The sequence below is a fragment of the Passer domesticus genome, chromosome 19 (assembly GCF_036417665.1).
Source record: "Passer domesticus isolate bPasDom1 chromosome 19, bPasDom1.hap1, whole genome shotgun sequence".
Classification (NCBI taxonomy): domain Eukaryota; kingdom Metazoa; phylum Chordata; class Aves; order Passeriformes; family Passeridae; genus Passer; species Passer domesticus.
In genome coordinates this window covers 7,347,692-7,469,758 of record NC_087492.1, presented here as the reverse complement: position 1 = coordinate 7,469,758, position 122,067 = coordinate 7,347,692, and the positions used below count along the sequence as shown (strand labels likewise).

Here is a 122,067-nt window from a genome sequence, read left to right as displayed (position 1 = left end):
GCATAGCCCCTCTCTGAATGTCTGTTTTTACCTCTCCAGGGAAAATGTTGCTTTGGTTGCTTTGAAAGTGGATCCCAGCAGCCATGGCAGAGCTGGTGGAGAAGCTGTAGGGCTGTAATGCTGCCAGAGCCTGCAGCAGCCGTGCTCCAGGCTCTCAGGGACACAAGAATGTGTGCCTTAAAGAGGTGCAGGTGATATTTGGTCATAAGCTCGACAAACACTTCAAGACATACCATCAAGCTATACATTCCCCCGGGCAGCAGCATTTGCTCTCAGCAGGATGCCTCGGCTTCCACAGGCAGGGTGGGTTTTTGTGAGTTTATCCATGGTTAACATCTTCACCCTTTCCTGTGCTGCTGTCCTGTGTCAGAGGTGCTCATAGTAAGGATGCAGAGAGGGTAAGGGAAAGCCTCCTGCTCTCTGGAGGAGTCGGTGCCACTGGGGGCTGGGGGCTGGGGGCTCTCCAAGCCCCGGGGCTCTCCTGCAGCGTCCATCGAGGTCCCATGTGGTGGCACGGTGCAGCTCCCCAGCAAGCTGCCACCAGCAGAGGGGACTGCAAGACCATTTCACAGGGACTGGGGGAAATCCAGTTTCCATAGACAGTGAAGTGAGAGTGTTCAGGTAACCTTTCGCACCCACTTACACCGGGTCAATCTCCGGTCAAAACTTAAAATAACAAACGCAAGGCTGCAGGTAGAGCTGCGGGATGTTCCTGCCTGCTTAATCTTTCAAGCTGCTTGTAATACAAAGTCCCTGTTCTTTCCTAGGAAGATTTAAAAGGGAGAACATGAAATCAGGAAAAAGGCAACTTGTAAATGATCCCCTCTAGTTGCTATTCTAAACTTCTGAGCTGGAATCCCTAAAAGTCCTAAGGCTGCTTTAAAAAAAACATGTAAGGATTTATTTTCATCTCTTTAACTTGTTTTCTTTAAATGCACAATCTTTGGGGACCATTTGCTTTCATTCACCATTTCTGCAACCAGCAGAATGAGATATTGCAATTTTAATTATTTCCCCTAAACAAGTTCCTCCTTAAAGCCAGGGGGCCCAGGCCCTGTGGCTCCCAGGTGGGTGTCAAACACAGCAATGGCTGTCTGGAGGAAACTGAGCAAGTGCCACACTTTAACATACACTGGTCATCTCTGCTGTATAAAAGGGCAGGGAAAGGCCATGGCACTTGTTTCAGGCCTTCTTTTGCCATAGAGGCTGGAAGTGATGGTCAGAGATTGGAGACCAAGGAGGAAGGGCTGCTCTGTTCAGCCCCCTGAGGAGCCTTCCTCAGCACTGGTGCTCTGCTTCAGCATTGCAGCTCCCAGCCCCCTCCCAGCACCTTCCAGTTTGTCAAAACTCTCACAAAGTTACTGAATGCAGGATAGCACACAACAGTTAAAAGCTAGAGCCTCACAAATGGAAACGCTGACTGGTTAAGACACCTGGTGTTGCAACTCCCAGTGGGGAAATGTGGATGACCAGCAGGATCATATTCCTGTCCTCTTGGCTTGACCTGATCTTGTTCTGAGGATCAGGGGAGAATCTACTGTTCTTAGACAGAAGAATTTATTTGTGTTGTGGCCAGAAAACAACTGCATTTGAAGCAGTTAGGATGTGGCCAGCATGTCCTGCTGCTCTCTGACCTCTGAGCAGATGAAGTGTTACAGAATCCCAAAGGGATTTGGTCATCCCCTTCAATGACAGTGTGCTGTGTAGCTTCCCATTCATGCTGTGGCCAGTTGAGGGTTGGGTTGTTTGTGGGGTTTTTTTAACTCCCTGTATGATTGCATTTTGGTTTTTACACAGTTATTAACTAATAGAAAAATACTAATAGAAAAGGAACTTTCAGGAATTGAAGAACTGTCCCAGAAAACACACAAGAAAGAATGTATATTATCCAGCCAATCCCTATTCTTTACAATCAGCAGTAACAAGCCCTTGTATGTGATGATGACAGTGCTCCAAACGTCTGACGGAGGACTCTTGCCTTGATCATGGGTGTTAGACAACAAAAGCAAGCAATGAGTGCAGTGTGACTATTCCCATTTTATAGAAAGAGAAACCAAGATACAGCAAATAATTTTTGAACATGGATTTAAATGTAGCAAGAATTTTCTGCTTCTGACCAGCTTTTGTTATCTGTCAAGGCTACTAGGTTGGACCTTGTACAGATATATCTTTTCACTCCCTCAGGCAGGGTTATTTTGAAAAAAATCAAGTAGCACAGATATTCAGAAGAGCAATTACAGAAAAACTTATTTGGCAATAATTATGCTGGTTAGTGATTCTGCAGAGATGAGGAATTATATTTCAATCTCTGCAGAGCTGGCAACATTTAATCATTATGTTTGTGCTCAATTCCCAGCACAATGAAGCCCTGATTTCCACCTGGTGCTTCCAGACATGTAACAAGGCAAATTAAAATGAGTAACACTCAAGAAGTAGATAACTCCTTTCCTGTGCAGCCTCTCCTATCTTTAAGCCCACTCATTCTTTCTCTAGCAGAGCAGACTCCCTGTTATTTTTAACCCAGTTCTCCTCTTAGGACATCCTTGGATTTTTCCCTAAAAAAAGCACCTGCCTTTCTGGTTACACTATTTCCCTTTCTCTTTTGTTGTGGGAGCATGTTTTCAGTTGAATAAATCCTCTGGCTGACACACAGTGAAGGACTGGCAGGAACATGCACGTCATCCCAGCTCTGAAGGATGCTTTTATTTCCTTCTATACCATGGCTGGGCATTCTCAGGCCAGACTGTGCTGGGTGGCAAGAGGAGCTTCTTGGCCATTTGAGCACTTGACATCTGCAGCTCAGGCTGCAGCCTCTCTCCTGGGGGCAGTGTGGTTGTTACAGCCCATTTTCCCTGCTGCCAGCCCTGTATTAATTATGCCACACTATAATCTTTGGCTGTCTTTGGTGAAGTGCTCTCTCCTTCTGTTATTTGTTTCTAATTGCTTTATTTCCTTATTTTTGAAAGCATAAAATTCAAAACAGTCCAAATGGGTTCTGAATATAGCAACAGCCTGGTCACCTGATGGGCTCCTCAGCAGGGGTGAATCAGGATCGCTCCAGTTAACAGGGCTCTGCCAACCAGTACCAAGCACAGATCCTGCTCAGCTTTATGGAACCACTAAGAGATTTCCTTAAAAAATGATGGCTTTGAATATTTTTTTACCTAAATGTACTAGTGACGTGCCTGGGGAAATATAAATTCTTCACCTCATGACTGTAACTCAAGGACAGGTTAAATAAACACATTCCCAGTCCTTGCACCCAAAACCCATGCAAAATCAGTTAACAACCAACCACACTCAATTATTATTGAACAGAAATATTAAAGTCTTATTTTAACATTGTTCTAGCCATTTTGGTCTAGCCATCACAGAGACATTGTCTGTGACCTTCTTTCCACTGGCCACAACTGCTCTGCAGTGTAGTCACTTGTGTTTGGTGAAAAGGGAAGCTGAGGTACATGATTTGTTTGGGATTTTTTTGTTTTCTGGAAGAAACAGCATGTTCTGAGCTGAGCCAACCAGGTTATTTCATTATATCAAGTGCTTGCAGTCTTTGCCAGAATTGATAGTTTCAAACCTTGATACTGGTGCTAAACTGTGCTTCAGACATCTGGTGATTTAAATCAATCACTGGTGATTTAAACTGCCTGGTGCTAAAGGAGGCAGATCCTTAGGGGACAAATACCAGCACTTTCTAAACAGCCAGCATCTCATAAACATCTCAAAGCCAAATGAATCAGTCCAAATGACTTCTGAAACCCTTGCAAAACCTCCTCAGCAGTAATTAAGGCAAGAGGAGCAGGAGGCTGAAAGGTTCACTCATTGCTGAGTTGGCCCTGCATGAGCAAGGCCCTGCTTGACAGACTTGAAAGCCTCTGTGAAACAGGTCAGTGTTTTTGATTACATGTTATGGTCTTTCAGAGCATCTCTCATCCCTGGAGCCACAGGAGCACAGTCCCTCCACAGGCCAAGGTGCATTCCTGGGTGGTGGAGGCAGCCAAGAAGGAGTTTGCTGGGGCTTTCACTCAGGCCTGGGAGGAGGTTTTTCCTTTGCTCATGGGCTTGTCTTACTTTTCCCAAGAGTCCCCCAAGACAAACACACAGCCCAGGAGCTCAGGCTGCTGGCTGCCTTGAGATGATGTCTAATTGCTGTCATTAGATAACATCCGGAGCTGCTGGAAGACAACAGCAGCTTTGGAAGCACACATTCAAGGAGATGGGGCTCTCTGCTGTGTTTTTACAATCACAGAATCTTTTTGGTTGGAAAACATCTCTGAGATCAAGTCCAACCACAAACCCAACACTGACACTAAACCATGTCCCTAAGGGCCACATCTACCTGTTTTGGTTATCCTAAAATGCAGCAGGCTCTGCCATCCTCTCACTGGTTAGCATGGTGCTGTTCACCTGCCCCAAGAGCCCTTCACTGCCCCAGTGCTTCCTGTTCATGGCAGATCTCTGCTGGGTTTTCTCTGTGATGAGCTGAAAACACAGCCCTTTGTAGCTTTCTAACAGGGATCATTTCACTGAATGTAGCAACTCTTTAGTAGTCAAGATTTGAAGCACATAACATTTCAATTCCAAGTGGTTTTGACTGAAAATTGGCAGAGAGAATGCACAAATATTTTAGATGGAAGTGAGAGGGTATTAGCACTGAATAAACCTGTTCATCTGTAGGGAGTTGCTCAGCTGCCTGTGACCAGCCGGGGTGACAAAGCACATTTCTGCAGGAAAAGTAAGACTTGGATGAACATAGCAAATAGCAGCAGGCTATAGCTGGCTACAATAACTATACCCTCAGAATGAATAAATGAAAAAAATGATGCTCTTTGCCAGGCTTACAAGATGACTTTGCTGTTTTAATGAATAGTGCCTCTTAATTACATTTTGATACTTCTCTCAACACAGTGACAATAGGGGAAGCTTATTTAATGTTAAAAAGTTGGTAGTAAACCACAAGATGCATTATTATGTTATTTTGAGTTATGAAACCCATGGTAAGGAATTAATTTGTTTCCAGAGCAGAGGATTATTTGAGACTCATTGGAAGCAGGCACAGGCATTTCTATCTGCTTGTTGTCACAGCAGGAAGGAGCAGCAGTCTGCAGTGGGTTGAGTCAGGATGTGGATTTAATCCATTTAGCTCTCTGGCTAAATCCAAGATTCCTGGCGGGGACCCTGACTGCGACTGGAGTCACAGCAGAGCCCAGCGATTCCTGCCACGAGTCACTTGTCACAAAATCAACGTCTTCAAGAATCCCACTGCAAACGCTTCACTGCTGGGTGCAGTGGGAACCCCTCGACCCAGGGGTGCAGTCCACTACGAGTGAAGGAGGTAAAAGAGAGTGGGAGAGAAAAATAAAGCCAAAATATGAGCCAAACCAAAGAGGGCATCTGCTTGTAGGAATTCCTTGAAGAACAGCAGTGGGATTAGTTGGCGTGCAAGACTTGCAAGTTGCTGCAGGGCTTGAGCAAGTGTATGTGGTTAGGGTTGGGTGTTACTCCTCTGGAGACAGAGAGCCTGCGTGAGGGGACAGCCGTGTGCGGGATGCTGGCGCCTCACGCTGCCTCCCTCTGCTCCCACCACGGCAGTGCCACCGTCCCTGACCGTACATATTATGGAGTATTTAGGGAGAATTTCTTCGCAGGGAGGGTGATTAGGCATTGGAGCGAGCTGCCCAGGGAGGTGGGCAGTAATTTTCCCTGGACGCGGCTCTCAGTGTTCTGTTCTGTCACAGGCTGGACGCGACGACCTCAGAGGTCTTTCCCAACATCACTGATTCTGTGATTAGCAAAAAGCCGCGTGTTTTCACCCAAAAGTCCGCAAACCAGATGTGCTTCTGGCTGGACACCACACGCTACCGAATAAAAAAAAAAAAGAAAAAAAAAGAAAAAAAAAAAAAAAGAAGGGGGGGGTTCAGTTTGTTCGGGTTCTGGGTTTTTTTTGCCTTTTTTGCCCCAAATCCCAGCGCCTCCTGGTCGCTCGCCCCCCCACCCTCAATCTCCCTCACGGCCACAGGCGCGCGCGCCCCGGGAGGCGCGGCCGCCCGCAGCCAATGGGCGGCGCGGGCGCGGGGCGGGGCGGGGCGCGGCGCGCGCCGGCCCCGCGCGGCCAATGCGGGGCGGGGCGGGCGGCGCGAACGGCGGCGGCGCCGCGGGGCGGGCGGGACCCGGCGGGAGCGCCGAGCGCAGGTGAGCGGCCCCGGCCCCGGGGCGACCCCGCCAACCGAGCCCCTCACGAACCGAGCCCCCCGCGAACCGAGACCCCCGCGCTGCGAGCCCCTCGGCAGCCGGCCGCGAGTGCCGCGCGGCGGGGACAGCCCGCGGGGACAGCCCGGGGACAGCGTCCCGGCGGCGGTGGAGGGCACCGGGTGGGATCCGGCGGTCGGCGCGGGCGGGCACGGGCGGCCGCCGCGTCCCCCGAGCTGCGGGAGCCGCCGCCGCGGCGCGGCCGGGGATGCGCCCGGCAGCTGCAGCCCCGGAGGTGATGGTTTCACCCAGCTCAAAAATAAATGGGGAAAAATAAAACCCTTCCGAAAGCTGGGGTTTGAGCGGTTCGGGCAGTGCCAGCCTTCTCTCGCCCTTTTCTCGAGGGGGCAGAGAAGGAGGTAAGAAGTGCGGAGAGCTCCGTGCAGGTTTGTCACGGCTTCCTAAGGCTCCTTGCTGCCCTTGGGATCAGCCGGAGCTCCTGGAGTTTGGGATTTCTCGTGGGTGGGTGCCGTGGGCTGAGCTCTCCTGCCCCGGCCGTGGCTCGGAGCACACACCTGGCAGCCAGGCTGGCGTGAGAGCGGCTTATCTCCCCCTCTGCTTGCCTTGGCTCTCAGGGACAGTAACCTGCAGCTCCCGATGGCATGTGTGCTGTGAGCACGGAGAACTGCTGGTCCTGCAATGATACCGCTTTCTTCAGCTGCTCCTATGAAGGTAAAATTACCGTTCTGTTGTAGGTGTAACTTAATGGAGAAGGTTTTGTTTAATAGGAAGCTGTTGCTTTTCTGTTTACAGTAGTTCCAATTCCACATTAATCTTCCCATCGTGTGTTAACTTCCTCCCTGTGAGGCATCTCTGGCAGCCTCAGTTTGTTCTGGAGTTTGACACGGGATGGCTTTGAAGTGTTGCTTTCGAAAGAGGATAAGGCGAGCAGAGAGCTGCTATCTCAGTTGCTTGAAAAGAAGAACCAAAGCCAGTGTGCTGGGCTGTGCTGCAGCATGTCCTGTGCATGGTTTGCTGCGTGAGCCCTGTGCTTGGCCTGGGGTGTCTGCTGTGAATGGGATTAAACTCCAGGCAGAGCAATAAATTTGCTTTCTTGGGCTTGCTCCCTTGGCTCTTGCCTGGAGAAAGTCGGATCTTAGCAACCAGGAGCATAAGCACCAGGCTCTTCTCATTCCAGCAAGGAGTTCAGGCATGTCATGGGTTGATATGGTCTGGAGGCTGGGCTTTAAGTCACAGTGGGTGCCAGGCCACTGGGTCCCGACAGATTTCCTTCCTTCAGGGAAGCTGTGTTCGCTGGTGTGAGGTTCCTTCTGTCTGGAGCTGTCTCCAGCTGTTTCTCCAAGAGTTTGGGATGGCTCTTGTGGGTTGGAGTGGGGTATGTGTGAGTGCTGCCAGGACAGCTCCTGGTTAAGAGGTGGGCAGAGCAGCCCATCCAGGTGCTTCTGGAGTGAAGCTGCCAGGGGACCTCGCCTGTCCTGGCACTGCCTCAGAGTTTCCCCTTCACTCTGCACAGCCAGAAGGTGCTGTACTTCTGCCATGGCTTTCAAACCTGTGCTGTGCTGCTCTGTGCTCTCTAATTAATGTGTTCATTAAACCCTAACTAGCTTTGCCTGATACAGTTAATTGTCCTTGCGCTAGCTAGACTTTCGAGGCCCAGCTTTTCTTTTGCTGGGAAGGGGTTGTGGGATTTCCCTCCCCCTGTTGGGCTCTTGTGGGGTGGCTGCAGTAGGGATGTGCTCAGCCTGCAGCAGAGGGGATGTCTGGAAGGATGGTGTCACAGTGCTCTCTTTGCTGGAGCAAGAAGCACTATTTAGGCAGTGGTCACGACAAAAATTTCTGTGTTTTAGACCTTGGCTGGGTGTGAAGAGGTGGCACTGTGCTGTGTCACTGTGCTTCAGCCAAGGCTCTGCTTGCAGAGTGGAGCATCTCTTTTTGCTGATATTTGTTCCCTGAAGTTGCTGAAGGATGTTTTAACCCTGTATTTGTACCACTGATGAACTATGGAAAGAACAGTTCTGTCTGAAAGCCAAATCTTCTCTTCAATGTCAATGCTGACCTTAGAAGAGCCTTTATAGGGTCGTTGCTACCTAGGGACAGGGGATGGAGAAATTTCTTTTATAAGAGGCTTCAGGAAAAGGCTGAGGGTGCTGCATGGCTTCTAGCAGGTTGACTTTGGTTTCCAGAGGAGGTATCTGCCTGGCTGAGGGGCAGAGAGGATAAATCCAGGCACACCAAGCCAGTGGAGAAGGGCTGTGTGTTGGTGAAGAGCTCAGTGTGAGGATTTTGTCACTGCTGGAGCTGTGGAAGGCAGTTTGGTAGGATGTGAAATCAATATATGCAATTAGTCTGCCTTGGGGAGATGCCTGGACAGAGGATACCCTTTGGTGCCCTAAAGCACAGGTGGATGGGTCTGTTCAGCTGCTCAAAGCCTTGACAAGTGCTGGGTGTAGGGGGAGGCAGGTTCTGCCTGTGTGACAGATCTCCCTCGGTTCCAGGGCCCTGTGGGATGCTGAGTGAAGCAACACAAGCAGGTGAAATGGTTTGTGTGGAGTCAGCAGCAGAGCCCAGCTTTGGGCAGCATCAGCCCATAGCAGGAGCTCTCCTGAGTGGGAAGGAGGATGGGGAAGCAGGATTTTTGGGTGGGTTTTTACCTCTAACTTGGCGTGGGGGAAGACTTCTCCTGCACAGCCTCTGGCAGATGCTTTCTGCTACTCAGCCCTGCCACTGCTGCAGCTGAGCCATCCCTTTGCTGAGAAAGAGCAAGGAAGCAAGTTACCCCTTCATCTCTGGGATGAAAGCAAGGCCTGAGCTGTCAGCCTAAAAGCCAGGTACAGAGTTGGTGTGAGATAAAATGTTCTTAGCTAGTGTCTTGAACTGTAGCAAAGCCGACCCCTCTGAGGACAACCAGGTATTCAGTAACCCTTGTGAAAATTCTTCCTCTTATGTCTTTGTCTTCATGGTTGCTTCCCTGATTTTCAATATTTTTTTCCATTTTTTAAGGGGCACGGGATGTCACTTGCTTTAAGAAGCAAACATCCAGCACAGAGGAAGGTGACCCAGTCACCAAAATTACGTGGTTGAAAAAGGAATGTGTGTGGCTGGCTGTGGGAATGACTGAAGTGTGCAAAGCAATTGTTGACTTAATGCAGTCATCAAGGCAGGTCTGAAGGTTGGTTAGGGATATTTGTGATGAATAAAGTGTCAGGTACAGCTGGTAAGTGGATAATACAAAAAATGCCACGTGGTCAAGCATGTTGTTTTAATTGAGACAGTGGTTAAGCTTAGCATGGTTGGAAAAAAGTGTCTGAAGCCTTCTAAAGAGAACAGATCCTAATAACTGATAAACTGGAGAGGGATACTCATCTAAAAGATGGTGTGGTGGGAAGGAGCCACAGTGATTTTCATCCATGAGTGGGAGGGTGGCTGTTGATTTGTGGTGGTGGCTGAGGTGTGAGTAGATGTGTTCCAGCCCTTCAGAAACAGGGGTGGTTCTCAGGCTTGTGTATTTGGCCACAGGTGATGACTTTACAGATTGAGTTCTTAATCACAAAAAAAGATTTTATAGACTGTGTCATTGATGCTGAGGTGCAGTCAAGGACTGCAGAACTTGCAGTTCTAACTTGCTTAGGAATTTGCAGCCTGGATTTGTTGGTCACTTCTACTGGTTTAAGTTTTTGGAAAGATTTTCATGTTTCATTGCACTCTTCAGTTTTATTACATATTTTATATATTCATTCCTATTTTATATATTAGATATTCACTTTATTTTATAGTTTTGGCACAAGTGATATGGATATAAACAGAGGGAGAAGTACAAATGTCTTATGTCAAGTGCCTGGCACTGGAGAAATTGTCAAGTCCCTGACACTGGAGAAGTTTTGTTGTTTTCAGGTGCTGGTGTCCCTGGATGGGGAGGTTCTCCTTAAAGCCCAAACCCTCTTGAGGACACAGCTTCTCTGTGGGCTGAGGCTGGCAACTGAAAGGCAGGGCTGTCCCATTGCAGCTGGGAGCTTCATATCCCACAAAGCTGCTGGTTTAGGGAGTGAACCTGGCCAAGTATAAACCCTTGTGTTTTATTTCGTGATGGCACTCAGTGAGCTGAGTCATGCTTTGTGCATAAGGTGTGGTTTCTTGAGGACTTGTTTCTTTTGGGTTGCTGCCCTGGTTACTTTTGGGTGAGTACTGCTGAAATAGTTGTAGTTCTTTTTTGCTAGAATTTCTGTGGGATGAATTTAGGCTGCTTGTGTCTGGGGTGATTTCTGTGTTTCTGCAGAGTGGTGGCTGTGGAATGTTGCGATGAATTCTTCAGTACTGTTCAGAGAATTGATGGTGATGTTGTTAGCTATTTAATAGTGACTGCTCTAATTATTCTGGTGTGAGTGTAAACAGCAAGGCTGTGATGTGCTGGAGCAGCACTTGAATATGTGTCTTTCTGAGATGCAGACATGCTTCTCCTTTCTCCTGTTCCTGGGCTGTAGTCTCTGTAGCCTTGGACAAGCAGAAAAGCCATGCAGGTCCAGCTTTCCTTTCTGCTGGTCCTGGTGCCCAGTGGCAACTGCTTCCCTGAAGGCAGTGCAGCCAAATTCTTGGCCTCACTTTTTTTGCTGCCTTCTGCAGTTCCCTGTCTCCAGTGGTTTGCACTCACTCACAGCACTGTAAGGGAGGACTGTCCTTTTTAGAGCTGGGGTGTTGGTGGGAGTCCTTGCTGCACAGCAGAGGGGCCTGTTGAGCACAGAGCTCTGTGCCAAGGTGGAAGAGAGCAGATCCCTGAAGCCTGCAGCTCCTGTGCAACATCCCATGAATATTTCTGGGGTGTGCTGATTGTTTTTCTCAGCCAAGTGACACTGTGATTTTGTGACCTTGTGAGGACAGAGCATTGAGTGCTGGGGAAACCCAGGCTAAATAACTCTTTCTGAGGATGTGTTAGTGTTGTATTTGTGACTGTTTGGGATGGAGATGAGTGTGAATCAGTGGTCCCAAGGGATGTGAGATCATCCTACCCTGCTGACCTGGGCTGTGGTGCCTGTGTGGCAGTGCAGTGCTGTGCTGGAGCCCTGCTCCCAGTCAGGTGCTGCTGCTCTCCTCCTGCTGCTCCTCAGCTGTGCCTCTGCTGCAGAGATTGGTCAATATTCTGTCTTGCAGTCTTGTGAGTGCAGCAGAGCCCAGACCACCCACTCCATAGTTTGTCGTGGTTTTGCTTTGCTTCTGCAGGGTGTATTTACTAACTCCAAGACTATTTTGCTGTCATGAGACTGTGTCGTGGGTGCCTGTCTCCTCTTCCCTCTCCCACTCCCAGCACTAGTTCAGATTTCCATTCTACAGAACAGAAGTGAGTCCTAAACCCCCAAAAGAGGTGCTGAGGATGGATTTGCTGTATACAAATAACATGGGCACAGCCCTCTGAAACCCAGAGTTGGAGGCTGTCACATCTGCAGTAGATAAAGCTGAAAGACTTGGGCAGCAGTAGCAAAAAAAAAGAGCCAGCACAGCTTTGCAGAGTAGTGTGTGCATGTGTGTACCTACCTGAGGCTGCCTCTAATTATCACAGCTCCCCTGCTGTCCTGATGTTGAATCCAGCCCTGTCAAAGTTACTCTCAACTACCTCCTGCCTTTGTGCTTACTCACCATGGTACTGGCAGCATGCAGGCATTGCCAGAGCTTTTCTCCTGCCCCTGCCCCTCCTCGTGTGCTGGATGCTGCTGGTGGCCTTTGTCTGCTCTGCTGCTCTAATGTGGTCCCTCAGAGGGAATTTGGGATGCTCAAAGGGACCCCTGCCTAGAAGAGGGTGTATAGCTGTTGCTTCATGCTGGGTATCTGCTACCAGACCCTCCCTCTCCCTCATTCCAGCCCTGCCCGTGGCGTCTGGACTGTGGCAAGGAGCTGAACGATGTGTGAGCTGCCTCCTCATTTGGAGCCTGGCAAGGATGTGATCTGAGCAGGAACCACAGCTCCACTGGGAAGGAGGCATCCTTCCCATCCTTCCTGCAGTGTGTGAGCAGTGACTGATGGTAGCATGAAGTAAAAAGGATGAATTTGCCTCTCAGTTAGTTGAGTGCTGCCTTGGAGAAGTGTGTTCTGTTGCTTCAGAGCTTCCTCCCTGTCTTTTGCCAGTGCTTACAGCTCAGTGTGGAAAACTGGGAGGGAAAGAGAGAGAACTGGGTTTGGATACTGGTGATGTATAAAGGTGCTAACCCTAAGCCAAAGAAATCAAGGCAGGAGGACTTGGGGCAGTGTTCCTATGACAAATTATTACAGTACACATGTGGAAGCCAACCACTTAAATCAGTCAAATCTTAATTTTGACACTTCCTAATACCTGATTTTGGAGATGCTGTCTGGGTAGTGCTGCTTTGGGATATTATTTGTGCTGGAACCAAGGGTTTGGGTCTGCTTGCTAATGGTGTGCCTGCTTCAAGTGGCAGTATGAGGAGGAAAGTCATCTGCTGACCTCTCACTGATGAGGTGCTTTGATGCTGAAATCTGGGTTGAGCTTTCTGTGGCTGTCAGGCAGCTTGGCTGACAAAGGTTAATGCTATCTGAGGCCAGCAGGCAGAGTGTAAAACAGACCTGAGATGAGTCTTGGAGCCCTTCTGTGTCAGCACCTCATCCCCAGGCTGAAAGATGGGGCTGGGAAAGTGAAAGATCTCCAAGTGCAGGTTGTTAGGCCAGTCCTTGCTGAGTGCAGGGGGAGCAGGAGTGTGTACCCTCAGGGCTGGGGTATGGGGTATGAGCAGGGTGAGATTTGTTATAGCAGTGAGAACAACATCCTCTGGCTCAGCTCGTCCTATGGTAGTAGTGGGCATGAATTTCAGTGTTCTCAGCTGTGTTATTGATGTGCACTCCCAGGTTAGAGAGATCAGGCATCTCTTCCAGGGTGCTGTGTCCTTTCTCATGCAGTTTGATGTGAGCACTGCTTGTAATTTGCCTTGAAGAATGGTGAAAAGGCATGCTTTATTCATAGCAATTGCTGGGAGTCCATTCCTTAATGCCAGATAGATTGATTTAAGACTGAATGCAGAATGGAACCAGTATTTTTGGTTAATTTTCAGAATTTGCTGTTTCCAAGGAGCTGAAAAGTGTCTGTACTCCACCTGAATGCCACTGGATCTGTCTTCCATGCAGAATGATTATCAGAGATGCAAGAGGACAATATGAGATTGTCCCACCTGTGGAAACTGATTCTTCTGTGGCACATCCTCTCATCCACTAAAGGAATGAAAGAGCAAAACCAATACAGCTTTCCTTGTGCTCATCCAAACATCTGCCTGCTTGCCTCACTGCTTATTGTGTTAAGAGCATAAACTTCACAGCAGGGACAGCATTTTCTCTGTGCAGCATCAGGCCCAGGTGATAACGCTGTCTGAAGTGCCACAGATCTGAGTCCAAAAATGGCACTGCCGTTTGCTCTGGGGATGCACAGAGCATTCTGTGTTACCTAAAGAGATGTTTTCTGTTTGACTCCAGAAGCAGCGTGTTGCTGGGCTGCCTTTGGTTCAGTGCCTGCCCAGAATCCCAGGGGAAGCCCCCTCCCCTCATCCCCAGGGGGGTCCCTGGCTCTCCCTGCTCTCCCTTGCTTGCTCCATGCCCGGGTGCTCCAGCCTGCTGCTGATGCCACGGCTGCAGGGCCAAGGTATTTTTGAGGTTTTGCTGTGAGCTGGGTAAAACCACCTGGATTCATTGAGGATGTTTTGTGGTTACTGCAAAGTGCTGAGAGTCTCATTCCACTAAGGCCTTGTGGAGGAAATGAAACCCGGAGCCTTTAATATTCCATGCTCTTTAGGTATGAATAAATTTTTCCTTGCCCTGAAACCTTCTCCTGCTGTGAAATCCATTCCAATCTCTTTGTCTAAGACAATCAATCTCCTTCCTTTCCTCTCTCCTCCCATGCCCCAGCTTTTATTAACCTAGAAATGTGCTGACATTTCACCATCAAACTGGTTAGGGAGCTCTGCAGAGTATTTTTGCAAGTTGTCAGTGTAGCTGCCTGCAAAAGAAGGGGAAGATGGCTCAGAGTTGCTCATCTCCTGGGGAATTTGGTTTTCCTGGCTGATGGCTTTCTGCAGAAGTGTCTGACAGCCCTGTCCATGTCCTGGTCTATCTGTTCCCCTCAAAAGGAAGGGCATCGTTGTGTTTGAATACATTTATTGTGGCAGTGCTCCCTCCTGTAGCAATCCCTGTCCCACCATGCACATGTACTGACTGGAGGCTCTGGAGCTGTCCCTTCCAGTGTCATCCCCCGTGGATCACCCAGTGCCTCTGCAGTTGTTGTTCTGCTCTCTTGGCAGGGAGCCTGTGCCTCACACTGAGCCCTTCCTGCTGCGTGCCCAGGAGGCTGAGGTGTCCCAAAAGGAGTTGTTCAGTGCTGCAGGAAGCTGGGTTGGTGGCAGGTGTGGCTCCTGAGGGGCCTGGCAGAAGCCCCTGTGCTTTCCTGGAGCAGGTGGCTGCACTCTTTGGGATGGACTGAGCTGAAGCTTGTTTGGACCTGACAGCTGATACCTTGAAGCAAAGTCATCCCAGCCACTCCTTGTTTGGTGACATTGAGAAACACTATTTCCAGGAGCAGCTTGGCTATTCCAAAGTCTTTGACCTCCTCTGAACCTCTCTGTGGCACTGGCATCTCCCAGGCTGAGCAGTGCTGGTAGTTGGGAAGTCTGAGCCAAACACAATCAGCTCTCTTGATGTTTTCCAACCTAGCAGTGCCTGGCTCTTGCTGCCCTGCCCTGCCCCATCCCTTGGCTGGAGAGATTCACCAGAGCACAGGATTTGGGGGGATCTGCTGGAGCTCCTGGAGACAGGCAGGAAGCCAAGAGCTGGAGCACAGACTGCTGAGCTGGAGGGGGTGGGAAAACCTGTCCAGAAGGGACTCTGAAGGTCCCCTGAGGTCACTGTGAAATCTGAACAGCACAGCATCACACAGTTGGGAACTGACCTGCAGAATCTGGAGCCTTAAAGGATGTGACAGGGGAAGGAATAAAACACCCCTCTGATGGCCCCTGGGAACCCACATCCTCCCTGCCTTGCTCTGTGCACAGCTGGGAACTCTGCTGGATGGCGCTGGCACCAGCTGGAGCTGGTCAAGCACCAAGAGAAGCAGCCAGCTCCCAGAAGCAAAGCAGTTCCTTCCCTTTGGAAGCTGCAATGGGAACACCTCCTAGGCACTGGGGAGGGTGGTGCTGATGCTGATGAAAGCAGATTCCTGCATTAATACCAGATGGAATGCAGCTGCTCCTTCATGTGAGAAGCTGGAAGCCTTTGGGTTCCCCACACCTCTCACAGGTGCTGGGAAGCAGCTGCTCCTTCCATGGTGCCAGTGGTCCCACGTCCAGCTCTGCAGTGTGTCAAACCAAACATGCTCTGCTGATTGGGCTGGGCAGAGTCTCCTGTCAAATTATTTGTTCTGGCTACAATTTTGTCTGCTTTGGAAACTTGTCATTTTCTAGCCTTTGGAGACCACCTCCCAGAAAGCATGGGAATTGTAAGTATTTGGACATATAATAACGATGTAATTAAAATCTTTAATTTTATTTTTCTTGTTTGAGTGTAATTCCTTTGATTTAAAGGGTGGTAGTAGCTAATTGGATTCTGGGCCAGGCTTGCACAGGCAGCCAGGGGGGAGGGACTGCAAATGAGTCTAGCCAGGAAATTGCACATTTAAATATAGTTCTTGGTAGGGTCAGCAAAACACCCAAGGGACAAATTAAGAGCAAAATTTCTACTGTAATGTGTTCATTTAGCTGCAGGCATAATCTTAAGGAAAACAAGGAAGCTTGGGAGTGAGAGGAGCAAATTTCAGGGTAGATGTCCCTTCTGTGGTGCATTTGTGTTCTGCTGCAGGTCTCATAGGCAAGTGCATCCTTCTGGCTCTGGGCTGTCTGGTACATTGGCTGATCCCAAGAAGAAACCACTGAAGGTTTTTTGGGTTTGTGGATGTTAGTGGCTTCACTGGAGGATGGAAATCTGCAATTCACATAATGCTGTGGGGCTGCTACTGCTGTTAGCAGCTCTGGCACAGATCACCTGGATCACACTGTGGGAGGGAGGTGGGACCAGCCACCCCCTCACTGCATTCCTTGGGTTAATGGGGACAGCTTTCCCTGGGAGGCTGCTGCCTTCTGGGATGGGGCATCCCCTCCCATGGCTACTGACCTGTGTCTCTGAGCTGGCATTCAGGAATGTTACTGGGGTCTGTGGCATGAGATGGATTCAACCTGAAAAAAAAAAAATTAAAAAAAGTCAGGGAATTGAAGCACTGGGATTGTCCCTTTGGAAATCTGCAGCCTTGTGTTTTTCCTGTTGGGACCTGTGACCCCTTCACAGATGGACAAGGTCATTGTCCCTGCTGGGGATGTGTGTGAGGAGTAAGCAGCCAAAGCCCAGGATGCAGGACATGGAGCACATCTGGAGCAAGCCCTGGCTGAGAGCCAGCACTGCTCCCAAGTTTGGCTAACAACATTAATTTTCCAGCCCTGCTTATTTTTTGATTCAGGCATAGCTCAGACCACGTGCAGCAGAACTCACCTACTCCCTGGTGGCACTTGGGAACAGTGTGAGAGTTAGTCCTTGGCAATTGTAATTTCCCTTGAAGACTACATTAAAGAAATGTTGCTGATGATGGGAGATGCAGAAGAGCAGCTTGTTTTATGTTTCCCAGGACCTCAGACCCAGCTCTTGGTGCTTCCCCTTTCATTTTGACTGTGTCCCTAGGGGAAGGCCACGTGTTCAGGAAGGGAGGCAGAGCTTGTTGGGAATGAAGCTTGATCCCTCATCCTTCCCCTCTCTGGAGAGCTGCAGGGCTGTTCACTCTAGCTAAATAAGATTTCATAAAAGCTGGGGACCATCCCACTTCTCCTGCAGTGTATCCACTGGAGGGAGAGCTGCCTGACAGGTCTGCAGGTGTGACCAATTGCATTGTGCATCACCTGTTTTCTATATTCTAATTAAATTGTTATTAATTATTTCCTCTTCTTTTTACATCCTATTAAACTCTTTTTATCTCACCTCACAAATTTTACTTTTTTTTTTTCCCCTCAGTTCTTTCTCCCATTCCTGGAGAGGGATCTGTGAGCAAGCAGCTGTGTGGTGTTTACCTGCCTGCCAAGTTAAACTACAACATTTAAGCTCTATTTTTAAAGCCTGCTTTGATTCTAAGCTCTTTGAGGCAAAGCTTGCCTTGCTTAAAGCATTAAGCACAGTAGGGCAGTGAGCTCTCCATTAATTGATGCTGTTGCCAGGCTATTGAAAAGTTGTAATAATGTGGCCAAATTTTCAAGTGTGGTCTAGGCTTTCTGCCTGGATGTCAGAAAGGGAAAGCTAATTACAGTGTGAACCAAGGAGAACAGGCTGGCTGGAAGGAAATGTCATTAAGGTTCTCCTCAGGTGCCAGGTCAGCCCGTGTCAAATCACAGCTGCCTCAACCTCTAAATTTCTTTTTTCATCCCTTAAATTACTAGCAAGCAATTTCTTGCAAGTGTAACCATCTTTTATAACAAGAGAATGAAAACTGGCTGTTTTCTTTAAATACAAACAATAGAGGTTTGTATTTGTGGGCTGGGGTTGCAGAAGCAGACAGGAGAGGTCATTTTCTAAGCTGGCCCTGTAGCACTGTACAGAGTGCTGGCTTCCTGCTGGCCCTGGGCTGTGCTCATGGGGGTGGTTTATCCTCTCTGACACCCTGTGGAATTGGTGTTGGGATGCCTGAGCTCCGTTTGTCTGGCAGGTGTGGCACAAATTGTGCTTCCTGAGCAGTGCTTGTCGTGCTGCAGAGCTCAATTGCCTACAGTGCTGTGGAGACTGAGAGAACAGCTTCGGATGGGTTGTGGACAAATGCAGAGATGTTCTGTCAGGGCTCCCTGAGTGACTGCTTGAAGCCAGGAGGTGCTGTCAGAAGGCCAAACTCTAAACTTTTCCTCATTATCATGACTATTTTTAAGCTCTTAGTTTCTGCAGCAGCACTCCTCCCAACATCCACTGCTGGCCACTGTTAGAGATAGAAATCAGGGCAGGGTGGATTCATGGCTTGACTCAGTGTGGCTTTTCCTATAAATGATCTGCTGGCTTGTTTTCTAGAAGCTCTTGACCTACATCTCAGACTTGGTGCTGGTTCAGGAAGGAACAGCAGTCACAGTTCCATAATGCATGCGTGGGGAAAGTTTCATCTCTTGCAGCTCCCTCTCAGCATGGAAGGTCTTGGTGTGAGTTAGACCTGGGTTGGGCTGGAACCATGTAAATCAGAGCTTTCTGTAAAAAAATTAATTTATTTAATCTGTTTTCCTTCTGAAATGAGACCCTGTGTGAAGCTCAAGCTGTGCATCCTTGTCTGTCAGTCCTGTCTCTCACTCTGCAATCCAGCAGCTTCTGGAGCCTTTGTCCTCCTGGACTCAAGTGTCTTGCAGTGATCAGGGCTGCAAGGATTTGTTATAAGTTTTCAAGGAAATAGATGTCCAGGTAGAGGGGGAAAATGTTATGGTGAGGGGAAAGTGGGGGGCTCCAATCATTACTTCTGCTCATACCAGGACAAGGTGGCTTATGCTGCTTCTCTCACTTTCAGTCCTGGAGAATCCTTGGTCCTGTGGCCACTTCTGAGGGTCATCAGGGACTGCTCTGATTGAGGACTGGGCTGCTGGGAGAGCACTGCTGGCCAAAATTTGGGTTATTTGGAGGAGCAATGGACAGTGATGGTGGGGTGTGTAAACAGCAAGCCTCAGAGCTACTGCAGGTTCTCTGTGGTGGAGCAGAGAGCTTGGGGACACCTTGGGGGTCCAGGATGCAGGGAGGTTGCCTGACCACAAATTTTGTAGAAACCTGAACCCTAAGAGAGCTTAGAACCCTTCACTGCACTGCCAGCAAGGCTCACTTGGCTCACTCACATGATGCCACAGGGCCAAGCCATTGCTACACTGATAGAGCTGGTGTCACTCTTCATCCTCTAGGATGGTCCACCTTGGACTGCCATCCTGAGCCTTTCTGAGACTGTTTTTCCCTTTAAAATTTCACCTGGGAGCTTCCACAGGACACAGAATTTGTATTTCTCTCTTTAATACTTCATTGTTCTCCTGCAGTGTTGAGCCCTCTTGCTGAGGGAGGAAGATGCTATGGTCTAAGGTCAGGGTGAGCTGAAGAGTGTCAGGTTAAGCACAAATGTATCTCCATGTCTCAGATCACAAACCATTAAAGGAGTTGGTGAGATGTTTGCATGTGGGTAAGGAGTGGACAAATGCAGTCCAGCTCGAGTGCTGGCTAATAAAGAGTCTAGTACAGAAAGTAAGATCCTCAGAGGAGATTTAATAACTGGGGAGAATAATTGTAAACTACTTCAGAATATTAACCAAAGGCTGAATGCATCCAATTAGCTTAATGAAGCTGGGTGGTTGGGTTTTTTTTAATCAAACAGATGGGCAAAACATTATGCACAAAAAAATGAGATCTGAATACAATGAACACATTTAATTAACAAATAAAAGACAGAGAAAGGGTTTGTTTTTCAACTTGAGAAGTGAAAGCTTGTACTGCACCAAATACTCAAAAAAGAGCTTTACATGTCATGGTGTCTTGAAAGTCTCAGATACTTAAAATTTTTATTTGCAACAACTTGGGTGTTTGAGATGGGGGGTCAGCCTGAGGCTGGCTGGACCTGCAGGCAGGTGAGTGGGTGTGGAGGCAGCAATGCATCACCAACCCCTGGCTGCTGGTGTGGGCTGTCCCCAAGGGCAGGTTTATGGTGGAAGCAGGGAATAATGTGCTCTGACTCTGGGATTCAGAAGGCTGAACAATTCCTTTATTAAAACTATACTATATTACGCTAATACTATATTATAACTATACTATACTATAGAGAAACCCCTGACTGAGACAGCCAGGACACAGCTTTGACCCAACTGGCCAAGGAAACAAAACATTCCTCAGCAGAATCAAAGTGACAAATCACTTTGGGTAAACAATCTCCATAACACATTTCACAGGTGCAAAACAACGGGAGCAGTGAATAGGGATAAGAATTGTTTTCTCTTCTTCTCTCTGTGCTTCTCACTGCCTTCCCAGGAAAAATCCTGGGAGAGAGAATTATGTCTCTCTCTGTTCAGAGAATGTGAATGTCACACAGGCTCAGCAGCACTAACTTAAGCTCTGCTCAACCCTCTGCTCCTAAACCTTTTCCCTGCATGTCAGTGATCATTCTGTTCTGCAGAAGGAGGAGCCCAGGGTTACTCAGGTGTGAGGTCAGTGTCCTTAGTGTGCTGTGGAGTGTTTCCCTGATGGCCTGTGCTGTGCCCTGCTGCTGCAGCCACCCACCCGTGCTGCTGCTGGCCCCAGTCACAGAGATCAGTTCCCAGCACTGGTTTCACTGGTCTTCCTGCACCACTCCTGCTGGTGCCCAGTACAGACAAACTCCTCTACCTTTTAAAAACAGACAAACTCCCAGTTTTACTGGGCCATGGAAACCTGGTGCAAATCAATGCCTTCCCTCTCCAGACAGGAGACTCCTCTCCATGCAAACCTGCAGTGCTTATGTAAGTGTGAAATACAGAGCTGTAATATCAGTCTTGCCAAGGCTGGGAGTGTTTGCTCTAGCCTAATAAGCTGAACAAGCCATTTTGATATTAAGCCTATAATAATAACACCTTGTAGCTGAAGAGTGTGTTTTTCCCCATTGGTGGATTACTCAGCCCTTTTCTTTTGAGGCAGTGTTTAACAAAAGCAGAGACTTTCCCAGACTATGTTTAATTACACACAGCTTGGAGATCTCTTCATTTCAGTGCTCTGCAGTCTCATCTCCAGGGCAGCTGGAAATGGGACTTGTGCTCACTGTCTCCTGCCCAGATGTACCTGTCCAGATGTGCCCAGTGGTGTGGAAATCCCAGAGGGGCTCTCATTTGTGGAGGCCCACAGGCTCCAGCTGCTTTTGAAGCTGAGCAGGGGCTTGCTCTGAGCTGTGTAGCCCATGCAAGTGGCAGCTCAGCCAACATGCAACTAAGATTGGGGTCCTAATTTTTGCCTGCTTCCTTTTGTTGTTGCTAATGTAGCTATGGGAGCATTTTGAGTGCAATGGCCTGGTTATCAATGATCACATACAAAGTGAAGTCTTTAATTTGAAGGCTCCTCATTTCTGCCTTAGGAGTTACCCATGAGCAGATGGTGATATGCTCTGGTTTTGCTTATTCTTGCAGATTATTTGCCAGATAATTTTTCTGACTAATCCTTTGGCCCATAGACTGTTTATAAACCTGGAGTCAGGTTTCGGGTAAAAACAGTTGTGTTTGCAAATTTTAAAATCTGTTCCTGTGCTGGCTTGCTGGTGTCACTGTGAGCAGGAGGCCGTTCTCTGAGTGGCAAATGCCCTCTGCACCATGGGAGAGAGGCAGCTTCTAAAGAAGAACCTCCTTCCCAGTGACAGGATGGGAAGAGCAATGTTCATGCCTTGTTTGGGGCTTATTTTATTTTAAAGCATGCTATGCTGAAGTCCTGACCCCAGCATCAGTGCTGTCATACATACTGACCTCCCCTGAGGTCACATTGCTGTTTCAGCGTGGTAAGAAAGCACTTCTGCTGCCACAGAGTTTGTGTCCTGTGTGCAGGTGATGCTGCATAAGCTGTGCACAGCAGAAGTTGGGGCATTTGCCTGCATATGGCTGGGCAGGACACTGGTGTCAGCAGTGGTGGGGGCACCGCAGCCACTGGCACAGCTCTCCCTGGAAAGTGCTGAAAGGCTGTGGTGATACTATTATTATTATTATTATCATCATCATCATCATCATTATTGGCTGTGGTGATGATATTATTGTTGTTATTATTGTTGTTGTTGTTGTTATTGCTATTATTGTTGTTGTTATTGTTTCCCCCTCATCTCTTACCACCTCTACCTTTTAAAAAAAAATCAGTCCCTTGGATGTCTCTGGAGAGCTGGCAGTGATAACTGCCTGACTGATTTATTCTGGTGTTTTAACATTTACTGGATTTACATAACAGCCAAACAATCTGTTTCAGGAGTTTAATATAAACCCAGCTCTAGTGAGTCACATCCATGTTAGCAGTAATGCAAAGAGAGGCAGCTGGGGGAGTGAGGAGGTGACTTTTTCTGGGTTTCTGCATGAGAATATATTTCAGGAATGGCTGCCTGAAATATCTCTGACACCTCATAGCTGAGTGATGCTGCCAGTTCTCCTCTGCCATCAGGGATTTGTTCTTAAACTTTGAAAGAGCAGTGGGAGCATCACATCAGTGCTCCCATAGGTGCTCCCCCCTGGGTCTGGGGGCTTTTCCAGAGCTGTGTGTCCCTGGAACTCCCCAGCCCCTGTGTGTAAAATACCTTTACATGCCTGTGTGTGCTTGGAGGAGGGAGCGTAGCTCTGGGAGCAGCAAGATGAGGCCTGTAGAGATTTGCTGTTTGCTTTTTTTGAATTCAAAACCACGTAGCATTTGTTTGTGCCAGACCTTGTGGGCCTGCTCCCCAAGAGGGGCAGATCAGCCCAGCAGCAAGTGGGGTACAGATGTGTGCCAGCATTGCCACCTGGGCTCTGCTGACCATGTGCCAGTTCTGGGGACAGAGTTTGAGCTGGCCCTGTGCCCCTGGGCAGTCACAGCAAAATGCTGGAGCTTTTGGGGAATCCCTGCAGGGAGTCCCCCCCAGCCCCTCCAGGGCTCTGGGATGCACCTGGCAGAGCCAGGTGAGCAGGGCTTGTTCCCTGGGGACAGCAGGAGTGACAGCCATCAGGACAATTAACAGCAGGGGTTTCCCAAAGCGTGGTGTGTAACCTCAGGTTCTTTCCAGGCAGTGTAACTTTGGGATTCTCCTACTGTTGTATGAACAGCAAATCTGCCATGGGCAGCCTGGCTCCTCCTGCCCCAGAGGTTCTGTCACCTCTCTACTGGTGGGATTGTGATATGGTTGAGGAATGTGGGTCTCCAGCCTGAGTTTTCACTTCTGAAAATCCCAAGAAGCAAGACCCAGCTAGGTTTGAGCAGCCTGGGTTGTGCTGCTGCCTGGGTTTGAGGTCGGCTGCTCAGCTAAGCAAGTGCTTCTCTTGCTGCTTATTTGAATTCTTGTCTTCAGAATGGAAAATAAATGCTGGCTGATGAGATCTATTAAGCACTAATTTTAGAGCATGCCAAACAGTAGGAAATTGTTTTCAATCTTCATTCTCATTTCTCCTTTATTTCACCCTTCCATTTGTGAAAATTGCCTTTGTCATTCTTCTAAGTGCCCAGTGATGTCCTGCTCACTGATATCTTCAGCCATTCTCCTTCCAGCCCTGTTTTCTGACATTTCTTTGTTCACCCACTTGACATTGCAGTTAGAAGAGCTCTCTCCAGGGTTCAGGCAGCAGTGTTGGCAGGATGCAGGCACTGAGTGCTCAGCCAGCTGGGGTGTGAGATGCCAGCAGAGCCCCCTGCGAGCTGGGGGAGCAGGGCAGGCAGCACCACAGTGGAATTTATTATCCTTGTGTGCCCAGGGCTTTGTAAGTCTTTCCAGCCCCACCCCAGCCTGCTTTCTCGATGAGCAACAGGGAAAATATGAATTTCCCTCTCTTCTGGTGAAGAGTTTAAGAAGCAGTCGCAAAGCTTCAGTGTTTGTCCTTGGCATTAATGAATACCTGAGCCATTGCTCAAGAGCTTGGAGCAGGCAGCAAGTTAGGAATCAAAATGCTTCATCAGTGCCAGAGGGAACAGTGGTTCACAGTCTGGATTTTTAGGATATGATTCCTCTTCATAGATGGAAGGTCTCAGTGGTTTGAGAAGAGCTTGGATGCTTACTGGTGGTCTGCTCTGAAGCCCCCAAGGTGACAGCAGACACCAGTCCCTCCCTTAGCCCTGCTCCTGGCTCGCAGTGCTTGGCAGAGCCTCACGGAGCTCCAGATTACAGCTGGTGGCACAAGTCCAGTTGTTTCACCCTGTGGACTTTTCAGAGGCTCTCTGGAATACATTTCGTGGTTTTGGCAACCACGTGTCCATGACAGCAGCTGCTGTGACCGTCAGCACAGAGACTGGTGCCTGCCCTGGAGGGCTTTGAAAATCTTCTCTCTCCTGCCCCCGGCTCCCTCACCCTCCTGCTCCTTTACCCTCCTGTCATCCCTTGGCTGGCAGCTGACAGTGGCTTTATCCCTCAAAAAGAGCTGTTTCTTGCCCTTTCTTGTGCTGGAGAGGGGTAAAAAGCTCCCTGCTCCCACCAGTTACCATTCCATGCCTGTCCTGGGTGTGCTCCAAGCCCTGCAGCTGCTCAAGGTGTCCATCCCCAGGAATTCAGTGGAGAATGTCTTCACAGTCTTTGTGAACATAGCTGAGATTAAACCCTTTACTGAACTAAATGTGGTAACAGCTAATCCCCTGGAGACAGTCACCTGGGCCCTGCACGGTGAAAAGAGGCTTTGCTGCTCTGGTTAACCACCCTGGCAAGAACATTAACTCCCGGTTCTTTTTGGAAATGAAAAGCACCTCTCCAGGAGAGTCAGGGATTAGGTACCAGCTGGAATATACAGGTAGGGTTTTTGCACCTTCCTGATAAATTTGTAGCTTACAAGTCTGGTCAGCCCTGGTGGGATGGGTGATTTTGGCTGAGTGTCCCTGGGCTGTGGTGGGACTGAGGCCAGTGTGGGGTGGATGGTGAGGGTGAGCAGCTCTTGGTCCTGACTGCCTGTCCTGGGGTGTCTTCAGGGCTCTGGGGCTCACTATCATAAATTAAGCCCTGTCAAACTGGCCAGCCCTCCACAAAGGGCTGGAGCTCGTTTAAACCTTGCAAAGAGCCAAATGACACTAACCTTTTCCAGCCACTTAAGGCAAATGCCAAAGGCTGTGGAGAGCATTCCAGCTTTTTTCACAACCCCAGTTTCTTTACCGGGGGAAGATCTGCACTAATTTCTTGATTATTACTATTTAACACAATTGTTTGTTTCAAAAGCCTAATGTAGAAATTGTGTCTAAAAGCAAAGCTCCTGTACTTCAGTGAAGGTTTCTTGGGCTGTGTTTTCAAGGTGAGGATTTTATCTGTGCTGGTTTCTTGAGGCTGCATGGACCAGCTGTGCCCTGGCAGGAGTGCAGCCTGAGCAGTGAGCACCACATGTGAACTTGCTGAGGAGAGCTGTAGACCAGCAGCCTGACTGACTGAATGGATTAGAACAAATGTATAAACTTTGTCCATAAAATAAGGTAGGACTGAGAAAAGTTTAAATACTTGTATGTAGTTCAGAGTAAATTTGAATGCTCAAGCTACTTCCAAAATTTTGTTACCTTTCAACCTATCCTTCTCCTACAGAATTTTCTATTTTAAGTAAATAGCACAGAGTTAGCTCAGAAGGGAAAAGATACCAGTGTCACTGTTCAAAGTGTGCTTTATTGGTTAGGTATTTATGGGAGACATTCAGGAAATGAGTAAACACTTGAAAGTATATGTATTATTTATTATTGTAGCTGATTAATTACCACTGGAAACCTTTTGGTCTATGCTGTGGCTCTCTGCAGTCTTCACCAAGCAGTGCTTCTGCAGAGTCTTAACATGGCATTTGTCCCAGTTAAATGTTTCAGGAGATGCAAGTGCTGCAGTGGATTTATGGACAGTGGGAGTTTGAGCAGTGGAGGGTGACAGTGTGGCACTGGGTGCAGGGGAAGTGAGTGAGATGTGGGCCTGGGAGGTGCTTGGTGATGGCTCAGTCTCCAGCCCCAGCAGGAGAACTTGCTGGCCCCAGTTTGTGGAGAAGCAGCAGGGTGGGGTTAACATGTCTGACTCTGATAAGTGATGACAGTCAGGAGTTTAAACTTGGCTCCCAAGCACTGGGCTGCCAGCAGGGACTTCTAAAATGCTTCTTCACTGCTTCTGCAGCAGTGGTTCCTCCTCCAGGCTGGAACAGAGAAGTGCATAAAAAAACAAAGTGGCTCGTACCTGTCCCAGCCATGGAACAAGTTCTGAATCCCTGGGCTCTCAGGGCACACTCAGCAGCCTGCTGGCTCCATGTGCTCCTGGAGCCACTGTTAGGTGTTACTGTATGTGAGACCATGCACCAACATCTCTATTCCTGCCCAGGTTCCTGAGCTGTGCCTGGAAATCCTCTTGGATTCATGCAAAGCCTGGTTGTGAGCAAAGCACAGCTCCCATCCAGGAGTGCTTCCCGAAGCAATACGTGTCCTTAAGCATTTGCTTAGCTTTAACAAGACTTAACCATATGAAGTATGTGTAGAGATACTTACTTAGTTCTAATCTGCACATCTTGAAAAACAGTATGATAAAATCACAATGGAAGGGGTGGCAGGACTCCCTCTGCCTTCAGCAAAGTCGATGTCATGCTCAGTTGCAATGGGAGGAATCCCCTCTCCCTTGCTGTCACTGTTTCCTCTGGCACTGGCCATCCCTGCAGGAATATGCTCATTTAACCCTTCCACAAAAAAAGTTTGCAGAATGCTGCAATCAGAAAAGTCCCTTTATCAAATGACTCCTCTTTGGGAGAGGAGTGAGTGGGCCTGGAGAGGAATGGAAGAGTCATAAGAGAGATGCATGAAGATGCTTTTTATGGAATGAATAATTTCTGTTCCGGAGGCGGCAGCGTCGGATTTAATTCTAATCTGGGGATTTTTGGGGAGCGCGTGATCGACGCCCAGCGAGGACTGCAGGAGGCTGTTTCTCAGCAGGCTGTCATTCCCCTACTCCATTTACCTGTCAGCTCTCCTGTGGAGATTTCTCACTCTGGATGCCATTAACCCTTTGCCACAGCACATCCCTGCAGCCTCTCCTGGGAGCCAGTGGCACACGAGGGCCCATCCCATCCCATCCCATCCCATCCCATCCCATCCCATCCCATCCCATCCCATCCCATCCCATCCCATCCCTCAGCTCTGGGAGCCCCTCTGGAGTTGTGCTGAGGCTCCTTTCTCCTGGCTGTACCTTTGCTGCCCTGGTGAGCAGGAGCCTTCCTGCCCTAGATCCATCTGTGGCTGTGCCTGGCCTCCCCAGCCCTGAGCTGGGTGGTGCTCCAGGCTCACTCCAGCCAGCACAATTGTGCTTTTCCTTACTTTGCACATCCTCATCCCTGGGTTCCCTCTGTCCCTGACATGGCTTCATCCCCCTGGGAAAGGGCTGGCTCTTGCTGTGCCTGGGCTGGAGCCCTGCACAGCATCGTGCCCAGACTGCTGGATCAGCAAAGGTGTAGCTGGCACTGGGGCTCTGCTTTCTTCCATAGTGGTAGTCCTGCCCTTATAGAAAGGGCCATTAAGAGTTTTGTTTTGCTGCAGTATAAACTTCAGCCAACTCCTTGCTCTTGTCCTGTCTCCTTAATGAAGAGTGTGTGTATTAAATGCTGTGAGCCCGAGCAGAGTCTCATTGCAAAGTAAACAGCAGAGTGGGACTTAGGCAGGTCTTTTGTTACTGCTGTACAGGCTTTGTGTTAATAACAGCTGCAGAGATTGAATCCAATCCCTCATGAGCTTTCCAAGAGTCTGATTAATCTGTTTAACAATGGATCTGGGTTTTTGTTTTGATCTTTTCCATAGGAGTTAAATTTTTGTCCCTTTCAGAGTAGCTGTGGATCATGTAAGCTCAGCAGGATTGTTTTCCTAATTGGCTTCAGGTTTATCTCTGTCTATTATGTTTAAGGGCTTACAAGATACACCCATCACCACGGCACCAAGATGCTTCCTCTGCCAAAAACACTTGATAAAACATACATACATGTGCACACACTTACTGTGCTCTGTTGGAAAGTCCAAAGACACTCTGATGGAGGATCAGGTTTTTGCATGATTGTATTCTCCTAAAGAGTCACCTTTGCAAGTCATGCTTTTCTGCTCATGCTGGCTCTGGTTGTGCCATTGGAGAAAGATGTCTTTCCAAGGAGCTTTGGGCCAGCCCCTGTACAAGCAGAATTTTACATTTATATTGTTAATGGTTCATACTGGGTGCTGTACACAGACAGGGCTGGTGACAGACCCTGACTCACTTATTGTCTAAAAATCAAGACACGGCAAACAAAGGAGAGAAGGATGGGGAAGCCAGGGAAAGAGCACAAATTTTTAGCCAGACAAGTCTCCCCTGGGCAGACCACAAATGCTCTGGCCTGCTTTGACTTTCTAAAAATTACAGCAGCAGTATGGGGGAGCAGAACATTTAAAGTGAAGATGCGGATGTTGAAGGTAACAGGATTTAAAGACTGCGTGGCACAAAATACAAGAAATGTTCCACTATTTATAGCAGAAGCTTTTTCTTCTCTTGATTCTACCTCTTCTTGAATGCACTCAGTGTTTGCTTTTCATGTGTGAATGCTTGTAAGAATGGAGCTCCCTAAACAGACGTGAAATGTTTATGTGAGTTAATGACTTCGGAGAGCTCTGCTTGTTTAAAACAGAGTGGAGTGAAGCTGCCTTGGCTGCACTCAGTGCCCCTCCATGGAGCAGATCCAGTGCCAGCAGTGGGACAGGATGGTGGTGGCTGCACACAGAGCCATTCCTGGGGAGCTCTCTCATTACTGATTTCACTGATGTGCTTATGGTGGGGTGGGAGGTGTGTAACCTCTCTGGGACTCGTGCAGAGTGAAACCCTTGGGTTGAAATGGGGGCTTGTAATTGATAGTTTATAAAGTTTTACCCTGGGTGTTTTCTTGCTGCTTCTTTGCTTCCCTCTGAATTGAGTGGCCAGGAAAGAGCTGTGGCTTTGTGCTGCTGGTTACCTTGGGGACAGTCCTGCCTTGTCCATGGGCTGGATGCAAACAGCTGAGGGGAAGGGTTTGCAGAGGTGAGATTGTCCTAAGGCCTCTGTAGAGAACTCCCAGAGAAAGGGACCAAGGAAATCAGTAAGCTCCTTTCTACCTCCCTCTCTCTTCCCCCAAGGTACAGCTGTTTGTCTCCTCGGGGAATCTGTCTGTCCTTGCATTCCCTTTTCACCAGTTCCAGAGGCATAAATTCAAAGGGCCATGGCACCATGCTGGGCTGCAATCCTCCAGCAGCCAGTGAGTGATGGCCAGGGCAGCTGGGGCAGGCCAGTGAAGCCTTGCTGCCCTGTAGGTGGCTGGGAGAGTGGCTGGGCAGAGGCAGACACACGGAGCAGTTATCCCAGCAGGAGCAGACACATCTCATGATGCTACAAGCATAGCAGAAGAGGTGGTAATTTTATTTTGAAGGATGTCTTTGGCATGAGAGACAGGATGTGTTACCCTGAGAGTGGATTTGTGTTGGAGTTTCTGTGCACTCTTCTTGAAGGCTGTTGGGTTTTCCTCCCTCTTGGAGGATGTTGGTGCATCCCATTCCATCACCATGGAGAACAGTGGAGGATGATGTTCTGGTGGGATTGCAGCTCTTCCCTTTATCCTGTGTGCACAGGTGTCTGGGAAGGTGTGTGTGTGCTGTGCCATCCTGGGAGCAGCTGGGCTGTCAGTCCAGGGACCTCCATCCAAACCCTCCAAGGGTGAGTGTCAGCCCACTACAGCCTCAGAGGTGTTTGCTGTAACGGTGCTGAAAACCAGCTTATCCTGTGTTCATCTTGTACCTGCACCTGCAGGCAGCTGTAAGGAGCCTTTGTGGAGATTTTCGGCTTTTTCATCATTCTTTATCAGTGCTGGCAGCTGCTGCTTTGTGGTAACATCAAACTTTTTCTGGGCTGTTGTTTTGTGTGTAAGTCTCTTCATCCTCAGGCCAGCTTGTTGTGTGGGCTTTCTTCCATTTGGCTTCCAGAGGTGGGATCTTCCCTTTTAGTAGATTATTTTGTGATTAACTTGAAGTTCTTGGAGGGAAGAGGGTTGTAGAAAGGTGGTCAGGAGCCATGGGCAGACATGGTCTAATGTTTCAGACAAGGAAGATCACTGCCACACCAGCACAGCAGCTGTGAAGCCAAGGCTGACTGTGTTTATGGGATTGAGTCCTGTTATTTGACCTCAGTTTGTGAGTTGTGGTCACTGGATTTGGAGCAGAGGGGTGAAAAGCTTTCCTCAGTGCCAAAGGGAATAATGAAGGCAGAGCAGCCTTGGCTCAGTGGAGGAAGCAGGTGGGTGGTGGCAACTGTTAACATACAGTCCAGCAGAGGCAAATTGCAAATTCACCCCTGGTGAGTAATCTCTGTTCTTTTACCCTTGTTAATATGAAGGCAGATGCTCACAGGGCTGGCCATCCGGGTGAAAACTCCTGTGATTCAGAAAAAAAAAGATTCAGAAAACCTAAAGCTGTGGAAATGCAATATCGAGGCACTGGTCATAGTGTGATGTCAGTGGAATGGTGTGGAACAACTTAAATTAGTCCTTTGAAGTTATTCCACTTAAAAGTGTACTTTTTGTGCTGTGCTGATGGGACACAGAGAAATCAGCAGCCCTGAAGAAAAGTTGTGCAGGGGGCTGTAAACCAGGCTGAAGAATCATCATTTTGGGGGGGCCCAGGCTGTTTGCTGGGTGCATCACTGCTGCTGCGCTTGGGCTGGGGTGTGAGGGGCCAACCAAGGACAGGCCAGACCTCACTGATGTGCTCACCAGCATTTTAGGAAGAGGGCTGGGGAACATCAGCCACATATCTCCTATTTCAAAGGCATCAAGGTATCTGCTGGGGTCTGTTAAGAAGGATTCTTGGGGATTACAGCTTCTCCCCTGCACAGTTCCCTGCCTGTGAATGTATCCCACAGGATGTTTGTGAAGATGAGCAAATTTGCTTTGTGATGTGCTCATGTTCCTCCAGAATGGAGAGGTATTTAAGCCTCATTAGTGGTTTGACTTAATGCTTTTGCAGCTTCATATGAGAGTTTTTGGGAGAGCAACAGGAGGAGGTTGAAAGCTCTTGGCTGCAGTCCTGGCACGGGCTGCAGTGAGCCCTGCTGGCATCCTGCTGCCAGGAGCAGGGCTTGTGTTTGCCTTTGCAGGGTGCTGAGCTGCACGAGGGCTGGTGCCAGCACAGCTTAACTCAAGTGTTGGCTGAGGCTGGAGGCATCTCCAGAGCTGACTTTGAGAGCACTGTGTGATGCACACTTGCCAGGAGGTTTTGCTCTGCAGGCTTTCCTGGCTGTGCTCTGTCTATCACAGCAGGACAAGATAAGCTGCAATTACCGTGGTGTTGGAAACAAGAGCTTCTTCCTGGCCTTGGAGTGCTGCTGCATTAATGTATAAAATGGATAAATGGTTTAGGTAATGAAATGACTTGGGTATGGCCATGGATTGGATGAGATTTCCAGAGCCAATGTGCTTGCTCATCAGATGACTCATGTCTTAGTCACTTTTAGAATAAGTGGTTCTCTTTTGGGTGCTTCCAGAATGGGATGGGTGGGGATGAGCTGAAGATTCCACCCCTCAATCTGATGGAATGTTTCATCAGACAGAAGAGGAAACAGCTCTGCCTTGTGAGTATGGTGTATCCCAGGAGATTTTCCTTATTTCCACAGCAATGTAAGACTTAAATTTTGCTGTTTTCTTCCTGGACAGGCAGAGTGATCTCGGGCTTTAGATAAGACTTCTCAACCTTTGTTCTCAGCTTATCTAGTCAGTCCCTTTTGTGGGTAGGTGCAAGTCAGAGCCTATTCTCAAACTCCTGTGCCACCAGCAGCAGTGAGTAAAAACACCCTCAGATGGAAGCTGCCCCCTGAAACAGTCAACATTGCTATGCAAATAAAACCTTGTTCTCAACTTTTATCTATATGTAGTTATGTTTTTTCTGTTACCAAAATATTGATGAAACTGAGTTATGATTGTTCAGAAGCATGCATGTGTGTAAGCAAGTGAATAGCATCTCTGAGAGCCTAGGGAAATTCCTTTGTAATCCACTGTAAGCTTTATATAGCAAGTAAACCTATTGGATTTTTCTTCTTTCTGATCTTTCATCTCTCTGATCTCACAGTCATCCTGCAACAAACATAATGTAGGCAATTCCTGATCTAATTCCTGGTCAGTGTGGGTTCCTGGTGGATCAGTGAGCTCAGTGGCACAGTGTGATCTCTGCCTGGCACTTGGCCCCTGTGCCTGGGCTGCAGCTGCCGGGGGACAGTCACACAGGGCGTGACCTGGGGCTTTGCTGCTGGCTTAGGCTTTGCTAAGCTGGATGTGGCTCAACTCTGATCTCTGCTTCAAATGTTGAAAATGGGGCTGCACTGACTGTCAGAAGCAGGTCTGAAAGCACGAGCCCAGTTTTGGTTTGTGTCAGGAATGTAGTGTTGTTATAGGTCTGCTCTTACAGAGGTGTGTTCATTATGGGAAGAGTACAAAGGTGCATGAAATAGGCAGAGTTCAGGAATCAGAAATTTGGGATTCTCTCGCTGACCAGTGAGGTGGTGTCTGGGTGACCCTGAGCAAGAGTGTCTCTTCCTAACTGCTCTGTGTAAATGTGGTTTTGGCCCTTGGTGAGTAGGCACTGTCTGTAACACAGGCAGGTCATGGCAGGTGACAGGCACTATGGAAATGTATTAGGCAAGATTCTCAAAAACAGTGGAAGAATTGGATTTTATTGTTAAACAGAACTGGTGAAAGGAACGCTAAAAATAGTTTTCCTATGGGTGTCTTTTGTCAGGTAATAGAGAATAATTCACAGGATTGTAGGTTTTCAGTTTTCTATAGCTGCCTGTGCTAGATCTCCTAGGTCACAGGTTTGGAGGATTTCATCAACAGTTCCTCTCAGATAATTCAAGTCAAGAGGAATCTATCACTTCCTCAAGAAGTTTTCTAGTTTGCTTTGTCTCTTAATTGCAAAAGAATGTTTTTTTTTAGTTCTGTTTTAAAATGTTTTTTTAATTCACCTAACTAATTTACCTGTAGTTGCTAGCCTCAAAGGCAAAAGAATGGTACTAATAAATAATAATAATAATAATAATATGATGATGATAGTAATAATGTCAGTGTTTTGCTGTTGTTACTGAACAAAAAGCCTTCCAGATGAGGATAGTTCAAAAGCTGCTTCCCAGGGAATCCCCTCTCCTCACAGGCCAGGCAGAGCTTTCTGAGTTGCAGTGTGCACTGGTGAAAGGAAGAAAGATGGATGGAGGTAAACCCCTCCTAAGAGGATGAATGCAATGAGAGTTATTTCTGATAATGCCTTGACAAGAGCCCTGCAGGCCTAAGAAAATAGAAATGTGGAAGCCAATGTTAGCCTCCTGTCCTCCTGGGAAAGGAGCCCTGGGATGGCTCCCACAGTAACTGGGCAGCTCTCTCAAACACATGGGAAACACATTCACCCAGACACTGCTATGAGCATTTCCACATGTTTTAGGCTGAGATTTTCTGTGTTGTTCACGCTTTGGCACATGGGTGATCATCCCTTCTGATGTCCTGAGAGCACAGTTGAAGTTCAGGAATGTGTTTAATTGTTTTGCTGGAGTGGAGCCAACATCTCCATCCCAGAGGTGAGCAGTGTGTTGGGAAACTCAGTGGCTGCATACAGACTAATTGTTCTGGGATGCAACCTGGAAGGTGCTGAGCTCCCTGGCTGGCAGCCAGCAAGGCTTTTAAACACATGCTTTACTTAGTTTTTTCACATTGTTACCAGTCTTGTTCTTTGATTTTTCTTCCCATAGCAACTGGAGAAGGATATCTGAGTAGCCAGAGCAGTGCAATTACTTTTCCAGCAACACCCCAACCTGTACCACAGGGATGTCCTCCAGGACATGGGATACAGCTGCTGGGATCAGGTATTGCTACCAGTGCCCAAATCAATTGGCTGCAAAGTTTTCCTTCTTTGTTCCCTGCCTGAGCAGGGGGCGTGCAAGACTGTGTGAGCCATGCTCAAACTACATTTGTCAACCACATCCATCCTTCCACATCTTTGCTTGCTATTAAACTGCACAGATCATATTTCCTTACCACCCTTTCCTCTTAGACTGTGTTTTGTGTTTGCTTTTCCCCTGCCTTGAAAATTTTAGCAGCAAACAGCCAAATTCAGGTTTTATTTGGAAGCTGCAGTGGAGCCCAGAGCAGGGAAGAGAGGAGCCCAAAACTCCTGGAGGATTGCCAGAAGAAAGAAGCCACCATTGTTAGAAGCCACCTGGAGGCTGGTGGCTTTTAACTCTAGTTTTCAAGGTTTTGGCTTTGCCTGCTGTAAGCAGGAGGAAGGTGCTGCAGCCCAGGTGGGCGGCTGGAAGGAGCTTTGACTGAGCAGAGGGATGACCCTGAGTGGCTGTGTCTGTTCTGTCCCTGCAGCTGGGGCAGCACCTCCGCTGCTCCCTGGGGCATGCAAGGCAGGACTACACCCTGGCTTGTCAAAAACTCTCTGGACACCTCCTTGCCAGCAGATTTACTCCCTGTTCTGCTCCTGCACCTGCTGATGTGGTGACCAGAAACTTGCCTTGCTCCTGTGGCTTTGCAGCATTTGTAACACTTGAGAAAGAGCCCAGCTGGTTGAGTATGTTATAAACAGGACAGGACTCCCGGTACTAAAGTGATTTCAGCATTTATTATAATTAAAAAAAAGGCCTAAAGCAAGGGGGCCTGGGCCGGGCAGCAGCGATCCCGCCCAGGATGCTGCAGTGCCACAGCTGGGGCTGCTTCAGCAGCGATGTCCCAAAGGTGTCCCCGGTGGTGTCCCAATGATGTCCCCAGTGGTGCCCCCAGTGATGTTCCTGATGATGTCCCCGAGGTTCCAGGTGGAGCGGCACGGATTCACTGGGTCAGAATCCCCTTTTTATCCTGTTTTTTCTCCCTTTGGATCGGTTTCTTTTGGATCCCTCATTTGCATGAAGGTTAAGTGCTGGATTGGCCATTGCAGTTCAGTGCAGGCCGGCTCCTTTGCTGGGGTGCTGCTCTGTACTGAGCTGTGATAGGGTGCAATGAGTGCTGCATTTCTTATAACGACCCTTTTACCATAACCAAACTAACAGTACGTGCTTAACAATCTATCAGCTATTTTACAACAGTTTCTAACCTGTTTTTAACAGAGTACAATGCACAGCACATGTCCTATGCCACAAGAACAGGGGCACTGCTTTGGTGTCCCAGGACAGCCTGGAACCCCAGCCTGGGCAGCCTGGGTTCAGCCCTTTCACTGGGTGAAACTGGGGTGCCCTGAAGTGGCATTTTCATATTCGTTTTTTAACTAAAGTTGCACCAGGGAACTGCTGTTGGCCCTTTGGTGCTGTAAAGCCTTTTTCACTATGACAAATGCTGAGTTGTCATCAGCCTAAATTTCAGGGATAGCATTGCAGTGACTCAAAAGAACAGCTTCCTCCCCAGCAGCCTTTGCCTGGATAATCTCCAGTCATTGGCTTTGAAAGTGCATTTAGGCTTAAAGGGCTAAAGTTTAAGGCTTCAAAGGAAGTGGGAAGCCTGCTACCCTTTGCATTTCCAAGTGTGGGTTGTGTGTGCACACAAGGGTAATTGTTGTGATGTACCTGGTTCTGACTCCTGTGGGATCTGTTGTTCATCCCCCAGAGCCTGTTCCCTCTGTCCAGAGCCTCTCTGCTGCCTTTGATACTGTGCAGGTTATCTGAGGACATGTTTTCAAGTCCTGGGGTTTCTAAAGACGTGAGGATTATCAGAAGATGGAAGTTATCCATGTGGAAATAGAACAGATACTTGGAGCTCTGAATTTGAAGTCCATTTGTCTTGTCAAACAAAACAGAGTTCACTGGTTTTGCCTTGCCCTGTGCAGGTCTGTGCTTTGCCCCTTGCCTGGGGCTATGCAGATTGGCAGAATTGATGAAGCCCTTCAGCCCAGGGACATTTAGAGATGGGTGCTGGGATAATTTCCCTGGTTTAAAATTCTGCAGAGATCACCTTGAATAGAAATCTCTCCCCATGTTTGTACTGCTGGGAAGAAGAAAGCCTGCAGTGTTCTGTGCTTACACTTTTATTGTAGATTTGCAATCCTGGAACAGGTGGAAATTATTGTTTTTAAAATGCTGAAAAGACTTTTCACTGCAGCTGGCTTACAGAACTAAGCAACTTGATATATCCCCTGAAATACCTCCAGATCTCTCAAAGGCAGCTGAAAGCTTTCTCCTTATCTGGGAGAGAGATAAACCTCTAAGACCTGACATATATAAATGCTAACTTGTTCTGCCTGGTGGCTGAATAAGCTCATTGTGGATGTTTTTTAAACAATTGTTTAAACAGTGCTGGTGTGTGCTGTGAGATCTAAGCCTGGCAAAGGTGTATGATGCTGAATTCTTTTGCTGTGTTGATGATCTGTATGTGTCCTTTCCCAGATCCCACTATGCTGCTCTTAAGCTGAATAACCAGCATTGTTCTGCAGTGATTTTCTTTCTGTCATTGAATTCTTATATATTGAGCAGTAAAAGGAATTCTGTGAGCACCTGGAGAGCAGAGTTATCCATGGCAGTCAGTGGAGAAGGGGTTAGTGGGTGCAGGGGAGGCAGGCAGAGCTGAGAAATAGGCTGGTGAAATGAATAAACTGGGGAGCAGGGCAGAGATGCCCTGGAATCATCTGGGTGCCAGTGTGCAGCTTGGGCTGAGACTGCTGTGGAGCAGCAGCCTGTCTGTGCAGCTCCAGGTGTGCACGTTCCCTGCTCCCTAATTGATTTAATTACCAGTGTATCTCATGGGCTCTGCTGTGGAGGCAGGATGCAGTCCCACAGGATCAGCTGTTGTGTGCACTCGGTTTCTGCTCCTCAGGGTGACAGATTGGTGTGTGTGAGAGCTGGCTTGCCTGGCTGGCAGGCTCCCTGCTGCTCCAGAGCCTTTGCTGCAGGCTGGGCTTACCAGGCTTGAAAACCAGACCTTACACTAAAACCAGAGGGCAGGTGCCTTGTGCTGTGGCTGTTCACACAAATCTGTGCATGAGCTCATTGCTGTGAATTCTGCTGTCTGTTCTGTTTCTCTTCTATTCCCTTTTTTTTCTCTCTGTGCCACAGAGGTGCTTTCCACAGGCTGCTTGCTGCTGCCCTGCTCCTGCTGTCCAGCAAAGTCACCCAAAGGCTCTGGTAGCTGCACTGCCTTAGAGACAGCTTTGGTTTGAGTGCCTGGCTCTGCTCCCAGGAGATCAGGGGAGATTTGGCCACTGTGGAATATTAGACTTAGCCCTTGCAGTCTGAGAGGCTGTTCAGGTCCTTTTTATTTATTAATTTTCAATTTGTTTATCCCAACAGTGATACACGAGTCTGTATCATCTTCTGGGGCAATTTTGAGGTTCATTATGGATTGTAGCAGAAGATGGCTCACCTGAGACCAATCCCTTTCCCTTAGAACAACTGAAAACCTTTTTCTTTAACCTGCCATTTACCTGGCTATGGTACAGATGTTTGGAAAGCCGTTATTGCAATGAAGACCCTAAATATTAAAGCCTCCCTGCTTCTGAGGCAGTTATTTTGCTCATTGATCAATAGAGCCTGGCTATTGCCTTACTTGTTAGCATTTTACAAATAATCTAAGTCTTTCAACTTTCATATAATCTGACATTCTCAGTTATTTTTTGAAGCACCCCCTCACTGGCTGTTTAAATCCACCTCCAGCAAGCTGTGCTCCCTTCCAGGGCTGCCTCCTCTCCTGGGAATCACACTGCCTCTCAGCCCAGCAAGTGACAGCAAGCCATGGCACTTCTTCCTCCTCTTCCTTCTCCTCCTCTGCCCTGCTCATGTTCAGCCCCAGGAGCTGCTCCCTGCATGGCACAGGTCCTGCACTGACCCTCATGGGGTCCTCCTGTGGGAGCTGCTGTTGTCTGTGCCCTCCTCAAGCTGCAGCACCAAGTACTCTCACAGGTGCTGCTTTTCCACTGGATTTATGGGGAGCAGCTTTCCCTGTGCAGCATGCAGCTTGCATTTGGGGTGTTTCCTGCCCTCTTGATGGTGACTGCAAGAGGGAGCTGGGGTAGGCAGGCTCTGAGGTCTGAGTTGGTGTAGGCTGAGAGCAGCTTTAGAAATGGGTTTTTGTTCTCCCCTGAGTAGGGGTGCCTATGTTGTCCAGGCTGTGTGTGCATGTTAACATGCCAAAATCCTTCCCACTGCTGTCCCTAGGGTCTCTTGGAAGTGAGGCAGAGCGCCCAGTAAGGCTGGTGGTCACACAGCAGGCTGGACTGGGGCTCTCTGCCTGCCCCAGCCTTCTCCATCCTCCCATCCCTCACTGCCACCCTGTCAGGAGCTGGCATCAGGCTGGCACAGTGGCCAGGCTCCTTCCCCACAGGGCTTTTGTGTCCCTTGTCACAAGGGCAAATGGGATTTGTTATAATCTGAGCTCAGGTTGTCACCAGAATCGGTGTGGAGCTGTGTGCTGGGATGTGCTGGTCTGTGGTCACTTTGGGCTGTTGCAGAGATGGTGAATCACAGCTCCTGGCATCACTGAAAGCAAAAACTGTGGGATATGTGGGCTGAGTGCCTCTCATTGCCTGCTCCTTGTGCTTTCCCAGCTGTAATTTGCAAAATAAAAGCTGCTCTGATGCTCATACACTCATAAACAGCTTTAAAATATTAAAGCAGAAGTGAATTTAGTCCAGCAGCAGGAGCTGATGCCCACAAGTCTCACTGAACCTCTACACAATAAAACACAGCAGCCAAACCTGTCCTGCCAAAGCCATTTGTGGCCAGGGCTTGAGTACAAAGGAGCACAACTCCTCTTCAGCTCTTTGGTGCTGTCCCCACCAAAGACATGGTTAAAATGTGCCAACAGAGCTGCACTCAGATAATGCCCTGGCAGGGCTCCTGTTTCACCTGCATTATCTGGAGTGTTTAATGTTAATATCACTCTCACTTAGATAGACTTGGCGTTCCTCAGTGTTTTCTTGTTACAGAAATTTCCTTAAGTAGAAACTTTTTTTTCTTCAGAGTAATTTTTGGTTGATTATTGCTTATATATGCAATTAGTGTAATTGCATCTGATTATGCAAATGTATTTAACCATATAATTAGAACATGGAGGGATGAAATATAATGCAGTTGGGAAATCTTTTGTAAAACTTTCCAGGCTCAGGACTGTGCACAAGGTGATTGTAATCTCTTGAATTGTAGGTTGGTAGACTGGAGATCCTGGCTGGATCTTGGTTCAGCATCCTGGCTAGTTTCAAAACTTATTTTGAATATGGTATTAATTGCTCTGAAAAGTGGTTACATGGCCTTCATGGTGTGTAACTTCTGTGTTTTACATGATAATATCAGGAGATCACTGCTGAGCTCAGCCTGTGTCCCACATGTGCATCTATACTTTACATCTTTACATCCAGGGCCATGAAAGCCTCAGTCCTTTATCAGATCAAAACCCCAGACTCTGCCTTCAGATGGGCCTTCTCAGGGAGGAGAGGAGAGCAGGACAAGCAGAGAGTTGTGCACCCTGGATTGCTTGTTGTCTGTAGCTCAGGGGCAGAAGTGGCCCCAAAATCCCTTTGGAAGGCACCCTGCCTTGAACAGGACTGAGGAGGAGGAGGAGGAAGAACACTGCCTTTTCCAGACTGTGGTCTGGAGATGTTTGCTGTCATTTAAGAAGTCTGGCAGGAGCAGGGGTCTGAACTTGCTTTTCAGATTTCTCACCCAGTGCTTGAATTGCAAAAGCTGCTGTTCCTTCTCATTCCCTGGTTCCCATTAAAGCTGTGTGAGGAGCTTCACACAAGTCATCAAAGCACCTCGCTTCAGATCTGATTTTCAGCTGTGGCACAACAGCCAGGCTCAGTGCCAAGAGCTGTGGAGAGAAGATTACAGCAGGATTGAGTGATTCCTCAGCAAGATGTGCTTGTCTGTGCCCTGAAACAAGAGCCTCGTGAGCCCTAGGACAAAGCAAACACATGGGGTGTGTGCAAAAAGCACCAACAGTGTGTTCTTGTTTGTCATTTGGTTTGGGTTAATGTCTTCTGCTTCTAGTCAGAAATTAGTACCCAAAGTAATTACTGCCCTTTCTCAGGGAGAACACAGTCCAAATGAGCAGTGTACACCTGCCTTCATTATCTCTGCAAACACTGCAGGGATTTGCTTCGTTTCAGCTTCACAGAGATGCAGCTTCTTATTGTCCTTTGCCTCTTGGTTTGGGCTGCCTTTTGGCCAGTGGTGTCTGAAGCTGGTTTTCACAGATGCCAAGGAGCTCATTTGCTTCTCCAAGGCCTGACTCCTGGCAGCAGCAGTGTGAGTGGAGGTGGGCAGAGGCAATCTCCCCCTCAGGTGCCCTGCTTGGTGTGCCAGGGGTGAGCAGAGCTGCAATGTATGCCAACATGCTCTGAATTTAATTACTGCAGGGAAAATGAACCCCCTGGCTGCTCTCCCACCAGAGCAGCGAGACCCATAAATGGCTGGTGCGTTATTCCTGAAGTTCCATGTGTAGCAAACTGCTTGTGGGGCTTGTGGCAGCTCAGATGTTGCTCCAGGGCATGGCTGTGGGACCCAAGTTCCCCTCAAACTTCTCCAGGCTGAAGGTATTGGAGTGAGCTCAGGACAAGTGCCTCCCACGGGTATAAAAATTGATGGGTTCAAAGTGGGGGGTGTGGAATTGTCTCCCTCATACCAGGGCAGCAGTGCTTGGGGAAGTCCTGCAGAACTGAGACAGTCCAGGATGGAAATATTCCTAATCTGTGTTGCTTGGTGTGAGGAGACAGCTTTGGCTCTGGAAGGGACCTGCTCATCTGATATTTCTGAGATGTCTTTGGAGGAGCTGTCCAGGACCTGGCAGCCCAGCCCAGGACATGCTGCTGCTCTCCTTACAGGGAGATGCTGCTGCTGTTGTCAGCAGTCAGAGCAGATCCTTCATCGTGGCTGTGGGGCAAGGTCTGAAAAACACACAGGACAGGGCTGGGTGTGCTGCCCTGGCAGGAGGGGGGTCCTGGGGGGTCTCACCTGAGCTGATGGATGCTGGTGGTGGGGATGACAGTCTGAAGCTGCACCAAAGGAAATATAGGTTGGATATTAGGAAGAAGTTTTTACAGAAAGAGTGATAAAGTTCTGGAATGGCTGCTCAGGGAGGTGGTGCAGTCACCATCCCTGGGTGTGTTTAACAAAGCCTGGATGTGGCACTGGGTGCCAGGGTTTAGTTGAGGTGTTGGGGCTGGGCTGGACTCTGATCTTGAAGGTCTCTTCCATCCCAGTCATTCCCTGAATTCTGTGAATTCTGTGACATGCCCTCTGCATGCAGCCACTCCTGGTGCATGGATCACTGCACTAATTGCAGAACCTGGCCGGATCCTGCCCTTGCTGGTGCAAAGCAAAGCACTGAGTGAAGCTGTTGTGACCTTTGGGAGCTCTGTGTGACAGTGCCTGTGGGTGCTGTGTGGTCAGGAGGAGCTGAAGGGTGTCCTGCAGGGAGGGGCTCAGGGTGACATCCCTGATGGGGGTGCCAGCCATGAGCAAAATCTGCCTGTACCCTCTCAGTGCAAATGCTCATTACAGTAATTATTCTGGGATTCTTCTACTGCAGTGGCCTCAGGACAGGGCAGGTGTGTTCTCAGGGACACAAAGGAGAAGCAGCATCATTCCTCTTAACCTGGAACTACAACAAGCCATAAAGTCACTTTTCTACAGTCTGTAGCAAATTTGGGAAATGAAGCTGGGTTTGCTGTGGCTCAGGGCCTTTTAGCCTCCCCATCCTTCCTGACAGGAACATTTCTAGTTAGCCAAGAGGATGAACCAGGCAGTAAACTAGATTTACATTTATTTATTTTTTCAAACAATGCTTTGGAATACTTTCTTGAGCAGCAAAATGAATTGCATCTGCTCATCTCCCACTCCCACATAAAATACAGAGAGGTTTTCTCCAGGATCATATTCCTTTCAGAAGGGCTTTTTGTACCATTCTCTGCTCAGTGCCAGTCTGGGAAACATATGCAGCCGTTTGATAAATATATTGTGAAAATCATGGTAGAAGTGGCAATCTGCCTGCAGCAGAGGAATAGCTACAGGGAAAAATGGTAAATAAGATATCTGTAAGTAAATTAATTTTGCTCATATAAGCTTGTTTGCAGCTTTGGTTCGTGTCTGCAGCAGGTGTTCAGGGTTGTGGGGGATCAGCAGGGACAGCAGAACTGTGCAGGAGCTGGGAGATGGTGGTGGCAGAATTTCTGTTTTGCTGGGATTTCCCATCACAGCAAGGTATGGTTGTGCCACAGCCTGAAAAACTGCAAATCCACCATTGATTTAGCCTTGTAGAAATTAATAGTTGCCTTTTGTACCGAGTTTATGCACAGTGAGGCTGGGCTGCACGTAACTGATTTGCTTATTCAGAAATCTTTGCTTTCCAATACAGTTTTGGAGGATTTATCAGTGAAAAGGAATCCTTCAAAACAGCAGAATTTGAAACAAAGCCCAGCTCTAGAGATGAACAATTATTTTATTTAAAGTCTTGCTGGATTTTTTAGCAGCACTGTGTTATTTGTGTCAGCAGTGTATGGGTCTGTTTGTTTTGATGAGATGAACTGATTTTGGGGGTTTTTCTTCAGTTTATCTAGTTCAGTTGTCAGATAGCTGAGGATTTATTTTGCAGCCTGTGCTGTGGGTTAGAACTGAGCAAGTTTACTTCAGCTTTTGAGGGAGAGACACCCTGGGTGCCTGGTCTGGGTGCTGAGGAGCTGCTCAGTGACTGACACAAGCATCACTGTTTGCTGGGCTGCTCTTCCCAGTGCTCCTGGCCTTTTTTCCTGCTGGCTGAGCAGCAGGAGACTCACAAATGTTCAGTGCAGGTGGGTGGTTTGTGGGCTTTCACACCCATCCACACAGCAACATGGGCAGATCTTCCTTCCCTTTGCTCCCACAGAGGGAAAACCTGGTGGCAGGAGGAGGGAAGAAGGTGTAGGAGCTGCAGGCTTCAGTTGCAGATTTATTTTCTTCTTGGTGCTGCCTGGGAGTGAGGTGAGCTGTGACAGTCCAGGGGCTAAATCTGCATCAAGGAAAGGCCTTGGGTTTGTTTCTCTATGGGCAGAATAAACAGCTTTCAGCACAGGGTGACCTGGAGCTTTCCTCCTCTCCTTTGGGCAAGCTGGGTTAAACAGTGGAAGCATTTTTGCTCCCTCCTTGCCCTCATTCAGAATGATTTCTGATGCTGCAGCCCAGCCTGGCAGGGGCTGGTGCCAGCAGGGATGGGGCTGGTGCAGAGCAGCCCTGGGAAGGATCTCCTCAGCCCCAGGCTGTGCCTGCCTGGGGCTGAGGAGATGACCTCCTCCTGGAGCCAGGCATGTCCCACGTGTGCCACTGGGAAAGTGCTGCTCCCAGGCTCTGCAGTGCAGGGAAATTCTCTGCAGAGGAGCTGGGGTGACTGCAGGCTGGCAGTAGCCCTGACCCAATGCTCCTTGTTTAGCTCTGAAGCTCTCCAGACTGCACTAAAGCATTTTGCAGACAGCAAATCCTTGGTGGGCTTCCCACAAATCGGTTTTGCAGGGTCACTGCTGGCTTGCAGCTGGGCAGGGAGGTCTGGCAGAGGGGAGGCTCGTGCTGCTCTGCCCTGGGTTTGTGGGACCATGTGCTGGACTGAACCCCAAACCCTTCCCTGGGTTTGTGGGACCACGTGCAGTGTGCTGGACTGAACCCCAAACCCTTCCCTGGGTTTGTGGGACCACGTGCAGTGTGCTGGACTGAACCCCAAACCCTTCCCTCACTGCTGAGAGCCTCCCCCAGTGCCTGCAGCCTGGCTCCAAAGGGGATTTGTGCTTTGGGATTGATGTGTTTAAATATAGTTTTAATAGAAGCTTTTAAAGCTGATCTCACCATTTCATTACTGTTTTGAGTGAGTGACACTTCTGTCAATTAGTTTCAGGCAAGCTTGCAGAAAAGACAGGAGGGGGAAAGGAGGTGAACAGTGGGATGTGGAGAGGAATATTTTAGATGTGGATATTCCCCTTCTGTGACACCAAGTACCCAGCTTACCTCCCTATGATTGGCACATGACCTAGGGTGAAGACTCCAGTCAAGATCTTAATCAAGATCTTAATTTTATCACTGATATAAAAGGTTGCTTGAGCTTGGCTGCCATGGGGGTCTCAGGAGGTCATCCCTGTGCAGAGAGTTCACTGTAGTGTGTTTAACTGAGCATTGCAGGGCAGCTTTGAGCCCAGCTTGGCAAGGGCTGTGTGTGTTCCCAGTTCCCAGGCTGATGCTGCGTGGGGCTCTTTGGAGTCACCCCCACCCTGTCCTCTTGTAAATGAGATGGAGATGCAAGTGTCACCTGCCTTGCAGGGGTTTTATGCACAACCTGCTTTGAACACAGAGAGCCACAGGTTGCAATATTTCAGGGTTAATCCTGCTCTGCAGTTCACTGGATGCAGGCTGGGATGCTGTGAGTGAAGTCAAGCACTCCTCCACTGTCCCCAGAAGCTGGGCACAGGGGTGAAATGATGCAGTGCTGCATCTTCAGAGGTGATTAAGTGTTGACAGCCATGTGCTGCAGAGGATCATTTCCTGCACTGCACTGCACTGGGAAGACTGAAATCTGTTTTAAATTGAGACTGAAATTAGCATCCAGGAAACAGCGATTTTATGCAGCAGTTTTAGCTTTGTATTGCACTTTTGTGTTCTGTAGGTCTTTTCCTGAGGAAAAGCTGATTCCCACCACACTTTAATCATTAAGTATTGTTGATTTGCAAATCACTATAGCCTTTATATACAGTGGGCAGCAAGATTAACATGTGTTTGCACACAGACTGCAACTGTGTAGGGCCAGGGGCCACCCTGGAACTGGATTTGCTTTTAAATTCTGCTTTTGCTGACCATGTTGCAAATGGCAGTGTGGAAGTCAGCAGGCTTGGCTGTTCTGTGACACTCTCTAAGGCCCTACAGAGAGACTCCTGGGGAGCCCTAAATGGCTGTGGAGTTGTTGTTATGCCTGTTGGCTTTCAGTACATGCCAGAAGCTCTTGTATCCATAAATAAGAATTCAAGAGGTCGAGAGTTCGACCCTTGGCCCTCAGCTGTTGGGATGCTTCTCCCAGTACTGTAAGCTCTGGTTGGCTGTAGGTCTGGCTACAGAAGGAGAGGTTCTTTTTAGCTGTGTCACTTGTTGCACATCAGATAAAAATCTCATTTTTATCTCTTTTCTGTCTAGCTCAATGCCTGGGTTTGCCTTTTAATCTGAGTGTTTGTACCTTGTTTACAGCCTGACAGTGTTTTGCCTTCACTTTCTTGCATGCTGGAAGAAGCCAGAAATGACTGGTTATGTTTGTGTTGAGTGAACATTTTTATTCAGTTTACCTCTGTTTGTGATTCCTCTCAGGTATTTCATGGAGCCTTTGAGCACTAACATCACTGCTCTCTGTGTGACCATTTGAGAGCTGGACACAGCCATGGGGGACTCTCCAGCAAATGTCATGGATGGAGGCATGGACACACAGACTGAACTGGTGGAGAGGGTGGCAGCCATAGATGTGTCTGTTGTCCCAGACAGAAGTGACCAAAATGGTGAAGACAACCCTGAAGAAAATGACACAGTCTTTTCTGATAACATGAAGGACATCCAAAGAAATGGAGTCAGCAGTGACATGGGAATCAATGAATTTCTGCCTCCCCAACAGTCAGAAGATGCTCACTTGAGACATGTTCCCAAGAGACCTCTAACCAGACCTGGTCTATCAAGTAGGAAGTTGTCCCTTCAGGAAAGATCATCAGGAGCTTATTTGGCTTCTAGCAGCACTCCAGGCTGTGGTCCTTATGCCACAGGGCCATCCCCACGTATAATGAGGAGACCAACGATAGAGTCCAATCGGGTCTCCATATCAGACTCTGAGGTAGGCATGTTCTCCCCTACAGCTGAGCTGTTGAGGTAAGGAAAGTCTGTCTCAGGTGCTAATGGGAGCCTTCAGTCTTCTGGAGTAGTGGATTTGAATGCACTGTTGTGTTTGAGGGGGGGATAAATCCCTGGAACCAGGGATGATGTTAGCTTGGAGCTGGAGAGCTCTGCTGGGTGTGGCCCTGGCCCTGACATTTGGCTCCTTTAGCCCTCAGCTACCTGGGATGGACTTGCTAAGGGTCCACGACCCCTGTGTCGTGGTGGCATGCAGGAAGTCTTTCAGGTTGTTCAGAGAAAGGGCTGTGGCCAAATGACTTTGCTCTTGTGTCCCTGCTGGAGGTGCCCTTTGGGAATTCACCACTCACAGCAGCTTTGCTGATGGTATTTATGGATTTAAACTTCTGGAGATTATGTATCTGCTATTGTGTTTTGCCATAATTGAAGGCACAATTTAATTTTATAAAGAACTTAAATGCCTGGCTCCTGTCAGGGTTTTCTTTTCTCTTTAAAGCATTTGTGACAGCAGTGTTAAGGGAAGGCTGTGCCCTTGCTCTCCTGCAGAGGGGTGTCTGGGTGGCTGTGGTTGTTCTGCAGCTGCTCTCCTGATCCCAGACCTGTCCTGACATGCCGTCAGTGGTTGAATGTCTGGATGGAAATGGGTGATGGTTGCAATTCCCAGTGCTGGATGTGCTGCAGTGGGGAGGGCAGGGAGCAGAGGGTGTTCAGAGCACACTGCCCACTGACCTAGATGCCTGCAGCAACACAAGGACCAAAACCTGAGACTTCTGCAGGTGTGGGTCCAAGGAACCTGGAGCTAAACATCTGTGTGGCTTGGTGTTTCCCTTCTGAGAAGTGTGTGCTTTCCCTTTGCACTTCTGAGAGGATGGTGGTGCACAACAAATCCTTTGTCCTCTGGGGAGTTGTGCAAGCCACATCAGCTGTGGGACGAGTGGTGCATCCCCTGCAGACAAGAGGACACATGCAGAAGGTGCACTGCAGCTTCTTTGACAGCTGCCATATGCTTTAATAAGGGAGGCAGGGAGGGAAAGGAGCCAGTTCTTGGAAGCAGGACGTGACTTGAGTGCCAGCTCTCCCATCCTGCAGCGCTGCGGCTGTGCCAGGAGTGAGGCTTTTCTGAAATCTTTCAACATAACTGCAGTCAAGTGTGACTGGCACATTCCCATCTGCAAGCAAATTCAGGGTACTCCATCCTCTTCCACAGCATCTGCACCCTGGGGAGCAGGGGCTGCTGCCTGGGGGTGGGCAGTGCTTAGTTTGAAATGCAGATGTGGAGCCCCTGTGCCCCTGCTCCTGCAGCAGCTCTTGACACAGTGCTGCCTTTTCCATGGTCACTTGGATATCACTGAGAGAGCCCTGCTGTGCTGCAGCCCAGCTGGGCAGCAGAGCTGTGCCTGTTGGAAGCCATCATTCATATTAATGGGGAATGGCTGTGGGAAGGGAGCCTGGGTGAGCTGGGGGCATTCTGGGGTGGGTGCTTGCCCTCACAGAGGTACCCTCAGGGGCTGTGCTGCTCCTTCCCACCTTATAGGGATAGCATCTGTACCCCATAAGGAACAGGATTGGGAAAATGCCTGCTTGGATACGGGGTAAAATGTGAGGCTGGGCAGTGTGTGACAGCCAGGTGAGTGTGCAGCCTGCACACAGCCCAGCTCCAGTGCCCAGTGCCACCACTGCTGCTGCCAGGTGGCTCTTAAGGGGTTGTTGTGCTGGTGGCTGTGAGAGGCACTGCCAGTCCTGATCCCAGCTGTGCAGCTGAGACACACAGCAGGGAGCTCTGACAGAATCAGAGAGCAGGTCTTCTGCTCTCTGACAGGGATTCTAGGTCACCAGGGTCTCCATATTGAGGCTTTTGGTCCTACTGGGGATGAAATCAGCCCATAATGGGAAATACAATCATGGTGCCCTTGGCAGCAGCTGCTGCTGGGTGTCTGGTGGTCACTCTGATGTGCAGACCCTCAGTGAGCAGCAAGGCTGGTGGGTCACTGACAAGATGCAGGTCACCAGGCCAGCACTGCCCTGACCTGCCTGCACATGGCTCCTTGTTCTAGGCAAGCTGCACTTTTGTATTCCAGTCAGTGCCTCTCACCTGCTTAAAGCCATTTGGGAGTTGGTTCTTTGCCCTTGCTTTGGGTTTCTGGCATCCTCAGTCAGTGCCTTTCAGGACAGAACATCCATTGCTGCAGCTCGTGGCCTCTGCCCAGCTCAGTTAGAGTCTGTGCAAAGCTGAGGTTCAGGAGCACTCAGGCTTTATCAGTACCCACGTGCAGGCACTGTCTGTCAGGAGCAGGGATGGATGGCACAGCTGCATGTCACAATTTCCTGCTGTGCTGATAGCCATCTCCCCTGAGTCTGCTCCCCTCTCCAGCAGGATGGCAGCTCAGTGCCTGCCTGTCAATGATGCTGTATCCTGCACTGATCTGGAGAGATATTGGAGGGATGTGCTGTGCAGAGAGAGTGTGGGGATACAGCAGAGCTGAGTGCTCTGCCTTCACTGCTGAATTATGGAGGAACATTGTGTTCTCTTAGAGAGACACTGCTGAGCTTTTTAATGCTGCTTTAATATTTGTTCACAGGCTGGGAGGAAAACTTCTGCTCAGGGATCAAGAGGTACAAGAGCTGAGGCTGAGGGAGGATTTATCAAGTGGCAGCAGCAGGCAGTGAACTGGGGCTGTCCTGTCACTGGGACCATTCCATAGACACCTGCCCTCTGAGCACAGCTTTTGGATTTGCTGTTTGGGCAGGTGGTAGCTCCTGGGCTGGCAGGGCTGGGGCTTGTTATCTTTGTCTATTCCCAGAGACACCAATTATCCAACTGCCCTTGGACAAAGAGTTGGCAGCTGCTGGTGTCCTGCAGCCACTGCTGACAAGACTGGGTCTGCAGTTTTAGTTCTGAAAGAGAAGTAACATGTTCTGCTCTCCCAACAGTGCTACTGTGTTCTTAATTAACATGATCTGTCACTTCTCTATCAAAAATTGAGCTGTAGTTTTAAAAGCTCCCTGTTTTTTCCCCTCGTTTCTTAGACTATCTGTGGCCTATGGCCTGGAAGGTTCTCTCAGAGCTGCCTTCCCTGGCAGGAGTGCCTGATGGGGTTTCTGCTGCCTGGCTGCCTATCAGTGCTTTGCTCTGACAGGGAATGGCTTTGCCTTTAGCTGTGGCACAGAAGTGATTAAGCTGAAGCTATTAAGGGTACATAAAGCAGAGCTGAGGCACAGGCCCCAGAGTTTAGGCCCACTTTGTCTCTGTTGATGTGACATTCCTGGCTCCTGCTCGGTGCTGGCAGCAAGGCAAGAGGAGAGGATTTTCCACAGACTGCTAAAAGCAGCTTCTGCTTTGCTGCCCAGATGATGCCCTGGTGTTTGTGTGTACCAGGGAAAGACTCTCTGAAATCTTGTCCTTGTGTGACTGACAGAGCTTGTCCCATCTATAACAGCAGGTTTTGGATCTGTGAAAGGGGAGAGAGGTGTGCTGTGTGTTGGAATGAGGCATTTGACAGTGCAGTGCTGGTGGGTTTGGTTTGTTGGGGTTTTTTTTCTGCTGTTTTAAAGCAACCTTTTAGTGAGCCAAGAAAATCTTACTTGAAGAGTGACTAGGAGAAGAATAAAATATGTCTTTTTTCAGCCTTTCTCCCTAGAACTGGCAGCACAGTTAATTGCTTTATACCGTCTCTTCTCCAGTCTCTTCCAGTTGAATTTCCTTTCCCTTTCACATGTTCCCTTCCTCTCCCTGAATCCCAGATCCCCCTACCCTGGTGTCTACATTCTCTTCTCCTTTTGGAATCAGTAGGAGACTGTTCCAGGTGTCCCTGCAGCTGCAGCTGTGTGTGCTCCAGCAGGAGAGGAGAGGATGAGTCAGGCCAGGGCCTTCTTCCTCCCTGGAGATGCTCCTGGCCTGCAGATGCAGGGAGGAGAACGAGCTGACAAAGGGAATTTTCCTATGCTGGATTGTCCACGGCTTACTCCAGAGGCATGGAAAATAAATCACTTCTTTGTCCTTTCTTTCCTTGTTTTTTCTCATCTTTCTCCTAGCTCCCTGCTTGTTTGGCCAACTGGTTTGGAGCAGCTGGTGCCAAGAGCTGAGAGGCAGTGCCTTGGTGCTCGGCTGACCCAGGTCTCACACTCCTCCAGGGCCTGGCACCTGCCTGGTTTTCTTCACAAAGGTGAACTCAGGTGGGGCCAGGGCAGAGGCAGGAGCTGGGCTCCTCCTCAGCACGGGCTGAGAGCTTCCCCTTGCAGCCCAAGTCCCCCAGAGGAATTTCTTCTAGAGGCCTTACTGTGGTGTCCAAACCAGAGCTCTTGAAAAGATTAAAGATACTTGGAAAGCATTTCTTCAAAGACTCCCTCGCATGGCTAATTTCTTTTCCTTGGATTAATTAATCTTTATTTAAAGTTGCATTTCCAGCTTGTCTGCGGGTAAGGTTTGAGAGGAGGACAAAGCCCAGAGCTGCAGCTGGAGGGGCTGGGAGGGTCTGCCTTGGTCCCACGAGTCCCAGGCTCCTGCAGCAGCTCTGGGGCCTCAGGTGGGTGAGCCCCAGTGCTGAGCTCTGCCCAGCCATGGCCAGGGCACTGCAGCAGGGCTGGGCTTTCTTTCTGCTCTTCTGTTTGGCTGTTGTTTCAAAATCTGTTTATTTTCTTAACACCACGAGGTCTGGGTTCCTGTCAATCCTTCTCTGTCCCTGAACAGCTTTCTAATTTGAATTCATTGCTGCCCCTAATACCCATTTTCTGGCTTTTATTTTCATTTTTGCCTGTTTTCAGAACTGCCTTCACTTCCCCTTCTAGGCAGGATGAGTTTAAACCAGTGTTTCCTCATTTTTCTTCCATGCCTCTCTTTAAGGGGTAGCTCTGAATTGCTGGAAATTCTTTCAGATTGGGCAATTTGGCTTTGTTTAGGGGACAAAATTCTCCATTATGTATGTATTTTCCATTTTATGTATGTATGTCTGCAGAAATTTTTTCAGAAATTTTTCAGAAATGTTTTCTGAAATTTTGGAAATCATCTCTGGTTCTCCCTTCCTATCCATGCACCTCTCCTGGGACAGCAAAACTCAATTCTCAGGGTTTTTGTCACCCAGTGGTGGCCACAGTGGATTTTTGGAACTGGGCCTGGACTGTGCTTTATGATTTTTGACCAATTTTTGTTTTCTGTGGCATTGATTTCCCTCCCTTCCTCTCTTGACTAATACCTTGGACTTGTTAACACAGCGGGCATCTTGTTTTTTTAAGGTGAAACAATTATTGCACACTTGGACTGGCTCAGTCTAATTTGGTGACAGCTTTTCACGAAAGGATCTCATTAAAGTTCTGCTCTATTTGTATTTATCAGCAGTTGCAAATACATCAGCCTGATGAAATCAAGGGAATTGTACAATGTTATCTTAAAGAAACACTTGGCCAGGGATAGGTGTTTTTCTCTGATAAAGGAATAGGACAATTATCCCACTTCCTGCAGGAGAACCACATAACAGAATAACCCTTCCAGAATGCAGCAACACGTGGCAGGAGTCACTTCAGCTGTGAATTATGGTCTTTTCAGCAAGAGGGAAAAAACATAGAAAGCACCTATAATCTGGTTTGATTTTTGCTGTGCTCAGCTCAAGTGCTGGAAGCATTGCAGAAAATGAAGGGATGGTGCTTCCCACCAGGAATTACCTGGGTGGAGAGCACTGGGGGTGGGGCAGGTGGTGACAGTGAGTGGGAACTCTGGGGAAAGGTCATTGCCTTTCCCTTGGAGCTTTCTGGGTGTTCCTTCCAGGTGTTTATCCACCCCTTTCAAAAAGCTGTCCCAAAAATGGGGGTTCTGGTGTCACGAGCTCCACCGAGCAGCAGTGAAGCACCAGGGAGGGGCTTCAGGTGATCAGTCTGGTGGGGATAAGAATGGTGATGAATGGCCAGAGGTGGGAGGGGTGCTGGAAGGTCAGAGTCAAAGGGATTGGTGGCTTGGACACAGGGATAAGGCACAGTCCCTGCTCCTGCTTTGTGGGGAGGTTTGCCTGGATGGATGGATGGATGGATGGATGGATGGATGGATGATGGATGAATGATGGATGGCTGGATGGATGGATGGATGGATGATGGATGGCTGGATGGATGGAGGGATGGATGGATGGATGGATGGATGATGGATGGATGGATGGATGAGGGATGGATGAGGGATGGATGAATGATGGATGGATGGACGGATGGATGGATGAATGATGGATGGATGCATGGATGGATGAATGATGGATGGATGAATGTTGGATGGATGGATGATGGATGGAGGATGGATGGATGGATGATGGATGGAGGATGGATGGATGGATGATGGAGGGATGGATGGAGGGATGGATGGAGGATGGATGGATGGACGGATGGATGATGGACGGATGGATGATGGATGGATGGATGGATGGATGGATGGACGGACGGACTGCATCCCGCACAAAGGGCTCTGCTCCTTCTGGAGGGAGGGAAAAGATGCCCCCATGGCTTCCTTGGCAGTCTGTGAGCAAGAAGAAGCAGCTCTTGGTGCTTTAGAGATGCCACCTTGGCTTGAAACAAGATGCTGAGTGCAGAGCAAGAGCTGATGGCTGTGTGTGGAAGGCTGTATTGTATCTACTCCTGGAAGTGATCCCTGCTCGGGGAGGAGGCCTCCTAGCAAGACCTGGCTTGAAGAGCAGGAGATGTGAGGTGACTGGAGGCTTTCTTGGAGGAATGGTCACTTTTCCTGCCTGTCCCAGCTGCTCCAGTGGGTGTTTCACCCTCTGCAGCACTGCAGTTTTCACAGATCAGGCCAGGGGTACCAAGCTGAGCACAGAGAAACGAGGACAGGAGACACCATCAGAAAAGTGTTCCTGCTGAATTTGTGAAAATCACCACAGCCTCACTGGGAAGTGAATCTGCTGGCACAGTGTTTGCAGGGGAACTTGTCCTCCTCATGTCCATACCCTGGGTTCCTGCATCCTGCCCCCTCCTTAGGGGAGGGATATCCTTTCAGGCTCCTCATGCCTTGCATCTTGGCTTTTGCTGGGTCATGCTTTCTCCTCTCTTGGTGCTCCTAGTTCTGATGCATTGGTTTTTACCTTTGGAAAGATGTGTGCTTTGCTAGCAGCAGAGTTAATACACTCCTATGGCCCCATTACTCACAGGTGGCTGCTCTTCCCTGTCAGGGAGGTGGAAAAAACTTCCTTTCCTGGCAACAAGATCAAGATTTAAACCATTCCTTGTATTCCTGACAAGCCATGAGGAAAAAAGTCATCAGTCCCCCATTTCTTATATTGTGATGATCTCTTGAGTCAGGAGCATTAGGAATGTTTTCTGGTTGGTGGGAGATTCAGAATTATCATCTCCCACTCCTGTGCTGGTCCTGAGAGGCAGAGGAATGTTGCTGTTGGTGGGAATGCTGCTGGGGCAGGGACTCTCACACCCATGTTCTTACAAATGGACTGAAGGCATCTGGCACTGCTTTTATGTGGTGGTGCTACTTCTGTAGATGGCAGGGCTATTTTATGGGAAAGCTAATCTACCTGTCCGCATGTTTTATTTCAGCTTTGTTCCCAAAGAAGGGCAGAGGCTGGCTGTGAATTTCCAGCCTGCTTTAGTGCTTGGCGGTTTTGGGGAGAAATGTTCAAAAATGCTGCCTTGGGAAGTGCATCCCATCTGGGGCTCAGCCCACACCGTGTCCTGGGGTTGGAAACTCCTCCTTTTCCTCACCCCTCCAAGGCGGGGGCTCATCTCTGCCCTGCAATGCAGAGAGGACAAGGCAAACTCCACTGCAGCCACTCTGCCTGGTGCCAGCACTGCAGAGATGCCAGCAGGAGCTCCCAGCTCTGCCCAGAGCTTGGCTCTGCAGCAAATGTGCAGCTCCAGAGGAATCACAGAATCACAGAATTTCTAGGTTGGAAGAGACCTTTAAGATCATCGAGTCCAACCCATGTTCTAACACCTCAACTAGGTCATGGCACCAAGTGCCACATCCAGTCTTTTTTTAAACACGTCCAGGGATGGTGACTCCACCACCTCTCTGGGCAGATGATTCCAGTATTTGACCACTCTTTCTGTGAAAAACTTCCTCCTTAAGTCTAGAAACTTCCTCCTTAAGTCTAGCCTGTATCTCCCTTGGCGCAGGAAGGGTTCCTTCAGCACCAGCTGTGCAGCAAGTGTGCAGCTCCAGAGGAAGGGTTCCTTCCACACCAGCTGGCTGCATGGATCTTCTGTTCCACCTTGTTCTCCCCCTTTGCCACCCCTGGTCTGGAGGAGCTCAGTACCCATCTCCACATCCCCACCCCGTGGGGTTTCAGGGCTGGGTTCCTCCCCAGCAGAGATCAGAGCTGCTCTGGGTTGATTATTTCAGTAAATACCATGTCAGTACCATTGTCTGTGTGCACAGCAGAGGGGCTGGGCTCTGTGTGCTCTCCTGGAGGAGCAGCCCAGGATGCAGGTGAGGGTTCCTCTGGTGCTGGCACTGCCAGGGTGGCTCTGTGTCTGCCAGGCTGATGCTGGGAGGGCACAGGCTCATGCTGTGACCCTGGGGTGGGTGCTGCCAGGCTGTGGAAGCCCAGGGAAGCTGGGACAGGGATTTTCCTGCCTGGCACTGAGCACAGTCCAGTAGAAAGGGTTAAAGTAAACAGGCCAGGGGCTGCTGGGCTGAATCTAGGGCAGTGCTGGGGAACTGGGGTGGTTTTACACCAGCACAATCAGAATCAGGATTCAGCCCATAATTGTTTTGTCTTGGGTTGTCAAAAAAAAAAAAAAAAAAAGTAAAAAAAGTAGTGCTTATAGTGTAACATATAGCAGTGTAAGTGAGATTAAGTCTTTAATTATTTAGCACTTTGCCACTACTTGAACCTGATTCAAACTCAGTCATTTCCTTTACCAATACTCTAATTATGTTCTCCTTTTGATCTGCAGGACTGTGTGCAATTAAACCAGTACAAGCTGCAGAGTGAAATAGGCAAGGTGAGTACTGGGGTTCATGTGGGTCACACCAGCCTGTGTCACACATCTCAGTAGGGCTGGAAAGGCTGTGCCAGCCCAAGGGACCTCACTGGCCAAGGTTCCTTGCAAGCTGTGTTTGATTTGGGGGCTTTTTTGATTATTCTTGAGAGGTTTTTTCCATATTAGTTTGAGCAAGTTTTGTTCAAGGTCACAGTGGAGTTACTTCCTTTGAAATCCAGATTTATTTTTCCTCCCTCAGAAGGTGGTTAAGCTGGCTCCCTTTCAGGGGTGTTTGCTTGCCAAATGTAACATTAAGAACCTTTGATGCATTAATACAACACAACAAGATTTAAAAAAACCCAAAAAAGATGATCAGGGCAGGTGTTTGGTCCCCATGAGTACTAGTTAAAGTTTTTACGTCACATGAAATGTTTGTTTAATTTTAGTGCATGTTTAAAAGCTGCAGAATGATTCAAAAGTGATTCCTGTAAAGTTATTTAGAGGTCTGAGCAGCTCAGGCACCTGCCCCTCTGGCCATGTGCCACCACTGCAGATGGCTCCACGAGCAGTGGGGCTGTCTGGGAGCTGTGTCTGCCCTGCAGCTGGAGCACTGCAGTCACAGCAGGCTGCAGACACCTTCACCACAAGTTTAATTAGCCCAAATGCCTCCAAAATGAGAGGCCCAGGCTGTGGGGTGGCACCCCCACCATCTGTGCCATGGGCTGTGCATTTGGCTGCTGGCAGGGGGGAGGAGGGCTGCAGGTACCACTGCTGGCACAGCAGGTGCCCTCAAACTCACACACAGCTTCAGACCCACTGAGGACTTGTGTATGATTTAAGGAGAGTGTGAAACCTTCTCTCAGGATTTGTCCCTGCCTCCCTCCTTCCCTGTGGGTCACAGCAAGCAGCTGGCCACTGTGAGGCTGGTGGAGGGTCTGCTGTGCTTCTGGATCAGGCAGATGGCTTGTGAGTCTCCTCTGAGACCAGAACCTTATTCCAACTCTCAGTGAAGTCAAGAGAAATATTTTGAAGGCTCTGGTGTTCATCCCACTCATGTATTCAATAGGCATATGTCAGAGATAATACCTGATCATGTCTTTTTTGCATAAAAGGAGTGTTTATTGGGACTTGGATAAAACAGCAGTTTGGATGGAGCTTGGCTTCAGGCTGTCCCTGGAGCTGTGGGTACAGCAGCAGTCCAGGTCTGCCCCTGCCTGGGCAGCATCTGGTTGGTGGAACAGGAAAGATATTCATGCAGAATTTCCAAATTTGCACCAAGGAAGTTTTTCTCTCTGCTGCCCACCCCTGGGTGAGTTCAGACAGACGTGGTGGCTGTGGCTCAGGGCAGGGGTGCTGGGCCAGCACTCAACTCCTCCAGACACGGATAATCCTCCAGTGGCTCCAGCAGAGCTGCCAAAACATTCAGCCCTGCTGTAGGATCACATCACCTGCAGGCTGCTCAGGGGTCAGCATGGCCTGGGGCGTTGTTTTTTTCCCATCTGTGATCCACCAGCCTGGAGCAGTAGGAGGCTGGGGTGGAGCTGCCGCACTGACCGCGCGATTCCCGTTTGCTTTCAGGGCTCCTACGGTGTGGTGAAGCTGGCCTACAACGAGGACGATGACAAGTACTACGTGAGTGTGCCTCTCTCTGCTCCTCCCTGCTGCTGCTGCTGTCCCCTGGCTGCTTTCAGCAGGTGTCCCTGTGATTTGGGGGGCTGGCAGGGGCTGAGCCCCCGCTGGGCATGGAGCGTGGAGTGCCTTATGTAACAGGCAGGCTGCAGAACATGCTGCTGATCTGCCTTGGCATTTGCCAGCTAGGAAGCAGGTCACCTGAAATTAGAGGCATGTGGGTGGTGGCATTCAGCACCTGCTGTGCTTTGGAAGCCTGGCTGGAAGGAGCAGGAGTGTTTTGTAAGGAAATGGGGGCGTTTCTCAGAAAAAGGCTGGGCAGTGTTGGTGTGGCTGGGCAGTGCCAGGCTCCCTGCATCTCACCCTCCTGGGGACACTGAACCAGGCCCACTGCCAGGGCACGAGGTGTGGGGTGCAGGACTGAAGGCAAATCCTGGGGTTTAACAAAGCCAGAGCTGGAGAGTTTCATATCCCAAATGCTGGAGGCTCCTGCTCTGGGCTTCCCCTTTCAGAGGGAGCTGAATTCCAACCATCCCAGCTGGAATTCCTGTGAAATCTGCCTGCAGATGTGCTCATGTTCCTGGGCCTGTGCCTTGTGCCCCCAGCTTTTTGCCCTGTGTCTTGTTTTGTTCATGCTGAGAGCGGGAGCTGTAAGGAAGGAAAACTTCCTTGCTATGTGTGGCTGTGCCTGGAGGCTCCTAGAAAGAGCTTCCAGCAGTTTCTGATGGATCCCAGGGCAGGAATCTGCTGAGCTGTGTGCTTGCAGTGCTGTTGAACCTCAACCCAACACAGCCCTGCTGCTCCACAGTGCATTTGGTGAGAGTGGGCTGCTGTTGCTCCTGCATGTGGATGAGAATGGGTCCCTCAGAGCAGCCAGGCAGGCTGCTGTGCTGCCCTGGGACAAAGGGGAATAAGAATGTGCTGTGGAACATAAAGCATGCTCATTCCCCACTGCTCCCCAGATAGTTTTTCCTCCCTGACTCTTTATTACAAGTGACACACCAGGCTGAAGTGGTCAGGTGGGAATTGTGTGCCTGTGGGTATTCCTTAGCCTTTCTGGGCTTGCAGCAGGCATGGAACTGCAGCAGGAATGTCTTGAAATGAAGGATGGAAGAGATGAGACAAAAATCTGGACAAGGTGCCCTGGAGCTGGCCGAGGAAAGGAGCCACAATTCTTTCCATCTCCCATCCTTTCCAGGCTGATTCACAGCTGCACCAGAGCTTTTTCCAGAGGCTCCTTTTCTCTGCTGCCCTCCAAATCCTCCCTGCCATGCCCTGCAGCAGGATGGTTTGTTCTGCAGAGTGGTGGTGCCAGCCCTGGCTTCCCTGATCCATCTGTCCCACCAGCACCAGCAGCACAGAGTGGGAATGCATCACATCCATAAATCCTGGTTATTTCCTGCTGAAAATACTTTTCCTTTGAAAATTGTAATCCTTACATTTTGGCACTGCCTTTTTGTTCAGGAAATGCCATTGAGGTGCCCAGTGCTGGGCAGGGCATGTTACAGCTCGGCTGGGTTTAGGATAGCACTGCCTGCTGCATTCCTGTCCCTGCTTTGGGTGCAGATTAACCCCATGGATGTAGATTTAGCTGGTCACATCAAAACCAAAAGTGAAAGCCCGTGTGCAGGTCAGCCTGGTGTGTGTTAGCTAATCCCCTCTTAATCTTGGTTTCTAATCTAAGCAAACCCTTTAAAGGTGCTGCAGCCCGGGAGGGGCACGGTGCCTGGGGCTGTTTGAGCCTCACCTGAGGGCAGGCAGGGCACAGAGAGCCCCTCAGTGCCAGCCCTGCAGGGATGTGCTCTTTGCTTCACCCCATCCTCCTTTTGGGGTCGAGCTGCAGCCTGGGCTGGGAAGGTGATGCTGGGAGGAGAGGGATGGGCCTCTCTGAACTCTGTGTCCCCTCTTGGCAGGGCAGGGGCAGCTGTCCCCTTCCCCAGTGCAGCCACATCCTGGCACCCTCCTCCTCCCGGCCCCCTGTGCTTGTGGAGACACCTCTGCTCTTCCAGGACATTATTAAGGCAGCTCAGGAGCTGGCAGACTTTTCAGAGCTTCAGAGCAGCAGCTGATTGCATAAGTGGCTAATGGTTGCTTGGCTCTGCACCTGCCTGCTGTGCCTGACCCTGGGGCTCTCCCAGAGCTGAGCTTCCATCCTGCCCTGCCTGTCCTTCCCATCCCTGGCCCTCAGCACTGCACCCCGGGTACATAAGGACTCTTACCAGCAGCTGAGAGAAGCAATTGGGATTCTAATAGTTGGGAATGGCCTTTTCTGTGTGTTTGTTTCCCCCCAGATTTAGCTCTGGAGGGTGTTTTTGGCTCAGTGGTGAAAAGCAGAAAGAGGTAATGGGAGGAAATCAGTCCTTGGTTGGCCTGCAGTGAGCAAGACCAGGTTGGATGGGCTTGGAGCACTCTGGTCTAGTGGAAGGTCTCCTTGCCCATGGCAGGGAGATGGAACTGATGATCTGTAAGGTCCCTTCCAATCCAGATCATTCTATGATATTCTGCTTCTATAACTGATTTCATTTGCAGTGGTTCAGCATGAGGCCAGGGTGTTGCTGCCTTCTTTATTGTCTTTAAGCTAGTGTGCTGCAGTAACAAGGACCAAAATAGTTAAAAAATAAGAAAAAAAATTATTTAGGGGTATGATTCAGAGTGTGGCTCCTGATTCTTGCTGAGGTGTGGGACCCTTTGCTAGCTCCCTTCAAAAAGGCAGAGTTTATAGGGAGCAAGGACTGAATAGAGCCCCTGTCAAAGCCAAAGGAAAGATTTCTGCTGCTTTAATGAGTTTTGGATCTGGCCTAGAATTAGGAAAAACTCTCAAGAAAAAAATTCAACCACCACATTTGGGAAAAAATGTAGATGGGTTGTGTTTATTTTGTGGGTTTTTTTACCTTCCATTAAAGATGAGAGAGTGCTTCTAAGAGCTTTGCCCTTGGTTGCTGTGAGCACCACAGTGCCTGGGAGGGCTGTGAAGTGTCCTGGCTCACATCACTGGATGCAGAGAATGTGTTAGGCCATGGAAACTGGAATTTCTGCACCAGGTATGGGAGCCAGTGCTCCCTCCAGGGAGGAGACCCCACTGCAAAGCAGAGCTGGCTGCCAGAGCAGAGGACCCTGCTGCTCCTGGGGCACATTTAGCTGTCACAGCTGTGGGGCTCTGCCAAGGAACCCTTTACACTGGAAAGGTTTCAGTGTCTCAGTTTGAAGGAGATGCTTTGATGATGACTAAGGGAAAAATCAAAGGCCAAGTTCTGTGAAAAAGCAGCAAATAAAAAGCAAAGGCAAATGTGTCCAAGCAGAGATCTAGATTGGAATCATTGTGCTGATGGAATTTGATTCTTTGATGCCTCAGGTCATGTCTTCCTCCTACTTTCAATCTCTAAATCAGCTTGCAAAGAAGAGTGGTTATGATGGGCATTTGTTATGCTACTGCTGGAATAAGGCAACAGCATTTAGGTTGTCAGTGGATTTTTCTTTTTTTCATCCTTCTTTTTTAATCTTGTTTCCTAAGAAACAAGATTTGTGTGATTGTGCTCTCTGCCTCTGTTTGTACCTAACAATCTTTGCACGGAGGGCTGTTTCCTACCAAGTCTCAGTGATGGGGAGAAATTCCTTCCAAGTTTATGAAAGGAGTGGCTGAACAAAGGGCTGCTGCTGAGAAGGTGGCCAGCAGCAAGCCTTGAACTCTCCAGCCCCTGGAGAACCTGCTTTGGATGCCATCCAGGAGGAAAGGGAAGGCACAGCTCCTGCATTTCCCATCCCCTGGCTCACACAGCAGCTGCTGAACCCCTGCCAGCTGCACTGCAGAGCAGTGGGGAGCAGGGAGGGCATCTCTGGCTTAGCCTAACCCCTGGTGCTGTTCAGCTGAGGGCTGTGAGAGGCTGGGTCACCCGGGGTGACAGCAGCATCCTCGGGAGGCAGCTGGGGACAGAGAGCTCCAGGACAGCATCCCTGCTGTGGTGGCACAGTGTGGATGGGGCACAGCCTGATGGTGGAATTCTGCTGGGGGGACAAAAGGTGACAAACGCAGGAGCAGGATTTTAAGGCCATGGCAGCTAAGCCTGTCTGGTTTAGGATTTTCTTTCAGGTCATAACACTTCTCTCTGCCAGCAGAGCTTCCCTCTCAGCTGCTTTGTCTGAGGGATGTTGTTGTTAGGCAGGACAGGTGAAGAAGGGCTGGAACCACTCTCTGGTCTGTTCAGCATTCCCACAGTGTGCCCTCCTGCACTAGCAGAGGATTTAGGTGGTTGGTAGGGACCTTTGAGCAGCATCCCACTCCCCTGGGAGCTGTAGGCAGGGACTGTGCACAGGCTTCTGCCCTTGCAGCACAAGTCTTTCCCTTAGAAAATAAAATGACATTCTGAGCACTGTGAGAGCATCAAGGACAGGTGATAAGTTCACTTGGCTCAGTCATTTTGTCACCCTTCCCTCCCAAAACCAATGGCCTTTTTGTCATTACCCACAGCTTGTGGTCCCGCTGCTGTGCAAGCTGCTGTGTCACAGGCATTCCTCCTCTCCAGAAGCCTGGGATCTCCTTTCCCTCAGGCAGCTTCCCTGTGGCTTCCAGCTGTCGGGTTGATAGGAAGAGAGCAGTAAGCTGAGATAATAAACATACATCAGAGAAAAGCACACAGTTCCTGCTGTTTGTCAAAGGGAGATGTCAAGACCCGTGTCCACGCGGGAGCAGTCGGGAGGAGGATGTGTGGAGGAAATCTCCAGGCTCCCTCTTTTCCTGAGAATACTGAAGGAACACTTGCATGTGCAAAGGGAAAATCCCTCAGCTTGGCTCTGGGCTGGTTCTTTATCAGAAAGGCATTATCTGGGTAATTAGCTCTGCCTGTGAGTACAAATGTCTTTGGCTCTGTCGTGCTCGGAGCCCGGAAGGAGAGGTTTGCTGAAGCATCCCTGAGATGCTCCCAGTACAGCAGCCACTTCAGGAGGAAGCCTGCTCCTGCCAGCTCACTGTAATTAAAGTGAGGCTTCACAGCCACGTGCCCTCCTCTCTGCTCTTGTGATAATTAAGTGGTTCTGGCCTGTTGCATGATGAACTTTGCTGTTTGTCCCTGTTTGAGTTTGTCAGCACAGTGGGACAGGTCCTGTCCTCTGACCCAGCCCTGCCTGTGCAGTAGCAGATACTGCTGCTCCAAAACTGCCGTAAGCATCTCCTGGTGCTTCTTTCCAGCAGTAGTGGTGCTTTGCAGTCAACTTTCCTACGTTGCAGTGACCCCCTACTGCCCCTCGAGTGTCCTTCAAGGAGTTTGGGTGACAGCAGTAGCTTCTGTTCCCTCCATTTCTGTCCCCAAAAGCAAATCCTGTCTTAGTTATTGCTCCTCTCTGTGCCTTCCTGCTCCCTCCAGCTTCTCCTGGGAAGGATTATCCTGATGTGGGCATGGCTGGTGGTGATGGTTCAGTTCCTCAGGCTGAGACCCCCAAGCTCCCAAACTCAGGAGCTTTCAGCAGCAAATTGTATCTTCTATTTTGTGCTTTTTCTGAAGCTCCTTGCCAGAAGGCAGCAAGGACTCAAGATGGGATTGGAGCAAGAGGAGAGTTCTCCTTCTGGGTTGGCAGCGCTTGAAAGAGAAATGGATGTACCAATTCCTTTGATTTTTCTCATAAATTTTCATTATGGAGAGATAAAATGGGAAGCGTAGGAAGTCCTCCAGGCTTGGTCCTGGCCGTATTTGGAGGTGGTTGTGCACATCTTGGATCCTCTTCCAGCAGACCATGAGTCATTTGGCTGCCTGTATTGGACACAGAGCTGTGCTAAGTCAAAGATAAGCACTTCTGAGTCTGTCTCTCAACACCATCATTTCTAACAGTTGGTTTGAGCTGTCAGGCAGGATTGAAACACTGCACAATGTCTCTTCTCAATTACACGGGTGCAAATCCAGAGGATTTCACTGGATCAGTACCAAAAATAACAATCCTTTCAGCAAGCCATGAACCTGGGAGCACTGATGGGAGGTGGGGATGTTTGGGCATGTGGTGCCATCACTGCCAGCAACAACAGCTTGGGAAGGAGCTCACTGCAATGGGTTTGGTGACCTGTTCTGATATGTGTGTTAAAAACAGTGGGCACAGACCCTGCCTCTGTGGTACTGATGCAAAATTCCTGGGAGTCTGACTGTGTCCTGCAGGATTCCTTGGTTAGTTAGATTGTGGAGGGGTCACTCCAGTGTGAATTACATACTGGATGCTGTATTAATAGGAGCAACCCCTTAGGCTAGGGGAAGGAGGGAGTGACCATGCCAGCTCCTGGAAGCACAGACTGTTTTCCCAAGCAAATTGCACCATGAGCTGGTTTCTCATTAAATATTCATCTGCTGGGCCACTCGGGGTGTTTGAGTGGCCCTCCAAAAGGTTATTAATGCACAGAGCAGATGGAGGCACACAGACTGGTTATTAAATTCAGATTGCCTTTTGCCACTATGCTAATGCCAGCTGGATGGCAGGAGGAATTGCCCTGACCCCTTCCCAGGCCTCAGCTGCCTGGGCTCAGTTTCCTTCTCATACCTCCTGACAAGACCAAACATAAGATGAAGCAGCCTTGAAGTGGCTCTGAGCTGGAGCATGGCCTTAACATCATCCAAAACAGTGGGACAGCCAGAGGAACCTTCCCCCAAGCTTCTGCCCCAAATGCAGAAATTTGGACTCCTTTTTCTTTGTCCATTTTAAAATAAATCAGAATTTTTCATGGGGAAAAGCAAATGGAACAAGTGGCTAGCAGTGCTTTCTGTCTGCTCTGGCCACCACTGACCAGGACCCTTCTCTAGGCTGAGGAGCAGCCCTGAGCCAGTCCCTGATGCCCAGCATACTCCAGGCCACAGCAATCAGCTCTTTGGCTCCTGTTCAGGTTTAACATGCTTTTTCTTCTTCCTCCAGGCTATGAAAGTCCTCTCCAAAAAGAAGCTCTTGAAGCAGTATGGATTTCCACGTGGGTATCTCACATTTAGAGGTCTGCCTGTTATCCTCAGCCAAAATCCTCTCTGGAAACATTGTGTGCAAGGAGTGCAGAGTGTGACAGCTGCCCATGTTAAAATGGAGCTGGTTAAAAGGGGGTGGTGAGGGGGCAGATACAGCCTCAGGGAAATCAAACACACTCAGTAATGAGATGCCTGGCTCTGATTTTTGTGAGTCTCTTTGAAGTGGTGGCTCTTCCATGTTCACCACTTGTGAAGCCTAATTAAGCACTGGAAGTTAGGCAGGGTGTTCCCCTCCTTCCCCTACCCATGGGATGCCCCAGCCCCAGCTGGGAGCAGCTGGTCAGAATGGGACTTGGATCTTTGGGATGAGAACAAGGTGATGAGATCTTCCAGAAGAGCTGGAGGGTGTGCAGAGGGGCCATGCTGCTCATGCTGTGTGCAGGTGCTGCTGCCAATGAGGAATTCCTCACTGTGCTGTCCCACTTGCAGGTCGGCCTCCTCCCAGAGGGTCCAAAGCATCCTCTGGAGAGCAGCCCAAGCCCATGGCACCCCTGGACAGAGTCTATCAGGAAATAGCCATCCTAAAGAAGCTGGACCACATCAATATTGTTAAGCTGATAGAGGTGAGCTGCTCCTCCACTCTAAGTTATGCTGAAACAAATCTGGTTTGTATTGCAACAAGAGGATTTCTTTCTTCAACTGTTTCTGCTTCAGCCAGAATTGGTTTAATATAGATGTTCAGAAATTGAGCCTGGTGATTCCAAGCAAAGTCTTACTGACTGTGTAGGACAGACTGCACTCTCACCCTGAGCCCTGGGCTGGTGCCCAGGAGAAGGCAGCTCACTGTGCTGGTAGAAGTAGCAGTCAGCTTTGATCACTGAAACTTGTGTGCAGACAAGCCTGGGAAGGTGCACAAGTGCAAGGCTCCAGTGCCATTTTCATTATTGACTGAGGTCAGTTTAGGACAAGCAGTGCCTTTATTGGGAGGCTGTTTCTCCAAATATAGGCAGAAGCCCAGATTTTTCTGGAGATGGGAAAATCTGTCCTCCAAACTCCCCTCCCAAAAAAACCCTGTCCTCCAAAACCCCTCCAAATTCTCTGCAGGACTCTCTAAATATTAGTCTAAATTGTTCTCAGTGTTCTGCAGCTCAGCACAGTGTACTGTGAGTGTTACCTGCCGAAAAATCTTTTTTTCCTGCTGTTTTTCACTTTTTTTTCCCCTCTTTCCCCTTATTTCTCTGTGATCTCTCAGGTCCTTGATGATCCTGCAGAGGACAACTTGTACATGGGTATGTGAGTCTCATAAGCTAACAGAACCATCTGGGCTTGGGCCTGGTGATGCAAGTGACACGTGCCAGGACTCGGGGTCAATACGGGAGGAAACTTGTGCCACCTTCTGCAGACTTTTTTTTGTTCTGCCAAGTTAAAACGCCTGTAAATGCAGCTGGGATGGAAAGGCCCCGTGCAGTAGGGTAAGGCAACCTTGTGTCAGTAGAGCTGTGCACATCTCTTTGCCGTGGGGACACTGAAAAGACCTGGCAGCTGCTCTGTGCCAGCTGATTCCAGCCCCAGAGCCAGGAGGGAAGAGGAGGGTGCAGGATGGTCTCCTTGTCCTGCTGTGAAACTCCTGTAGGTAGTGGTGGTGACTCCAGAGTCACTCCAGGCTTGTCTGGGAGTGTTCCCTGTGACCCTGCAGAGGCTCTGACCACCCTGGTGAGCCTCAGGACCTCCTAAGGGAGCAGCACTCCCTGACTGGGTGTTCGTGCAGAGGGTGAGGGAATTCCACCCGTTTTGCCTTCCTCTCCTCCAAACTCTGAAAGTGCCAGCCATCCCTAAACCCCATTTGGGTAAATCATCGAGGGACAGGCCTGGGAGGCCCTGAGGTGCCCTCTGAGATAGGCTGGAGGAGGGGATGACTGACCCTTTTACATCTCTGCTTCCCCAAACTGCTTCCTGATGAAGCAGGTTCAAAGACTGCTCCTCATGAAATAATTATGGGACACTTCTGAAGCTGCCTGGAGGAGGACTCTGCCTAGCAAATGAAGCAATTTGCCTTTGAAAAGCCACTTTTCCCTTTGGGCTGAAGCCCCAGTGGCATCTGGCAGCATCTCAAAGTGATGGCACTCGTGGTGGGGAGGGTGATTGAGGCTGTAGTTTGAAGGACTGAACTCCTGGGAATGGAGGAAAGGGGACAGATGAGGTAGAAAGCTGCAGAGGGGAAAAATAACCCCAAAACTCAACCTAGCTCTATTTGTGGAGTGAGAGAGCCATCCCAGAAACAGCAGCAGGACAGGTGGGAGTCTCCTGGCCCTGCTGGATGTTGTGCTGGTCCCTGAGTGATGAGCAGTGGCCGTGGCCCTGTTGTCCCTGTTCCATCACCCCTTTCCTCTGCCCAGGATCCCCTCAAGTTCAGGCACATCAAGCTCCTGCAGTTCCCTTGGCAGGAGGAGGAGCACTGCTCAGGGCTGACCCTCCTGCAGGTGGATTTGCTCCCTCCTGCTGCTGCCCCAGCTGGTGATACCTGCACCTTTCTTCTTCCAAAAATGCCCCCACTGCAGAGCAGATCTAGAGGCAGAGGTGTTTGCTCCTTGCCTGTGGCTGCTGGGATCAGGCACTGCTGGGAGCCTTGGCTGTGTCACTGGGATGGGATGTCAGCAGGCACTGAGCCACCTGCAGAGGTTCAGAGGTTTGTGGATTAAGCATTATTAAATGTTTCCACAAGCTGCAGCTTCTGGAGGGCAAGATGAGCCAATTCAGGCTGCCCTGTTGTGTTTGTACCCAGTGCTTTGGGGAGGGGATCTGCTCAGATTTTTTGGGAGGGGCAAGAAATCCCCATGTAATTGATGGGGAAAGAGCTCTCCTACTCTAAGTAAAAGCAGATCCTTCTCCTGTTTCCAGAGCAGGATCAGAAAAACACTTTTCCCCAACCTCCTGATCAGACACACAAACTCATGTGCTCTGCAAACCTCAACTCACAGCAGCAAATCCTCCTCAGTGGCTCCTGCCTGGGAGTGTTTGGCTCTGACAGAGCTGTAGCTGTGCTGCTGATTGACACAGCAGAAATGGAGCAGCATGTTCTTACAGCATCTCCTTTGCTATCAGCAATTTAGTGGAAATATCACACCAAACACCCTCCCTTGGAGGTACAACAGGGCTCAAATCAACCAGGGCTGACACCCAGAGCAGCAGCACCGTGGGTGATAAATTAGCACCCACTGTGTCCCTGTACAGGGCTGCCAGGAGGGGGATATTGTCTGTGCTGAAGAGATGAATATTTTCATTTTGCATCCTCTGGTGTCCTTGTCATGGGTGAGGGAAGAGAAATGAGTGGAGATAAATTGATTTTGCAGGTATGGGAATGGATGTGTTTTTGTAGGTGATGAATAACAAATAAGCCCAGGCTGCTCTTCTCATTCATTCATGGTTTATTTCCTTTTCTTGCAGTGTTTGACCTCATGAGGAAAGGGTAAGTAGCCCTCCTGGGACCCCTTCTGTTGAAAATTTTGGTGTTCATCATCAGGTTCCCATGTGAAGTGGAGGTTTGATATGTCCACTGGGGCACACCCTGTCTGCAGGGCAGGAAAATCCAGCTTTGCACTGCTACAGCCTGGAATTATGTGGTGAATAGAAATGGGCTGGGAGGACACGTCCTGGTGCCAGACTCTGATCTGGAAAACAAATTCTATGACAATTCCTCATCAGGTGCCTGGAAGAAAAGGTTTGAATAGGAACATTCTGCTGGGTTGCAGCCACACTGTGGCTCCTCTGACACAAGAGCTGTGTGGCACCAAGATTTACTTCCACTTGCTGCCTTATTTTGCCCCCAGCACTAACCTCTGATGGGAGGCTGTGCTGTTGACAGATTTATTTTGCATGGTAAAAGAAGGGATGAGGTGGTAAGAGGTTCCTCTCTGCACTGACTCTGCAGCTCTGCAGTGAGGTCATGATTTCTGTGCCCAGGATGGAGGAGATTCCCAGAGGGGTTATTTTCTCTCTGGCCCAGGAGCAAGCTGCCAGCTCCACTGGGTTGCTGGCAAGAGGCTCCCCAGTCTCCCTGGTGATGAGGCTGGTGCCTGACCTGTGGGAGAGGGAGCTCCTGCAAACAGCTGAGGCTGGGGAACCTGTGGCTTATCCAAGTGCAGCCTGGCTGCCTCTGGCAGGAGGCAATTAGACTCCATTAGTGGCTCTGCCAGCCCTGCTCTCACATTTCTCCCTGGTTTCAGCAACAGAAAAATGTGCATAAAAGAGGGAGGGAAGGTCATCAATCAAATGGGCAGCCAGGGAGAAGAGGGAAATGCTGCAGGAAGGATTTGCTGCTGGGTGCTGAGGGGAACAGCCACAGAGCCTGGGTTTGGCATGGGCAGTTCTCTGGCAGGGTTTGGCTTGCCAGGATGGTGTCCCAGGAGCTCTGAGTCAAATCCAGCTCCAGTCAGTGGATGTATGTGCTCGTGCACAGCCAAGCTGCTGAGCACAGGCAGGTCCTTAGCTCCAGCCCTTCATCCACAGGGGAACAGCAGATTCTGACTGGCTCTTAGAGCCTCTTTGCCCTCAGCTTTCAGCAGGCACAGGCAGAAGAAGGGCTTGTAGAGGAGACTGTGCTTCCCTCAGCAGTGGCAGCATTCAAAGGAAAGGAGAGGAGAAGCTGACCAGGTAACCTTGGCTGTTCAGGGCTGAATGGCTGAGCTCTGGTGGTGGCTGAACCCTGAGCAGATAAACAGGCTTTTAAAGCAGTTTAGCACAATGCACAGAAAATATTCCCATTTAACCTTTGAGCCAGTGGTTCCTGTGGAGATTCTGCCTCAGTGGAGACCAGCTGCACAATGATGTGTCAGGACTGAGCCCCAGCAGGCAGCACATGCAGTGCACAGCAACAGGCACTGTCCCCACTGCTGACTGGGATCTCATGGCAGTGCTGGTGCTCACAGCCATGGGCAGGGGCAGCAGGAAGCCAAAGGCCAGGTCCAGCTCTGTTCTTCTCCCACTGGGGCTGTCAGTGAGTAGTGTTTGTCTTATTCTGTGCAGACACAGCAGTTAATCCTGATGCTGATGGGGGCTCTGTGGCTCATGCTGGCTCAGGGCTGTGCAAAGCCACCCATCACTGGCCAAGCTCAGTAACCAAAGCACCAGAAGGAGCAGGCACAGCCTATCCTGTGTCACAGCACCTTTTGGGAGCCTGGCCCTCGGTGCTGGGACGTGGTGATGGAGAACAAACTCCTGCAGCAAGGGGTGTTCGTGGCCTTGTGCAGAGCACTGAGTGGCTGTCCCTGTCCCCAACAGGCCTGTCATGGAGGTGCCCAGTGAGCAGCCCTTCAGCGAGGAGCAGGCTCGGCTCTACTTCCGCGACATCGTCCTGGGCATCGAGTACTGTGAGTACCCGGCCTGGCAGTCCTGCAGGGGCTCTGCCTCAGCCCCTGGGGGAAATGGGTGTATGGAAAACTCCCAAAGCCTGCAGAAGGCCCACACAGCGTGCATCTGTATGCAAACCTTGAGGTCAGAAATGCTGGCTTAGAGATGCCATGGAATGGGAGAGACATTGCTGAGAGAAATGGAGAGCTAGAAACAAGTTTCAAAGGATGGCCTTACAAAAAAGACCAGATACTTCAGAGAAACAGAACTATAAAGATGCATTGTAGTAGGACACATAAGGGGTAATTTTAGATGATTGGCTTTAAAGCATTTATAGCATGGTGTGGCTAAAGCTGATAGACCAAGAAACACTTACAGTGTATTTTAATTAAGAAATAGTTGGCTTCTGATTGTAATAGTGTTAATTATAACATCTGTATTGTCTCTCCCTTCACATGAGACTGAAAATGGAATAAAGGTTTCTGAAATGCTTCTCAGTTGCCCCATCTCTGGGCCAGACAAGGGTATTGTCCAACACCCCTGCTCAGCTGGGGAGGGGCATCCTGGCCCTGGGGCTGTTGGATCAGCCAGAGAGGTCCCCTCACATTGCCTGTGATGGGGCTGCTTTTGGAGCTGGCCCCACTCAGCTTGGGTTCACCCAGCAAGTGTCACAGAACAGAACCCTTAGAAAGGACATAGGGCAAATAGTGCCTCTCTTCTTTCTTCCATTTGTTTCTTTTTGGAGACTGTCTTTGAAGGCAGAGCCCAAAAATGGGTGTTTGCAGTGCCATGGATTCAGCCAGTCAGGTTCAGCTGGAACAAATCCCTGTCTCTGGCTTAGCAGGACAAGCACTGGCCATGGCAGAGTGGTGAGCAGCACAGGGAGGATGTCTGTCCTTGTCCACCCCTGTGAGAGCCCTTCTGACTAACTCCCTGTCTGTCTGTCCCTGCCCACCCCTGTGAGAGCCCATCTCAGTGACTCCTGTCTGTCTGGAGGAGACAGCAAATATGTAGATAAGGTGATGCTGTTACTGCCTTGTGTTTCATTTGCCAAACAGCATTTGATTAGCTCCATTAACAGTAGCTCATAAAGCAGCTCCTAGGTTGGATGGGCTCCTGTGGGTTAATAACTGGACAATCAAGAAAGTTGGAATACAGCTTTCACAACTGAGAAAAGTCACCAGTACAGTTAAACAGGAACCCATAATGTGGCCTGGGTTGTTCAGTGTATTCCTAAATGACCAGGAAAAGGGTAGAGAACAACAAGAGATTGGTGATGGCACTGAGTTATTCAGGATTGTTGTTAGAACTGACTGGGAAGACTGGCAGGAAAATGCCATGATAGCAAGTGATGGCATGATAAAATGACAGTAAAAATTCATGTTTCTGACTGCAGGGTAATGCATGAGGGGGAGAAACAGCACTGAAAATACATACAATGTGATGGGCTCTAAATTATCTCTTCTCACTCAGGCTTTGTTCTGATACTTCTCTTGAAAATGCCAGCCCATTACTTAGTGACATTCAACAAGGCTAACAAGATTTGGGGAATGAAAGAAAGAAAGAAGAAAGTAGAAAATGTTATTGTGCAGTTATTTGGATCTCTAAGAGCTCTTAGGTACAGACAAGGAGTATCCTGAATATTATGTGCAAGTTGGCTCAGCCTGTCTTAAAAACAGAACTCCCTAGAACTGCAAGGAGGATGATCAGGATGCTCCTGGAATATCTTAGGTACAGAGGTATGACCAAAGCTCTTAAGACTGGAAAATTACCTTGGGAAGGGATGCAATGGCAGAGGCTTATAAAATTCTTAAGTGCCAGGGAATTGCTGGACAGGAAGTGAATATTTTCTGTCTCTAAAAACACAATACCTACTGGATAGCAAACAAAATAATAGGTAGCCAGTTTAAACCAGAAGGAATTACTCACTCTCAACCACTGAGAGAGAAGAAGTCTCAGCATGATGGGCCTTGCTGAGGCAGAGGAACGTGGTTTGAGGGTCTCAGTCCCTCTCCACATTGAAATGCAGCACCACCTCATTTTCTGTCTAAAGCCAGCAGGGAATAAAATCGGTGTTTGCAAGTCTGACAGTCCAAAAGCTTCCAGGTGCTGCCAAAATTAGTCAGGTCACCCCATAAAGTTGGTAGCAGTTAATATATGAATGAGAATCTCAAGACTGCCTTTGAGTAGAGCTTGAAGGATGAAGATGCAGCTTTTTACACTCCCATTAGCATTCAGGTTGCAGCAGAGCCTGTGTGCCTCAGCTGGGAGAGTCAAGCTCTGCTGTGCTGGATGCTGCTGCAGGAACAGTTCCTGCTCAGAGGAAACTTTGAATTTAGTACACAGAAAAAAACCCCCCAGCAATGTGTGGGTAGTCTTAAGCAGAGAGAGTGAAACTCAACAATAAATTATAGGATGCCCAAGCACTCCCAGCAACAGGAACAATAGGATGCTTTGTTTTGGACCATTGAGTAACCACTTATTTTATTAGCAAATGAAAGTTAAAAATGGTGTTCTCTCTAAACTGCTGGGAAAATGCATGGCAATTATTATATAATTAAGAGGAAAAGTGCACTGTTTGTGCATGCTGAAGGAAAAGTGTTGCCAGGCAATCCAGAGATTGCAAGGTAATTTCAATGTAAGCATCCATAATTGTTGTGCAATTTGGGAGGCTCAATAACCATGCAGCTGCTTGAAGCTCACAGTCATCATAGCAGCAAATGCACCACTGTTGGTTGGGTTTTATGAGGCTGGAAGCTGCAGCCTGGATTCCTGTTGGAGCCTGCGAGCTGCTAATGGTGAGCAGGAAGGGGAGCCAAGCTGGTGGGAGATGTGGGCTGAGCTTTTAACTCCCTGGTGGTGGCCTGTGGGCTGTGACCACTGTGTGTCTGTGGGGACTGGGCTCACTGGTTTTCCATGGAGTTTGCCTGGGGTGAGCCTCCTGAAGAGGGGAGGTTTGGAGAGAGGCAGTGGTCCAGGTGATGAGAGCTGGGTGGGAAGCCTGGCTTAGGCATGGTGGGAGGCTGGGACAGAGCCCTGGGGAGAGCCAGGAGCTCCCTGATCCAGGCAATGGCACAGAGCTGCCAGCTGCTTTAGGCTGGGCTTAGTGTGCTCAGTACCAGGAGTGCACTTGACACAAGCACAGTCCCAGCCTTGTTCAAGGTCTGAGAGTCAGGGAGATCTGCCCGTGGCTGAGTTTCCTTTCCTCTGGCCCCTGCAGGGCTGGGAATGCATTTGGAGTTCAGGCATGGTGGTATCACTGATTGATGTGCTCTGGTTCAGTTCTCCTGTCCCAGCCTGGCCCAGGGTGTGTGGGGTGTCAGGAGTTGTCCTGGCACCACAAACTACCCCTGGGCTCCTGGGGAAATGGCCCTTCACAGGAAAGTGGTTCTGCTCCCCTTTTCAAGACTTCCCCAGTACTGCTGGCCCTGGTCAGCCCTCAGGAGCTGGGGTGTCTGTGTGAGTACCAGCAGAGTGGTAATTCCAGAGTGCTCAGGGGCAGGACACACACCACTGCCTCTGCCAGGAGCTGAAATGGAGCACAGGGGAGGCTGAGCTCTTCCAAAGGGCTGGGCACTGCTGAGGGTGCAAAACTTCGGGCTTCAGCAACTTATCCAAGTGGCAGAGGCTTAATGAGTGCAGCAAGAGAGCAGCAAAACAGCAGAGAGAGGTGACAACACCACTTTGGGTGGGAAAGTTTGCTGGATTATTCATGTCATTAACTGAAGCATGTGCTTAAGCATCTCTGTCAGTTAGGGATATGTGCAGTTGCCACCCTTTCCACTTGTAACTCCCCTCTAGTAGTGCTTGGCTGGGGTTATTTAAACTTCAAACTCCCTTCTAATAAGGCAAACTTTGCTTTCATAGAGATACTCAGCAGAAATGTGTGTGCTGCATAGGAAATGGTCATCATGCTTCATCAGCAGGCATGAGGGATATGCCAGCTAGGTATCCCAGTTTGATTTTAGGGCTAGGACATGAGAATCTTCATTTAGCAAGAATCTTCATTAAGAAGTTTCATTCCTTCCTGAGTATGGAGTAAGAATAAGCAGACAAAAGGGCTGTCTAGGCAGGAGCCTGGCAGTGACACTGGCCAGGAGCAGACAGTGCAGAGCACACACAAGTGTGGCCCAGGGGAAAACCTGCTGACTTGCACAGTGCAGATGAAGCAGAGTGACTGTCCCTGCTGCTCTGGAGCTGCCAGCTCAGTATTCCAGTCACGAGAAGCTAAAACAGTTTCTGTCAGCCTGGCTGAAGAAGAGAAAACCTTATTTCCTGCATTTTCTGTAAAAACCTGGTGTGCTCCTCCTGTGACTGACTAAGGGGGGGCAGTTTTGGTCTCTCCTCTGAGCTGTGGGGTTGAAGGGAGGGTAATGACATGCAGCTAAAGCCACTGGGAAATTCCCTTTCCAGCAGTGTCTCTGCAGTGAGAGCTGCAGTGACCCAGGAACCTGCATGCTGAGCCTGCAGCCTGAACAAAGGCTCTGGCTTTTCAAAGCTGGCTTTTCTGAGATAAGAAACTTGGTTATCAATACTTAATTTCCATTATCTTAAAGGAAATTTAAGCAAATGAGCCAACACAGGCTTGTGTCTTCGGAAGAGCATCTAGTGCAGGGTGGGTGCACGAAGGCATCAGGGGTGTAGATGGTTTGGTCTGGTTTGGCTCTTGGCAGAGCTGAGTTCCTCAGGCTGGTGTGGGCCAGCAGAGCTGGGATGTGAGTCTGTGGTGGAGCTGCTGCCTGCTCTCTGTGGCTGCCAGCAAGCTGCTTGCTCCCATGTGGGAAATGGGAACCTGCCTCTTCTCTGCTCCTGCCTGTACAAGTTTGGAGCTCCTCAAACAGAGAAAGTTGAGGTGAGAGCTACAGCTGCAAGGCTCTGGGTATTATAAATGACACCACCAGGAGAAGAGAGGCTGGCTTGTGCTTTATCACATGCCAACAAGCTCTCCTTAGCTGATAACAACCAAACAAAAAACCCTTTCATGAGCAGCAAGTGTTGCTGATACTGATCGATAAGGACTGTACAAGAGTGAGAGTAATTAGCTGATGGAGGAGATCAGAGAGGTGTGCTGGAGCCTCTTAAGATCAGGCAGTTTTATTTTTGTTGTTTGATGCAGTTCTGTGGCTGCTCAGGGTTAGGACAGCCCTGGCACAGCCTGTGCAGGTTGTTTTGTACCTGCTGTGCCCTGCTCCCCTGGGGCACTGGGGCGTGGGTGCAGCCCTGGCAGGGAGCTCTGCACTCCCCTGGGACAGGGCACAGGGGACAGGGCTGTGCTCAGCTGGGCTGGAGCACAGGTGCACAGGGACAGCCTTTCACAAGGTTTCCTGTCCCTCTTTCCCTGTTGGTTCCTGCTGGCAGCATCCACCCCACCTCTGCCAGGAGCTGAAATGGAGCACAGGGGCAAGATGAGCTGTTCCAAAGGGCTGGGCAGTGCTGAGGGTGCAAAACCTGGGCTTCAGCAGCTTATTCAGCTGGCAGAGGCTTAATGGATACAGCAAGAGAGCAGCAAAGGAGTGGAGAGAGGTGACAACACCAGAGCTGGGCTCCTCCCCTGCCCCTGCAGGGAGCTGGGCATGGCATGGGGTGTTCCCCTTGTCACTCCTGTCCCCAGCAGAGCACTGGGGATGAGCAGCCATCTGCTTTGAGCTCTGGATGGTGGTGCAGCAGTTTCCTTGGGAGGGTGTTAAATCATTTCTTTGCTACAGGGCCAATGTGAGAGCAATACTAAGCAGGCTCTGCAGTAGCACCATATGGATTGCTTTTGTCCTTGAATGGGAATGGGATTCTGGTTTTAATCAAGCAGAATTCAGCACTGGCCTCAGTAAATAGCAGGATGTGTCAGTGCATTGCAAAGTTTTATATGTATCATTTCTAAATGAGCTTTTAGCAAGTTTGTGGTACCCTGCTGGATCTCCAAGATTTCCAGAGGGGAATGCAGTGAAAAGCACCTTTTCTAAAAGGACTAAGGAACAAGACTTCTTTCTACCCCTTCTATCTGTGCTCCCTCTGGCTCTTCACTCCCTGTTAGTGGATTTGTTGGCAGACAGTTCCCAGGCATTTTCCTCTGAGTGAAAGGGAAAGTCCTGGGATAGCCTGTGGGGTCTGGAGTGAGGAGTGTTGGTTAAATGACTCTTTTGTCCCACCTAGGACTGAGCAGAAAGGAATGATGTGCTCAGCAGGGCTTTGCTAAGGAGCAGGGAGGCAATGGCAGAACTGTGGAGACCCAGATAAGAGTGTACAGACAGGAACCAGCTGGCCCAGCAGCAGAGAGCTTCTCCAGAATCCTCCCTTTTCTCCAGCCCCATCTACTGGACCACAGCTGGCTGCTGTTGCCAACTCAGTTCAAACACATGGTAGTGAAGAAACAAAAAAAAAAAAAAAAAAAGAAAAGCCCTAAAAAGCCAGATTTTCAGGAAGACCTTTAATTTTAGGCATTTTTTTCACTGAACACCCAAGTACAGGGTTTTGTAGGTGCAGCCTGTCTGCTAGAGCTGTGTCTGAAATCAGGAGGGGCTGGGGAAGGATGCTCCTTTCCCAAGGACTGCTCACACCCCCAGAGCTCTGAATCCTCCTTTGAGGTTGCATCCCCACAGCATCAGCCTTCAGCAGGCTGGTTTTAGGCAATGCCCAAGTTCAGGAGACAGGCCAGACTTTTAGCATCATTTCCTTGTTTCTGAGCACCCTGGAGCTCTGGGTCTTGACTAAATCCAACTTCAGCTATCCCTGGTCAGGCTTGCAAACACAAGTTGTGTAAAATGTAGTGCACAGACACTCACCTGCCCTGCCTGCTGTTCATGGGGTGGCTGTGAGGATTAACAAATAAGGATTTCTAGCACATTCCTAGAACATCATCCTTTTCCTGGATGATGTTCTAGGAATCCATGGGATTGTTATCCAGATGCAAATAGGCCTGAAATAGTGTTACCCTTCCACTGCAATGAAGAATGGGCCTAATAAAACCAAATTTAACAGAGAGCTGCATAATCAGACTTTGTCCTGAGGGCTCTGTGATGTCTTAGGTGGTTTCATTTTCATTATGAAGAAATACCAATCCATGCCCTGCAGTGGTCTGGCAGCACAGAAAGTGCAGGGTGCTTTGGAGCCCAGAGAAGTCACTCTGGTGAGCTGCTGACCCCTGCTTTAAGAGCAAATCCTTTTCCAGGTAAAAGCAACACGTGGAGCCATTTTATCAGTTTGCCAAAGCAGCAAGGTGCTCTGCCTGGGCAGCTCAGCATTGATTTTAACCTGGGGAGGGGTGCAGGCAGGTGCATTTGCATGGAATCAGTGGTTTTCAGCTGTTGGTGGGGCCTTGTGCATGACCTGAAGGGCAGCACCAATGGAATGGTCCTTCCCAAGCAGCCACATCCCCCTGGCTGGGCTGGGTCTGAGCAGTTTCTTTCTGCTTTGTGGCTCTTTCTGTACTGTGGCAAGCTAGAAGCCCAGAGCCTTGCACTTTGAGCAGGGCACAGAGTAGCTGGAAGCTCTCTCAAAGGCATGGATTCAGCTTAGGGGTCCCAGGTTGCAACACCCTGGTCAGAGAGGGAAAGCCAGATAAACTTCCCCAGGAACTGTTCAGGGGAGTTTGAGAAGGCATAAAAAGCTTGCTTTATTACAGTCTCCCTATATTTATAAGCAACACTGTTCACCCAGAACCTGATTGGTTCTTAATAACACCTGTTACCCTCTGGTTAATTAGGAACCACCCTTTGGTAACACCTTATGAGAAACCACTGTTGAAAACACCAGCTGCAAGATTGTTTTTGATTCTTTGTCTCAGTCTTCTCAAACTCTCCAGCACAATTCCTGGGAAAGTTTATCTGGCTTTTTCTCCCTCTGACCAGGCTGTCAGAGCCACAGGCCCATTGCCCATGAAGGGAGCTAAGGGGAGGCCATGAATTGGTCTAAAACAAGAAAAATCCCCAGACTCTCATGGAGCACGTTTAAGTGCAGCCATACAGATCATTATTTTGGTTATGTTTGTTTGAAGCACATTTAGGGGTTTTATTTGCATGTTGAAAGTGCTTTTCCTTCTTTGCTGAGCCTGATGCATCCCTGCTCAGGGATGGGACAGGACAAGTGTTTTGTTTCTTGGACCTCTGGTCCTGGCTTCAGTGAATGAATCCTGACAAGAGTGCCTTTCCCACCTGCTGGTCTTAAATCTACAGAGGATGAAGCTTGCTCCCAAATGCTGCAGGATGGTGAAATGAGAGGGTTAATTTATGCTGGTGGTTGTGTTAGACTGGCTGTGGCTGTCCCCTGCTCCCCTTCGGGTGGCTCCTTGTCCCTTCTGTGCAGTCATTAACAGTCTGAAGGTGTCATTAATGGCAGGCTTTGATTTCCAAGATGCTCTACACTCCCTCTGGAGTTCTGCAGGGATAACACCATCCTTTCCTCTGTGTGCTGTGCTGGAGATGCAGATCCTGCTGGCTGAGCCAGCACCTGTCCCCCAAGGCAGCTCTGTCCCTGGGCTCCTGGGGCAGTGATCTGTGTCACTGCAGGCATGTCCAGGCAGCCTTGGCCACTCCTGCTGAATTAACTGATCCCTGCCTTTCTCCCTGCAGTGTGTATCTGCAAGAGATCTGCACTGGCAGCAGCAGTTGGTGGGTTGGGAAGTTTTTCCAGGCTCAGTTGTGTTGGTGTTGTGCGGGTGAGCAGTCCTGCAGCTCCCAAACAAACCAGCTTTTGTCTATTGCCCACAGGCAGACTTGGGAACCATCTGGGGGGAATATTTTACTCTCCATTGTGCTGAGCTGTCCCAGTGGCAAGGCACAGCACAGCAGGGGAGAGGTCTGTGCATTTTGAAGCCCAAAGCCAATTTTGGAAAGCTGTGCAGAGGAGGATGCCCACAGCAGCTGGCAGGCTGGGACTTCAAGTTATGTTTCTTCAGAGCAGAGCAGAGATTTCAGGTTTCCTTCATCAAGTTAGCAGCTCCACACCAAATCATTTCTTGACAGATGTGAGCACTTGCTCTTTCAGTTTCTGTGGCTGTGATGTTCATTTACACCAGCTGCTGCTCAGTCCCCTGTCCTCCCTCCATGGATGGCTCTTTGCTCTCTCAAGGCTGGGCAGAGAAGGGCATTTGGAGAGAGCAGAACTCTTTCATCCAGCTGGCAGGAGACTCTGGTGGCTGTCACTCACAGTGTGTGGGTGAGACACTGCTCCCAGCCCCCTCCCCTCTGCATCTGTCCCCTTCCCACCCCAGTCTGGTGTTATTTTAAATGGATGCCAGGTGTGACATTCCAGAGGCCAGGCTCACTCCTGGGCTCCTCAGCCCTGCAGGCTCTTGTGCTCAGTCCCTCCTGTGAGCACCCAAGGTCAGACTGTCAGAACTGTAATGTTCTCACCTGGAAACTCAAATATTCATTGGCCAAATGAGCCATTGTTTGATGGCTTTTATTTTTGCAGAGGATGTGTTTCTAATTTCTTTGTTCTTTGTTTCTGTGCCCAGCAGTCAGCAGTGTCCAGACCTGCTGGGGACTAGCAGCTGGAAAACTGCCCACAGTGTTCCTCAGCTTTCATTAGATGGTGCAGAGGCAGGGAATGTACTCTACAAAATACACAGTTATATGAGAGAGAAAATGCTTTGTGGTTTTATTTTGTTTGTGATTTTTTACTTTCCTATAAGGAAGAAACAATAAAAAGCCTGGAGTACTTGCTTGCCTTAATTTTCACATTTAAATTTTCATATTCTGGCAATCTCCAGGGATGTTCTCATATGATCTATATTTGTTTTGGGTTTTTTTAGAGGCTTTGGGAATCTTAGCCCTGTGGTATCAGGCATGACAGCAGACACCTGCCTGAAAGGCAGCTCATCATCTCTTGAGGGAAAACTTCACTCTCCCCTCACCCTTATTTGCTCTCCCTATATTACCATAATGAAATGTCAGCTTGCCACCAGCTCTGCTGCTGAGCAGATGTTTCTTCCTAATTACTGTTGTTGCAGGGTTTGGGTGTTTATCCTGGCTGTCTAGGCAGGGTGTTATCACTGACTGCCTCCATCACAGCCTGGCCATGCAGTTGGTGCACATCTGGAAGAAGATCTAAGCACTGGTGCTCTCCAGCAAGGTTTTGTCTGCTGGATCTCCAGAACAGCTCTTTAATGTGCCAAGGACAGCATCCCCCAATAGTGCTTTAAACTGAGGAGAGGGCCTTGCAGAAAAAAGATACCTACAAGTGTGATCTCCCCTCCCCAAGTGTGGCCTGCTGGAAAGTTGGTTTAAAAAGAGCAGAAATTTAAATGAAGTTTGTTCATTTTTGGTCCCAAAGCACAAACTGGGATGCTCCATAGGGCAGGCTGCCTTTGTGGCACTGTGCAGTCAGGTTTGCAAAGCAGGAAAGGGTTAGACCAGCATTTTCCTCCACCCAACGTGTACTTCCTAGGAGATATGAAAAGTGCTCATGGAGGTATAAAAACAAACATGCTCTGTTGGCAAGAAGGAAATGTGAAAACAGTGGCTGGAGCCAGGGGAGGAGGGAGGCCAGGGGGTCCTGGTCCTCTGGGGAGGGCAGGATTAGAGGATTTCCTCCTCCTCCTTCAGTAAAGTCTCCTGGGTTTTCTACAGTTCTGCTTTTGGGGTCATTTCATGTTCTGAAAGTTGGTGGTTTTTTTTATTTTTCAAGTTCTCTGAGTTCCTGAGAAATCAGCCTACAACTCCCTGCTTCACTCAGTGGCCTGGAAATGTCTTTCAACTGCAATATTGCACAAGAGAGGGGGTTTTGTTGTTGTTTTCAGTGCACCTCAGGCTCCAAGCTCTCTGCAAGGGTTTGTTTCATGTTGGATGTACAAGCACTTCAGCTGGTGCCCTCATGGAGTGGGACAGAGCTGCAGCCTTGGCTGGAGCCTCATGGAATGAAGGGCCAGGTCTGGCCACAGCTCTGGCTGCAGGAGTGGTGGCATGGCTGGGCTGGTGGGCCAGGGTGGGGTTTGGGGTGATGCAAAGCAAGGTGAGGTTGTTTCTCTATTTGTGGGCTCCATTGAGAGGTTTAACTAAATAAAGAGTGCCTCTTTGGGGTGCTGGTGCTTGCTCCAACCTTGGAGCTCCATTATTCCACCTTTTGAGCTGGAAATGCCCACTGATTTCTGAGCTGTTGGCTGAACCTGGCACTCAGCTGCTTGTCACCTGTTTCATCCTACCTGTGGTTCTGCCCCTTTTGATCAGCTTCACAGCACTGCAGTTGCAAAATAAATAAACTAAAAGTGAACCTCTTCATTTGGGTCCCACAAACCTGTAAGAGAGCAGGTGGCCCAGCCCATCAGCTGGTGTGATGCGGCCAAGCAAGTCTGCAGGATTTGAGTGGTTTCCTTCTCCAACAGCACTGGTGTGGTATTTTCAGGGTTCCCCAGATGGAGGGGGAAGGAATGAATCTGACTCCATGTTCTTAGAAGGCTAATTTATTATTTCATGTTATTATATGACATTAAAGAATGCTATAGTAAAACTATGCTAAACTATACTAAAGAATACAGAAAGGATACAGACAGAAGGCTGAAAGATAATAATGAAAACTCGTGACTCCTCCCAGAGTCTGACACAGCCTGGCTGTGATTGGCCAATCAGTAAAAACAATTCACATGCAGCCAATGAAGCAATCTCCAACCACATCCCAAAGCAGCAAAACACAGGAGAAGCAAATGGGATAATATTGTTTTCCTTTTTCTCTGAGGCTTCTCAGCTTCCCAGGAGAGACATCCTGGCGAAAGGACTTTTCCAGAAAATATGATGGTGACATATTGTTTGTTCCCTCTGGCTGAGCTGTCCCCGAGTTTATGTCTTTTCTTTGCATAATTCCTAGATCTATTTCTGAGAATTGTGCCCCAGTGAGGCACCAAAAAGGAATGGCTGTAGGAACCATTATATTCCATCTCCAGCAGCAGCTGGGAGTGTGGTGCCTGAGCTTGCACCTTTATTTTCCCCTCCTGGAAAGGTTTCCCCTGGGTGTGTTGGCTGCCCTGCCAATTCTGCCTCCTTTTTTGGGTGTTTTTCAGTGCACTACCAGAAGATCATCCACAGGGACATCAAGCCTTCCAACCTGCTCTTAGGAGATGATGGCCACGTCAAAATTGCTGATTTTGGTGTCAGCAATCAGTTTGAAGGGAATGATGCCCAGCTTTCCAGCACAGCAGGGACACCAGCCTTCATGGCACCTGAGGCCATCTCACAGACTGGCAAAAGTTTCAGTGGAAAGGTAGGTCTCTGCTCACAGGGGGCTCCCAGGACCCCCAGGCATGGCACAAAGGGGGTGCCACACCTGCATGCTGACTGTGGTACAAATTGGGGCTGTTATTCAGTACAACTGAAGCTCTAATTCTCTCAGTCCAGGCAAAGCTCACGTTGGTGGTTCTGTGCAGTGGGCAGACACTTTGCTGAGGATCCCTGCTAGGCAGGAGCCATGCTAGAGCCCTTTCCCTGCCCCAAGGGAAAGGAGGAAGCCTTTGATTCCCTCCCAAAATAATCAAAAGGCACAGAGGGCTGCTGAGCACCAAGGTCATTCCTTGATTTCCTGGAAGTGACAGGCACTGCCAAGGGTGCTGATGCAGACAGAGGGATAGGGCCTAATAGGGATTTTTTTTAATCTGGAAAACTTTTGAAGTTCAGCCCTGAGTGGTGCAATTTCCTGTAAGGAGGGGCTGCTTGCTGGTCTCAGTGGGGCAAGGGAGCAATGCCCAGCCCTCACTCCTCAGGTGTGCAAGAGCTGCCCTTAGGAGCCCAACTTCAACATGACATAGAAATGTTAGATCCATAAAAAGAGTGTTTTCTGAATTGCTGGGAAAATCCAGCTTACTCAGGTTATCTGTGTTGCCTCTCCTTTACTCTCTGTTCATGCTCTCTTTCAGGCCCTGGATGTGTGGGCCATGGGAATCACCCTGTACTGCTTTGTTTATGGGAAGGTAAGCTGCTTTCAGTGCTGGAGCCCTGCACTGCACTGTCTGCCTGCCTTTTGACTCATTCCTTTCCAAATAAAGGCAAATATTAGAAACAAAGACCTGCCTTCTGTAAGTTCAAACCCCCCCCTGCAGCTCAGAAGGGGCTGAGGCTGTGATCTTTGGAAAGGATCATTTCCAGCACTGGGCCCTGAGTGTAGAGCTACAAACCCAGAGCAGCATCAGCAGCACCACCAGCAGTTTGTGGGGAGTTTATCCACATTTCCTGCATTTAGAAATGAGCCAGAGTGTGGATAGAGGTACAGGATTGATCCCAAACTTCTGCAGTACTTTGGGATCCAACATACAGGAAGCTCTGGCTGCCAGAGCTGAGTTGGGACTGATGGGGGGTCCAGTTTGGCAGAGGCAGCTCTCCAGTGCTGCCTTCTGCACACCCCATGTCCTGTCATGGCCTTTCCCTCCCCTGTGACCAGAAGCCCCATGTGCCACCCCTGCTGTCCCAGGATGAGCAAAGAGGAGGTGTGAGCAGCCTCTGAACCTCTGCCCTCTGCAGATCCCCCCCACAGGCACTGGGTGGGAAGTGGCCTGGGGAGGTGACAGAGGCAGTTCATGGTCACCTGGCAGGCTGGGTGAAGAAGGCTATTCCAGTCCAGTTCTGTATTTCCCAGATGCCTCTGCTGTTCTTCTGAATTTATTTTTTTTAATAAGGAATGAATCAATTTATTGTGTGTGGGGAGATTTAATATATTTCCATCTCTGTGTAAAATCCAGGGAGTGCAGAGGTTGTACTTGGTGTTACATGAATGACAAATGCCTGAGTGATGCCAGGATCTTGGACTACTGGAAAATCTCTTTGTTTGTTTTACAGTGCCCTTTTATAGATGAATATATTCTGGGTCTTCATAATAGGATCAAGACCAAGCCTGTGGAGTTCCCAGAAGAGTGAGTAAACTTTACTCAGCTGCTGTAAAATTAAGTTCAGTGTTCAGCATTATTCTCTGTGTGGCACAGTGGTCACCAGGGGGGGATGGACATGGGTGGGTGAGGTGCTCCGTGTTCTCCTGGGTCCTTCACGTGGGTTTTGTGCTGGTGTTGAGGTGTTCAGAGTGCTTCTGCTCCTCCTCTGTCCTTGCTGTGCAGACAGGGACTAAAGGAAATGGTTCTTTGGAAATGAGGGGATTCCAGGATCTCAGAAGTTCTGCCCCACCTACTGATTCTGGAGATGCATGGTTTGGTTGGGGTTTTCTCTCTCCCCCTGCAGCAGCCACCAGAATGATTTAATGTACTCATTTTCAAAAACAATTTGGTGATAAAGCTCTAGGTAAACACATCCCTCTGCTGTGGCCTTGCCTTGGAGCAGGGCCTGTCTGATGGAAGCATGCTTGGCCTGAGATGTGCAACCACAGCTCAGCAATTCCCACTCCTCCAGCACACCCCAGGACAAACATGGGTCTGTCTTCCGCACTGGCAGAGAGGAAAAAACTTGGCAGTTGTGGAAAAACCAGGAATTAATTCACCTGTGATCTACTGAGGGTCTTGCTTTGGTCAGGGAGGGGAGCCCCGTGGGGCACAGTGCAGTGCTGGGGTGCTCAGGTGGGAAGGGCAGCTGTGGTGACAGCGTGTCCTCAGCAGGGCAGGGGACAAGCCAAGGCCCCTCCCCTGGCATTGAGCAGTGCAGGCTCAGTACTGAGCTGTAAGAGATCATGGTCAGAGTGTGGCAGGAGGGTGACACTCCCTGGTCACCATTCCTGGAGCTTCAAGTGTTGGCCACTCCTCAGCATTTCCTCCAGCTTCTGGCCTTTGGTGACTTCCTGCTGGTGAAGAGTTTGTTTCCCCTGGTTCCTGACAGATTAATTAGCCAGAGATGGACTCTTTGTTTTCCCTCCCAAATCCACAGAGTAGTCAGGCAAAGAATTCTTGACCTAATTGTTCATTCCAATAAAAATGTATCAATTAAATGACTTGATTTGGAGCAAGCACAAATGAAAACTCTAATGTGTGGTATTGGAGAGGCAGGGAGGGATGTTGTGAGGCAGCCTGGGTATGTGCATGTATCCAACATCTACGGCAAGGCAAGACTTCTGTGAGATGCTCACTGAATTTTCACATTACAGTAAAGGGCTGGGCCTATACCTTGACTGTCCCAGACTTCTTCTGATTCCACAGAAAGGAATGGATGCTCAGGGTGGCCTCTTTTAGACACCTGGGCTGCATTAATTACCCTGCACTGACAGGAGCCACAGCCACTGCAGGCAGCTCTGCCCAGCTGGAGCCTGCACAGCACCTGCAGCTCCAAGGGCTGGGGCTCAGCCACATTTAGGGTACACACAGACCCCAGTGTGGGCAAAGAGCAACTCTGGCAGGCCCAGGTGACTGAGTTGAGGCTTTAGGAGCACAAAGGCTGGTCATGCTCCACTGCTGTGTGTCCACCTGCAGTTGGAACAGGACTTTGTCTTGACAGCACTGCAGCCAAAAAAGCCCCAAACCTGTTTATGTTCCCCTGGCAGTTTTTCCCTTGCTCAGGGCTGGCAAAACTCCCACCCCTCCCTCAGCCACCATGTATTTGGGTTAGCAGTCAGCTTATAAGTGACTGTTCCCATCTGCCTCTGCAGTAAGTTATTAACATTTAATGGGCTAACTAGGTTGTGCTGAGATCTGTTCCTTCATTCAGGCATTTCTTTCAGCCATAATTGGGCTGCATGATTTATGTGGATTCCTCAGTGACCTGTTCTCCCAGTCTAAAAAAAGCTGCCCCCCTGATTAGGTTGTTGGAGGAGCTGAGGGTTACTAGGTGTTGACAGCTGTCCAAACCACATCTATTTGTTAGAGGCAGCCAGAGAGACATGGAATTCACTGGAGTGGATCCACCCTGACCTCCCACAGAATTAGCACCTCTCTATAGTGAGAAGTATTTTGGTTTCAATTTATTTCACCATGGCTACAAAAGACACATTCCTGTTTGCAGAGTGCCCATGGAAACTCATTGCCTGTTTCCTGACAACCTTTAGGACAGATGGATCTGACTGTACCAGTGTCACCATCCTGTCCCTTCCCTTAGAGACACCAGGATAAATATTTATGGCACTGGAGTTCTCATTCATGTCACAGAGTCCTTGGCGTGACATGAGGTAAATGGGCTTAGCTCACATCCTGAGGATCCTGGCATCACTAAAAAGCAGGCTGAAGTTTCTCTTCAAATGTGTCAGCAGAGCCAGCAGCTCTGCCTCGTCCCTCCTGGTGAAGCCCAGGACAATGTTCCCTGACCTGCAGGCACCCTGTAAAGTGATCTGGGTGCTGGCAACCCTCCTGAATGGATGCTGAGCTCTGTGCTTGGCATCTCCCTGAGAGCTCTTACACGACTATGGCTGTGAGAAATCCCAGACAGTGCAGGCTTTTCAAAGGAAAAATGCCACCAGGCACAGTGCTCACACTGCTGCAGACTGCAGAGAAGGGAAACCAGAGACAGGGTGATGTGATCTGTTACCTGGCCATAACCCACCTGACACCTGGTGATCCTGTTGATGGGGCTTTTCCCTAGGACTTCAATCCTGTGTTGTGTAGAAATCAGTCTGGTGCCCAGAAATGCTAAGTGATTTTATATTCCATTTATTTTATTTTGAGAAAAGCTGTTGACACTTTGGCACAGAACTGATTTAAAGTATTTTTTAAAATGCCATCTCACCTGCATCAGTGTGGTGTCTGGAAGGAACCTGCTCATTCTGAGCTGCTAAATGCACTGACAGTGCCCATGGCTGTTCCTCTGGAGCTCATCTCAACAGCAGCACCGTTCTTTCCATTCCAACTGAAATTACCACCCAAATCTCTGAGGGCTCATCCTGTTCTTCCCCTTGTCTGGGCTCTACTGCCTGTGTACAGCAGAGCCTTGATGCAACTCTAAGTGTTCAGACTTCAAACTGAACCCCCTTTTTGCCTCTGAACAAGCAGCATTTCCTTGTGGTTGTTTGTAAAGATCTCATAGCCAAGGTCCCAATAAAATATTCATGAATTATTAAACAGCAGCTCTGTTTTCATCAGACTGAAATATCCCTTGCTGTGATGTGGTTTGCATTTTGGTTTGTGATAGTTTATTCCCTTCTCTGCAGAGGTGGGCACAGCACCTGGTGCTCACTCTTGTTTTCAGTCTCAAATCCAGCCTTCCTGGGGAGTGACATTTTGTGCTGCTAAGTTCCATCTCCATGAAGAAGCACAATTCTTCTGGAGTCATTTGTGACACAGACTTTCAGCTGCCTAATACAATTCAGTCACATGCTGGCATTTTACTGCAGCAGCACTTTGATCATTCAGATCCTGTGCGTTTTAAAGGCATCTCCTGCATCATTAACCACAGGAGTCATGGCAGCCTTTGGGCTGCAGGACCAAGGGCTCCATGTCAACAGAGTGGCTTCTGGGTTCAGGTGCTCTCACATTTACATCTTGGAAATAGTGTTAAAATTTAGATATATTTCTCTTATTTGCATTTGTTCATTCCCTCCTGTTGTTACCCCAAGGCTGAGCTTTGCAGGTAGGGGATACTGAGTTACAGGCTGCCTGCAATCTCTGTTCTGGAAGCAATTTAAATATCACAACCTGGAAGCTTAGCTGGGGACTCGGATGTCAGATGGGGGTGTTCTATCCAGCATACAGTTTCTCATGCTGCAAAGTTCAGCAAATCAAGCTGTGCCCCTCTTGATTCACAGAGTTCAACTCCAGTTCTGCACTCAGGAGCACTTTGTCGTTCCAAATCTCCCCTCAGAAATTCCCTTGTGTAGTGCAGTTTTCAAGAATGTCCTTAGGCCCCTTCACCTGATCCCTCATCCTGCATTTGGGGCGTGTGCTGCTGTGTTAGGGGGCAGAACAGGATAACCAAGACAGGATAGCCAAGCCCTGCAGCAGTGACTCTGGTGCCTTCCTTTTTTCCAAGCCAGCTTTGCAGAGAAAATACCTCCTGAGCAGAGCAGATTCTGTACCAGGTACCTGCAGTAAGAACTGTGCATTGCTGCATTTACAACTCCCTTGTTAACTGTGTGTGCTGCTGTTTTCTTCACACAGAGCACAGATAAGTGACGAGCTGAAGGAGCTGATACTGCGCATGCTCGATAAAAATCCAGAAACAAGGATAACAGTCCCTGAAATAAAGGTAAGATATTATCTAATTGAAATTAGAGCTTTTAGTCTCAGCTGATTTTATGTCATTTGGTACCTTCTAATAAGGCAGAGCTGTCCCCAGTGTTTGTTCTGGGAGCTGTCTCTAGCACCCTCCCTTGGAGAAGGAGAGCACTCATTTTGCAGCCACAGCTCCAGTACTGCTTCTTGCTCAGGGAATATTGACAAAAGCTTTCTTGTTTGCTTATTTAAATGAAAACTGCTCAAAAGCTGGCTGATCTCAGTGAATCCCTGGGAGAATCAACATTGTCAGGGGAACTGCTAGCTGCAGAGCCTGGGCTGGAGTGTTGGATTTGCACTCCAGGAACTGGATGTGTGTTCCTCCTCTGGTCCTTGTGTGGCCAGTGGCCTCAAGGCAGCACATTTTTTTCTATCACCATTATTTGGGAGTTGTTTAATAATAGAAAGAATGAACAGGCCTGGCAGAACACAATGCTTCACAGGTTGTGGTTTCATTCTGGGTTTGTGTGGGCTTGCTGTCCTCCTGTCACCCCTCACCAAGGCTTTAGACCTGCTGGAGGATCTCAAAATTTCCATAGGGATCCATCAGCATGCTCTACAGGGCGAGCTCTGCTTTGCTTTGTCCCAGGCCAACACCAGTATTGCCACCAAAGCTGACATTAGAAAGGCTGAGCTTCAGGAAAAAATTGTGACATCCCTTCCCTCCATGCCCAGGAGGCCAAAGGCAGGTTTGGAGCTGTATTTATGGGATTTCACTTGACAGCTCTTGCAGGCACACTGTGAGACCCCGTGGGTAGAAGAGCAGAGCTGGTTCTTGTCCCTGGCTGGTGTCCCTGGGAACTTGCCTTGGACTCTGACAGAGGATGTGTCAGGCTGGGCTCTGTGCTCAGACAGGGCTTTCCTCCTGCTCCCAGCCAAGAAACCATCCCATGAGAGGCAGCAAGAAAAGGGGGCTTTGCTCTCCTGCATACAAGACAAAGAATGAAAATGCTCCAGATAACTCAGGTTGTCAAAGTGTTTCAAACTTGATTCAGGGGTGCCGTGGTGCTGGTGGGTGGCAGCAGGTGTGACAGCACTGAGCCAGACTGCAGCCATTTCCAAGGGAGCTCGTTAAAAGCCACCTCTGGCAGTGGGAGAGGGAGCAGTAGTGACAGCAGTGGGGCCTGTGCCCCGTTTCTGTGGCAGCCCAGAGCTGTGTGTCCCCTGCAGGTGCACCCCTGGCTGAGCCGGGGCGGCGCGGAGCCGCTGCCGCTGGAGGAGGAGCACTGCTCCGTGGTGGAGGTCACCGAGGAGGAGGTCAAGAACTCTGTGAAGACCATCCCCAGCCTGCCAGCTGTGGTATGTGTGAAACACACCACATCCTTTGAGCAGGGGGCTGGGCTGAAGCCTTCAGCTGCTGGAGGAGGTTTGGAGAGGGGACATGTGTGTTCCTGGCCTGAAATCTCAGCAGTTTGACACGGTGGGAACTTCTTGTGCCTGACTGCTGCAGCAGCCTGGCTCTCTCCAACAGCTTTGCTTCGTGCTCTTTGTTGTAAAATGTCAGCTGAATTATTAAAGAAGCTGTTGTTCCTGCTTTGAACTGGCTTCCAGGAGCCAGTCCTGCTGTTCTCACTGCTGTGTTCTCTTCCTCGAAGATCCTGGTGAAGGCCATGCTGAGGAAACGCTCCTTTGGGAACCCCTTTGAGGTCCAGACGAGGAGGGAGGAGAGATCCATGTCTGCTCCAGGGAACCTGCTGATGTAGGTACCTACAGCACCTGCAGCACGGCCAGGGCCTCCTCCTGTGGTGAGGGAGGGTGGGGAAGGCACTTTGCAAATCTCTTCTGTAGCGTTTAAAGACAAAACTCCCTTCTGCATCAAACACTGGAGACAAAATCTACCTCAAGTCCTGTCAGACTGAAGTGCAGTGTACTGCTGCAGCCTAAAAACTCTTTTATAGGTACACTTCTCTCTGTAAGATGGATTTTTCTTTGCTAAACTTGTAAGGTGCTAAACTTGAGTCTGTTTTTCACCTGTTAGTTTATAATTCTGATGATCAAAGATCCATTAGAGATTGCTAAGGTGAAATAAGTTTAATTAGGGTCTAGTTTGGATATATATTGGAGAGTTTAGTTCTTCTCTCCTTTCTATGGACCACAGAAATGGTACCAAATAAGCAGTTTATGTTGGTTTTTAAACACAAAATGAGGTTATGGGATTTGATCTGGGTTCTGGGGCCCAAGTCTGGTCAGAGACATCATGGTCAGACAAAACAGAACTTTGAAATTGCTTTTTCACTTGAGAACACATACAGTGTTTTTTCACACAATTTTTTGCCAGTTAATGAAATAGTGGAACACATTACAAGGGGATACTTTGGAGATTGGGCATGAATTACTATATTGGGATTAAAAAGGGAATAGAGATCTTGATGACTAATAGATTCATCAGCAGTTTTTAACCATGATGGTGTGTACAGGGATGGGGAGAGAATTCTTCTGTCCTTTGCTTGGTTCTTACTCTTTCTCCTTCATTTTTGTCACTGATTCCTTTCAGAGCCAGGATTCTGGGCCATCAGTCCAGTAAATAACAGCTAGACCAGTAGCCTGATCTGGGACAATTTTTATTGAAATAAAGTTCTCACCCCACAGGCTCTATAAGGCTGTGGCTGACAACAAAGCTGTGCTGTCCCAAAATGATTCTTTTCCACCCAGAATCCCAGTCCCATTCCTAGCAGACTCCCAGGAGGGTGTGCTGAACCTCACTGCACTATTGATAACACAGTTATAGAAGTCTCTCTCTGTCTCTCACAGGTGTATGGGGATTTCAGGGCTCAGCTCAATTAAGGATGATCATGTTCTAGGTCCCCAGCTGAGCATTGGAGACTTAATGAAGACTTTGTCTTGCTGTCCATGGCCAGACACCATTTAAACACCCTGCTCATGAGTGCTGCTGTGGGACACATCTGCAGCATGGCAGTCACAGCTCTTAGCACAAGGGATTTGCCCTGATTTGTTTCTTCACTCAATGCCTTCCAAATTAGTTATTGCTAATTGGACACATGTCCCTACTCACATCTTCACTATCATTCCTGGTGACTGCATTGCATTGCTCTGAAATGGGGAAACATTTACTAAATTTGAAGAAAAATGTGTTTTATTCTTCCCACTGTCCCAGACAGGTAACTTGGAGCAAGGCAGACTTTCTTTTCAAACCCTGCCCGAACTAATATTTCAGGGTGGTAACCCTAGGCCTGTTTCTGAAAGGGACCTGTTCCCTTCTACCTTCATTTGAGGTGCTTGAAAACTCACCCAGGTGGTGGGAAAACTCCTTGACCCTTGATGCTGGTTCCTGCCTGGAGCTGGGGGCTTTAGTATCTGCACAAAACCAAAGATCATTTGATCTCAGATAGCTGTGAAACTACTGATCAGCCACAATATCAATGTCCTGTCCTTTATAAAATATTCTTAGGCTTTCAAGATGAGCTCTAAGCCTCACTTTTGTCTCCATTTTAAAGTTGCTACTGAGATTTTTTTCAGTTCATTGAAACCCAGCATCTTTCCCTGTCTCAGCTCATTCTGGTCCTGTGTGTTTTCAGACTCCTTGTACAGACTGAAAGGTTTATTTTCAAAGCAGTGTGTCATTTCCACTCTTGTGCTGCTGTGTCTGGTGGCCTTCCAATGCCAGGCCAGGGAAGGAGCTGCAGCCATGCTGGGCTGGCCTCTGCCCAGCTGTGTGAGCACTTAGAAATATCCAAAGTCAATATGAATGTGCCAGTTCTCCACTGCACCAATCCCTGTGCTTAATTTCTCAGTCTCATGCCATCAGTGCCAATTTTTGGCAGTAACAAATGACTTAATCCTAAATTATTTCATGCACAACTGGAGCTTTGAGAACCCATCTCAAAACTGTTGTTCAAAAGAAAGATACTTGCCAAGTCTCTCTAACAAATGGTGCTGTATATTAAACACCACAGCAGGGATGCTCCTTTTAAGGCATATGGATTAATATTATTTCAAACTTTGGAAAACGTTTTACTGACTGAATCTAATGAAAATAACTTCAAATTTAAATAAATGTGTTGGATCTAATGACGTTAATCTCAAGTGAACCACAACTAAATGGGAAATATTCATTGTTCAGTGAGTTATCTCTTGATGACAGTGTTATTTCCTCAGGGGCAAACAGAGTAGACACCAAGCTCATCCACTTCTTAATTCATATTGCTTGTTCCCTGGAAAAACCACCCTTGCTACACATATAAAGTGCCAATGTTATGATTAGAGCTGTGTTAAAATAAGTTTCAAGTGAGTCTGGATTTCTGTAAAGCTTTAGGATCATACAGGAGTTGGTAATATTGTAGTAAGGTTCTGCAGAGAGTTTCTGCATGTCCATCATGCTTGTAGCTGGACAGGGACCACAAAACTGGGACCTGCCAGAAAAGCAGTGCCTGCAGCCATCACTGTGCTCTGGACATGTGGCTGCCCTGGAGGAACTGAGAAAAAAATGAACCACACATTGCCAAGCTCTCCTGCACAGAGCTCCTTGTCCCAGTGGCAGGGTCTTCAGAGGGACATAAGTCAGATTTTGTAACACTGCATCTCCTTCTAGTTGTAGGTAGAAAATAACTTGTTGTGTTTCTACAGAAGAAAAAAAAGGAAAGCAATTAGAATTCTCCAATTTCACATTCAATCTATTTAATTAGGCTGCATGTGAAATTGCCAGAGCCCCCCTCACTGCTGCTTCAAGTATCTAACATCTGTGCCATTTCTGAGGATACACTGTAGGAAATCCTCTGGCAGTGAGCTGAGCTCTGGTACCAGAGCTTTCTGCTATTTGATGCCTAATTGATGACTCTTAAAATGGAGCTGTCCTTCAAGCTCACTCTTTGGGATTTGGAGAGGAGGAAAGTAAATCATGTGGCTGAATCTTTTTGTAATTTCTCCCTGCATTACCCACACAGCATGCTGGGCTCTGTCCCTGGAAATGCTCTGGGCAGATATCTGTGGTAGCAGCAGGGCTTTCCTGCTGTGGCCTGGATGCCTTTAGAGGACACCATTAAGACACCACTGATGTGAAACAGTTCTGAAGTCAATACTGGGAGGACAGAATGTTTTTTTAGCACTCTTTGGACCTGGAAGAAGTGAATCCTCTCCTGGCTGTTATTTATTGCTCTGTTTATCAGCACTGAGCAGTTTAAAAGGCAGATGTTCAGTGCAGACACACTCAGCAGGTGGAGGGGAACTAAAAGGATGATGCCCCATTTAGCAGTCGTTGTTTTGCACACCTAGAATGGTGTGAGAGCTGCCAGCTGTCACCTCCCTGTCAGCTGGGCAGTGCCAGGTGTCACTGCATCCTGCCTTTCCTGCAGGATCTCCCAGGAGAGGCAGTGATTCATGGAGTCTTACAGATCCTGCAGACTGTGGCCAGGTTCAAGCCCATCATTAATGGTGGCTGCAGAAGCAACTGATATTTTCTAATTTTCCAGCTCCAGAGTATTTTTTAAGCCCAGTTCAGCATTCACAGCTAAGTTCTGGATTTCTGGTAGCAGTGTTTGCTGTATTTCTTCTGCCTTCTCCACATTTTTCCTGACTGAGTCAGCCCTGGTTTCACCACATTTTATTGCTCTCATTTATTGCAAGTACTACCTATCAAATTAATTGCTGTGTTTTGACAGACCCAATTTACTTTCCCATTATGGCTGCTAATACTGTTGACGAAATGTGGTTGTCAGCTCCTCTTTGGGGGATCACTTGGTATTTAAAAAGCCTACCCTGTTTCCAATCTTCCCAAAAAGAGACCAGAAGGGTCACTGCCCTTAGGGCCATATTGTCCATGTGGGTTAGGCATAAGGAAGCCAAGGGGGAAAAGGAGGTAAAAAAGTGGCTGGCCCAGGTCTCTGAGCAGAAACAGCTCCTCCCAAATACAGAACTAAATGTTTTGTGGGAAGAGCCATGCCCCACATGCAGGTGGGTGTCCTCACAGGGCTGTGGCACAGGATTTTCCTCTGGAATAATCCACCACCAGCAGTGAGGGGTCCAGTGCTCCTGGGGCTCTGCCCATTGCACAAGGGATACAAAAGCCCAGAGGTGCCAGGGCAGCACAGCTGGACACAAAATAACATGACTGCAGTGTGCTGGGAGCCATCTGCAGCTTTCAGCAGTGGTAAGGGCTGGAGTGGGTTTGTTCCAGTGCTACCAGTGCCTGTCCTCATCTGTCCTTAGGTGAAGGTGGCTGATGTTCCATCCCCATTCCACTCTGCACTCTAGGCTGGACAGGCACAGAAATGCAAGCTCCTTCACCTGCTGCCATTGTCTTCATGATCACTTTCTTCCTTTGTCTCATTGTTTTGCTCTCAGGGACAGATTCCTCTTAAACACATCTGTATACTTGCATCCATCTTTAAGGTAATTCCATGTCTGTGTTTCCCCTGGGTGCTGTAGAAACCTGCGTCCCCTCCTGAGCCTGTGTGATTTGTGTGGTAGTGAGAGCATTGGCTCCATCCTTCCTTCCTGTAGGAGCAGTTTTACTGCAGTCATTCTGTGTGTGTGACACTAATGTTTATGTATACTTTTTATTATTATTTCTATTTGTGATTCTTTGAGCTGCTTTTAGGGAGGGAGGGGTGAAAAAAAACCAGCTGGGTTTTAGCAGGAAGTGGTGCTCAGCCCCACGTTTGCAGAGGGAATAGCTACAGAATTTGGGAAAGGCTGAGCTTTGGAATTTGAGTTTAATATTTAGTAGTTATGCAAAAGAAAGGGCTGGAGCCATCTGTGCTCCAGATACTCCACCACTCCCTTTTGCCTCTGCTGCAGCACTGGAAGGGCTCTGGGCAGACCAAAATTGGTTGCTCCAAGTGACCACCCCAGCCAGGACTTCATCAAAACATGGTCACCTGTTCAGCCACTTGCACAGACTCTTCTAGGAAGTGTTGGTCTGGTTAATTCTGCTAATTAATGCAAACCATGATGAGGTGCTTACAGACACCTCAGTGGGAAGTCCTAGGATCCAGAGGTAGGCAGGACACAGCCTCCAGCCAGGCTGGAAGATCTGGGCTGAGAGACTGGGAAACAACCACACATCTCTAAATGCCTTTGGGAGCAGCTCCAGCACGTTGGAGGCTCTGTCTGGCCTGGTTTATTGCTCTGAGACACATGGATGGGCCAGAGCCAGGATGTCACCTGCTCTGAGTGAGAAAGGACTTGCAGAGATTCTCCAAAAATAGCTGGGAGAAGGCAGGCAGAGGCAGATGGGGAGTGCTGTGGTGCCACTGCCTCCTGCTGCTGCATTTCTATAGGGAGGAAGGGACTCAAGCAGCCTGCACTGAATGGGGACTCCTGGAGGAATTAAGCACCTGCCAGGGGTGTGTGTTTGTGCTGTGCTGGGTGTCCCACACCCTCCCTGCCCTGTGCTCCTGTGTTTGAGGGCAGTGTGGGGAGGCTCACTCCTCAGGGGACACGAAACTCGTGTGAATCCCCAGTGGCTGTGATCCCCCCACAGCCATGCACTCTCCTGGGTAATTGCAAAAACCAGGCTTTGCTCCCCTGTGGTTTACAGAATGTAGGAGAAATAGAGTCTTATTTCTCACCAAGAGTTATTTACTGGAGATTCCCATCCAGCCTCAGGCCTCTCAGCAGCAGCCTGGCTCCTGTGCAGACATGGAGCTCTGGTACTGCATCTCTGCTGCTTGACAGGCAGCCCCAGCTTTCTGGCTGGTGTTTGCTACCCTGAGGGTCCTCTCAGCCTGACATGGAGGTGTCTGGAGAGGCAGAGGCTGCTCAGAGTGCTGGGACAGCACTGAAGACAGCCCTGACAGGAGTAGGATCAGCAGGATGTGGCAGACAGGGAGCTGGGCTGTGCTGAGCTGCCACAGAACAGAGCCCCTGCTGCTAAATGAGGTGATCAGTCATTTGAGGAGGAGGATGACAGGCACTGAAGGCAGGGCTGTTCCTCAGCCTTCCCTGTCCATGGGTTCAAGGTCAGGTTTATTGCAGAGCTTTGCTAAAGTGGAGGGAGAAGGGAACATGATTTTTGATAATTTCTGGTTTCTTCAAAAATTGGGTTAGCCCTGTGTGTACTTTGTGTTGCTCCTAGCCTGGAAGTACCCCCAGAGCCCTCAAACACTGTGTGCTCCAGGCACATGCAACAGCACTGACACTCCACTGCCAAGCTGGCTTGTCCTTGCAGGTTCTACAGAATGCCCTGGCACAGGGTGCCCAGAGTAGCTGTGGCTGTCCCTGGATCCCTGCAAGTGCCCAAGGCCAGGCTGGATGGGGCTTGGAGCAACCTGGACCAGTGGAAGGTGTCCTTGCACATGGCAGGGAGTGGAACAAGGTGATCTTCAAGGTCTCCTTCCAACCCAAAGCATTCTGTGATTCTGTGGTACAGCCAGACTGCTGTGAGCAAGGCTGGACACCTGGGAGAGACAATACTTGGAGATGATCACCTCCTTTGTGTTGTGGATATCTTTATGATGGAGAAATGGGTGTTCTAGGTGAAGTCACCTGCCTGTGATCAGTTTCTGCTGTGGGTGGCAGCTGGAGGTGTCCCCTTTTCTCCATCCAGGGACAGTCACATGCTGTCTGGGGTGGGCTAGGTGCAGGTGCTGCTCCTCGAGGGTGCCCTGGAGTGCAGTACAGCTCAAGCCTTCTACATGGGAAAACATCAAAAGTTAGGAGCAGGAGGAAAAGGCTGAAGTTAGTGTGGTGTATGTTCAGTGCAAGGAAGTGACCTTGGCTGAGATTTTAGGGCTACTGCTCTCAGTTTTTGGGGACTGCTGTTTTTGGGGACCAGGCAGACTCATAGAAACCAAAATCACACAGTTTTTGTGTAGGACAAACTGGGTTCTGGTAGAAACATTTAGCTTTACTGCCATTTACAGCAGCACTTCGGAGAAGCAGCTGTGGGAACAACCCATCCCTCTGGTCTTTATTTTAAAAAAATCAAATTAAAGGAGAGCAAAACAGAACTCTCCAAATGCAAACTAGAAACCATGCTGCTGATCTGCAAGACTTTGCCCTAAAACCATATACCTCCTCCTGGAGAAGGGCATTCAGGGAAGTGGAATATGACCAAAGGGGTATCGGGGACAGCCAAAGGTGATACAGAGACTCCATCATCAGAAGGCATGAAAAGCACTTTATTATTAGAAATCTACAGTTCTTATAGAAGCAATGGTGGACCTAAGACCTGATTGGCCTTTAGGACTCTTCTCTCACACTACTGGTGAACTATGAATAGCACACTCTGGAGAACCATATCTATAAACAATGGTTACAGAAAGAGAGATAATAATTGTTGGAATTCTTTCCTCTAAGTTTCTCACAGCTTCTACCCAGCTTCCCAGGATTTTCCTGGGAGAACCTTGGCTCTCTCTGTTCAGAGGCTATGTAATTACCACAGTGGAGAGCTTAGTTTTTGGGAGCAGAGGCCAAGCAGGTGTCCAGGCCAAGCTGCCCATCCCTGCAGGGCATCGTGCTGGGATATTGCTGAGTGTTCATATGGTACCAGCACAACAGGCTGGTTCATTGCTTCTCCCTGTTGATATAACCCCCCCCCACCGCCTTGCTGTGTGCCCACAATGACTTTTTTTTTCCTCACCATCTGTGCAGAACACAGGGCAGCAGAGAAGCAGCCAGGGACCCGGAGCTGCCCGACGTGTGCGAGGACGAGGCCGCGGCCTGAGGGCGCGGCTGCCTGGGCTGGCCGCCCTCACCCCCTCATGGCCCTCACCGCCCAGCCCGGGCCCTGCACGGCAGAACAGAACCACACCGAGCCCAGCAGAGCGGAGCGAGCCAGGAAAGCCAGGAGGGAAGGCCTGGGCTGGCCACCCTCACCCCCTCATGGCCCTCATCACCCGGCCCAGGCCCAGCAGAGTGGAGCAAGCCAGGAAAGCCGGGCAGGAAGGTCTGGGCTGTCCGCCCTCACCCTCTCATGGCCTCACCGCCCAGCCCGGGCCCTGCATGGCAGAACAGAACCACACCAAGCCCAGCAGAGCGGAGCAAGCCAGGAAAGCCGGGCAGGAGGGTCTGGGCTGGCTGCCCTCACCCCCTCATCGCCCTCATCGCCCTGCACGGCAGAACAGAACCAGCCCAAGCTCAGCAGGAACAGAGCAAGCCATGAAAGCCAGGCGGGAGGGCCTGGGCTGGCCACTCTCACCCCCTCATGGCCCTCATCACCCGGCCCAGGCCCAGCAGAGCGGAGCAAGCCAGGAAAGCTGGGCAGGAGGATCCGAGGAGCAGCGGGAGCCCTGCGCTCCTCCGTGCGTGCCTTGTGCTTCGCCCCAGGAATGCGGCTGGGCTCCTCTCAAGGGTCCTTTGCCCCCCAGAGATGTTCTCCTTGTGTTTTTGTGTTCTCTACTTCAAGCATCAGAGGAAAAAAATGGCGTTAGAGACTGGTTTTATGAGTCTCCTCAAGCCAGGTCTCATAAGGTCTTGGAGATGTATTTCACCCTCAAGATAACTCAGCTACCTTAGAAGGCATAAAATCAGCAGGATGGCTCCTGTGGTAGTGTTGGAAAATAAAAGGTTTTAATAAAAGGCAAAATAACAAACTCTTCACAGAGAAAAACCGAGCCAGGTGTAAGAGTCCTTGCCCCTGGTAAAACACCTCACAAAAGTGATTTGTTTCTTTGTTCTCTTCCTTTTCTAGTAAATTGCTCAGGCAGGACTTTTTGGCTCCTGTCCAGTTAGCTATCCTTAAGTTTGAGGTGAAGTCTCCCAGGTCCTATGAGATGCTTTTTCACCTAATTGAGGAGAAAAACTTCTGGGCTTATTTCCTTTTTAAGGGGACAAAGGACAGTTTTGTCACTCTGTCAGCAGGGGGCACATTCCTATAGGAGGGCAACTCTTTTATTTAATGCACTTGTGTACATCAGGAGTGCTGCTCCTGGTGTGGAGATGAAGGCAAAATGTCTTTGGATATCAGTGAAGTGAGGATGAGATCCCGCTGTTGGAGTGAACACTGTCCCTCCCTGTGTCTTTCTTTCTCTTCCCATTTCCTGTGGGTTTTTTTTCCTCAGTTTTGCACAGTGTCAGTCCTGCCCCCAGCTGTGGCTTTAGTCAGGGCAGTGCTGTAAAGCAGAGGAGTCACACGAGATTCCCTGGATGTGCAGAGAGCCCTGGGATGGCATAGAGCCCTGGAGCATGGGGATATGCTGCCACACAGAACAGCTTAGTGCTCCAGGGACATCTGCCAGGGCTGCCCTTCCCACAGAGCTGGGAATGCACCCAGTGCTGCACCCATGGACCATGGTCTCCAGCTGAAAAGAGTGGCAGGTTTGAGCTTTATTTTATTTCATTTCCTTCTCTTCGCTTAATCTCATATACCTGATGCTTTTTAAACTTTAATTTCCTGAAAATGACCCAAATTGGGAGAGGTTCCTAGGATGGAAAATGTTGGTGGAGGGTTTTTACGATGACTTTTTTTTAAAGGCTTTAATTTTTAATTTCATTTTAAGACTCTGATTTTTATACATGTGCTGATGCTGCTATTTTATCCATATATTGCTTCTAAACTTGGGGTTAGAAGCTTCATCTCAATAGTTTGACAAATGGTAAGAGGTTACACTTAAAAAGGTAAATACAAAAAGGAAAATACAGCCATTTTTGTGGCTGTTGACTGTACAGACTGTGTGGATAATCAGGAATTTCACTCTTCAATTCAGAGAGTAAAAACCAGTGACATCCATCTGTCAAAATATATGTCATTATTTTCCCTTGAGCCTTATGGGGTCTGAACATGCCCCTGGGAAGCCAGTGGGATTGGAATCTTACTTTATAGTACTTAAAGAAAGGAGATGATTAAATTTGGTTCCTACATAATCATCTTAGTGTCTGTTTTTAGGTTAATCCTGAGGACTTGGGACATTTTTCCTTCATTTTTTTGTGCAGGGGGACACATGTACGAGGGTTGTTGGTAGTGACTGGTGTATCCTGGTGCTCCTGTTCTGTTTGCTGCAATCTCATTTGATGGTGCCCAACATTTTATAGCTGGGCTTTGCTGCTGGTGCCTTCTGTCTGTCACCTCCCTTATCCCAGCACTCCCCAGCCTGGGCTCTTCCTTGCATCTCACCTGTAAATATTGGCAAAATGGGAAAGAACATTGCAGCTTCTCTGTTGAAAGGAGACCTTTAATGCAGAAAGCTGCTGTTGGATCCTGTAAAGGTTGCTGCTCTGGGGCTGAGCTCTGCCCTGCTGCTTCCAGGTGCTAAATCCTGCCTGGTTTTTGGTGCCTGCACCAGCTGTGAGCTCAGCATCCTCTGAGGAGCCTGCCCTGCACCAGGAGGATGCCTTGATCCATTCCCCAGCCTGGGACATGGGACTTGCTGCTTGTAATGAAGATTTAGGTACCCAGAGGTAGGGAGTGAAAAGTCTGAGAGCACAGGGGATTCTGCAAATGGGAAAGGTTGTCCAGGTGGAACTGCTGCCTGTGGAAGGGACAGTCTGTGGATGCAAACTGATCTGGCCTCCACTTTATGGAAAAAACTTTCTCCAGCTGGTGTCCCCAGGACAGGGCCAGGGAGGGACCTTGGAGCAAAGACACATCTCAGGAACGTGCCCTGCCCCAGGCAGAAAAGGGAGTTCTGGTAATCCTCATCCCTGTGGGACTTCTGAAGTCTAAGCAATACCTGGGTTGTGCTCAGAGAGCTCTGAGGATGCAAACATGGGGTTAGTTATTGTATTTTTAATCTGTGCTGAGAATAATTTGCTGACCCAGGCAGCTGGGGTTATTTTAGTGATGGCCAAGGGGTGGGAGCTGGTGGGGAAGGCTGATCTCAGCCCCAATTAATGCAACCAAACAAACTATGAGTTACAAATGAGCTCCATAACATGTTCCTTTAGTGGTACCTAAACCATCGCTTCAGTGAGAGGAATGGATGTTTTTTATGATTATCTCAAAATCTACTCTAGAAGTATTTGTCCTTTCAGCTAAAAGAAATCCTTCTGGAGCTGTTCCCACAGGTCCAAGAACCACCCCCTCAAGCTCTGAGCTCGTGTCACACCTTGTTTCTTCAGCAAATCTGCCAACAGGCTTTCCTTTATACCCCAGAAATCACCCCTATGGTGTCACAAACAGCAAAAAACCTGCATGAAATGAGATGAAAAACGTGCCCTGGCAGCAGGAGAAATGGTCAGATAGGCAAAACCAGGCTCTCCTCACTCAGCCACGATGAAATCCTTGCTTGTTTTCGTGCATGTTAGAGCAGCTCAGGGCAACTGGTTCTGCTCCGAAGAAAGGAAGAGGCTGAAGAGAGGGGATTTATTTGAGAATAAACATCCCAGGCAAGGCAGCGCTTTTACCTCTTGAGTAAAATCATTCTCCTCAGCTGGATGGGTAAATATTTGTCTGCTCCTCTCTGTGGTGGAGGGGATGGGGCTCAGTGTGGCTCTGCAGAGCAGAGAGCAGAGCAGGTGTGGCACATTCATGCTTTGGTGTGTGCTCTGTGTTTCCCCTCTGCTGTTCCTGGAGCACTGGGATGCTCTGGCCTTGGTTAGCTGGGCTTGGAATCACCAGGAGGGCTCCTCTTTCACCCCTCATCATTGCATCTGGCCAAGTTTTCCAGACTCTTCCAGGTTGAAGATGATTTTCTTGAAAGAAATTTCTCATTTGGGGGAACAGCACATATCTGTGATCTCCAGGAGGTGGATTTCTTTGTCTCACTCAATTAATGGCTCTAGGCCTGTGGTTTTGGAGGGTAGTGCTAAGTAAAAATCCTAGTGAAGTCTCTTCTGGCCTGCCCTGGGGAATGCACAGTCCATGTCTTTAACCCTCTGGGCAGGAATGTGCTGCTGTCAGTGTCACACTTGCAAGCAGATAAGGTTTGAGCATGAGGAAAAAAAAAATCTGACTTTGTGTAGGGCTCCAACCAGAGGGAGCCTGAGGAGGAACAGTGTAGGTCCTCTGTGCAAAACAAACTGTGGCTCCTAAAACAACTCCCAGTGTGCAGTTTCATTCTTTATTTATTGCCAGGCTTGCAAGGAGGAGCTGCTGGGAGAAATTTCGTGTTCCTTCAGCACAACTCTGCCCTGAAGCCCTCGGCAGCACTGCCACTGGGGAGTTTATCCGTTTGTGGTGTGTGGCTGGGAGCTTGTTTGCTCTCCCCAGCTCAGTGCTTTCCTCTCATCTTGCCCAAAAATCCCCAAGAGCTTTGTCCCACCAGCCCAGGGCTTTGTCCCAGCCCCTGAGAGGCCCAGGCTGCCCCAGGGACAGGGGTCTCAGTGGATTTCCCAAGGCAGGAGGGCTGTGCTGGGGGATGCCGCTGAGAGCCCCAGCACCTCTGGTGTGCAGCAGGGAGATTGGAGAGCAGAGGTGGAGGGTTCGTGTGGAAATGGAGCTTGGATGAGCTGCCAAACTTCTCTGCTTTAGCAGGGCTTGTTTGTAGTGGCTTTGCTGAGCAGAGCAGTGCAAGGCATTCCTTTCTGACCCAGATCCTTCCACACCAGTCCATGCCCGGCCCAGGCTGAACCAACCTGCGTTGTGCCATGACCCTGTTGCTGTGAATGCAGCCTTCCATGGGATGAGGGAAGCAAAGCAGCTCAGCAGTCCCTGCCCTGCTCCTTCCCTTCCTGGAGAAAAGCCATGTACGCTCAGAGCTGCTGCTGGCAGAGCCCAGACCCTCCCTCAGTACCCACAAGCCATCAAAGTGCTCCCAAAAAAATGGTGTAAATTCAAGAAAACATGAATTGCAACCCTTGAGGGTACAATGCAGATCATCTGTGCTGTAATTTTGCTGCTCTTTCTGATTTCTAGGCCTATTCTGTTGGTATTTCTGTCTCTTGTTGCACTTGAAGCTGAACCTCTGTCCCTGTATGTGCTCTGCTACGGTTCCAGCATGATGTAAATGCACTCCGTACTGTGACAGCATGCGGCTGTTGCACTGTAAATATGTACCATGAAGAGAGAGGCTATTTTTTGCATGCTTTTGTACTGTAGAACTGATGAGAAGACGACAATAAATTCCACAGAGATGACGCTGGCTGTAAGTGCAGTTCCTACGGCAGCTGCCAAGCGCAGCCCCAGCCCGAGCCCGGCTCTCAGCCCAAGGCTCCCTTCAGCCCTAAGGCTGGGGCCGGCTCTAAGCCCGGCCTAAGCCCCGGCTGGCGCTGGCCCCGCCCCCTCGCTGCGAGCCACGCCCAGTAGCTGTCTGTCAGAGAGCACTCCGCCTCTCCACCAATCAGATCGCTCGGTCTCGTCCGCGCCCCGCCCATCACAGCCTTCTGCCTGTCGGCCAATCAGGTCACCCGCTGCCGTAGCGGCCCCGCCCCCTGCATCACAAAAGCCTCCACTATTCGCTCCGGCCCCCATTGTGTCGTCACTGAGTTGCTATTGGCTGTCGGCGAGGGGGCGGGCCTTCAGCCGCCTATATAAAGGGCCGCAGGAGGGCAGGGCTCGGTGAGCGCGCAGCGGCGGCGGCCAGGGCAGCTTCAGCTGTGAGCCCTCGGCCCTCCGACGCCGGAGCCTCGGGCCGCCCCTGCCTCGGGCTGCGGGGGGTGTGCGCCGGGCTTGGGAGGGAGGTGGGAGGGCCCTTTCTGGCAGCCTGCACCGGACCCGCCATCTCCCCCATCCCCAAATAGGAGGGGAACAAAGTGCCGGCCCCCCCAGGCCGAAGAGGGGCAGACAGAATGCCGACCCCTCAAAATCGGAGAAGGATGGAGGGCACCCCCAGCCGGTCAAAGGCAAGTAGGTCGCAGAACGGCCGGGGGCTGCGAGGACGGCGACAGCGGCGCGCCCCCCCAAATCGGAGGGACGCAGAGAGAATGGCCATTCTGGCCCCCCAGAGTGGAGGACGATGGAGCCAGCGCTCCCTGAACCGCGGGGGGACCGGGACCCCGCGCCGGCCCTCCCTAAGTCAGAGGGGCACAGACACAATGCCAGGTCCCCCCATATCTGAGGGGGACAGACGCAGAGGGTCCCCCAGAAAGCGGATGGGGACCGAGACCACCTCCAGCCTTGCAAAGGTAAGGAGGATCGAGAAGCTGCCCGTCATCCTGCAGGAGGAGACGGAGGAGGACGCGTCTTTCCCAAGCATCCCCCAGGGCGAGAGGGACGGAGACGCCTCGAGCACTGCCCCCCCTTCCCCCGCCCCCATGGATGAAGCAAAATAAAATTGGCAGAAGGCCAACTGAACCGCACACCCGAGGCTTGGTCTGATGTTTGTTTTCCCAACGAGTCACTTGTGAAGAAAATTGAAAGCCCCGGCCCGACCCATGGGAGAGGAGGGCGGAGACAACCCCGGCCACCCCACAGGGGAGAGGAGAACAGAGATGCACTGGTCCCCCATCGGGAAAGGAGCAGGGAGACCCCTGAGCCCCCTCTGTGGGCCAGATGAGGATGGGGAAGCCCCCGGTCCCCCAAAAGAGAGGAGGAGGGAGAACCTCCTGTTCCCACCCCAGCCAGTCAAGGACAAACACAGACCCGCTCCAGCCCTCCCCAAAAAGGGCACTTAGATGATTTCTTTATAGGAAATCCTTATTTCACATATAAGGAAATGGAGCTGTCTTTACATTTCAGTGACATCTTCACAAAGGTAAGTGTATCGAGCAGTATGTTCCTTTGTCTTCAAGTACAAAACAACAAAGTCATGGCAGGTAACAGTGGCAGATCACGCTGTTACTGTCACAGTGACTCCCAGCTCACTGTCTCTTGTTTATTGCTGCCCAGTGAAGAAGAGTCACATTTTCTTTGTCTCGTTGTCAAACGTCATATCCTGCTAATACCAGTCCTTCTCATTGCTCTGGCATTTTATGTATTAAATGAGAAAAAAAAAGTCAATTTACTTATCATTTTTTCAATATTCTCCAATCTGGAGACAGTTGAATCATAAGGAAAAATACATCTTAGTTAGCATCACCCAGCAGTTCCTACATGAGGAAAGTCCACACTCCATTCAATGGAAACAGTGTAAAAAGAGTGGGGCTGTGCCTTGAGGAGTAGAATTGTCCACTTACACAAACTTGCTTGAAATGCTTTTATTTGCAATAGGTGCTGTAAGAAATGGGGATAGCCTGGGAAAACACATACAGGTGTCAAACTGTCACAAGTTCCCAGGTGAGGTGGGACCCTGGCAGGCCCCAGAGTGTCAGAATCTCCCCTGGCCTGAGGAGAAACCATGGGGTGACTGGAGACTGCCAGCTCTCCATGACTCTGGGCCAGGGCATCCCGGGGCTGTGCGGACACGGGGACCTCGTCCTCCTGCAGGAAACGTGTCTTGGCATGTTGGAACCCAGGACATCTCTCTGGATGCCCTGGATGTTTCAAAGCCCTGGCAGGGTCTTGGAGACCCTGGCAGGAAGCCAAAGACACTTGGAAATTTGATCTTAATTCATGGAGCAAATTGCCAACTTTATATGAAGAATTACAGGTCACAAAAGTTTAAGTAGCAGAGTAGTAGCAATCACAGGGTGAAGGGGAAAATTTTGGAGCACTGTACAGGGGGGTTTTGAACCTTGTACAGGGGGGTTTGGAATTCTGTACGTGGGGTCAGGGATTCCGAGATGGAGGGATTTGGGCGTGTCCTGTCCTTTCTTCTCCTTGGCATCCATGTTCAGGATGATGCTGGCATTCACAGATTGGTTGAAAGTCACCGTCTAACACAGGTGATAGCTATTAGAACATAATTGTAAACATAGTATACGTAGTTTTTAGTATAAAAGATAGCACCAGCCTGAGAGGCGGGGTGTGTGCCTCGGACTGACCTGCAGAACAGACCTTGGCAGGCCAGACAGGAAATGTTTGAGATAAAGAAATAATAAACAACCTTGAGAACATGAACCGAAGACTTCTCAACTCCTTTGGCTTCTGGGTTGGGGAAAAGAGACTTTTAACAGAGACACACCGTGGGATCTTCCCAATCACACCAACCAGACCAGACCAGAGGAGAAGCAGAGACCTGGCCTCCCTGGATGGGCAACGAAGCGTGGGCTCCCCACCAGGAGAAAATGCCATAAATGGCCCATGGAGAACTGGCAAACACTGATCACAGGATGTTAGACAAGGGATAATTGTGACTCCCAGCTCAGCCACCAGATGAGGGCTGACACACAGAGGTCCCACCATCCCCTCGGGGTGAGGTCCAGGCTGGAAGGATCATGGCTAAGGTCAGGCCTGATAGATTTTGGTAGCTCAGGGAAATAGAGAGAAGGTGGCACAGGATTGTAGCTCGCAAAAACCTAAAAGACCAGGGCAGGCACCTGAGTACTTTCCTCTCAATAGACTGGTGACTGCAATTTACATATCCACCACTTGTTTAAAAGGAAAAGAATTTTTTTTTTTTTTCAGGGCTACGATCAGTACAGCACCATGGGAGTGACTCCAGCATCTCAACATTTCCCCTGGGCTCCGTGCCTGGGACTTGCGACGCTGCAGTCCCAGCTGGTCAAAGGCCCAGCCCTGCTTCCCATCTCAGGGCAAGAAAGAGGAAGCCTTTTGTCAGGGCTCATCCTGAAAGGACATTTTGCCACTTCTAATTGTTCTCCAGCTGTGGAGAGGCGCACGGTCTCTGCTCCTGCCAGCCGGAGGCCCTTGGAAGGCACACGCAGGCCCATGTGTCACCTCGGGTGAGCCCAAGTTGCTTTGTCAGTTTGACAGGGCAGCTCTTGTTTCACTGTTGCCTTTCTTGCCTTGCTAAAGCCCCTCCTACCACCCGTACTCCAGCCTGAGCTGGAACAACCACCTCCATGGAGGAGAGGCATCAAAACCTTGACAAGGGCTGCAGGGAACACTCTGATTGCCCCTTCTCCCAAGAGGTTTCTTTAGCTGAAGTTGCTACCAAGGAGCACACGTGACAGCCTGCAGTGGGTTGGTGGCAGGTTTATTGTTGTGGCCCTCAGTCCTGCGTGGGACTCGGTCCCTGGGTGCTGCAGGGGCTCCAGCCGGGCATCAAAGGTCCCCGCCGCAGAGCCAAGGGTGGCGCAAGATCTCCTGCAGCGCCGGCCGGTCCGCGGGGTGCTTGGCCAAACACCAGCGGATCAGATGGCGGCACTCTGGGGAGAGAAGGCACAAAGCGCCGGTCACGGGCAGAAGGCTCCTGCCCGGCTGCTGCCGGCGCCCGCAGAACCCGGGCCACGCTGCCAGTGCTCAGAGCGGCCCTTTGCGGCACGGCGGCACGGCGGCACACGGCCACCTCCTTCAGCCAAGGTGCCACAGCCGGCCCCTGAGGGGCCAGCTCCTGCGGCCGGCCCTTGAGGGCACATGGAGCTGCCGCCGAGCCGCGCCAGGGCCGGGCCGGGCTGCGCGCTGCCATCTGCCAAAGCCCGGCTGCTGGAGGCTGACACCCACCTGGAGAGACCTGCTGCCCGAAGAAGAGCTGGCCCTGCACGATGTCGTGGTCGTCCAGGAAGGGCAGGTAGCCGCAGACCATTTCGAAGAGCAGCACACCCAGGGACCAGATGGTGGCCGCATGGCCGTGGTAGCAGCCCAGGCAGATCCACTCGGGCGGGCTGTACGTGTGTGTTCCTAGGGGAGACAGGCGGGGCTGGCCGGGCGCAGGCTGCTGCCTTCCAGAGCCTGGCGCCAGCCTCCTGCCAGAGGCAGGGGCTGCCCCGGCGGACACAACTTCCCCCAAGGGCACCCTGCAGCCCCAGACAATTGGCCGGAGCCAGGAAACCGCTGGGCAAGGCACAGAAGGCCGGAAGAGCAGCCGGAGCCCTCGCAGGCCTGCCAAGCCGAGGGGCCGGGGCCTGGCTTCTGCAGCCCCCCTGTGTCGGCAGAGCCGGCAGCCGGCTCCTGGGGCACAGCATCTGCCCCGTGGCACGGGGCGGCCGGCAGCCAGATGAATGCCGCGCCCCACGGCCCAGGAGGGAATGGCACAGTGCAGGGCCTGGCAGCGGGAGCAGGGCCCGGGCCGTGGCTCACCGGCAAATTGCGTGTAGGCCTGCTCCTGGAGGAAGGTGCCGCAACCGAAGTCGATGAGCTTCAGGTCGCCACTCTCCGGGTCCACGAGGAGGTTCTCCGGCTTGATGTCCCGGTGCAGGACGCCGCAGGCGGTGCAGTGCCACACGGCCTCCAGCACCTGCCAGAAAAGCCAGCGCGCCGCCTCCTCGCTCAGGAACTCCTGCTGCGCCAGCAACTGCAGGAGATCCTGAGACCGCTCCGGGCGCTCCAGCACCAGCACGAAGCTGTCAGGCAGCTCGAACCAGTCCAGGAGCTGGATGATGCTGTGGCAGCCAGAGCCCACCTTCTCCATCAGCACAATCTCCATCGGAACACGGGTGCCTTCGGGCTGCGGGAACGAGACAATGCCTCCAGCGGGCCTGGTGCTGCCCTGTGCCTCCCCTTGCCCCTGCCCGGCGTGCCCCAGTGGCCCCTTGGGCAGCCTCCCTGCTGCTGGGGATCCCTCCCGCCCAGGGCACGCTTGGCAGCTGCCCCCCTGCCTGGATCCAGCCCCGGTGTCGGGCATCCCCGGGCCCGCCACGCTCCGCCTCGCAGCCTGAGCCCTGGCCCGTTCAGCCCACGGCATCCCCCTGCCCCCGGGGCCCCGGGCCTATCCCTGCCCACCCCGGCCCGCTCCGGCCCGCTGGCCCCACTCACTCACCCACTCAACCCACTGCAGGACACTCTCCCGGGCCACGCGCTTGATGGCCACCTGCAAGCCATGGACACAGGGGGGCTGAGCTCAAGCCCTGCCCGGCCCCGGCCCTGACCCTGCGGCCACGCCCGGCCGTGCCGGCCACTTACCGGGCTGCCGTCCGAGAGGCGGGTCCCCGAGAAAACGGTGCCGAAGCCACCGCTGCCCAGCTGCGGGCCCAGCTGGTAGAGCTCCTGCAGCTCCTTCTTTTGCCCTGCGGCCAAGAGCCAGCCATCAGCCCTGCGCCCAGGGCCCCCAGTGCCCGCGGCTGAAGCGGGCCGGGCCGCCGCGGGCACCTTGCTCTCACCTGCTTCCTGCTGCGCGCCGGGCAGCGGCCACCGCCTTGCAGCCGTCGGGCTGGCGAGCGGCACAGCGGGGCCAGGGCAGCGCGCACAGGCGGCTGCAGGAGCCCCGCTGCAGCGGGGCACGGCGGCACCCTCGCTGTCCCCGGCCTCCTGCGCTGGACCCTGCTCCGCTGCACGGCCGGGGCTGCAGCCCGAGCTGGGCCACAGGGGCGTCCCAGGAGCAGCTGCAAACCACACAGGGGTTTTTTCAAGCCGTGCCATCAGAGACACTGAGACCAGCCAGGGACTAGGCTGCTCTCAGAGGCCCTGGCCTGGCCTGGCCTGGGAATGCCCCTCACGAGCCCCAGGGGAGCCGCAGACGGCTCCTCAGAAGATCTCACCTTCTACTAGAGACTTGCTGCTGGTCGGTGGCTGTCTGGGAGCAGCTTCCAGGACGTGGAGGTCTCCCGGTGTCTCCAGGATCATCTCCTCCACCAGGCACGGGCTGTTGCCCGCTGGCACAGCCGGCACAGCGTCCCGGGAGCTGTGGGCCGGTAAGTGCCAGCTGCAGGACACTGGCTGCTCCGCCACCTGCTCCTGAGATGGCTCCCCTGCCTCGGGCTGGGCTCCCACTTGGACTCGCGGGCTTTCCCTGGCCACGTCATGGCTCAGGGTTGCGCCCGTCGTGTCCGTGGGTCCAAGGGAGCCGGGAGACCTGTGCCCGGGCTCTGCGGCTTCTGCAGGCTGACAGGTCTCACTGAGCCTCTCTGAGGGATGGCGGCTGTCAGAGATAGCCGAGGCTCCTGGCAGGATGGACGTTCTCTGACAGCCGGAGCTTCTTGCACGGATGGCGGGTGTCTCCTGGTGTGCCATCCTTGCAAGGCTTGAGGCTGTCCCAGGGACGGAGATGCTTCCTGGGAGCTGCCTCTGAATGGGATGGGGGCTCCTGGAGGAGCTGGGCGAGCCACAGCAGGGCAGGTGGCCTCGCTGCACCAGCTCCTGCAGTTCTTTCCACAGGGCCTGCCACATCCCAGAGTAGAGCGGCACAGATGTCCCGCTGGGAGCCCAGAGCAAGCTCATCAGTTGCTGCAGCTCTCGGGCCACTGCCACGCAGGGGCCGCAGCTGCAGGAGCTGCCCAGGGGGCTGGCGGGGGCACCTGGCCGCTTGCGAGGGGTGGCCCGAGGCCTGCGGAGCCTGGGAGCCGCAGGGGCTCCCCGGTTCCTCCGTGTGCCTCTGGGCCGCAGCCCGGGGCGCTTGCGCCTCCTGGCTGTCCTTGCCTGCCGCCTCCGTGGCTGCCAGCGGCCCATGGCCCAGCAGAGAGCCACGGCGGCCAGCAGCAGCACAAGCGCAGTCACGAGCACGGCACCGACACACATGGCTCCGGCACGGCCCATGGCGACTGCACTGGCAGCCGCGGGGGCTGCCCCGGCCTAAGTAGGCATGCTGATGTCACAGTGCTGTGGCATGACAGGCGTGTGACATCACAGCCCTGCCCCACCCCAGCACTGCTCAGTGCCACAGGAGGGAAAAATGGGCTCCCCGTGGGCACTCGAGAGCCCTCTGGAGCAGAGTGGATGGAAGATTCTTGTCTAAGCAGCACACAGGCATGAGGAGGGCAGCCGTGATGCTGTCGCCTCCTTGCTGGCAGAGCACGGGACATGGCTTGTCCAAAGGGACACTGAAAAGTCCCTGAACAGGGCAAGCCCTGCTCAGCAGCATCTAAACCATCTGGGTGCTATCCAGTAGAGTCCCAGCCTGAATCCAAACCCAGCTGGGTGCCACTCTCTGGCAAGAAAACGGATCCTATCCCATTGCAAACCAGTCCATCAGTCAGTTCTACACCCAGCACACCCTGTCCCTGCTCATCTCGCACCTGATGGAGAGAGAATCCAGAAGGATCCTCGGATGGACACAATCAAACTCCCCTTAAACCCCTCAAATAAAACCTGCATTGCCTTCCCATCACCCACGAGCCAGGTGACCTCATGGCAGGGGAATAATCAATCAGGTCGACAGGAATTTCCCTCTGGTATCTCATGCTGCCCATGGCTGACACTGGTGTGTCCTTCCATCGCTTCCCGGCAGTGCCAACCATGACCATCCCACCATTTTTCCTGCAGTCAGGATTAGATTGGAAGGATGGTGTTTCCTGGACAGTTCCAAGCCCTTGCTGCCAAGTCAGATACAGCTGGAGAACACTGAGCCAGCGCGGACCTGCTTGGGCTTTCAGCCCTTTGGGTAGATGATTTGGGGGCATCCCGCTGGGACATACTGGCATGAATCCCATCCAACAGCACATCTCACGGGTATTGTTCTGGTCCAAGCAATCCCAAATGGAAGGTCGCTGTCCCTCACGGCACTGTGGCTCCACTGTTGGACACCCTTCAGCAGCCAGAGAAGCCAGTGGTCCTTGGCAGAGCCAGGGTGTGTGGGACAAGGACACTGGGATCAGCCAAAACCAGAGAGGATGCTCCGAGAGCTGAAGTGCCACAGGATTCTGCCAGCCAGAGTGGCTCAGCCTGTGCTGAGAGGATGCCTGGCATGGCTTTGGGCATGGGGCTCCTGCTGGCCCCGGTGGGCCGCACAGCCACGGAGGGCTGAGCTGAGTGTCCCACAGCCACGGAGAGCCTGGGAGGCCTTTATCTCCATGGGCACTCTGGCTGCTGTGCCTGTGAGCTCCATGAGGCCCATGGCAATGGCCTTTACACTGTTGGCTAACAAAGCCATCATTAACCATCGTTATTGATTGGCTGCACACCCCACACACACCTCCCTCCTCACCAGAAGCACTCACTGTGCCTGTCAGGTTCTGTAAATGCAAAGAAAGATGGGCATTCCAAGCACCATTTCTCTCATCCTGGAGAAGAGGAGGCTCAGAGGGGACCTTCTCTCTCCTCGCAATTCCCTGAAAGCACTAGTGCCACCTCCTTGCTGGCCCGCTTCCCTCAGGAGTTCAAGGCCATTTGGGAGCATTTCCAGCCCCAGCCAAGCCCCAATGTCCCCTCATCAAGCTGAGGTTGAGCCGTCATTTTAGGGCAAACTGTGGGTTTTTTGGTTTTTTTAACGGGGGATCCAATGAGCCCAACACCATGGGAGTGACTCCAGCATCTCAACATTTCCCCTGGGCTCCATGCCTGGGACTTGCGACGCTGCAGTCCCAGCTGGTCAAAGGCCCAGCCCTGCTTCCCATCTCAGGGCAAGAAAGAGGAAGCCTTTTGTCAGGGCTCATCCTGAAAGGACATCTTGCCACTTCTAATTGTTCTCCAGCTGTGGAGAGGCGCACGGTCTCTGCTCCTGCCAGCCGGAGGCCCTTGGAAGGCACACGCAGGCCCATGTGTCACCTCGGGTGAGCCCAAGTTGCTTTGTCAGTTTGACAGGGCAGCTCTTGTTTCACTGTTGCCTTTCTTGCCTTGCTAAAGCCCCTCCTACCACCCGTACTCCAGCCTGAGCTGGAACAACCACCTCCATGGAGGAGAGGCATCAAAACCTTGACAAGGGCTGCAGGGAACACTCTGATTGCCCCTTCTCCCAAGAGGTTTCTTTAGCTGAAGTTGCTACCAAGGAGCACACGTGACAGCCCGCAGTGGGTTGGTGGCAGGTTTATTGTTGCGGCCCTCAGTCCTGCGTGGGACTCGGTCCCTGGGTGCTGCAGGGGCTCCAGCCGGGCATCAAAGGTCCCCGCCGCAGAGCCAAGGGTGGCGCAAGATCTCCTGCAGCGCCGGCCGGTCCGCGGGGTGCTTGGCCAAACACCAGCGGATCAGATGGCGGCACTCTGGGGAGAGAAGGCACAAAGCGCCGGTCACGGGCAGAAGGCTCCTGCCCGGCTGCTGCCGGCGCCCGCAGAACCCGGGCCACGCTGCCAGTGCTCAGAGCGGCCCTTTGCGGCACGGCGGCACGGCGGCACACGGCCACCTCCTTCAGCCAAGGTGCCACAGCCGGCCCCTGAGGGGCCAGCTCCTGCGGCCGGCCCTTGAGGGCACATGGAGCTGCCGCCGAGCCGCGCCAGGGCCGGGCCGGGCTGCGCGCTGCCATCTGCCAAAGCCCGGCTGCTGGAGGCTGACACCCACCTGGAGAGACCTGCTGCCCGAAGAAGAGCTGGCCCTGCACGATGTCGTGGTCGTCCAGGAAGGGCAGGTAGCCGCAGACCATTTCGAAGAGCAGCACACCCAGGGACCAGATGGTGGCCGCATGGCCGTGGTAGCAGCCCAGGCAGATCCACTCGGGCGGGCTGTACGTGTGTGTTCCTAGGGGAGACAGGCGGGGCTGGCCGGGCGCAGGCTGCTGCCTTCCAGAGCCTGGCGCCAGCCTCCTGCCAGAGGCAGGGGCTGCCCCGGCGGACACAACTTCCCCCAAGGGCACCCTGCAGCCCCAGACAATTGGCCGGAGCCAGGAAACCGCTGGGCAAGGCACAGAAGGCCGGAAGAGCAGCCGGAGCCCTCGCAGGCCTGCCAAGCCGAGGGGCCGGGGCCTGGCTTCTGCAGCCCCCCTGTGTCGGCAGAGCCGGCAGCCGGCTCCTGGGGCACAGCATCTGCCCCGTGGCACGGGGCGGCCGGCAGCCGGATGAATGCCGCGCCCCACGGCCCAGGAGGGAATGGCACAGTGCAGGGCCTGGCAGCGGGAGCAGGGCCCGGGCCGTGGCTCACCGGCAAATTGCGTGTAGGCCTGCTCCTGGAGGAAGGTGCCGCAACCGAAGTCGATGAGCTTCAGGTCGCCACTCTCCGGGTCCACGAGGAGGTTCTCCGCGGCTTGATGTCCCGGTGCAGGACGCCGCAGGCGGTGCAGTGCCACACGGCCTCCAGCACCTGCCAGAAAAGCCAGCGCGCCGCCTCCTCGCTCAGGAACTCCTGCTGCGCCAGCAACTGCAGGAGATCCTGAGACCGCTCCGGGCGCTCCAGCACCAGCACGAAGCTGTCAGGCAGCTCGAACCAGTCCAGGAGCTGGATGATGCTGTGGCAGCCAGAGCCCACCTTCTCCATCAGCACAATCTCCATGGGAACACGGGTGCCTGCGGGCTGCGGGAACGAGACAATGCCTCCAGCGGTCCTGGTGCTGCCCTGTGCCTCCCCTTGCCCCTGCCCGGCGTGCCCCAGTGGCCCCTTGGGCAGCCTCCCTGCTGCTGGGGATCCCTCCCGCCCAGGGCACGCTTGGCAGCTGCCCCCCTGCCTGGACCCAGCCCCGGTGTCGGGCATCCCCGGGCCCGCCACGCTCCGCCTCGCAGCCTGAGCCCTGGCCCGTTCAGCCCACGGCATCCCCCTGCCCCCGGGGCCCCGGGCCTATCCCTGCCCGCCCCGGCCCGCTCCGGCCCGCTGGCCCCGCTCACTCACCCACTCAACCCACTGCAGGATGCTCTCCCGGGCCACGCGCTTGATGGCCACCTGCAAGCCATGGACACAGGGGGGCTGAGCTCAAGCCCTGCCCGGCCCCGGCCGTGACCCTGCGGCCACGCCCGGCCGTGCCGGCCACTTACCGGGCTGCCGTCCGAGAGGCGGGTCCCCGAGAAAACGGTGCCGAAGCCACCGCTGCCCAGCTGCGGGCCCAGCTGGTAGAGCTCCTGCAGCTCCTTCTTTTGCCCTGCGGCCAAGAGCCAGCCATCAGCCCTGCGCCCAGGGCCCCCAGTGCCCGCGGCTGAAGCGGGCCGGGCCGCCGCGGGCACCTTGCTCTCACCTGCTTCCTGCTGCGCGCCGGGCAGCGGCCACCGCCTTGCAGCCGTCGGGCTGGCGAGCGGCACAGCGGGGCCAGGGCAGCGCGCACAGGCGGCTGCAGGAGCCCCGCTGCAGCGGGGCACGGCGGCACCCTCGCTGTCCCCGGCCTCCTGTGCTGGACCCTGCTCCGCTGCACGGCCGGGGCTGCAGCCCGAGCTGGGCCACAGGGGCGTCCCAGGAGCAGCTGCAAACCACACAGGGGTTTTTTCAAGCCGTGCCATCAGAGACACTGAGACCAGCCAGGGACTAGGCTGCTCTCAGAGGCCCTGGCCTGGCCTGGCCTGGGAATGCCCCTCACGAGCCCCAGGGGAGCCGCAGACGGCTCCTCAGAAGATCTCACCTTCTACTAGAGACTTGCTGCTGGTCGGTGGCTGTCTGGGAGCAGCTTCCAGGACGTGGAGGTCTCCCGGTGTCTCCAGGATCATCTCCTCCACCAGGCACGGGCTGTTGCCCGCTGGCACAGCCGGCACAGCGTCCCGGGAGCTGTGGGCCGGTAAGTGCCAGCTGCAGGACACTGGCTGCTCCGCCACCTGCTCCTGAGATGGCTCCCCTGCCTCGGGCTGGGCTCCCACTTGGACTCGCGGGCTTTCCCTGGCCACGTCATGGCTCAGGGTTGCGCCCGTCGTGTCCGTGGGTCCAAGGGAGCCGGGAGACCTGTGCCCGGGCTCTGCGGCTTCTGCAGGCTGACAGGTCTCACTGAGCCTCTCTGAGGGATGGCGGCTGTCAGAGATAGCCGAGGCTCCTGGCAGGATGGACGTTCTCTGACAGCCGGAGCTTCTTGCACGGATGGCGGGTGTCTCCTGGTGTGCCATCCTTGCAAGGCTTGAGGCTGTCCCAGGGACGGAGATGCTTCCTGGGAGCTGCCTCTGAATGGGATGGGGGCTCCTGGAGGAGCTGGGCGAGCCACAGCAGGGCAGGTGGCCTCGCTGCACCAGCTCCTGCAGTTCTTTCCACAGGGCCTGCCACATCCCAGAGTAGAGCGGCACAGATGTCCCGCTGGGAGCCCAGAGCAAGCTCATCAGTTGCTGCAGCTCTCGGGCCACTGCCACGCAGGGGCCGCAGCTGCAGGAGCTGCCCAGGGGGCTGGCGGGGGCACCTGGCCGCTTGCGAGGGGTGGCCCGAGGCCTGCGGAGCCTGGGAGCCGCAGGGGCTCCCCGGTTCCTCCGTGTGCCTCTGGGCCGCAGCCCGGGGCGCTTGCGCCTCCTGGCTGTCCTTGCCTGCCGCCTCCGTGGCTGCCAGCGGCCCATGGCCCAGCAGAGAGCCACGGCGGCCAGCAGCAGCACAAGCGCAGTCACGAGCACGGCACCGACACACATGGCTCCGGCACGGCCCATGGCGACTGCACTGGCAGCCGCGGGGGCTGGCCCGGCCTAAGTAGGCATGCTGATGTCACAGTGCTGCGGCATGACAGGCGTGTGACATCACAGCCCTGCCCCGCCCCAGCGCTGCTCAGTGCCACAGGAGGGAAAAATGGGCTCCCCGTGGGCACTCGAGAGCCCTCTGGAGCAGAGTGGATGGAAGATTCTTGTCTAAGCAGCACACAGGCATGAGGAGGGCAGCGGTGATGCTGTCGCCTCCTTGCTGGCAGAGCACGGGACATGGCTTGTCCAAAGGGACACTGAAAAGTCCCTGAACAGGGCAAGCCCTGCTCAGCAGCATCTAAACCATCTGGGTGCTATCCAGTAGAGTCCCAGCCTGAATCCAAACCCAGCTGGGTGCCACTCTCTGGCAAGAAAACGGATCCTATCCCATTGCAAACCAGTCCATCAGTCAGTTCTACACCCAGCACACCCTGTCCCTGCTCATCTCGCACCTGATGGAGAGAGAATCCAGAAGGATCCTCGGATGGACACAATCAAACTCCCCTTAAACCCCTCAAATAAAACCTGCATTGCCTTCCCATCACCCACGAGCCAGGTGACCTCATGGCAGGGGAATAATCAATCAGGTCGACAGGAATTTCCCTCTGGTATCTCATGCTGCCCATGGCTGACACTGGTGTGTCCTTCCATCGCTTCCCGGCAGTGCCAACCATGACCATCCCACCATTTTTCCTGCAGTCAGGATTAGATTGGAAGGATGGTGTTTCCTGGACAGTTCCAAGCCCTTGCTGCCAAGTCAGATACAGCTGGAGAACACTGAGCCAGCGCGGACCTGCTTGGGCTTTCAGCCCTTTGGGTAGATGATTTGGGGGCATCCCGCTGGGACATACTGGCATGAATCCCATCCAACAGCACATCTCACGGGTATTGTTCTGGTCCAAGCAATCCCAAATGGAAGGTCGCTGTCCCTCACGGCACTGTGGCTCCACTGTTGGACACCCTTCAGCAGCCAGAGAAGCCAGTGGTCCTTGGCAGAGCCAGGGTGTGTGGGACAAGGACACTGGGATCAGCCAAAACCAGAGAGGATGCTCCGAGAGCTGAAGTGCCACAGGATTCTGCCAGCCAGAGTGGCTCAGCCTGTGCTGAGAGGATGCCTGGCATGGCTTTGGGCATGGGGCTCCTGCTGGCCCCGGTGGGCCGCACAGCCACGGAGGGCTGAGCTGAGTGTCCCACAGCCACGGAGAGCCTGGGAGGCCTTTATCTCCATGGGCACTCTGGCTGCTGTGCCTGTGAGCTCCATGAGGCCCATGGCAATGGCCTTTACACTGTTGGCTAACAAAGCCATCATTAACCATCGTTATTGATTGGCTGCACACCCCACACACACCTCCCTCCTCACCAGAAGCACTCACTGTGCCTGTCAGGTTCTGTAAATGCAAAGAAAGATGGGCATTCCAAGCACCATTTCTCTCATCCTGGAGAAGAGGAGGCTCAGAGGGGACCTTCTCTCTCCTCGCAATTCCCTGAAAGCACTAGTGCCACCTCCTTGCTGGCCCGCTTCCCTCAGGAGTTCAAGGCCATTTGGGAGCATTTCCAGCCCCAGCCAAGCCCCAATGTCCCCTCATCAAGCTGAGGTTGAGCCGTCATTTTAGGGCAAACTGTGGGTTTTTTGGTTTTTTTAACGGGGGATCCAATGAGCCCAACACCATGGGAGTGACTCCAGCATCTCAACATTTCCCCTGGGCTCCATGCCTGGGACTTGCGACGCTGCAGTCCCAGCTGGTCAAAGGCCCAGCCCTGCTTCCCATCTCAGGGCAAGAAAGAGGAAGCCTTTTGTCAGGGCTCATCCTGAAAGGACATCTTGCCACTTCTAATTGTTCTCCAGCTGTGGAGAGGCGCACGGTCTCTGCTCCTGCCAGCCGGAGGCCCTTGGAAGGCACACGCAGGCCCATGTGTCACCTCGGGTGAGCCCAAGTTGCTTTGTCAGTTTGACAGGGCAGCTCTTGTTTCACTGTTGCCTTTCTTGCCTTGCTAAAGCCCCTCCTACCACCCGTACTCCAGCCTGAGCTGGAACAACCACCTCCATGGAGGAGAGGCATCAAAACCTTGACAAGGGCTGCAGGGAACACTCTGATTGCCCCTTCTCCCAAGAGGTTTCTTTAGCTGAAGTTGCTACCAAGGAGCACACGTGACAGCCCGCAGTGGGTTGGTGGCAGGTTTATTGTTGCGGCCCTCAGTCCTGCGTGGGACTCGGTCCCTGGGTGCTGCAGGGGCTCCAGCCGGGCATCAAAGGTCCCCGCCGCAGAGCCAAGGGTGGCGCAAGATCTCCTGCAGCGCCGGCCGGTCCGCGGGGTGCTTGGCCAAACACCAGCGGATCAGATGGCGGCACTCTGGGGAGAGAAGGCACAAAGCGCCGGTCACGGGCAGAAGGCTCCTGCCCGGCTGCTGCCGGCGCCCGCAGAACCCGGGCCACGCTGCCAGTGCTCAGAGCGGCCCTTTGCGGCACGGCGGCACGGCGGCACACGGCCACCTCCTTCAGCCAAGGTGCCACAGCCGGCCCCTGAGGGGCCAGCTCCTGCGGCCGGCCCTTGAGGGCACATGGAGCTGCCGCCGAGCCGCGCCAGGGCCGGGCCGGGCTGCGCGCTGCCATCTGCCAAAGCCCGGCTGCTGGAGGCTGACACCCACCTGGAGAGACCTGCTGCCCGAAGAAGAGCTGGCCCTGCACGATGTCGTGGTCGTCCAGGAAGGGCAGGTAGCCGCAGACCATTTCGAAGAGCAGCACACCCAGGGACCAGATGGTGGCCGCATGGCCGTGGTAGCAGCCCAGGCAGATCCACTCGGGCGGGCTGTACGTGTGTGTTCCTAGGGGAGACAGGCGGGGCTGGCCGGGCGCAGGCTGCTGCCTTCCAGAGCCTGGCGCCAGCCTCCTGCCAGAGGCAGGGGCTGCCCCGGCGGACACAACTTCCCCCAAGGGCACCCTGCAGCCCCAGACAATTGGCCGGAGCCAGGAAACCGCTGGGCAAGGCACAGAAGGCCGGAAGAGCAGCCGGAGCCCTCGCAGGCCTGCCAAGCCGAGGGGCCGGGGCCTGGCTTCTGCAGCCCCCCTGTGTCGGCAGAGCCGGCAGCCGGCTCCTGGGGCACAGCATCTGCCCCGTGGCACGGGGCGGCCGGCAGCCGGATGAATGCCGCGCCCCACGGCCCAGGAGGGAATGGCACAGTGCAGGGCCTGGCAGCGGGAGCAGGGCCCGGGCCGTGGCTCACCGGCAAATTGCGTGTAGGCCTGCTCCTGGAGGAAGGTGCCGCAACCGAAGTCGATGAGCTTCAGGTCGCCACTCTCCGGGTCCACGAGGAGGTTCTCCGCGGCTTGATGTCCCGGTGCAGGACGCCGCAGGCGGTGCAGTGCCACACGGCCTCCAGCACCTGCCAGAAAAGCCAGCGCGCCGCCTCCTCGCTCAGGAACTCCTGCTGCGCCAGCAACTGCAGGAGATCCTGAGACCGCTCCGGGCGCTCCAGCACCAGCACGAAGCTGTCAGGCAGCTCGAACCAGTCCAGGAGCTGGATGATGCTGTGGCAGCCAGAGCCCACCTTCTCCATCAGCACAATCTCCATGGGAACACGGGTGCCTGCGGGCTGCGGGAACGAGACAATGCCTCCAGCGGTCCTGGTGCTGCCCTGTGCCTCCCCTTGCCCCTGCCCGGCGTGCCCCAGTGGCCCCTTGGGCAGCCTCCCTGCTGCTGGGGATCCCTCCCGCCCAGGGCACGCTTGGCAGCTGCCCCCCTGCCTGGACCCAGCCCCGGTGTCGGGCATCCCCGGGCCCGCCACGCTCCGCCTCGCAGCCTGAGCCCTGGCCCGTTCAGCCCACGGCATCCCCCTGCCCCCGGGGCCCCGGGCCTATCCCTGCCCGCCCCGGCCCGCTCCGGCCCGCTGGCCCCGCTCACTCACCCACTCAACCCACTGCAGGATGCTCTCCCGGGCCACGCGCTTGATGGCCACCTGCAAGCCATGGACACAGGGGGGCTGAGCTCAAGCCCTGCCCGGCCCCGGCCGTGACCCTGCGGCCACGCCCGGCCGTGCCGGCCACTTACCGGGCTGCCGTCCGAGAGGCGGGTCCCCGAGAAAACGGTGCCGAAGCCACCGCTGCCCAGCTGCGGGCCCAGCTGGTAGAGCTCCTGCAGCTCCTTCTTTTGCCCTGCGGCCAAGAGCCAGCCATCAGCCCTGCGCCCAGGGCCCCCAGTGCCCGCGGCTGAAGCGGGCCGGGCCGCCGCGGGCACCTTGCTCTCACCTGCTTCCTGCTGCGCACCGGGCAGCGGCCGCCGCCTTGCAGCCGTCGGGCTGGCGAGCGGCACAGCGGGGCCAGGGCAGCGCGCACAGGCGGCTGCAGGAGCCCCGCTGCAGCGGGGCACGGCGGCACCCTCGCTGTCCCCGGCCTCCTGTGCTGGACCCTGCTCCGCTGCACGGCCGGGGCTGCAGCCCGAGCTGGGCCACAGGGGCGTCCCAGGAGCAGCTGCAAACCACACAGGGGTTTTTTCAAGCCGTGCCATCAGAGACACTGAGACCAGCCAGGGACTAGGCTGCTCTCAGAGGCCCTGGCCTGGCCTGGCCTGGGAATGCCCCTCACGAGCCCCAGGGGAGCCGCAGACGGCTCCTCAGAAGATCTCACCTTCTACTAGAGACTTGCTGCTGGTCGGTGGCTGTCTGGGAGCAGCTTCCAGGACGTGGAGGTCTCCCGGTGTCTCCAGGATCATCTCCTCCACCAGGCACGGGCTGTTGCCCGCTGGCACAGCCGGCACAGCGTCCCGGGAGCTGTGGGCCGGTAAGTGCCAGCTGCAGGACACTGGCTGCTCCGCCACCTGCTCCTGAGATGGCTCCCCTGCCTCGGGCTGGGCTCCCACTTGGACTCGCGGGCTTTCCCTGGCCACGTCATGGCTCAGGGTTGCGCCCGTCGTGTCCGTGGGTCCAAGGGAGCCGGGAGACCTGTGCCCGGGCTCTGCGGCTTCTGCAGGCTGACAGGTCTCACTGAGCCTCTCTGAGGGATGGCGGCTGTCAGAGATAGCCGAGGCTCCTGGCAGGATGGACGTTCTCTGACAGCCGGAGCTTCTTGCACGGATGGCGGGTGTCTCCTGGTGTGCCATCCTTGCAAGGCTTGAGGCTGTCCCAGGGACGGAGATGCTTCCTGGGAGCTGCCTCTGAATGGGATGGGGGCTCCTGGAGGAGCTGGGCGAGCCACAGCAGGGCAGGTGGCCTCGCTGCACCAGCTCCTGCAGTTCTTTCCACAGGGCCTGCCACATCCCAGAGTAGAGCGGCACAGATGTCCCGCTGGGAGCCCAGAGCAAGCTCATCAGTTGCTGCAGCTCTCGGGCCACTGCCACGCAGGGGCCGCAGCTGCAGGAGCTGCCCAGGGGGCTGGCGGGGGCACCTGGCCGCTTGCGAGGGGTGGCCCGAGGCCTGCGGAGCCTGGGAGCCGCAGGGGCTCCCCGGTTCCTCCGTGTGCCTCTGGGCCGCAGCCCGGGGCGCTTGCGCCTCCTGGCTGTCCTTGCCTGCCGCCTCCGTGGCTGCCAGCGGCCCATGGCCCAGCAGAGAGCCACGGCGGCCAGCAGCAGCACAAGCGCAGTCACGAGCACGGCACCGACACACATGGCTCCGGCACGGCCCATGGCGACTGCACTGGCAGCCGCGGGGGCTGGCCCGGCCTAAGTAGGCATGCTGATGTCACAGTGCTGCGGCATGACAGGCGTGTGACATCACAGCCCTGCCCCGCCCCAGCGCTGCTCAGTGCCACAGGAGGGAAAAATGGGCTCCCCGTGGGCACTCGAGAGCCCTCTGGAGCAGAGTGGATGGAAGATTCTTGTCTAAGCAGCACACAGGCATGAGGAGGGCAGCGGTGATGCTGTCGCCTCCTTGCTGGCAGAGCACGGGACATGGCTTGTCCAAAGGGACACTGAAAAGTCCCTGAACAGGGCAAGCCCTGCTCAGCAGCATCTAAACCATCTGGGTGCTATCCAGTAGAGTCCCAGCCTGAATCCAAACCCAGCTGGGTGCCACTCTCTGGCAAGAAAACGGATCCTATCCCATTGCAAACCAGTCCATCAGTCAGTTCTACACCCAGCACACCCTGTCCCTGCTCATCTCGCACCTGATGGAGAGAGAATCCAGAAGGATCCTCGGATGGACACAATCAAACTCCCCTTAAACCCCTCAAATAAAACCTGCATTGCCTTCCCATCACCCACGAGCCAGGTGACCTCATGGCAGGGGAATAATCAATCAGGTCGACAGGAATTTCCCTCTGGTATCTCATGCTGCCCATGGCTGACACTGGTGTGTCCTTCCATCGCTTCCCGGCAGTGCCAACCATGACCATCCCACCATTTTTCCTGCAGTCAGGATTAGATTGGAAGGATGGTGTTTCCTGGACAGTTCCAAGCCCTTGCTGCCAAGTCAGATACAGCTGGAGAACACTGAGCCAGCGCGGACCTGCTTGGGCTTTCAGCCCTTTGGGTAGATGATTTGGGGGCATCCCGCTGGGACATACTGGCATGAATCCCATCCAACAGCACATCTCACGGGTATTGTTCTGGTCCAAGCAATCCCAAATGGAAGGTCGCTGTCCCTCACGGCACTGTGGCTCCACTGTTGGACACCCTTCAGCAGCCAGAGAAGCCAGTGGTCCTTGGCAGAGCCAGGGTGTGTGGGACAAGGACACTGGGATCAGCCAAAACCAGAGAGGATGCTCCGAGAGCTGAAGTGCCACAGGATTCTGCCAGCCAGAGTGGCTCAGCCTGTGCTGAGAGGATGCCTGGCATGGCTTTGGGCATGGGGCTCCTGCTGGCCCCGGTGGGCCGCACAGCCACGGAGGGCTGAGCTGAGTGTCCCACAGCCACGGAGAGCCTGGGAGGCCTTTATCTCCATGGGCACTCTGGCTGCTGTGCCTGTGAGCTCCATGAGGCCCATGGCAATGGCCTTTACACTGTTGGCTAACAAAGCCATCATTAACCATCGTTATTGATTGGCTGCACACCCCACACACACCTCCCTCCTCACCAGAAGCACTCACTGTGCCTGTCAGGTTCTGTAAATGCAAAGAAAGATGGGCATTCCAAGCACCATTTCTCTCATCCTGGAGAAGAGGAGGCTCAGAGGGGACCTTCTCTCTCCTCGCAATTCCCTGAAAGCACTAGTGCCACCTCCTTGCTGGCCCGCTTCCCTCAGGAGTTCAAGGCCATTTGGGAGCATTTCCAGCCCCAGCCAAGCCCCAATGTCCCCTCATCAAGCTGAGGTTGAGCCGTCATTTTAGGGCAAACTGTGGGTTTTTTGGTTTTTTTAACGGGGGATCCAATGAGCCCAACACCATGGGAGTGACTCCAGCATCTCAACATTTCCCCTGGGCTCCATGCCTGGGACTTGCGACGCTGCAGTCCCAGCTGGTCAAAGGCCCAGCCCTGCTTCCCATCTCAGGGCAAGAAAGAGGAAGCCTTTTGTCAGGGCTCATCCTGAAAGGACATCTTGCCACTTCTAATTGTTCTCCAGCTGTGGAGAGGCGCACGGTCTCTGCTCCTGCCAGCCGGAGGCCCTTGGAAGGCACACGCAGGCCCATGTGTCACCTCGGGTGAGCCCAAGTTGCTTTGTCAGTTTGACAGGGCAGCTCTTGTTTCACTGTTGCCTTTCTTGCC

At 51.5% G+C, this 122,067-nt stretch overlaps 1 protein-coding gene across 7 annotated transcripts; it reads left to right on the top strand.

Annotated features, from left to right (window-relative positions):
* Positions 1-6,101: 6,101 nt before the first annotated feature.
* On the top strand, positions 6,102-102,655 carry CAMKK1 (calcium/calmodulin dependent protein kinase kinase 1). Of its 7 annotated transcripts, XM_064395017.1 has the most exons (18): positions 6,124-6,195; positions 6,828-6,924; positions 33,653-33,766; positions 45,191-45,701; positions 54,614-54,661; positions 56,219-56,272; positions 63,152-63,203; positions 63,682-63,815; positions 64,445-64,481; positions 66,637-66,658; positions 68,470-68,558; positions 80,525-80,724; positions 81,374-81,427; positions 82,290-82,363; positions 86,471-86,558; positions 87,755-87,883; positions 88,180-88,283; positions 96,134-102,655. In XM_064395017.1, the coding sequence occupies exons 4-18, from the start codon at positions 45,261-45,263 to the stop codon at positions 96,204-96,206; spliced, it is 1,599 nt and encodes a 532-aa protein (XP_064251087.1). In that variant the 5' UTR covers positions 6,124-6,195; positions 6,828-6,924; positions 33,653-33,766; positions 45,191-45,260; the 3' UTR covers positions 96,207-102,655. The 7 variants fall into 7 exon arrangements, with proteins under 7 accessions (XP_064251086.1, XP_064251090.1, XP_064251087.1 ...); XM_064395014.1 differs by lacking the exon at positions 33,653-33,766; XM_064395016.1 differs by lacking the exons at positions 6,828-6,924; positions 33,653-33,766 and having other exon boundaries at positions 6,102-6,195.
* The last annotated feature ends 19,412 nt before the right edge of the window (positions 102,656-122,067 follow it).

Coding starts and splice junctions, on each gene's coding strand:
- CAMKK1 (XM_064395016.1), top strand. CDS start 45,261: ATGGGGGACTCTCCAGCAAATGTCATGGATGGAGGCATGGACACACAG. Junction 82,364..86,470: donor CCTGTGGAGTTCCCAGAAGA/GTGAGTAAACTT, acceptor TTCTTCACACAG/AGCACAGATAAGTGACGAGC. Junction 87,884..88,179: donor TCCCCAGCCTGCCAGCTGTG/GTATGTGTGAAA, acceptor TCTTCCTCGAAG/ATCCTGGTGAAGGCCATGCT.